General features: G+C 45.7%; 4 protein-coding genes and 1 non-coding gene across 8 annotated transcripts; 3 read left to right on the top strand and 2 right to left on the bottom strand.

Annotated features, from left to right (window-relative positions):
* Positions 1 to 28,904: 28,904 nt before the first annotated feature.
* On the top strand, positions 28,905 to 28,977 carry Trnak-cuu. Its single transcript has one exon. It is a non-coding gene; the product is annotated as a tRNA-Lys (tRNA).
* A 7,896-nt stretch (positions 28,978 to 36,873) lies between these two features.
* Positions 36,874 to 71,089, top strand: Zbtb8a (zinc finger and BTB domain containing 8A). The gene is given in 6 exon segments (XM_028855839.2): positions 36,874 to 37,258; positions 50,312 to 50,403; positions 62,128 to 62,444; positions 62,447 to 62,995; positions 64,306 to 64,475; positions 70,443 to 71,089. Coding segments are annotated over 4 exon segments (1,320 nt in total). The 5' UTR covers positions 36,874 to 37,258; positions 50,312 to 50,403; positions 62,128 to 62,176; the 3' UTR covers positions 70,776 to 71,089.
* Positions 71,090 to 79,002: 7,913 nt separating this feature from the next.
* On the bottom strand, positions 79,003 to 90,678 carry Zbtb8os (zinc finger and BTB domain containing 8 opposite strand). Of its 2 annotated transcripts, XM_028855835.2 has the most exons (7): positions 90,154 to 90,678; positions 85,655 to 85,679; positions 84,323 to 84,444; positions 84,042 to 84,124; positions 81,455 to 81,507; positions 80,384 to 80,420; positions 79,003 to 79,232 (listed from the first exon to the last, which is right to left on the bottom strand). In XM_028855835.2, exons 1-7 carry the CDS (start codon positions 90,248 to 90,250, stop codon positions 79,146 to 79,148), a joined length of 504 nt encoding a protein of 167 aa, XP_028711668.1. In that variant the 5' UTR covers positions 90,251 to 90,678; the 3' UTR covers positions 79,003 to 79,145. The 2 variants fall into 2 exon arrangements, with proteins under 2 accessions (XP_028711668.1, XP_028711669.1); XM_028855836.2 differs by lacking the exon at positions 81,455 to 81,507 and having other exon boundaries at positions 90,154 to 90,287.
* Positions 90,679 to 90,939: 261 nt separating this feature from the next.
* Rbbp4 (RB binding protein 4, chromatin remodeling factor) lies at positions 90,940 to 110,835 on the top strand. 2 transcript variants are annotated; one of them, XM_028855811.2, is made up of 12 exons: positions 90,940 to 91,079; positions 91,658 to 91,805; positions 95,308 to 95,453; positions 103,693 to 103,866; positions 104,356 to 104,471; positions 104,586 to 104,746; positions 104,846 to 104,972; positions 105,767 to 105,844; positions 106,258 to 106,334; positions 106,957 to 107,014; positions 107,286 to 107,396; positions 109,852 to 110,835. In XM_028855811.2, exons 1-12 carry the CDS (start codon positions 91,064 to 91,066, stop codon positions 109,915 to 109,917), a joined length of 1,278 nt encoding a protein of 425 aa, XP_028711644.1. In that variant the 5' UTR covers positions 90,940 to 91,063; the 3' UTR covers positions 109,918 to 110,835. The 2 variants fall into 2 exon arrangements, with proteins under 2 accessions (XP_028711644.1, XP_037058849.1); XM_037202954.1 differs by lacking the exon at positions 90,940 to 91,079 and adding an exon at positions 91,511 to 91,535.
* Positions 110,836 to 111,790: 955 nt separating this feature from the next.
* Positions 111,791 to 130,715, bottom strand: Sync (syncoilin, intermediate filament protein). Of its 2 annotated transcripts, XM_028855817.2 has the most exons (5): positions 130,552 to 130,714; positions 125,153 to 126,314; positions 115,795 to 115,919; positions 115,555 to 115,631; positions 111,791 to 112,402 (listed from the first exon to the last, which is right to left on the bottom strand). In XM_028855817.2, exons 1-5 carry the CDS (start codon positions 130,599 to 130,601, stop codon positions 112,392 to 112,394), a joined length of 1,425 nt encoding a protein of 474 aa, XP_028711650.1. In that variant the 5' UTR covers positions 130,602 to 130,714; the 3' UTR covers positions 111,791 to 112,391. The 2 variants fall into 2 exon arrangements, with proteins under 2 accessions (XP_028711650.1, XP_028711649.1); XM_028855816.2 differs by lacking the exon at positions 111,791 to 112,402 and having other exon boundaries at positions 115,126 to 115,631; positions 130,552 to 130,715.
* Positions 130,716 to 142,617: the final 11,902 nt, after the last annotated feature.

Raw genomic sequence — 142,617 nt, 5'->3', positions numbered from 1 at the left:
AGGAGACAGAGGCAGGCAGATCTCTGTGAGTTCAAGGCCAGTCTGGACTACAAAGAGAGTTCCAGAACAGCTAGGGCTGTTGAGAAACAGAGAAACTCTGTCTCAAAAAACAAAACAAAACAAATAGACACATTTTGTGCTTTGTTTCTGAGACCAGGTGTTTCACAGCTTGCCCAATGTCTGATGTAGATTTATGATATAGAAACTTAGACATTCAGCCAGGTATGGTAGGAAACACCTGGAATCCCAGCACTAGGGAAGAGGAAGCCAGAGGGTCAGGAGTTCAAGGTCAACCTCTGCTACCAAACCAGTTCTAGGCCAGTGTGGAATGCTTAAGAAGCTGTATCAGCCAAGCATGGTGGCACACACCCTTAATCCCAGCACTCCAGAGGCAGAAGCAAGGGGCAGTCAGCCTGGCCTACAACACCAATTCCAGGCCCACGAGGGCCTGTCTCAAAAAATTAAAAAATGAAATTGATGGGCTGGAAGGTGGCTTAGTGGTTAAGAGCTTATTGCTCTTGCATAGGACCCAAGTTCAGTTCCCAGCCCCCCAGCTGCCTGTAACTGTAGCCCCAGGGGCATCCGATGCCTGTGTTCTCTGCGGACACCAGCATTCCTGTGTTCAAACTCACACCCACCGAGTCACACGTAAGTCCATGGAGGAGCAAAACTGAGAAAGAAAGAAAGAGACTCTGACTCTGGTCTACATGTCCAGAGTCGTTCATTCCTGTCTCTGACCTTTTCTTGATTTGGTGTTTTTGTTTTATTGTTTTAAGACAGGGCCTCACTGTTTGCCTCACCTCATCTGGGACTCACTGTGAATCAGGCTAGCCTCAAACTCAAAAAGAGACCTGTCTGCCTCTGCCTCCTGGGTGCTGACACAAGCCGCCATATGTGGCCAATTTTGTTCAACGACTGCCTCACGGTGGCAGAATCTTGGGAGGAAAAGGGGCTGCGGAGCCTGTGTGTGCATTGTATTGATTCTCTGGGATGTCTCAGATTCTCATTCCTCGTTGACTGTTTGGAGTTTATGTAATGTACATTACAATAACTGGGTCGTTGTATTCTGTCATTTTTAAAGAGAGATACATCTTTGGTGTGTACTGTCATGAACTGATCCCTTTTAAACATTCGTTCACATTAGGTGGCCAGTATTTATCATCCCAGTATCTTGAGGGTTTAACTCATGGTGTTAATGTTTTAAAAAGTGTTAGGGGTGTGTGTTGGGGATTGGACCCAGGGCCTCTCACATGCTAAGCAAGCAGCACACCACTGACCCACACCTGCAGCCCATGGTCACCTTTTTTTTTTCAAGACAGAGTTTTACTGTGTAGATCTGACTGTCCATGATGACAGTTTTACAGGTAGATTTACAGTAGGCCGAACACTGACCACTAGTGACTGAGTTTATATTATCGCATCACTCTGGCACATTCAGTCCACGATCACAGAAGATAATTTTATCTCACAGTAGATAGAGTGCACTGATGAGGCTAAGTATAAACTGCACACAAAATGCATGATTAGAATCTGAGTTCTCTGAGGGTTGGGAAGGAATGTAAACAAGACCCATAATTTTCTAATTAAGAAAGGACTCTGAGCCAGGTAGCTGTGGCACAGGCCTTTAATCCCAGCACTCGGAAGGCAGAGGCAGGCAGATCTATGAGTTAGAGGCCAGCCTGGTCTACTGAGTGAGTTCCAGGAAAGGCACCAAAGCTACACAGAGAAACCCCGTCTCGAAAACAAACAAACAAACAAAAAAATTGTAGTTTTCTCATTCCAGCTGTAGTTTACCATTGAGGGGCCATTATTTCTACCATATATAATGTTGCCTAGCATCATAGTAAATGAGTGACTCTTAATTTTATTTATTTATATTTATGTATGAGTGCTCTGCATATATACCTGCATCAGATCCTGTTATAGATGGTCATGAGCCATCTTGTGGTTGCTGGGAATTGAACTCAGGACCTCTAGAAGAGCAGCCAGTGTTCTTAACCACTGAGCCATCTCTTAAGCCCCCCCCCTTTGAAATTTTTGGGGTTTTTTGTTGTTGTTGTTTTGTTTTCTTTTTTGGTTTTTCGAGACAAGGTTTCTCTGTGTAGCTTTGCACCTGTCCTGGAACCCGCTTTGGAGACCAGGCTGGCCTCGAACTCACAGAGATCCACCTGCCTCTGCCTACCGAGTGCTGGGATTAAAGGCGTGAGCCACCACCGCCCAACTTGTTTTTTTTTCCAAGACAGGGTTTTTCTGAGTAGTCCCTCCCGAGTGTGGGGATTAAAGGTGTGTGCCACTACCACCTGTCTCCCCTTTTGAAATTTTATTTATTTATATTTTAAAATGTATGACTCTTATCGGGTTGTCAGTAACAGAGCAAGAAATGTTAACTAAAGGTCAAAATCTCATACGGAAAGCAAATGAATCATGGATCTCGCTCTGTAGACCGGGCTGACCTGGACCTCGAACTCACAGAGATCTGTCTGCCTCTGCCTCCTGAGTGCTGGGATTAAAGGTGTACAACATGCGGGGCGATAGTGGTGCATGCATTGGGAATCTCTGCGAGATGGAGGCCAGCCTGGTCTATAGAGTGAGATCCAGGACAGCAACAAAGCTAAACAGAGAAACCCTGTCTCTAAACACACACACACACACACACACACACACACACACACATATACAAAAGGTGTGCAACATCAGCCCCAGTCTCATATTTAGTTTTTTTTTTCCTGCGGGAGGTTTTTTATGGGACGTTTCTTGTTTTGTTTTATTTTGTCTTTTATTTGTTTTTGGTTTTATTTTATTTTATTTTATTTTTTTATTTTTTTTTTTTTTTTGGTTTTTCGAGACAGGGTTTCTCTGTGTAGCTTTGCGCCTTTCCTGGAACTTGCTTTGGAGACCAGGCTGGCCTCGAACTCACAGAGATCCGCCTGCCTCTGCCTCCCAAGTGGGATTAAAGGCGTGCGCCACCACCGCCCGGCTTGTTTTTTTTTTTTAAAGATTTATTTATTATGTATATAGTGTTCTGCCTGCATGTTGCCTGTAGGCCAGAAGAGGGCACCAGATCTCATAAGTTGTTGTGAACCACCGTGTGTTTACTGGGAATTGAACCCAGGTCCTCTGGAAGAGCAGCCAGTGCTCTTAACCTCTGAACCATCTCGCCAGCCCCTCTTTGGTTGTTTTTAAAGAGAGGGGTAAGAAAGAACATAAAGTTGGGTGGTAGGTTCGGTCCTCAGCTCCGGAAGAGAAAAAAAAAAGAGAAAGAATCAAAGCACTTGCTGCTCTTCCAAAGGTCCTGAGTTCAGTTTCCACCACTCACATGGCAGTTCACAACTGTCTGCTGCCCTCTTCTGAGGTAAGATGTACATACAGACAAAACTCCATCTATAATAATATAGAAACATGTGGGTTATAATAAGTAAATCTGTTTTTAATGTCGCGTATCAGGCTAGAGAGATGGCTCACTGGCTAAGGGATAAGAGCACCGACTGCACATTCCCAGGAGCCAGGCTCAGTCTCAGTTCCCTTGTGGTGGCTCACAACCATCTGTAACTCCAGTCCCGGGGGATCTGTTACTCTCTTCTGAAAGTGGTTCACGGACATGCATGCAGGAAAAACACCCATACATATAAAATAAAATAATTATTTTTAAAAGTCCAACCTCATCTTCTGCTACATAGCAAGTTAGAGTCTACCTGGGATACTAAGAACCTATCTTTTAAAAAAAAAATCATAAATTTTTTAAAAAGATTTTATTTATTATGTATAGTGTTCTGCCTGCAGGCCAGAAGAGGGCACCTGATCTCATTACAGATGGCTATGAGCCACCATGTAGTTCCTGGGAAATGAACTCAGGACCTCTGGAAGAACATCCAGTGCTCTTAACCTCTGAGCCATCTCTCCAGCCCCAAAATCATAAATTTTTTTGTGGTGCTCATAGTCATATGTATGCTGTACAGGTATATATGTCTTACTATAGGGAAATAAAGATTGACTGGCAACCTCTGCGGGTTTGATGGGAACCTGTAGTCACCCAGGACCCAGCATACGCTGTGGTCCATGATTGCTGTGTCGTGAAGTGCACGCGTCCCCTTGGCTGCTTCGGCTGCACATCACTAAGTGACCATAGCTGGTTACTTATTTAACAATTACCCAACAATTATTTATGAAGTTCTTACTGTGGATTTTTACACTGAGCCAACACAATCACTGCTTTTAAGGTAAAGCAGTTATAACAGAGAGTGTTGTGGGTGACGGAAGGGGGCTCTGAGAACAGGCAGGTGGGAGCCCCAGCACACGGGCCTCAGCAAAGACTTTCCTGTCCAAGTTGCCTTTGCTGTGACCCCACAGCAGTGAACTTCCGATTATAAGCAATTTAAATAATTTCTGAAAGAAAGAAAGAAAGAAAGAAAGAAAGAAAGAAAGAAAGAAAGAAAGAAAGAAAGAAAGAAAGAAAGAGAGAAATCTTTATTAAAAAAAAAAAGAGCCGGGCGGTGGTGGCGCACGCCTTTAATCCCAGCACTCAGGAGGCAGAGGCAGGCGGATCTCTGTGAGTTCGAGGCCAGCCTGGGCTACCAAGTGAGCTCCAGGAAAGGCGCAAAGCTACACAGAGAAACCCTGTCTCGAAAAACAAAAAACAAAAAAAAAAAAAAAAAAACCCCAAAAAAAAGATAGTGTGGTCCTCTCAGCACCACCTCTTCCAGGCATTGTGGCATTTGGGATCAGGAATTCAAAGTTATTTTCAACTGCGTATAATTTGAGGCTAGCCTGTGTTCAAAAACAAAAACAAAAACAAGAAAATACATTGCATAATATCCTAGTCTTTAGAAAATATGTTTCAGATACCCAAGCATTACTTTTAAAATATCAGTGTCTACATAGGAAAGTAAAAAAGTAATATTGCTCATTGTAAAAAAAGAAAAAAGTATTATTTGTCAATTAAGACTAGATTTAAGCCAGGTGGTGGTGGCACACGCCTTTAATCCCAGCACTTGGGAGGCAGAGCCAGGCAGATCTCTGTGAGTTCAAGGCCAGCCTGGGCTACAAGTGAGTTCCAGGAAAGGCGCAAAGCTACACAGAGAAACCCTGTCTCGAAAAACCAAAAAAAAAAAAAAAAAAAAAAAAAAAAGATAGATTTAAACCAACAGCGAATCACTATTGTTTGGTTGATTCAGTTGATAGAGGGAAAATATTACTGTGACACATGTAGAGGGCCCTATAGCTTCTGGACTGGCTTCTGGCTACCATGTGAGCTAGTCAACCCCCCAGGAAGCAGGACAGCTCTAAGACAGGACTTCCCAAGGATCTGAAGGCTAGGAAGGACCTGAAGCAGGCTCCACTTTACAGAGACGTGGAATGAAGTTAGTTCCCCCATGGCTGGGTAAGATCAGAAATCAGTCCTGACAGGCTTATGCTGATAACAGACACTTCTGGAAAGGCAGAAAATCCCATGCACAGATAGCATTTACTTTCTTGCTTACCTATCAGTTGCTGTTTAGGCCCGTATGTTAAAGCATGCTTTGTGGGATGGCATGCATTCTTGTCATGCTTAGACAGGGACACGGGAAGCTACAAGTTGAAAGTAGCAGAAGTTAATTTAATTTCTTTGTCCTATATTACTCTTGTATATCTGCAGCTTAGTTACCACACACCCACACACACAAATTAATGTAAATTGAAATTTCCAGTTGTCTAGTTATCTAACATACATCATGTGTTTTATCTTTATCTACTCATTGTATTTGCTAAAAACTTTCAAAAGTAAAAATATCCAACATTTTCTTGAAATCATTTTTTCCAGGGCAGAGGATATAGGTCAGGTGGCAGTGTGCTTGCTTCAGGTCCGTGGAGCTCTGTGTTCAATTCCCAGCTCCTCATAAACTGGGAGATGGAGACAAGAAGATCAGAAGTTCAAGGTCATCCTCGATTATATAATATTGCATTACATAAGTTAAGAGCATTTAACTGCTCTTCCAGAGGACCTGTGTTCTGTTTCCAGTACCCACACAGCAGCTCTTAGCAATCTTAACTCCAGTTCCAAGGGTTGTGAGTCCCTGACTCCCTCTTCAGCCCTTCAGGAACTGCAGGTACTACAGCCAGGTGGTGCATTTGTGTGTGTGTGTGTGTGTGTGTGTGGCAGGGAAAAACACTCAAAAATAAAAATAAACCTTAAAGAAGTCGTGTGTGTTTTTTTTTTCATCTACAGATACAGGCTGGAGAGACAGCTCAGTGGTTAGGAGCAACTACTGTTCTTGCAGAGGATCTGGTTTAAGTCACAGCAATCAGGTTGGGTGGCTCACAACTGCCTGTAACTCCAGCTTCAGGTGGATCTGTTCTCTCTGGCCTCCAGAGACACCTAAAACACACACACACACACACACACACACACACACACACACACACACACACACACACACTTTAAAATCCAGGGCCTGCAGCCAGGCAGTGGTGGCGCACGCCTTTAATCCCAGCACTCGGGAGGCAGAGCCAGGCAGATCTCTCTGAGTTTTAGGCCAGCCTGGTCTACAGAGAGTGAGATCCAGGACAGGCACCAAAACTACACACAGAAGGCCTGTCTCGAAAAACCTGAAAAAAGAGAAAAAAATCCAGGGGCTGGAGAAATGTTAAGCAGTTAAGAGCATCGGCTGCTCTTCTAGAAGACCTGACTGGGTTCCATTCCTAGCATCCACATGGCAGCTCTAAACCATTTGTAACTTCAGTACCAAGGAATTCAATGCCCTCTTCTGGCCTCTGTAAGTACCAGACACATGTGTAGTACACAGACATACATGTAGGAAAAACGTACATACATGTATAAGTAAGTCAATTTTTAAAACATTTACAAACTCTGGTGGTTTGAAAGAAAATGGCCCCCAAAGGGAGTGACACTATTAGGTGTGATCATCTTGTTGGAGGAAGTGCTTCACTGTGGAGGCAGGCTTTGAGGTTACATGTATGCTCAAGCTATGTCTATTGAGACAGTCTACTTCCTGTTGCCCGCATATCAACATGTAGCAGCTCCTCTCCAGCACCATGTCTGCCTGCACACCACCATGTCACATCGTGATGATAAGGGACCAAACCTCTGAAAATGTGAGCCACCCCAATTAAATGTTTTCTTTATACGAGTTGCTTTTGTCACGGTGTCTGTCTCTTTAGAGCACTAGAAACCCTAACTAAGACAGACGTTGGTACCCGGAATGGGGTATTGCTGTGATAGGCCTGACCATGCTTTTATTTGGAGAATTTGGACTTTGGGAGTTTCACCTAGGAAAGCAGTGGAATGCTTTAAGTGTTGCTTAATGGGCCATTCCAGTAGAAGTGTGGAAGAAGCGGTGTTGGGGTGATTTGAACTGTGGGGATTGGCTCCAGAGGTGTCAGAGGAGAAGAATTTTAGGATGTTGCTTAGAAATCTGATATTTTGGTGAAGAAGAATGTGTCTGCTTTTTGCCCTTGTCTGAACAGTTTGCCTGAGGCTAAAGTGAAGACTTTGGGATTAATTCTTTCAAAACAGCCTAGGATAGACTCTGTTGTGTGGTTACTAATGTGTTAACGTATCTAATGAAGATATGCAGTGACAAGGAGCGAGCTGAGCAAGGAAAAATATTTGAGGAGAAAAGGAGCACCAGAAAGTGGATGGAGCTGAGTCCTGTGTTCAAGGAGATAAACAAACTAAGAAATGGAATAAAGGGAGTGGTGACCTGGGGCAAGATCCCACCCAGCTAAGTTTCCTACTTGTGAAAAGGAATTAAAGAAAAACTTAGAGCCATGTGTGGTAGCGCACACCTTTAACCCCAGCAGAGGCAGAGGCTGGTGGATCTCTGAGTTTGAGGCCAGCCTGGTCTACAGAGCAAGTTCCAGAACAGCCAAGCTTAGGCAGTGAAAGAAATCATGGGGGAAAAAAAAAGGAAAAAAAAGAAAGCTGGTGAAGATGTAATTGAAAGATCTCTGAGTTTGAGACCAGCCTCCTCTACAGATGGAGTTCCAGGACACCCAAGCCTAGGCAGTAAAGGAAACTATGGAAAATAGAAAGCTGGTGAAGATGTAATTTAATGAGGGGCCATGTTCCAGCCCAGCAAGCACAGAACTTGGCAGCTTTAGGCATGTGGTTCTGGCTTTAAAATTAAGGACAGAAGAAACAGTTTATGGAATTTGCCTCCATGCCTAAGGAAAGCTGCTGAGGCTAGGCACATGTCAGGGTGTCCCTGAATGGAGGCCTAGGAGAGGCCATTGGATGAAGCTATTAAGTTGGGCCTGGGTTGCCTTGGAGACCCCAAGATGTTAGAGATGCTAAAGTCATAGGATACCTACAAAGGAGAGCTGCTAACAGGGAGTGGAACCAGCCTAAGAGAGAGAAGTGTGTTGCAGTCAACAAAGCTGAAAGGAGCTGGAGATCTGAAGAGCAATTTGACATCAGACATGGAGATGCAGAGTTTGGAGTTTGCCCAGCTGGTTTTTGGTCTTGCTTTGGTCCAGTATTTCCTCGCTATGCTTCCTTCCCTATGTTTTGGAATGGTAATGTATATCCTGTGCCATTATATGTTGGAAGTATGTGATCTGCTTTTTGATTTTGATTTTACAGGGGATTATAGTTAAGAGATTGCCATGCATCTCAGAAGAGACTTTGAACTTTAGACTTTTAAATAAGTTTCAGATGGCTCAGCAGTTGAGAGCACTGGCTGCTTTTGCAGGACCCAGGTTTGATTCCCAGCACCCACATGATGGCTCCCCACAATCTATAACTCCAGTTCTAGGGGATCTGATGCCCTTTTCTGGCTATTTCAGACACATACAGACAAAACACCCATACACATGAAATATTTTTTTAAAAAAGAAGCTGGCGAGCCGGGTGGTGGTGGCGCACACCTTTAATCCCAGCACTTGGGCGGCAGAGCCAGGCGGATCTCTGTGAGTTCGAGGCCAGCCTGGTCTACAGGCACCAAAACTACACAGAGAAACCCTGTCTCAAAACAAACAAACAAACAAACAAACAAAAAGAAAGAAGCTGGCGAATACCACAAACATCACAGGATATCTAACCAATCTAAACTCTGAGTTATACAGCCACATACTTTCCATAATAAAGCCTGACTTTATTTTTGGTTAAGTTCCCATGTGGCTTAAATTTATCTTACACTGACATTTGTCAAAATGGCTTTTTTTTCTTTTTCAGGAAGAGTTGGGATGGTGACACATGTTAATGCCAGCACTCAGGAGGCAGAGGCAGGTGGATCTCTGTAAGTGTGAGGCCAGCCTGGTCTAAATAAGTGAGTTCCAGGCCAGCCAGGACTATGTAGAGAGGCCCTGTCTCAAAAAAGGGGGAAAGTAGAGAATTCAAAATCGGTAATAATCTTGACCATGACCATGAGCTAAACAGCAACTGATAACCCTTTTGAAAAGGTGGGAAGGGGCCAGCATGGCTGTTCACGCCTGTCATCCTAGCATCTGGAAGACAGACAGATGTGGTGTGGGGGATCACCACAAATTTGAGAGCAGCCAGAGTTATATATACAGAACCCTGTCTCAAACCTTCCTCCCCTCCAAATGAAGAACTTTGGGGACTGGATTGGCCTTCATGTTCGAGCCAGGTCTGGTCCTCTGGTCCAGTGCTGTCCAAGTTGTGTGTTGTTTCAATTTTTTAAAAAAGGATTTATTTATTTCTTACGTATACAGTGTTCTGCCTGGATGTATGCCTGAATGCCAGAAGAGGACACCAGATTGAATATATATAAAATCAAGAGATAGTAAAGTAATAAATCAGTGGATATAACCCACACAAAAGTGACTTCTTATTTCTGCTGTCTCAGCATTTTATCTTAATGTTTTTAAAACATATGTGCATATTTGTGTTTTAAAATGACTTCAGATGAACAACAGTTTCAAATATTTCTCATTTGAAGGCAGGAAGTTGGTCCAGTTTCAACAATGTATTGATATAATTTTACATTTTTTAAAATGTTGAAGCTGAGTTTATTTAAGATTAGCTGGGCTCGCTGCCTGCTCTTGAGAAAAACATTTATAGCCTGTGGTTTTTTTTTTCTTTCAAAGATTCCACATAACAATATAGAACTGTTAATGTTAAATACACTTTCCATCTGTGTGAAGACTCATTAGCTTCATTTAGTATAAGAAGAAAAAAAAAACAACTGTTACTCTGTTACTGGGGGAACAGGGGTTAGGCCACTTCTTGCTTGCTGCCTAGTTTTTGTAAATAAAGTTTTATTGCAACACAAGCTCACCTGTTCTCTTCTGTGTTGCAAATGCCAGTTTTTCCATTATGGTGGCCACCTACAGTGATTGTGACTGGCATCTTTTATCTGCAAAGCCTGAAACGTTTGTGGTAGTTCTGAATGAGATGTCCCCCCATAATCTCCAGCATTATATGCTTGGTCCCCAACTAATGGTGTTATTTGGGTAGGTTAAGGAGGTATTGGCCAGGTGGTAGTGGTGCACACCTTTAGTCCCAGCACTTGGGAGGCAGAGGCAGGCAGATCTCTGTGAGTTCGAGGCCAGCCTGGGCTACAGAGTGAGGTCCAGGAAAGGCACCAAAACTACACAGAGAAACCCTGTCTCGTAAAACAAAAACAAAACAACAAAAAAAAGAACACTGGCTGCTCTTCCAGAGGTCCTGAGTTCAATTCCCAGCAACCACATGGTGGCTCACAGCCATCTGTAATGAGATCTGGTGCCCTCTTCTGGCCTGCAGGCATACATGCAGGCAGAACACTGTATACATACTAAATATTAATGTGTGTGTATAATTATGCCGTCCCAGTCAAGGTGTGGCTCTGGCCATCATTGACCCACCATTCTGTCTTGACTCCAGTCGACATCACTTCTCTTTTCATGGAGACAAGTTCCCTGTTTGATTGGCAGGAAGGCTTCAACCTTTTCTTGTCAGTATGTGAAACCTGGTGAGGGGGTGAGAAGGTAATCCTGATTTCCAAGGCTGCTTGGTTTCAACGGTCCAGATAACCAGACACAAACACCCTTCAGAATATCCTCATTTCTTTCAGGAATTTTGTTTCCAACGTGAGCGAATCGGTGACAAAGGGCTGCTGTATGTTATTCAATTCCATTTATAGGAAACGGCCAGAATAGGCAAGTCTTTAGAGCCAACCATGGAGTGGTGGTGGCTGCCTGGCCTGGCCGGCAGGCAGGCGGGTGGTGCTGACTGCTCTTTCCTGTAACACGGGCTGGCCTTGAACTCCTGGTGCAGTTGAGGGATAACCTTGAACTCTTGATCTTCTGCCTCTGCCCGCCGAGGGCTGGGGTTACAGGTGTGCACCGACACACCTAGCTACATTGTCCTTTAAAATGTTAAATTTTTATCACGCGACACATCGCTGTGTGTTTTAAATAATGAAAAGAAAAAGTCCAGTTACTGTTCCTGGACTCCTGGAGGACCTCGTGATAGAGGATGCTCCCCGGGAGGGAGGGACGGCGGGGATAATGGCCGAGGGAGGTGGAGGTGGGGTAGAAAGAGGCGGGAAGGCGCCCGAGCCTCCTGGCGGCAGCAGCGGGGAGGATGAGGCCAGCAGGTCTGCAGCAGTGCGCGGGAGGGTCAGGCCTGGGCGGCTGACTGATGGAGGATGTGCCCGTCTTGATTCGCTTCTGGCTGGGCATCTTAGGCACGGCTGTCGCAGAAGGGATGTGCGTCCTTCTCAGCGCTAGATATCCATCCTAGCAGCACACGGTTTAAATCTGTCAGGTCTTATTACTGATAATGTTCTTTTTTGTCCTAAATTAAGGGGATGTCTGCCAGAATTCTTCGATGGAAAGTTACCCCTGGCAATTAAAAAGAATTTTGTATATAAATGACCAGTTTATCTTCTTTTGAATTTTTTTTATTTAAGATTTATTTTTTAAGATTGTTTATTTTGCCTGTGTGAATGTTTTGCCTGTCCGTATACGTGTGTGCACCACGCGTGTACCTGGTGCCTAGGGATCTGCGAAAGATGTCCGATCCCCTGGAACTGGAGTTTTGGGTGGTTGTGAGCCACCAAGAGGGTGCTGGGAGTTGAATCCGTGTTCTCTGGGATAGCAAGGGCTCTAAACCGCTGGGCCATCTCTCCAGCCACACCTGTTTCTTTAAACACTTTAAATTTAATCATTTTTAAAAATGCAGACTCACCATTTCCTATTTTATTCACTGGGAGTAATCTGCTATGTCATTCATTTTTAATGTTCCAAAGTTAAGCCATTGAAAACCCTTTCAAGTCAGCTGCCTGAATTCCCATTTGACGTGGCCCGGTTGTTCTTTGGATACTTCCTTGTGACACAGAGTATTCTAGACTCAGAATCCAGAACTTCTCCAGAGTGTCCTGGTTCTGTTTAATAAAGAACGCGTTAGCTTGAGACAGCCTCTGTGGCACAGGCTGGTTTTGGATTTTGGAGCCTCCTGCCTCGGCCTCCCAAATGCTAGGATTCTATGGATAGGCACCACCAGAGAGCAGAGACTTAGAAACCCAGATCTGAGCCCTCCAGACCTGCAATCCCAGCCCAGGTGGATGGAGACAGGAAAATGTAGATGCTGCCGCAGGAGACCCCACTTTTAAAAAAAGAAAAAGAGAAAAGAAAAGACAAAAGGAAACAGTCATAGTGGGTGGTATGTGTACCTTTAATCCCAGTATTCAGAGGCAGAGGTGTGCATATCTCTGAGATATTGAGCTGTGAGTTCCAGGCCAGCCAGGTCTACAGTGAGACCTGTCGAGAAGGGGGTGAAGAGGAGGAGGAAGGGAATGAAGAGAAGGAAAAAAGAAGCCAAGGTTTCCACATGAGTTCGTAGCTTTCACAGTGTTGCTGCTGTGAGGCCCTCTCAGTGGGCATTTCATATACTAATAGGTGAGTTAGATGACGTGTAGAAAATAATACAGAGTGATCATGGAGGTATATGAGGAAAGAATAAAATATATACAGTGATTAGATGGACTCCAGTTCCAATCAACGTCATAAGTCATTGTACTTTTCTCCCTCTCTGCTGTATTTTATGTATCTGCACTAAGATGTGCGCTAACACATGTTCTTTATTTCTGTGATTACAGGAAAATATAACCTTCAGCAAAATTTGAAATTCATTTTGTGTATCATGAATATGCCTGATCCCCTCAGAGACCAGAAGAAGGCATTGGATCCTTAGATTTGGAGTCAAAGTAGTTGTGAGCCACCATGTGGGTGCTGGGAATTGAACTCCAGTCTCTGGAAGAGCAGTAAGTGCTCCTAACTACTGAGCCATCTCTTTAGCCCCTAACCATTGGTAAAATTTCAAACCACCAAAAGTAAAGAAAGGAAAATCAACCACAATCTCAACCACAGTAGCCATGTAATCCCGGCATTCAGAAAGCTGGGGCAGGGGGTGGAGACCCCCAAAATAGCCAGGGCTCCAAAGCAAGAATCTATCTCAAAGAAACATAAAACCAGCCTATGCTTTGGTAGAGTTATACTCAACCTTTTAATTAATTTATTAATTTATTATTGGGTGTGTGTTATGGGAGAATCACATGTCACAGCAGACCTGTGAAGGGGAGGCCAGAGAACAATGTATGGGCCACAGTTCTCTCCTGCCATACAGATTCCAGAGATGGAACTGGGGCCGTCAGGCTTTGTGGCAGGCACCCCTGCCTGCTGAGCCGTGTTGCCAGCCCCTCAGCCTTTTCTTTGTGTATTAGATGCTTCATTTTAGTTACTTGAAACTGTACTGTAAAAGCAATTTTGCAGCCTTGTCTTTTTCATTAAAATTTGCAGAGGTAGGCACATTACAACCCGCAGACCAAAGCTGGCTCTCTGCCCGTTAGTGTATCCTTGTGAAGTCAAATTTGTCTCTAAACTTTAAATGGCTGAAACAAAGTCAAAAGAGCAATAATATTTTCTGACATGTGAAAATTACATCAATTCCAAAGTTAAGTGTCCGTAAGTGGTCAGCTCCCTTGGAACCCCGTCACGTGGGTTTGTTCACATACCATCAAGGAGACTAAATTGTCTGAGAACTCCAAAATTCTATCTACCCTTTACAGAAAATGTTTGCTGGCTTTGCAATATTATAGTTTAATCCTAATTGTGTGCCCGTGTGTTGATGTTGCTATGTGGGGATCAGAAGTTAACTTAAGATGCCATGCCTCAGGAGCCATCCACCTTTGCTGGGGATGATTGATTGACAAATATAGTACTGATTGGCCAGTAGCCAGGCAGGAAGTGTAGGCGGGACAAAGAGAGAAGAGAGGTCTGGGAAGTGGAAGGCTGAGGCAGGGAGATGCTGCCAGCCGCCACCGTGAGAAGATATTAAGATACTGGTAAGCCATGAGCCATGCGGCAACTTACAGATTAACAGAAATGGGTTAATTTAAGATATAAGAACAGCTAGCTAGAAGCCTGAGCCATTAGGCCAAACAGTTGAAATAATATAAGCATCTGTGTGTTTATTTTATAAGTAAGCTGCAGGACAGGGCGGAGGGGGTGGGGAGTGGGACTGCGGGGGCTTGGCGGGACCCCGAGAGCTTCCAACTACACCTTCATTGTTTTGTCTTAAAATATATTATTCATTCTTTTTTTTTTTTTTTTTGGTTTTTCGAGACAGGGTTTATCTGTAGCTTTGGAGCCTGTCCTGGACTAGCTCTGTAGACCAGTCTGGCCTCGAACTCAGAGAGATCCACCTGCCTCTGTCTCCCTAGGGCTGGGATTACAGGCGTGCGCCACCACCGCCCGGCTACTATTCATTCTTAAAGCATTTTATACATGTATACAATGTATTTTGCTCATATCCACCTCCCATACCCCCCTTCTCCATGTTTTCCTCCCAATTCCATGTCCTTCATATTATTATTATCTTTTTAATTCATTGAGTTCATCAAGTCTACCTTTTCTTTTAAGACTGTCTCCCATTGCCCTGCAATTGACCAAGCAGATTGGCTTGTCCCCAGAGAGCACCAAGGACCTCCTGTCTCTACCTCTCAGGAGCTGGGATTAGAAATTCTTGCAACTAGGCTGGGATCTGTGAATCTAATTCAGGTCTTTAAGCTTTCACAGCAAGCACTTTGTGGCCTGAGCTCAGCCAGTCATGATTTCAAACTGGCTACTTAATCCATGTTTGAAAATGTCCTGGGAGCCAGGCAGTGGTGGTGAACACCTTTAGTCCCAGCATTTGGTAGGCAGAGGCAGGTCTTGGTCTACAGAGAGAGTTCTAGGACAGCCAAGCCCACACAGAGAAACCCTGTCTTAAAAAGCTGAGAGAATGAGAGAGAGAGAGAGAGAGAGAGAGAGAGAGAGAGAGAGAGAGAGAATGTTACGAAAAACTAGTGTAAGATTACACATTTATATGCCTTGCCTGTAGGAGATAAGAAAGGAAGATTGTTTGGCATTAGAAACCAGCCTGGGCTGCATAGCAAGTTCCGAGACCATCTCTCAAAAGAAACAACAGTTAACATGCCTTTAATCCCAGCACTTGAGGGGCAGAAGCAGATGAATCGCTGAGTTCAAGGCTAGCCTAGTCTACAGAGTGAGTTCCAGGACAGTCAGAGCTGTTGTTATACAGAGAAACCCTGTCTTGAAAAAACAAGAAAAAAAAAAAAAAAAGAAAAGAGAAAGAGAGAGAGAGAGAGAAAGAAAGAAAGAAAGAAAGAAAGAAAGAAAGAAAGAAAGAAAGAAAGAAGATCCAGACTCAATACCCAGCATTCACATGACAGCACATAACCACAATTCTAGTTCTAAGGGATCTGACCTCCATGGGAACCAGCTATGTAACAATACACATATGCATACACATAAAACAAAAATAAATAAATCTTTTAAAAAATGTTGACAAGCTCAGGAGACTTCTTGAAAGTAAAAAGCAGGGACTGGAGAGATGGCTCAGCAGTTAAGAGCACTGGCAGCCCTTCCTGAGGACCCAGGTTCAATTCCCAGCAACTACAAGGCAGCTCACACCTGTCTGTAACTCCAGATCCAGGAGACCTGACACCTTCATATAGAAATACATAAGGATAAAACACCACTATACATAAAATAAAAATAAATTAAAAAAAAAAAAAGAAAAAAGAAAGAAAGAAAGCCAGCTGGTGGTGGCGCACGCCTTTAATCCCAGCACTCTGGAGGCAGAAGCAGGTGGATCTCTGTGAGTTCGACACCAGCCTGGTCTACAGAGTGAGTTCCAGGACAGAAGGGCTGTTACACAGAGAAACCCTGTGTTGAAGAAGAAAAAGAAGAAGAAAGTGAAAAGCAAGAGTCATGCAGATGTGATGCACCACTGTAAAATGAAATATTAAGTAGAAGAGAGGGAATCGGGACAAGGGCCAAGGAAAACAAGGCAAGTGTGAAAATCTTGCTGTTTACTTTGTATGCTATTAAAATATAAACAAAAACTAAGTTAAAGAATAAAAAGCCATTTAACTGAGCCATGTTAGTTGGAGGGAGTCTGTGTAGGCCCAAGTTCTAGCAAGGCCAGCTACCAGAGAACGCAAAAAAAAAAAAAAAAAAAAAAAAAAAAAAAAAACAACACACCTGCAGGCCCAGCTCCTTGGAAGGCTGAAGCAGGAGAATGGTTTAAGGCCACCAGCCCTTTACTTTGAGGCCAGGTTGGGCACCATAGTGAGACTCCCTCTCAGGGGAAAAAAAAAATCAGGGCTGGAAACATGGCTTCACACCAGCGTGAGGACCTGAGTTTGGATCCCCAGGACTCATTTAAAAGTGGGATCCTGAGCCGGGCAGGGTTTCTCTGTGTAGCTTTGTGCCTTTCCTGGAACTCACTTGGTAGCCCAGGCTGACCTCCAACTCACAGAGATCCGCCTGGCTCTGCCTCCCGATGCTGGGATTAAAGTCGTGCACCACCACCACCACCACCACCACCACCACCACCACCACCACCGTCCGGCTCCACTTTTTTTAATAGATAAAAAAAAAAAAAAGGAAGGAAGGAAGGAAGGAAGAGAAAGAAAGGAAGGAAGGAAGGAAAAGAAAGAAAGGAAGGAGAAAGAAAGAAAGAAAGGAAGGAAGGAAGGAAGGAAGGAAGAAAGGAAGAAAGAAAAGAAAGAAAGCCAGCTGGTGGTGGCACATGCCTTTAATCCCAGCACTCTAGAGGCAGAGGCAGGCAGATCTCTGTGAGTTCGAGGCCAAGGCACAAAGCTACACAGAGAAACCCTATCTCAAAAAAAACAAACAAACAAAGTGGGATCCTGAGGTCATCTGTAACCCCAGTGCTGGGCTGGGGGATAGACAAGTCCCTGTAACTCACTGGCCAGCTAGTCTAACTGAACTGAGGGAGCTCCAAGTTCAGTGAATGAAACTATCCTAAGGGGAAAAAAAAAAAAGGTGTGTGGGCTGGAGAGATGGCTCAGCAGTTAATACTAACTGCCTCATAGAGGACCTGGGTTCAGTTCCCAGTACCCACATGGTGGCTCACAACCATCTGTAACTACAGTCCCAGGGGATCCAACACCCTTTTTGGTCTCCAAAGACACCAATGCATTTGGTGCACAGACGTACTTTACATGCAGACAAAACAGACACACATATAAAAAGATAAGATTAACCTTTTAAAAAGGTAGAAAGCAACTGAGCAAGCCACCGGGGGTCAACTTCTGGCCTCCACTCACAAGCATACATAAACCATATATATATACATACATGCTACACACACACACACACACACACACACATTCTTGTATAATCATAGGAAATACACTTGTTTATCACAAGAAAGGAAGTTCATGTGTTTGTTTCTGGTTTATAAGACAGGTTTTCTCTGTGTAGCCTTCCATATCCTGGAACTCTCTCTGTAGCCCAGGCTGGCCTCAAACTCAGAGATCCGCCTGCTTCTGCCTCCTGAGTGCCGGGATTAAAGGAGTGAACCATCACTGCCTGGCTTAGAAAGGAGTTTTTTCTGCCACTAAATGATTTTTGGAGGAAGGGCTCACTCTACTGCCCAGGCTGGTCTCAACTCTTTGTTCGAGCGATCAATCCCTCTTGCCTTAGCCTCCGAGTACAGAGTACTACACCCAGAACCTCCACCGCTTGCTCCTCAAGTCTACTAAGCAGTTCACTGTGTGAGGGATCCTGGGAAAGAGCAGGCAAGTGCTGCCTCAGGAGTTTTAGAGTGCTTGTCAGGGCCGCTAACGCAGAACACGAAAAAATCGAGGACTTGCACACACCACTAAATCGTCCGAGCGTGCTCGCTCACACAACTTTGATTCAGGGGCAGAGCTTGTAGAGTGCAGTGAAATGTGGGCTTGGCACACTCCCTGGACCCTCTGAGCAATGCTATCAACCAAGCTTCCACAAAGCCTCGTCAGCAGCCGTTTAATTAAGAAGCAAGTTTTCTGGGCAATATCTGGGCTGCAGGAACTCTGTGATGTTGACTTATAGTAGACATTTATTGGCTCTAAAACAAGAAAAAATAGATGGTAAAGCCCACAGCCTCTCAACATGGGATGGTGCTCCTGACCAAAGGCTAGACTAATGCTTAAAAAAAAAAAAAAAAAAAAAAAACAAACAAGCAAACAAGCAACAACAAAATGGTTCTCACTATGTAGCCCAGGCTGGCCTTGAATTCACCATCTAAACCAGGCTGGCCTTAAAATTGAACTCACAGAGATCTGCCTGTGTCTGCCTCTCTTATCCTGGAATTAAAGCCATGTGCCACCATTCTTCGCTTTTCTTTTTAAATTTATTTACTTATTTGCTTATGCCTGGGGAGAAGTGTGCATACCACAGCAAACACACGCACATCAGAGACAACCCGTGGGAACCACTTCTCTGCTCCCACCATGTGGTTCCTGGGTGTTCTGGCTAGTTTTATGTCAACTTGACACAGGGTAGAGCCATCAGAGGAGAGGGGGTCTCAGCTGAGAAAATGCCTCCATAAGACAGGGCTGTAGGCAAGCCTGTAGGGTGTAGGGCATTTTCTTTTTTTCTTTTCTTTTTCTTTCTTTCTTTCTTTTTTTTTTGTTTGCTTGTTTTTTGGTTTTGTTTTTGTTTTTGTTTTTTTTTCAGACAGAATTTCTCTGTGTAGTTTGGGTATGTGTCCTGGATCTTGCTCTGTAGACCAGGCTAGCCTCAAACTCACAGAGATCCGCCTGGCTCTGCCTCCTTCCTGAGTGCTGGGATTAAAGGCATGTGCCACCATTGCCCGGCAGCATTTTCTTAATTAGTGATTTATGGGGGAGGGCCCAGTTCATTATGAAAGATGCTATCTATCCCTGGGCTGATGGTTGGGGGTTCTATAAGAAAGCAAGCCTGGAGGTGGTGGCGCACACCTTAAATCCCAGCACTCGGGAGGCAGAGCCAGGCGAATCTTTGCAAGTTTGAGGCCAGCCTGGGCTACCAAGTGAGTTCCAGGAAAGGCGCAAAGCTACACAGAGAAACACAGAGAAACCCTGTCTCAAAAAAACAGAAAAAGAAAAAGAAAGAAAGCAAACTGAGCAAGCCGGTAAGCAGCACCCCTCCATGGTCTCTGCATCAGCTCCTGCCTCCAGGTTCCTGCCCTGTTTGAGTTCTTGTCCTGACTGCCTTCAGTGATGAACTTCATTGATGGAAGTGTAAGCCACATAAACCCTTTCCTCCCCAACTTGCTTTTTGGTCATGGTATTTCATCACAGCAATAGAAACCCTAACTATGACACTGGTGATCTTGTACGATCATTCTTTCCTTTTTTAGTTTTTGATTTTTGAAATGAGGGTCTCTCTATGTAGCCCTGGCTGTCCTGGAACTCACTCTGTAGACCAGGCTGGCCTCGAACTCAGAGATCCACCTGCCTCTGCCTCCCTGAGAGCTGGGATTAAAGGCTTGTGCCACCATGTCAACTTCTAATGGCTGGCCATATTTTAAAATAATGAAAATAATTGGGGCTGAAGAGTTAACTAAGCCAGCCTAGTGCTTGGCTTGCAAGCACAGAGACCTGAGTTCAGTCTCCAGTAGCCATGAAAACAATCAGTCAGGCATGGTAAGACTTATAATCCCAGCCCTGAGAAGGCAGACAGAGGAGGATGCCTGGGTCTTGCTGGATAGCTTAATTAATGAGATCCCCGCCAATGAGAAAGCCTGTCTCAAAGGAGGTGGGGAATGCTCCTGAAGGTGAAACCTGAGGCTCTCCTCCGGATCCTTCACATATACGTGCACACACATGCATATTCACTTGCACGCTCATGTACTTGCACACACACCAATACACGTACATTTAAAAATGTTAAATAATGAGATAAATACCAATAGTTTCATGATGTATGTTTACTTAACATATTCAAAATACTATCATTAGAACATGAATTCAAAATAAAAATAAAGAACGATCTTTCAGATTCCTTTTTTTTTAATGTTTATTTTCTTTACATATGTCTGAGTGTTTGCCTACATTTATGTCTGTGTGCTATGTGTGTATAGTACCTGCTGAGGCCAGAAGAGGGCAGGGAATCTCCTGAAAATGGAGTCACATATGGTTGTGAGCCACCACCAGGTGGGTTCTGGGAACTGAACCCATGTCCTTGGGAAGAATAGCCAGGTCTCTTTACCACTGTGCCATGTCTCCAGCCCCTCGGGTTCTTTTCTTTGTCTGGGGAATTTAGTGTTTATCTAGACATTCAGGGCATCTCCATTTGCATGGTCTCATTGCCCATGCTGCTGGAGAGGACAGAACTAGATCCTGATCCGAAAAAACCAGGCCACATGTTTCCTGCTTCGAGAAACCATCATCAAATAAACATTAATAGGATCTTTCACCAAGCAGGATATACTCCCTAAAGGGATTAGACTGTAAGATCAGTGAAAAGTTATACAAATATTCACTCACTGGCACCACCTTCAAAGGTGGCCTCGCCCTCTCTCCAGGCTTTTGGAGAGCGCCCCAGAAATCCCTTTCAAGTTGCTTTTGCTCTGGCCTTTTTCCACTTCCTTATCTTCTCTGCACTCTAGGCTCACATGTCCCTCTGCTGAAAGTCTACCTCACCTTTTAGAATCAGTCTTGGGGGGCTTCCTCCTCCACCACCCTCTCCTCTACCAAATCCCCGACACACAGGCAGGACCACGTCTTATTCTCAGTGCAGTGGCCCCCAACACCGGCCTTCCTCCTGGTGTTTACTGTGCACCTCCAGTTTTTTATTTGGTTTGTTTTTATCATGTTGTGTGCATGTATGTGGTGTGGGGGAGTCAGAGTCAGAGGACAACCCAGGGGAGTATGTTGCACGAATCCTAAATGGTCTTATACTAAGAACCCGGAGCCAGATATTGGGGTAAATGCTGAAAGATCAGAGGAAACAAGCCACAGCCACTTCTCACCTCACCAACTCCTCAGCTGAAAAGAGAAGATCCTGTCTTCAGGAATCCTCAGACTGAATGCCTCTGAGTCCTGAGCAGAAAGGGCCTAATTCCTGTCTCCTCCCACCTTATATTCCTTTCTCTGCCCAGTCACTTTCTGCCTCAACCTCCCTAGTGCTGGGATTAAAGGTCTGTGACTCCCAAGTACTGGGATTAAAGGTGTGTCCCAAGTACTGGGATTAAAGGTGTGTGACTCCCAAGTACTGGGGTTAAAGGTTTGTGTCACCAATGCCTGGATGTTTCCCTTTTAAACTGGATTAATCTCCTGTAGTCTAGGGTGGCTGTGAACTCAGAGATCCAGATGGATCTCTGCCTCCCAAGTGTGAGTGCCACCACCGCCTGACTTCTGTAACTAACTCTGTGGCTGGCTCTGTCCTCTGATTCTCGGGCAAACTTTATTTCTTAGATTACAAATATATCACCATAGGAGTCTGCTCTCGCTCCACCAGCAATGGCTCTTTGGTGTTTGGTGTCTTTACTCAGGAAGCCACCCTGCTGGCTCTAATTTTGTTGTTTGGTTTTTGTTTTTAGAAACAGTGTCTCCATGTGGTCCTAGCTGTCCTGGAACTCATTGTATAGACCAGGCTGGACTCAAACTCACAGAGATCCACCTGCCTTAGTCTCCTGTGTGCTGGGATTAAAGCCTCCTAGTTTTTGATGACAGAGTTTATGTAGGCCAGGTTGGCCTTGAACTTGATATGTAACTGAGGATGACCTTGAAATATATACATGTATGTGTGTAGTATGCATGTGTATATACATATATATATATACACATATGTATATCCTCCTCCATTGAGTGCTGGGATTACAGCAAAACACACAGTTCAATCCCCAGGGCTTAAGTGAAGAGGCAGGAAGAACTGACTCCCACAAACCGTCCTCCGGTCTCCACATGTGCTCTGTGTACACACACACTAAATAGTGTTTTTAAATGTCATAATTTTTTAAATGGTTTAAGTGAAGGCTGGAGAGAGGGCTCCGTAGTTCGGAGATTTCGATGTGCCAGCAGGAGGACCAGAATTAGATCGCAGTGACTGTGCAAAAGCACTGAGGGGCACAATGAGGATTTCTGAGGTTAGCTGAGAGAGAGAGAGAGAGAGAGAGAGAGAGAGAGAGAGAGAGAGAGAGAGACAGATAGACAGACAGACAGACAGACAGACAGACAGACAGACAGACAGAACTCCAGGTCAGAAAGAGATGATGCCCCAGAGGACGAAAGTGGAGGTGATAGAGAATCCCCAACCCCAACCCCCACACCACACCCACATCCACATCCACCACACACCTCACCACATCCATCGCCACGCGAGTGCCAACAGGCTGAAGCCATAAATCTTGTGTTATGAAATGTATAGCCCAGTGGGAGGGGAGTAAAGCCCAGGTTACCCATACTGACTGAAAATCGCGGCTGAGCCCAGTCCTGCTGTGGGGAAGGCTGTGCGGAAGGGTGCGGGGAGGCGACGAGTGTGCATAGTGGCAGCCAATGGGAGGGACCCAGAGTGGGCTGTGGTGCCTGCCTGCCTTTCCCTCTGGCTAGTCACGTGCTCCGTTAACTCTTCTTGAATGTATTAGTCATCTCCAATGAGGTAACAGACACCCTCAAAATCTCCTTCCCTACAACAGGGGCCGGCAAGATTTTTTTCCATAAAGGGCCACGGAGTAAATGCCCCGGGGGCTGGGTACATCCTGTGTTGCAGGTCCACTCAGAACTGACATTGATGCAGGGAAGCTGTACAAAAGAGCAACCATAGTTGATTTCATGGATACTCTTCATTGCCAGCTTGGTCTCTGGTGGGTCTGTGAGGGCATCTCCAGAAGGATGGACTGACGAGGGAACGTCTACTTAGAATGCGGGTTGCACCGTTCCATGGAGCAGAGTCCTGGACTGAATAAAAGAGGAGACTGCAATCTGAGTGCTAGATTCCTCTCTCTCTGCTTCCTGATGCAGCTGGAATCTCACCAGCTGCCTTGCCTCCCCACTGTGATGGAATGTATCTCTCCAACTGTGAGCCAAAATAGACCCTTCTCTCCTTAGGTAGCCTTTATCAGGTGAGTGGTCACAGAGGGAGAGGTAACTAATGTAGGATAATGCTTTTGTACACTGGTTTAATAAAATGCTAATTGGTGCCGGGCAGTGGTGGTACAAACCTTTAATCCCAGCACTTGGGAGGCAGAGGCAGGCGGCACTCTGTGAGTTCGAGGCCAGCCAGGTCTACAGACTAAGTTCCAGGACAGCCAGGACTATTTCATAGAGAAAACCTGTCCCAAAAAACAAAAACAAAAAAGAAAAAAAAATGCTGATTGGCTAGTAGCCAGGCAGGAAGTATAGCTGTGATAAGCAGACAAGAAAAATTCTGGGAAGAGGAAGGTTGAGTCAGGAGACGCCATTCTGCCGTCCAGGGAGCAGCAGGTAATGGCAGATAGGTAAAGCCATGGAACACGTGGCAACATATAGATGAACAGAAATGGGCTGAGTTTAAATGTAAGAGCTAGTCAGTGATAAGCCTGAGCTAATGGCTGAGCAGTTTTAATTAATATAAGCCTCTGTGTGTTTACTTGGGTCTGAACGGCTTCAGACCGGGCAGGACACAGGAAAACTTTCAGCTACATGTGTTCTAATAGATTTCTTTTTATGTAAAATCTGAATTCATATACCTTTCATATTACAGGATATTTAATCACATTGTGAAACCTGAGACTGTGTTAAAAAAAAAAAAATCAACCTTAGATCAGGGGCTGAGCCAGCAACTAGTTGGCAGGAATTAGCCATAGAGAAGCCAGGAAGACAGCTTGAGAGACACACAGGAAGAAGTAGGGGGGACTTGGAGTTTTGTAGGGTTTTTTGGTTTGGGATGGCTGGAGACTGTTGTAGAACATTTGTGTAACTATGCAAAGATGCATTGTGTAGTCGGACTTTTCTTTCCCACCAGCCAGGTCCCAAATAACCATACAGAGACTTATTATTAATTATGAATGCTTGGCCAATAGTGCAGACTTGTTATGAGCTAATTCTCACATTTTAAATTAACCCATGGTCTGGAGACATGGCTCAGTGGTTAAGAGCACTGGCTGCTCTTCCAGAGGTCCTGAGTTCAATTCCCAGCAACCACATGGTGGCTCACAACCATCTGTAATGAGATCTGGTGCCCTCTTCTGGCCTGCAGGCATACATGCAGGCAGAATACTGTATACAGAATAAATAAAATAAATCTTAAAAAAAAAAAAAAAAAAAAAAACAACAAAATTAAATTAACCCATATTTCTTATCTACACTCTTCCATGTGGCTTGATACTTTTTCTCAGTATGGCAAGTTCATCTCCTTCTCTCAGCATCTCCTCAAGATTCTAAGACTCCTCTCTTTATCTCTTTCTTTCTTTCTTTCTTCCTTCCTTCCTTCCTTCCTTTCTTTCTTTCTTTTTCTTTTTCTTTTTTCCCCAGAGCTGAGGACCGAACCCAGGGCCTTGTGCTTGCTAGGCAAGCGCTCTACCACTGAGCTAAATCCCCAACCCTCTTCTTCTCTTTCATGATCTCTCTTTTTTTTAAAAAAAAAAAAAGATTTATTTATTTATTATGTATACAGAGAAGGGCACCAGATCTCATTATAGATGGTTGTGAGCCACCATGTGATTGCTGGGAATTGAACTCAGGACCTCTGGAAGAGCAGTCAGTGCTCTCAACCTCTGAGCCATCTCTCCAGCCCCTCATGATCTCTTTTTGTCTGCAAGTCCTGCCTAACCTCTACCTGTCCAGCTATGGACCAGTCAGCTTCTTTATTAAAACAATCAGTGATCACAGTGATCACAGTGACATATATTCACACAATGTAGACGAACCTTCCACAGTGCTGCATTTGTTTAAATATGTAAAGATGTGTTACATTTGTTTAATTATGTAAAGATGTGTTGCTGTTTTACCTTGCCTGCCTAAGGCACCTGGTTGGTATGATAAAAAGCTGAACAACCAATAGTAAGGGAGGAGGTATAGGCAGGCTTCTGGGCAGAGAGAATAAGTAGAAAGAGGAATTTAGGCTCAGGGGGGAGAAGGAAAAAGAGATGCCAGGGGCCAGCCAGCCAGACATGGAGGAAGCAGGAAAGCAGGACATACAGAATGAAAGAAAGGTAAAAAGCCATGAGGCAAAACATAGATGAATAGAAATCAGTTAAATTAAGTTAAAAGAGCTAGTGGGACAAGCCTGAGCTAAGGACAAGCATTCATAATCAATAATAAGTCTTCATGTCTTTACTTGGGAGCTGATTAGTAGCCCAAAGAAAATGCCAACTATAGAGACATTCTCTTGCTGGGTCTCTGGGCAAAAAAAAAAGTCAGCTGGTTGCTTCTTGGCCTCTCTGAGCTAGAAGGTTTCACTCCAACATCTGACTCCCTAGTCTTCATTGGTAAATAGAATGGTAGAGACTTAATTTAAAAGCTACATGTGGTGGCGGCAACAGAGCTGGTGCCGGTGTGAGCAGAAGTCGCACCAGGCTGTATGGCGGGGCTGCAGGGTCACAAAAGGTAGTTAAAATATCCATTTCAGGTGCAGCCATTAAGCTGACAGAAAAATATTTCACTGGCCACAAAATATTCTTCCTTTGGTTACTTTCAACCCATAAAAAAAAAATGCAAAATGAGCCAGGTGGTGGTGGCACACATAGTTAAGTAAATACAACATAAAAGAATGAAACGCATCTTTGAATCATTAAACAAATGTTCCACAGCATGAACAAGTGTAACACATCTTTAATATTCTACATTTCCCCTTTTTTGTCTAAATACAAAGAAAGGTTGTAATTTTAACATAGTAAAACTATATACAACAAAAACAGTTATCAAGCTGGGTGGTGGTGGCCCACCCTTTAATCCCAGCACTTGGGAGGTAGAGGCAGGTGTATCTCTGGGAGTTCGAGGCCAGCCTGGGCTACAGAGTGAGTTCCAGGAGAGGCACAAGGCTACACAGAGAAACCCTGTCTCGAAAAACAAAAGACAAAAAACAAAAAAAAAAAAAAAAAAAAAAACAAAAAAACAACCAAACAAAGAAAAAGTTATCAAGTAAAAATTACATTTACAATATTCTGTCCATTTGTAGCGAGTATATTCAGAGAAAATAATGCATTATCTATCCTATCTTAGTGAATCCAAAGTTTTATACCTAATTTACTTTCTTTCTTTCTTCTTTTTTTTCCCCTGAGACAGGGTGTCTCTGTGTAGCTTTGGTGCCATCCTGGAACTCACTGTGTAGCCCAGGCTAGCCTCGAACTCACAGAGATCCACCTGCCTCTGCCTCCTGAGTGCTGGGATTAAAGACATGTGCCACCATCACCCGGCAAGTTAAAATATTTTAAAGGCCATATTCTATAGGTCTTTGAAGTATTTGAAAACCATTTAATCTAAAATATACCATTTAGCCTTGAAAACATACCTAATGTGACTACAAGTTTAATTTTTAAACATTAACTACTAACCTCATTTCTTATTTATACATAAGGGTACCATGACTTTTTCTTTTCCTATTTGTATCGCCCCCTCCCCAACAGGGTTTCTCTGTGTAGTTTTGGTGCCTGTCCTGAATCTCGCTCTGTAGACAAGGCTGGCCTCGAACTCACAGAGATCTGCCTGGCTCTGTCTCTGAGTGCCTGTCTCTGTCTCTGGGATTAAAGGCATGCACCACCACCCCCTGGCTTGATCATGGTCTCTATCACAACAATAGAAATCTAACTAGAAGACAAGTTTGTTTTTCTATTTGAAACAGGGCTCACTGTGTAGTCCTGGCTAGCCTGGAACTCACTCAGAGAACTAGGCTGCTCTTGAACTTGTGGCAATCATCCTGTCTTCACTGGGATTACCTGCACAGATAGCTTTGCCTGGCAAGCCCAACTTAATGGTTTAAACACCAAGCATTGGGCTGGGTGTGTAGCTCAGTGGGAGAACAGTTCTTTAGAATGTGTGAGGCTGTGGGCTTAATACTTAATTCTGAAAAACAAACACAACATTTACTCTTTGTAAGACTGTGAGGACCAACAGTCCAGAGCACAGCTGGACTCAGACAATACTCAGGGTCTCTCATGAAACTGTTATCTGGCGCAACAGTCAGTTGAAGATGAGCTGGAGGATGAGGATGTATCTCATGATGGCCTCTGTCCTACTCACATGCTGCGGCAAAGGTCTCAGGTCACCTCCTCAGGGCTTCTTCAGGATTCTCTCAGAGTAACTTATTCAAGACAGAAAAGAACAAACAGGAAGCTGCTATATCTTGGTGACCAGGTTTCTGAAACCACATATCATTTCTATCTTATTCTATTTTAAGAAGCAAGTCACTAGGTCTAGCCCACACTCATTTCAGCAGTCTTCAGCTGTTCTGATCTGCCCTTCAAGAGAGCACGTCAAACTATTTACAGGCAGTTAGACGTCATTATACCTATCTCTGTTCTTGCCTTGGCCCTCCAGATTGGAGGTAGGGGGAGTGGAGATAACACTTTTCCTCTGGGCCATTCTTAGACATTCTTACAAGTCCAGCTACTATGAACTATTTCTTCTGTATACTAAAGATGTCTTTGTCACCCCCGTGGTCTCTATGAATGCTTAAAAGTTGATTTCTGTTTTTATTTTGTTTTGCTTTGGAGACAGGGTTTCTCTGTGTAGCTGGTCCTGGAAACTTGCTCTGTAGACCAGGCTGGTCTGGAACTCAGAGACCCACCTGTCTCTGCCTCCTGAGTGCTGGGATTAAAGGTGTGCACCACCACATCCAGCTGTTGTCCCAGTCTTAGTCTTAAATTTGGAAGTAAAGAAACTTCCAGATCTCAGTGTCCATCATTCTGAGTCTTCTCAGAGGAGGCGGCAGACACTGTGGAATGGGAGACAAGCCATGCCCGCTGATAACCTGTCGCTTTCCTAACTCACAGGATCCACACACAAAATAAACCAGATCTAAGTTCATAGCACCACATGTCAGTTGGTTTATTACAGTGAGAAGAAATGCAGCTCCTCTTTCCAGGAAAATCTCCCAGGAGTAGCCCATTCTCAACTCTCCCTGTGTCTCTGCCAACATCTCTCTCTGACAAGGTCTCACACTGATCTGGGTACAAAGGGACTCTAGTCGGAAGTTTCTCTGGTTCTGCCTGGCCACTGTGACCCTCAGCCGCTTGGTCCCAAGTAAACACACAGAGGCTTATATTACAAACTGTATGGCCTAATGGCTCAGGCTTCTCGCTAGTTAGCTCTTACAACTTAACTCATCCCATTTCTACTTACTGGTACTTTCACATCCTGCCCCATGTTGGGCGCCAGCCGGGCGCGGTGGCGCATGCCTGTAGTCCCAGCTACTCGGGAGGCTGAGACAGGAGGATCGCTTGAGTCCAGGAGTTCTAGGCTGTAGTGCGCTATGCCGATTGGGTGTCCACACTAAGTTCAGCATCAATATGGTGACCTCCCGGGAGCGGGGGACCACCATTTTTTGAATAGCCACTGCACTCCAGCCTGGGCAACATAGTGAGACCCGTCTCTAGGACCACCAGGTTGACCTAAGGAGGGGTGAACTGGCCCAGGTCGGAAACGGAGCAGGTCAAAACTCCTGTGCTGATCAGTAGTGGGATCGTGCCTGTGAATAGCCACCGCGCCTGGCTAGCTCAGTCGATAGAGCATGGGACTCTTAATCCCAGGGTCGTGGGTTCGAGCCCCACGTTGGGCGCCATATGTAGATGTATCCAACTGTCTTATTAAAATAAGAAACACAGAACCAATGTAAAAGAGAAAGCCGAGAGGTCAGAGCTATTAGAGCCATAGCAAGAGCATGGTGGTTAGAAGAGCTAGGTAGATTTCTGTGTGTTCAGGGATATAGCCAGTATTGGAGACATACACCTTTAAGACCTGGAGGGTACTTACAGGCAGTCATGTGGTTGGGTTTACAACCAATGAGAAGGCAGAACAGAAAGACTATTTAAAGACAGACAAACAGGAAGTAGCTCTCTCTCGGGGAAGCTAGGAGTGCTGCAGGAGGTAAGGTTTTAGCTCTGAGCTCTGACCTCTCAGCTTTCTCTTTTACATTGGTTCTGTGTTTCTTACTTTAATAAGACAATTGGTTACATCTACAGTTAGCTCTTACAACTCAACTCATCCCATTTCTATGAGTCTATATGTTGCCACTTACCGGTACTTTCACATCCTGCTTGTCCTGGCAGCTGGCAGCGGCCTGCAACATCTGCCCGATTCTCCTTGATTTATCAACCAGTCGGAGCAACACATATTTACAGCCGACAGAAAGACATCCCACAGCCTTACTCTGGGAAGGACCTCCCCTAGGTGGGAAGTAGGACTCTCTGGTGGGCTAGAAACACAGTCCTGGGGGACGAGGACGTCACAGGAGAAACACAAACCTCCACTGTACCAGGGCTCCAGCTTCGAGAGCCAGAGGCTGAGTAACATCAGGTTGGAAAAGCTGCAGTGGGCAGCAGACAGGCCAGGCTGTAGCCACCAGAACCGAGTGTAACTTTTTGACGGCTAGTCTCGGGTCTCATTTCTAACGTCATCAGCAAACATTCACCTAGCCAATCAGGGCCCACTCGAGACCCCACAAATTTGGACATACAACTTCAAGACAAACAAGGAGAGGTCCAGTGGGTGGCTGGGGAGGTGGGTGGGGAGGTCAGGAGGTGTGGCTTTCATGGAGGAGACTCCCACCATTCCCAGTGTGTCTCTCTGCCTCCTGCTTGGGGATCCAGATGTGAGCTCTCAGCTGTTCCTGCCACCATGCCTTTGCCCCAGCTCACAGATGTGAACCCTCTGGAACTGTAAGCTCAATTAAAAGCTTTTTTTAATAAGTTGCCTAGGTCATGATGTTTTATCCCACCAGTCGGAAAGTAATGAAGACAGTCACACAGAATGGTTCTTGGAGATCGGTGCATGGGAAGGGGAGGGGGTTGGGAGCTCTGTGTCCCTTCCCCGTACTTTGTCTAAGCTATCTCTTTATTTCTACCACTTCTCATAACCTTTATGATAAAGCAGAGAATTAATGGGTTTCCCCCAGGGGCTTGTGGGAAGCTTTTTTACCCAGGTCAGGAGCACAAGTAAAACAATTTATTGTTTGCAATCGGTATCTGAAGGGAGCAGTCTTAGAACTGCCCTCAACCTGGAGGATCTGATGTTATACCCAGGTAGACAGTGTCAGAGGTGCCTTGATACTCTACCGTATCTGCTTACAATGGCTTCCCTGAATAGCTGTCTTATTCCTAGAAGTCTTCTGTGTCAAATGGTGGCTACAAGTATAGAAATGGAGTTTTGTTTTTATTTTTGTTTTTTTCTGTATGCTCAGACCATCACTCTAACTTTCAAGCTTAATACCACTCTCTGAGATCAATGATCTCCAGCTTGTTAGTACTAGCAGATACCTTCTCCAAGACCTGATGTTTTAGCGAGACTAAATATCGCTGTCCAATTCTGTCTACCTCCTTGAAGTCTTCTATAGCTGCAGTTACAACATATCATCCCATGTCTCTTCCTTCTCCAGTCACTTCTCAGACTCAATGCAGCTTCATCTCCCATCCATTAGATAAAGGGATTGCTTCACATTTGGTCCTAGACAGCCGTGGTGTTCCATGTCTAGAATCCCGGCACATCGCAGGCTGAGGCCCAGAGTGAGTTCAACGCCAGACTGGCTATATAGAGAGACCTGCTCCAGATCAAAGCCTCCTGCCTTTATTTGCTTCCTATTGCTCTGATAAACACCATGATGATAAACAGCTTGGAGAGGAGAGGGTTTATTTGGCTTACGCATCCTGATCACAGCCCATCACTGGAGGAAGCCAGGGCAGGAACTCAAGTGAGGCAGGGACTGGGACAGAACCCAGAGGTACGATACTTACTGCCATCGTCCCCACAGCTTGCCCACGCTGCCTTCTTTCTTAACCCACCTGCACAGGGGTGGCACCACCCACAGTGAGCTGGATTCTCCCACATTGACCATCAGACAAGAAAATGCCCCCAGACTTGCTTACAGGCCAATCCGATGGATGTGTCCTCCCAACGGAATGTCCCTCTTCCCACGTGAACCTGGTTTGTGCCAAGATGACAAAAAAGTAAACAAAAACAATACCCCCACACACACCTTGATTCCCTGCAGAGGGCAAAATGCCCTCACGCATGAAGAAAAGCACTGGAAAGGCTAGGAACCTTAAACGTGCAGGCTTTCTTCAAAGGCAGGAGATGTTTAACCTCTTTCTCCTGGAATGCTGGGAATGGATGTAGTTTACAACCTAGTGATCCTTGGCTGTCTGATGAGCCAAGTTCCACCCATATCTCACAGACATTTTACTTTTCCCAGACCCATTACCCCTAAATCCTTGAGCATTAGTTCTAGTCCATAGAACTCATCCTTGTGAGAGATGTCATTTGTCCTTTATAAGAGCTTAGTGACTTCTGTATCTTCTTAGGGCCAGGCATTATGCTGACCTCAGTCACTCTCCCTAGACCCTTAGATTGAGCATTGTTTCTAAGCCAACAAGAACCCATCTTATGGACGAAGCCATGTGTACTTTGTAAAAAGCTTCAGTGTAAACATATTTTAAGTTTTGTGGTACTCACACGGGACTGAGTTCATTGTTATCATAGAACTTTTCCCCAAAATTTTACTGTTCTTAAATATGGCTAAAATAAACAAACTGGTGTCGGACTCTGGAAGTCTTGGCCCAGCACTGGTTACCTAAATCGGGCTGAACTGAGTTTCATTCTTCCCTCACCGGATGGTTTTCCTGCCGGCTGTGAAGCTTGTAGGGACCTCCACTGATCCCAAACCCTCTCTCCTCACTTCATAGTCTCTCTACCCACATGCATGGTTTTCATTACTGTCTCCATGACACTGATGACAAATTGTGCTTCATGAGACAGGGTCTCATGTCACCCAAGCTGGCCTTGAACTCTTGGGTCTCCTTGATTAAGGAACAGGCAGTGGGTAATGATCCTCTAGGGTTCTGCCTCAGCTCCTGCCTCTAGGTCACTGCCTTGCTTGACTTCCTGTCCTGGCTTCCTTCAAAGATGACTGGGACTGGGACTTGTAAGCCAAATAAACGCTTTCTTCCCCAGATTGCTTTTAGGAGGCCGCCCAAGTAGTAGGATTACAGGCATGTGCTACCAACAAATGGCGATGACTAATATTTGTAATAAAAACCCAGGGCCAGATATTGAGGTAAAAGGTGAAAGATCAGAGAGGCAGAGCAGCCAGCCACTAGTTCTCACCCCTATGAGATCCTCCGCCAAAAGAGACAATGTCTGGCTCGGGTTTTTGTTTTGTTTTTTATTAATAAGACTGTTTCGTGTTACAAATATTTATCTCAAACAATTACCTATTAAGCTTCTAATTTAAGCAGAAATGAATTTACATTAGAAGTTCACAGATGGGTTGGAGAGATGGCTCAGAGGTTAAGAGTACTGACTACTCTTCCAGAGGTCCTGAGTTCAATTCCCAGCTACCATGTGGTGGCTCACAACCATCTATAAATGAGATCTGATGCCCTCTTCTGGCATGCAGGCAGAACATTGTATATGTAATAAATAAATAAATCTTAAAAAAAAAAAAAAAAAAAAAAGTTCACAGAATAAGAGGGAGAGGTGGGACACAAGGATGGAAGGCATCCAGAAACTATAGCCAAAGTCATATCACAGAATCGGCCTGGTGAGGGTACCAGCACTGTTCTCAGTAGACAGGGACAGCCAGTTAGCACCACAGCACCAGAGTGAGGCAATGGGTGCTGCCATTAGAAGTACTGGCCTGGGGCTGGAGAGATGGCTCAGTGGTTAAGAGCACTGGCTGCTCTTCTAGAGGACCCGGGTTCAAGTCCCAGCACCCACATGGCAGCTAACAACTGTCTGGTAACTCCAGTGATCTGACACCCTCACTTAGACATATATGCAATGAGCATGAAATAAAAATAAATAAATTATATATATACATATATATGTATGTATGTATACACACACACACACACACACACACACACACACACACACACACACACAGCACTGGCCCTGGAGCTACTGCTGCAACTGTCACTACTGTTAAAGACACCCTGTATGGTTCTTGGGTATTGCTGCTGTAGTTCCCTCTTCAAGAGGGGCATCCGATGGCCAAGTATAAAAATGGTTGTTGTATCTGCAAGGAATCCTGGGAGTATAAATCATTGGTGTGTAATAGAATATTATTTTAGGATGTGTTACATTTGTTTATACTGTGGAACATTTGTTTAATGATGCAAAGATGTGTTTTATTCTTTTTTTTTATTTTTATTTTATGTACATAGGTGTTTTGCCTGTAGGTGTGTCTGTATGAGGACCTCGGATCCCCTGGAACTGGAGTTACAGATATCTGTGAGCTGCCGTGTGGGTGCTGGGAATTGAACTCAGGACCTCTGGAAGAACAGCCAGTGCTCTTAACCACTACACCATCTCTCCAGCCCGTGTTGTATTCTTTTATGTTGCATTTGTTTAACTCTGTGAAGCTACTGTGCCTGTCTGAAACAGCTGATGGTCTAATAAAGAGCTGAACAGCCAATAGCAAGGTGGGAGAAAGGACAGGTGGGGCTGGCAGGCTGAGAGAATAAACAGAAGGAGAAATCTGGGAGAAAAAGAAGAAAGAGCAAGAGAAAGTAAGGATTGAGAAAAGAAGGGGCCAGTCACCCAGCGACACAGCCAGCCACGGAGTGAAAGTAAAATTACAGAAATAGCCGGGTGGTGGTGCACACCTCTAATCCCAGCACTTGGGAGGCAGAGGCAGGTGAACTCTGAGTTCTAGGCCAGCCTGGTCTACAAAGTGAGTTCCAGGACAAGCTCCAAAAGCTACATAGAGAAACCCTGTCCCAAAAAACCAAAAAAAAAAAAAAAAAAAAAAAAAAAAAAAAAAAAAAAAAAATTACAGAAGTAAGAAAAGGGTAAAAGCTTAGAGGCAAAAGGTAGATGGGATAATTTAAAGTTAAGAAAAGCTCGCAAGAAACAAGCCAAGCTAAGGCCAGGCATTTATAATTAAGAATAAGCTCCGTGTGTGGTTTGTCTGGGAGCTAGGTGGCGGGCCTCCTAAAAGAGCAAAAACAACCAACAACATTGGTAATTTCATATTCTATTACAGAGAGTAGTTTCTACTTCCACCAATTAACCATAAGGTAAGGAATTCTCCAAACTATGGGTTTCAGGTGACATGCATACAAAAGGGATGAAAATGTATGACATCCAGAAAGGATGAAGACGTCAACCTCTGTCACAGAGATGACCTCATTCTCAACACGTCCAAGCCAGTTTTATGACCTTTGTGACCCTCCTATTCCACTAAACAAAGCAGACACAAACTGGTCTTCTTCCGGGCTCCTTCTTTTCTTTCTTTTTTTGACAGCCCTGAATTAGCTCGTATTATCTATATAGACCAGGCTGGCATGAACTCACAGTGATCTGGCTGCCTCTGCCTTCCAGGGGCTGGGATTAAAGGTGTGTGCCACTGTTGTGTGACAAAAACCTTGCCTGGGGAGACAAAACACACTCCTCTCCTCACCCCAGACAGGGAACCCACGCCAGACCAAAGTATGGACACCACCAAAGTCCATCTCGGGGAACCAGTGATTTTATTGGGGTTACTTACAGGAGCAGAAATGACTTAAAGGCATCACCAAGGCTCACCCCAGCATGGAGCATTAGATGCTCTCACAGAGGACCTGAGTTTGAGTCCCAGAACTCATGTGGTGGCTCACAAGCATTCTCACTCCAGTTCCGGGGGATCCAGTGTCCTCTGCTGGCTTCTACCATGAGCATCAGGCATAGACATGAGCTGCATCTCAGGGACCATGTCTTCAAATTCATCTGCATTATACATTACATTTGGTGAAGCCCCACTTCTTTAAGACGTGGATCATCTGGAGACCAGGAATTTGAACTTGACTCCAGGTTGGGCCTCAACCAGATGTTCCTTATCCAGGAGCTTGGCGCAGATGGACAGGATGACTTGGCCTAAGTGAATGAACCCTGGCCACTGTGCCCTGGGGCTTCCCAAAGGCACTCTGCATACCTGTCTGGAGCCCAGACTGGGGATAACTTCTGGATCAGAGACGTGAATAGCTTTAGAGTAGTTTCCAACTTCCTTGAGAATAGCCACATAGGTGAAAAGCTGCTATTTGCAATCATTACATGCCAGGAACACCCCCACCCCCACCCCACTCCCCGAGTGTGCCCCCCCCACTCCCTTGGGGCAAAGGGACCTTCCTGGTTGGCTTAACTGTCTGCAGAATGTTTGTTTTGTTTTGAGACAAGGCCTCCTTGTGTAGCCCTGGCTGGCCTGGAATTCTCTTTGTACACCAGGATGGCCTTGAATACAGAGAGACCTGCCTGCCTCTGCCTCCCTCCCCAGTGCCACAGTAAACTTTTGCTATTATAATGTCTAGGGCTCTCTGGGATAAATCTTCAACGGGGTGTTAGCAGAAGAATTTGAACATATTCAGCAATGCTAATCGCTAATGGTTTTCTCTTTTTGAGACAGGGTCTCACTACGTAGCTCTGAATGTCTTGGAACTTGCTGTGTAGACCAGGATGGCTTCTCACTCAGAGATCTGCCTGCCTCTGCCTCCGGGAGTGCTGGGATTAAAGTCTTGTGCCACAACACCAGCATGCCAATCTTTTTCAAACAAGCTTCCATTACCTCAAAAGGCGAAGAAACACATCTAAATCACAAAGCACCTCTGGAGTAAACAGGTGTGACATTCAGAGAAGACCAGTCTATTGAGGTCTCCAGAGAATGACTTCAAAACGCAAGGTGAATTAGTGAGGAAACAAGACCCCAGCCCCCCCTCCCCCACCATCGATTAAGAGTTGGGAGAGATAAACCTTAAAAAAAAAAAAAAAAAAATGAAATGTATGCTTTGAGCGGGCCAGTGGTGGCGCATGCCTTTAATCCCAGCACTCGGGAGGCAGAGGCAGGCGGATCTCTGTGAGTTCGAGGCCAGCCTGGTCTACAGAGTGAGATCCAGGAAAGGCACCAAAACTACAAAGAGAAACCCTGGCTCGAAACCCCCCCCCCAAAAAAAAGCAAAAATGTATGTTTTAAAATTTTGAGTTCCCCCCATTTCATCGTAATACATGATTCGCAGTAATTGACAACCAGTATGAAGAAGTAGAAAACTAATTTAGTTTATAGAAGTTATTCTTGTGTAGAGTGAAAATCCAGCAATTTACTATTTTAGGAAATGTATAACCTGATGTTTTGCGGTCTCAATACTAAGGACATGTCAGGAGAGAAGCTTGAGATACGATCAATTTTCGTATTTGAAAACAGATCCTTCTCTTTCTACTAGTTTTATATCAAGAATCGTTTTCCGGGTATGTCAGCCTCTCTGGGCTCGCCTTTTCAAATGGTCTGATGGGGACCTACAAAGGTTTCTAAAAGGCTATCCCTGACTAGACTAAGTGATTCGATAAAGAGGGAAATTTTGTGGAAATTTCTTCCATTTGACGTTGCTAAAGTTAAGTACAATAATGTCACATGTACTTATACAGTAATTGTGGGCACGCCTAAGTCCCTCCCTCTCAGCCTTAAACCAATATCCCCACATCTTAGAAATCCAGCCCCTTTGCCCTCGGGAGGCGCCTTTCCCAATGTAAAGTACAATTTTAAAAATTTAAGCTCCCGACTAAAAGAATGATCCGCAGTGAATTGCTGGGGAATCTGGGCGCCCCAGTGCCTGCGGAGGGTGCAGCCGGGTGTGGGCACGGACAGGGGGAGTGGGCGAAGCTGCTGGTTGGTGCCTGAAATCTGTGCGTTGCCCCTTTAATTGTGTCCTCAGCCCTCGGGCGTTTCTGTCCAACGCCCACGTCAGCAAATACCTTTTGTTTCTCCCACGTTGGGGCTACTTGTTTTAGGGCGCACAGCCTCGGCTTCGGAAGGGGGTGCTTCCCCACCGGGAACCGGGAATTGCTCTGCAACGCGTACGAGCGGCCAGAGCTCCGCGGTAAGTGGCTGTGCGGGCGCGGGCGGGCGGAGGGCGGCCGGGGCGTCGGGGCTGCGGGCCCGGCCGGGAGCTTGGAGGAGGGCGGCGGGGGCGCCGGGGTGCACCCCGGGGTGCAACCGTGGCCCGTGCACGGGGCGGAGCAGGGGCGGCCGGGCGCCATTTGCAGCCGGGGGCGCAGAGCAGGGGCTCCGAGGGCCGGCGACGGCCACAAAGGAGGCGCGGGCGGCGGCGGCCCCGGGCGCGGCTGCGGGACAATGGCTGCGCCGTCGCCGCCCGCGCCCGCCCCGCCGCCCGCCCGCCCCAGCCGGACCGGGTCGGGCCCCGGGAAAGGCGGGAAGGCTCCGGAGCCTCCTGGCGGCGGCGGTGGGGAGGCGGCGCCACGGAGTCGGGCGTGTCTGCAGCCGTCGGGCGCCGCGGCGGGGGAGGGGCGCGGGGCGCGGGGCGCGGGGCGCGGGGCGCGGGGCGCGGGCGCGGGGCGCGGGGCGCGGGGCGCGGGGCGCGGGGCGCTGCAGCCCAGCGTTCTCACTCCGCCCTCCACCCTCTCGCTTTCAATCACGACGCGACGGTTCCGGTCTTAGAACCGAGGGCCGAAGTATGGAGCCCCAGCTGGCTCCCGGGAGAATGTCCCTGGCATCTCCCACCTGGCGACACTGTCTGGTTCGGTTCCTTCGCGCTCTGGCGCGCTTACTCGCCCTTGACCGTGCGGTTAGCTGTATTCCACGTCTTTGCGAGACGTGTTTGGAATAGGTTTCACACCTAGCGGGCATTCGACCGCACACACCGCTAACCTAGAAGTCTATATTTGCAGGACTTTAGTAAATGGAGTGGTTTCACTTTCATGAATAGTTCACTTAATTTCTTATAAGACAGCTACCTGTGCAGGCTGTTTATTCTGCCTGGCAAAGGAAAGACGGAGTTTCACCCCTTGGCGGGGGGTGGGGTGGGGGTGGGGTGGGAGGAGTGGTGACAACCTCCCAAGCCCCCCTGCTCTTGCAGCTCCCAGGAGTCTCTAAGTTCCAAAAACCTTCCCTGATCTTTATCACTTAACTCTTATCTATTTACCCATTTTATTCTTTGTTTTAAACTGGACTCGGGCTAGCCTTGAAATTTTGATTCTCCTACCTCCACCTTAGGGGTTTTGGGGTGAACTAGTTGAATTTCAGTTTGTCTTAACTCTTTCAATGGCATAGTTAATTTTTTAATATTCAGAGAGGTTGATATAAGTTTATTTTTAATTCTCCCTGATTTTTTTTTTTTTTTTTTTTGCTTTTTTTTTCTTTCTTTTTGGAAGACTAGGTCCCTTGTAGCCCACGCTGGCCCCAAATCTAGTTTATGATGACCTTGGATTCCTGATTCTCCTGCAGCCACCTGCCAAGTGCTGGGATTGCCAGCATGGATCTCCACACCTGGTACTGTTCTGTGCATGAACTGAACCCAGGGCTTCATACATGTTACACAGGAAGGAGCTCTACCACTGAACCATATGCCCAACTCTCTCCAAGCCTTAAATCGCTCCCTACATCTTACCAAAAATGCCAAAGGCCCATAAGATCTATAAGTCTCCAAGGCCTTATAGGAACTGGGCTCACCGAGTGTGTGTGTGTGTGTGTGTGTGTCTGTCTGTCTGTCTGTCTGTCTGTCTGTCTTGCTGGGTTGAACCCAGGGCCTTGCACATGTTAGGCAAATGATCTACTGTTGACATACATCTCCAGATCCTTTACTTTTTTTTTTTTTTCCAGACAGGGTTTCTCTGTGTAGCCCTGGCTGTCCTGGAACTTGCCCTGTAGACCAGGCTAGCCTCAGACTTAGAGATTCACCTGCTTTTGCCTACAGAGTGCTGGGATTAAAGGCATGTGCCACTACCACATTTTTTACGTTAATTTTATTTTTGAGATGAGGGTTTTCTGAGTGGCCTAGGGCTACCTTGGACTTGCTTCTTCCTACCTCAGCCGCCCAAGTCATGCATTATAGTCATGCTACATGGTGGCCTGCTCTCTCCACCCTTTCCTTCTCCATATTCCATTCTTTTTTCCCCCAGTATCAGAGCTTTATTAGGAGGAGGGAGGGAGGGGACAGAAGAGAGCGTGTAGAAGACAAGTGGAGAGAGAGAGAGAGAGAGAGAGAGAGAGAGAGAGAGAGAGAGATAAGGAGGTGGAGGAGGAGAAGGAAGAGAAGCCATATTCCATTCTTACTTGTTCCACCTCAGGGCCTTCTCACCTGCAGTTCCCTCTGCCTGGAGAGTACTCTTCTTTCAGATACAAATGACTCTTTCCTACTTTGGACATTTTTTTTTTTAACATTTTTTTTTTAACATTTTAAGATTTATTTATTTATCATGTGTACAGTGTTCTGCCTGCATGTATGCCTGCAGGCCAGAAGAGGGCACCAGATCTCATTACAGATGGTTGTGAGCCACCCATGTGGTTGCTGGGAATTGAACTCAGGACCTCTGGAAGAGCAGCCAGTGCTCTTAGCCACTGAGCCATCTCTCCAGCCCAACATGTCATCTTCTAACTGAGGCTCTTTCTACTATAGTTTTAAGTCTTCTTTTCTTTTTTATGTTTTAAATGGGTGTTTTGCCTGTATGTGTGCCTGTGTACCAAGTGCATGCCTGGTGCCAGATGAGGGTGTTGGATCCCCTTGAATGGAAGTTACAGGTAGTTATGAGCCTCCATGTGGGTGCTGGAGAGCAAACCCAGGTGCTCTGGAAAAACAGTGCTCTTAACCATAGCCAGTCCTCTTAACTGCTGGGTCATAACTCCAGCTCTTCTTAAGTTGTTTTGTTTTTCGAAGCAGGGTTTCTCTGCGTAGACCAGGCTTATCTCGAACACAAAACTGCCTGTCTCTGCCTCCCGAGTGCTGGGATCAAAGGTGTGCACCACCACCACCCAGCAAATGTTCTTATTTATTTTTCAAATTTATTTACTTTTATTTTATGTGCATTGGTGTTTTGCCTGCATGTCTGTGTGAGGGTGTCAGATCTTGGAGTTACAGAGAGTTGTTAGCTGCCATGTGGGTGCTGGGAATTGAACCCTCTGGAAGAGCAGTCAGTGCTCTTAACCGATGAGCCATCTCTCCATCACCCCTAGGACATTTATATTTAATTCTAAATATTTCCTGTCTTAGACCCTGTAGTCCATATGTGCTTCTAAAACAAATTATCGGATTGGATAACACACAAAGAAGAAATATTGCTGGGCAGTGGTGGTGCACTCCTTTAATCCCAGCAGAGGCAGGGGGATGTCTGAATTTGAGGCTAGCCTAGTCTACAGAGCAAGTTCCGGGACTGCCAGGGCTTCAGAGAGAAATCCTGTGTTTGAAAAACAAAACAAGACCCACTTCTCCAAATCCCTTTATTACGATGCTAATCCCCTCCATGAGAGCAGTCCCCCACTGCCACCTGATAACCCCCTAAAAGCTCCTCTTAATTTTCCCTTCTGAGAATTAACTTTCAGCGTGAACTTTGAAGGAGACACATCCTTCTACAGCACAGCTCTTAAGATGGACTTAATTCTAAATCTTCCCAGAATTACAAGTTCTTCATCCTCCAAAGAATACAATTGCTGTTCAAAGAACACAATTGCTCTTCCAGTTAACTCAAATTTAGGAACTAGGAGTTTTTGCTAAGACCAACACACTAAGGTCTAGATAAGTAGTTCTCAACCTAGGGTCGAGACCCCCATGGGGGCCAAATATTAGACATCCAGTGTGTCAGATATTTACAGTATGATTCATAACAACAGCAAAACTGCAGTTATGAAGTAGCAACGAAAATCATTTTCTGGTTGGGGGTCACACAACCTAAGGAACTGTATTAAAGGGTCGCAGCATCAGGAAGGCTGAGAACCACCACTCTGTGTCAATGCTGTGTATAGTAGTATCAGGCTTTACTTGCTACCCATATCTTCAGTCTATATGACTTTTCTTTCTGTTCCAAAGACCTTCAAACCTAATGGTTCCTAAAATATGTAATTGTCTGTTCCAACCACCTTTTAAAAGATCATTGACCTTAATGGGAATTTTGAATTCTATAATCTTCTTAGGGACTACTATAAATATTTAACTCAGAGATATTGTAGACGTTCCATTGGACTTTTGGATGACTCACCGGAGTTAGTGTAGCTAGCTAATACAGCTTGTAAGATCAATCTACTGCAAACATCTGGAAGGCATTATCCATGCCTGTGGCAGAGTCCTGTATGCAGAAAATAGCGCCCTTCTTGATGCAGGCAGGATGCTATTTGCTATTGTAAAGGATGCTAAGTGTTACCAAGTTGTAAGGGAGCCAGTTTCCTGAGCACTTCCTGAAGGGATCTGCACACAGCGGGATACTCTTTTCCAGACCCCGGATTAGGCACAGACCACACACCAAACACCTGTTTTCATAGAGAGATCCTTTATTTATTAGGGAAGGAATCAGGCAGAAAACAGCAGCCAAGGTGTGATCCCAACCGCCCCCCCCTAAGACGGGGTTTCTCTGTGTAATTTTGGTGCCTGTCCTGGATCTCACTCTGTAGACCAGGATGGCCTTGAACTGACAGAGATCCAAGAGGCCCAAAATCTTGGGGATTTTGATTGCTGGACTTCAATACTTTGATAGTTGGACCTTGGTGATAAGCCTTGGGAATGAGCCTGGCATAATAAAGTGTTCAAATAAGGGGCTTGAAGTGTTCAAGTAAGGGGCTGGAGAGATGGCTCAGCAGCTAAGAGCACTGACTGCGCTTCCAGAGGACCCAGGTTCAATTCCCAGCACCCTCATGGCAGCTCACACCTGTCTGTAACTCCATCCAGTTCCAGGTGATCTGACACCTTCACACAGATAAATATGCAGGCAAAACATGAATGCACACAAAATAAAGCAAATTTAAAAAAAAGTGTTCAAGTAATGGAACAGACCTTGGTGGCTAGCTTTAGGCATGTAATCTATAGTTTACAAGAGAGAAGCAAGGGGGAGGGGCAAGGCCTGCCAGCACCAGGCTTGCTATGCTTGGGCCTGCTAGAGCCCTTCACGTCCTGTTGCTATGTAGTTCAAGAAGAACTTTCTCTTGAAAGCGTTGACTCTTTACTTTATTGAGACATGGTCTTATGTAGCCCAGGTTGGCCTCAAACTTGCTATGTGGGCAGGGATGACCTTGAACTCCAGATCTTTCCATCTTCATTTCCCAGTACTCCAAGTTTCCTGTGGGGCTTGGGTCAAGCCTGGCTTTGTGCGAGAGTGCTAGACAGCCCTTTACCACCCGACTACCTCATCCTTAGCCTTTTCTGTCCCAGCCTCTTGAGTACTGGGGTTCCTGGCTGAGCACCACACTGGAATTAAACTTTAAGTGGGTTTTTGACCCTCCTCAGGCTGTGTCTTTCCCTGCATTGTTTCAGCTTTCTTTGGGAATGCACCCTGTTTGCCTAAGAGGCATTGTGGGACATTTGCAGAGAGTATAAGACATGTAAATTGGCTCTGATCCAGCCCTGATTTGGTTCACTTGCTTTGTGTATAATTTTGGAGATTTTCTTTTTTAAGGATTGATTTATTTTATTTTATATGCATTAGTACTTTGCCTGCATGTGTGTCTGTGTGAGGGAGTTGAATCCCCTGAAACTGGAGTTACATAGTTGTGAGCTGCCATGTGGGGCTGGGAATTGAACCCGGGTCTTCTGGAAGTGTAGCCAGTGCTCTTAACTGATGAGCCATCTCTCCAGCCCCCAATTTTCTAGTCATTTCTCTTGTGCCTTGGTTTCCTCTGGCAGCTGTGAACCTCATGATGTAAATGCTGGGCACCGAGCTTGGGTCCTCTTGAAGAGCAGCAAATACTTCCTTTCTGTGAGCCATCTCTCCAGCCCTGCCTTATAACTTCCAGACTTGAAAAATGTATTGAAAAATATAATAGTTATTGGAGGCCAGTAAGACGATTCTGAGGGTAAAGACACTTGCCATTCCTGATGAATTTGATCCCTGGACTCACAGGATGCAGGATAGAGTCGACTCCCCCCCACATTGTCCTCTCAATGTCAGGTGACCATGGGGTGTGCACATGGGACAACAAAAACACATAATAAGAAGTGACTTTAATTTAAACATTAAAAGAAACACTTTCTGTAAATTTTTATAAATATATATATTTTTAATCATTATAGCTGGATCACAATTGGAAGCTAGCCTGGGCTCCATAGTAAGATTATTATCCAGCCAGGCGATGGTGGTGCACACCTTTAATGCAAGCAGAGGCAGGCAGATCTTTGAGTTCAAGGCCAGCGTGATCTACAGAATGAGTTTCAGGACAGCTAGGGCTGTACAGAGAAACACTAGGGTGGGGTGGACTGCAGCAGCACTGGCTGCTCTTTCCAAGGACCTGGGTTCAATTCCCAGCACCCACATGGCAGCTCACGCCTGTCTGTAACTCCAGTTCCGGGGGATTTGACACCCCACATAGACATACATGCAGGTAAAATACCAATGCACATAAAATAAGATAAAAATAAAAAACAAAAAAATTACCCTGAAAAATTATTTGACTCCCTTTTCTGGCATCCCCGGGCACTGGGGGCACACACGGTGCACAGACATACGAAGGATTTGAAAAGGGGTAAGAGAGTCACTTAAGGTATCTGTTTAAGGTTGATTCTGCCTCAGGCAGATCCATAGGGAGCTAGTGAACTAGCTCTAGGGTAAAAAGGCCATGCCACCTAGTCTGATGAACCGAGTTCAATCCCGAGAGCCCACAGGATGGAAGGAGAGAACCAAAGGCCACCTCTGTCTTCTGATCTCAATAAAGAAATGAAACACACAAACAAACAGAAAACGAAGAAGCTGTCGAGATTCCTACCTTCAGTTCTGGTGACGTTCCCTGAGCACTAGGTGAATCTCGGGCCAGGAAACAGGAGCAGAGAAGCAAAAGTCATACAAGCTAAAGGAAGGATAAGGGCCAGTTAAGTGGCTGTCGGTGGGGGTGGGGGGTGGGGGACTCTCTTCAGCTTAGCCTCCGAGGATCCTGGAGCAGCCCCAAAGAAGACGCGCAGCAGAGGGAGCTGTTACTCTGGCTGCGGCTCTCAGCATGAAGAGTTCCTCCCAGGGGCCTCCACTCAGAGGAAGCTGGGTTCTGGACACAAGCCACTGAAAACTTCTAGGATGAGTCACTGGGAAGCCAAGCTGGGGTTTGTTTAAAGGAGGGACAGTATGCACCCAAGCGAGGCTCGCCGAGGACCAGTGCCTTTTTTCAAGCCAGAATCGAGTATAGAGGCTGGACTCTGATCTTTCTGCTCCCGCCTGTGGAGTGCTAGGATCATAGGCATGTGCCACCAGTCACGTGTGGTCATGCACACTGTTAGTCCATGTGCTCTGGAGACAGGCAGGCAATAATCTTCGTGAGTTCAGGACCACTTGGTCTACATAGTCAGATATAAGGAATAAGGTAGAAATGAGGTGTACAGTTGATGTGTAGAGTAGAGCCTGCCTACATAGTTTAATTCTCACCCTCGGATGCCTATAAATATATATGGTAGGACCAGTCAGTTTTGTGTAAGCATTCTGATAGACACAAGAAAGAAGTATGGTAATAAAATTCTGAAATGTTTGCAAGATGGCTCAGGAGTTAAGTTCTCTTCCAGAGAACCTGAGTTCAGTCCCAGCACCCATACTGGGTGGCTCACAACCGTCTGTAACGCCAGCTCCAGGGATCAGACACCCTCTTCTGGCTTCCGTGGGTACTACGCATACATTGCATATACCCACAGACACACACAAATACAAATAAATTTAATTTTTAAAAACTTTTTTTTTAAAGATTTATTTATTTATATGTATCCAGCATGTATGACTACAGGCCAGAAGAGGGCACCAGATCCCATTACAGATGGTTGTGAGCCACCATGTGGTTGCTGGGAATTGAACTCAGGACCTCTGGAAGAGCAGTCAGTGCTCTTAACCTCTGAGCCATCTCTCCAGCCCAATTTTTAAAAAAATTAATCCCAGCGCTAGGGAGGCAGAGACAGGTAGATCTCTGTGAGTTCAAGGCCAGCCTGGTCTACAGAGTGAGTTCTAGGACAACCAACTCTACACAGAGAAACCCCTTCTCAAACAACAACAAAACAAGAACTACAACTGTTAACATAATGTCTACATTATGGAGATTAGTACATGCATTGGAGTACTTGTACGTAAAAATTAATAAATGCGCCGGAGAGGTGGCTCAGCGGTTAAGAGCACTAGCTTCTTCTAGAGGTCCTGTGTTCAATTCCCAGCAACCACATGGTGGCTCACAACCATCTATAATGGGATCTGATGCCCTCTTCTGTAATGCAGACATACGTGCAAATGGAGTACTTCTACATAAAAATAAATGAGATTTGTGATATTTGCATACATGTATAAATCATGTGCTGTCTTGACAGCCAAACTTCCACAGACATGTCTGCCAGCATTAACATTCCAGCCCTGGAAAGATGGTTCCTGCCTCATTTCTACCTTGAAACTCTAAGAGAATTGATGTCTTACATGGGGGGGGGGGGGGCGGAGGGGGGAATCGGCACTAACTGCAAAGGAGTCTGGGAAATGTACTTTTTCGTTTTCCAAAAGGAAGTTCTGAAGGTGTCTGAGTATGTGCTAGGGTGGAACTTGGTGATTGTCCCCCAAAATGACATTTCATCAGCATGTAAAAACTGTGTGGGACACAGACTAGGCTTAGAAATCCATTCTCCCTGATAGCTTGGAATTCACTTTTTTTGGTTTTTCAAGACAGGGTTTCTCTGTGTAGCTTTGCGCCTTTCCTGGAACTCACTTGGTAGTCCAGGCTGGCCTCGAACTCACAGAGATCCGCCTGGCTCTGCCTCCCGAGTGCTGGGATTAAAGGCGTGCGCCGCCGCCACCTGCGGCGCGCTCCTCGGCCAGCGAGGAAGAACGACCACCACGCGAGGATTCTTCTCAGATCACACTTTATTGGAGCACCTCTTGGTTAAGGGAGAGCGGGAAGTGAGGGGCCCCAGGACTAAACTGCAGCTGCTTATATAGGGAATCAGGCAAACGTGCCGTACTGTGATTGGGTCCCGCCAGGATGCTAGCACGGGAGCCACGGGATAGGCTGAGGACATAAGGCCAATTACCATACTTGTGCATCATAGCCAAATATGGAGTTGTTTACAGCTAGGCTACCAGGAAGCCAGCGCCATCTTTGAATAGCGGCTCCCTACATCTCCCCCCCTCTTTATTAATTAAGCAGGAGAGAGTATAGGTCTGATTTCTGCAACACAAGTATTTCATCCGATCAGGTCCCCACCTCATGATGTGTTGACCGATCGAGGATGAGTTAACTGTGCATAATTGCCTGCATACCTTCCAGAATGCAATGGACCAACCAGTCCCTGGGGTGCAAAGGCTATGCATGTAACAATTGTCCACATACCTTCCCAAGTGCAATGGACTAACCAGTCCTAAGGGTGCAAAGGCTATGTGAACCCATATGCAGTTAGACTTGCTCTCCTTAAAGGAAGGAAAATGTCCTACACTTTAAGTGCAGTGCACGAGCCTGACATCCTGTGCTCAATGCAAGTGTATGAAAGCTGTCCACATACCTTCCCGCGTGCAATGGACTGCCAGTCCCAGGGGTGCAAAGGCTATGTGGATATTAGTTGTTCTTTAAGGCAGAAAGCCAGATCTGGGGGGGAGGAGCCACACTCCAAAGCGGCTAATGCTTGAGTGATAATGACCTTGTCCTTTTTTGTACGTGCTCGCAAACGGCAGACCAACCACAGACAAAACACGCATCCTCCAAGGCAGCATGCCAAAAATATACCCTACCCCCACCCATTCTAAACAGGGAAAAGGTTGAAGCGATCCAGGAGGACAGTCCCTCCGCCACACTGAGATCCACTCAGGTGGAGTTGATGGTCACCACCGCCACTCTCAGTTTCTCCAAGGTCTCTTCAAATTCTCCGGACCAATTTCCTATAAGATAACTGGACAATTGTTTAGACAAATTCGCTGCTCGGGAACCATTCTGAAACTGCACACTAGTGACACACAAACCAGGCATTCTCCACTCACAGCCCAATTGGACCAGCTGCCAAAGGATGTCAACTTGTTCTTGTACCAAGTCAATGCACTGGTTAAGCACCATAAGGCCACCTTTCAACTGTGCATTTAGGGAAGTAGAGGTACGAAGGATAGTTTGGAGCCATCAACTCCTTCCACCTGAAGAGGCTGAAATGGCCAAGCCTGCATCTCTGGAGACAGGGACCAGCTGCAGCAGTTTGAACCTCCACTGCAAAGGTGATGCCTAGCACCTGGTCCCCAGCCAGCACAAGGATTCCCCATAACCTCTCTGAGAATGATTAGAATAACAAGTAATGTGTGAACACCATAATTAAAGGAGCTACGTCAGAGCAGCTAGCATCCATTCGTGCAGCTCGTGTGGCCGCAAGGACTGCTGCCGCTAGGCCAGCATTACTTAGCGGTCCCCCAATTTCCCGACAGGCTTTTAGCCAAGCTTCTAATCCCTTTCCTTTCCACGGGGTAATGGCTCTATGACATTCTTTTGTGCTTTGCTCATATACTAATTGTTGAACCAGAGGCATAGCTGTTTCTACATCACCAAATATCTTTCCTGCTGCCTCCATCATTCTAGCTACGAAATCTGAAAAAGGTTCATTCGGGCCCTGAATGATCTTAGTCAGATTCCCTGATACTTCTCCTTTATTTGGTAATGATTTCCAAGCTTTAGAATAAATCTCATTTATCTGTTGATAAACTTCAATAGGATATGCCGTCTGATTTACGGTCCATTGTCCTTGACCCAGTAGCATGTCAGCCGTCCACTGTGGTCGATTATTCTGAAGATTAATTCTAGTTTGTACCTGGGCTCTATCTGTAACTATAGATTTGAAATCCAGATACTGTCCTGTAGTTAAACATGCTCTGGCTATTTCGAACCAATCTGTTGGAGTCATAGCCTGAGTAGTGAGCCTAGTCAATAATGTTAAGGTATAACTGGCTGTTACTCCATAGGCTCGAGCAGCCTCAACCAGGTCTTTTAATTGTTTATAAGGCACAGGTTCATGATATCTGTTGTTTGTTTGCGGATCTTCAAAGACTGGAAACGCGGACGCTAGCCGCGCCCAGGTGTCCCTCCTGATAAAATGACAACCTCCACCTGTTTGCAGATACAAAGGTGGTGCCGGGGGTGGATGTGGTCCCGAAGGCGCCATTGGTTCCACATTCATCCCAGCAGAAACATCATAAGGAGGGGGTCGCCACCACCCATATCTCTCTTCCTCATATTCAGCTGCAGCTTTCTCTAAATTTTCCTCCTCATCTGAATCTAATTCATTATCAGATAAATCAAGTTTTGCAAATTCCTCTAATACTGGATAAAAAGGGTTCCCTTTCTTTCCTGAATTTCCTTCCTTCTCTGGCTTATTTTCTTTATTCTTTTCTTTCTTCTTTTTAGGCCTACTTAAGTTCTCCCCTTTAAAGTCTGATTCTGATAGACTATCCTGGTGCTTGCTTAATGCTTTGCGTCCCTCTCTAATAATCATAAGAAGGACCACGAAAGCAAACACAAACGGATTAATCCCGGCAATCAGCATACCTGGCGAACTTACCGACGTCACCGCTCCGTGTGTTGAGTTCTGAATCCTCTTCGACCCCTCACCTGGTGTCCGAAGTTACCTTTCCTGGGTTTCGGCACCAGTTGCGGCGCGCTCCTCGGCCAGCGAGGAAGAACGACCACCACGCGAGGATTCTTCTCAGATCACACTTTATTGGAGCGTCTCTTGATTAAGGGAGAGCGGGAGGTGAGGGGCCCCGAGGACTAAACTGCAGCTGCTTATATAGGGAATCAGGCAAACGTGCCGTACTGTGATTGGGTCCCGCCAGAATGCTAGCACGGGGAGCCACGGGATAGGCTGAGGACATAAGGCCAATTACCATACTCGTGCATCATAGCCAAATATGGAGTTGTTTATAGCTAGGCTACCAGGAAGCCAGCGCCATCTTTGAGTAGCGGCTCCCTACAACCACCCGGCCAGAATTCACTTTTGCTGGCCACAGCATAGACCAAGATTGTGCCCCTAAGTCGCCGTGGTGAGCCGGAAAGCTGTCAGAGTAAGCACTCCACCCGGGTCCCCTAGCTCCTTAGGATTGGGGGACAGATGAGCTTTCGCTATGGCAAGAATCTTTCCCCCCTCAGACTCCTGGTTTTCCTGTGCATGATTGCATGTGCCTGTGATTCTAATGCTGTGAGGCTGAGGCAGGAGGATCAGAAATTTGAAGTGCACCTGGGGCTTCATAATAACTCAACAAACAAGCAGTAAAACCAGTTGTTCCTCCAACTTCTGAGTTTTAGTCACGATTTCTAACCTGCTGCTTTAGTTGCCAATGTTTCCTAAACTTCTTTTGTAGCCAGTTTATTATTTTTTTGAGGCAGACTGTCCTTGGACTCACCAAATAGCCAAGGCTAGCCTTGAACCCCTGATCCTCCTGTTACCACACCCCAAGTGCTGGGATTCAGGAGTGTTCTACTATATCCTGCAAATGTTAGTTCATTTAGAAAGGGATCCAAAACATCAAAGCTATCTTTTGTTGTTGTTGTTTTAGAATTCGATTTTATTTATTTATTTATACAGTGTTCTGCCAGCACACAAGAAGAGGGCACCAGATCTCATTATAGATGGTTGTGAACCACCATGTGGTTGCTAGGAATTGAACTCAGGACCTCTGGAAGAGCAACCAGTGCTCTTAACCTCTGAGCCATCTCTCCAGCCCTTGATTTGTTTTTTAAGACAGGGTTTCTCTGTGTAGCCCTGGCTGTCCTGGAACTCAATCTGTAGACCAGGCTGGCCTTGAACTCAAGGAGATCCTCCTGCCTCTGCCTCCAAATGCTGGGATCAAAGGCATGCACCACTATCCCCATTGGCCAAAGCTATTTTTTAAAACTAATGCTCTGTGCCCAATTGACCTATTTTTACATGCTGAACACTGGTGCCTAATATATAAATAATTCAGTATCCTACCAGATACTTCTCTTATTACAAAAGTTCATTCTGAGTATCCATCCTTTCTCTCCACAGACACAACTTTCGTGAACTCTTTGACTTGGAGTGTTTCCTCTTTGCCCTTCAACAGTCTTCCGGTTTCAAGACTAGCACCTGTACATTTCCAGGTATGAGGAAACCATTTTTTGGTGCTGAAGGTTGGCCTTGGGTGTTCTGCCACTGAGCTCCACCCTAGCCACATGTGAAAAGTTTAATTCTTTTACCTCATTCATATAAATATTAATTCTATATTTAACAAAATACAGTTTCTATTATTTTTGGTGTATAGGTGTTTTGCCTGCATGCATGTCCATGTACTGCATGCATGTAGAGGCCAGAAGAGGACCTTGAATCCCTTGGAACTAAAGTTACAGATGGTTGTGAGCCACCATGTGGGTACTAGGAATTGAACTCATGTCCTCTGGAAAAGCAGTCAGTGCTCTTAACCTCTGAGCCATCTCTCCAGCCTCCAGAGTTTTAATTGATATTATACCTCATTTAAAAACATATATAGCCAGGTGGTAGGGGTGATGGTGGTGGTGGTGGTGGAGGAGGTGGTGGTGGTGGTGGAGGAGGTGGTGGTGGAGGGTGTGTGGTGGTGGTGTGGTGGTGGTGGTGTGGTGGTGGTGGAGGAGGTGGTGATGGTGGAGGAGTGGTGGAGGAGGTGGTGGTGGAGGTGGTGGTGGTGGTGGTGGAGGTGGTAGTGGTGATGGTGGCGGCGGTGCATGCCTTAGCCTCAACACTCAGGAGGCAGAGGCAGGCAGACCTCTGAGTTAGAGTCCAGCTTGGTCTACAGAGTAAGTGCCAGGACAGCCAGGGCTACACAGAGAAACCCAGTCTCCAAAACCCAAAACATATATAAAAAGCACAATTTTCCAGCTATGCACTTTATATGTTGTAGAATACATTTGTTGTGTTCAAACTCCCTGTATAAAGCACTCAGCTTTCTGATCTTGGTCAGTTGTCTCTGTTCGCGCACTGCTGATTTTCGTCTTGTGTACATTTCTGCACGTTTGTGAATGAGTGTGGGCATGTGGTGGTCAGAGGACAACTTGGGTGTTGGTCCTGAACTGCCCCCTTGTTTGAGTCAGGGTCTCTTGTTTGCTGCTTCTGTATGCCAGGCTAGTGGGCCCTCAAGTTTCTGGGGTGTCTCCTGTCCTTGTTTCCCATCTCACCAAGGCAGCACCCGGATTGTCCCTGGGGAAATTGGGATCCCCTTTGCATCCTTAGTCTCCTTAATAGAATGGTTTTAAAATGGGTTCAGAAGGAAGCTTGAGGGCCATTTTATTAAAACTGGAAAGAAAAACAACAGGACAGGCAAGCTGTCAATCCTGGCAGCCGTCAAGAGGAGGAAAATGGAGAGGCGAAGGAGAGAAAGACTGATAGGCCTTTTTGAGTTAAGGGACAAGAAAGCTGGCATGTTCACAGGAATGCACGTCAACAAGCAGCTACATCGTGGAAGAGAAGCGAGTGCTTCAGAGAAAGAAATGAGAAATCCCAGAGTGGTGGAGAAAGGTGCTTAGGTTTTGGGCCAGTATTCAAAAGGAAAAGGTAGATGGATAGATGGATAGATGGATGGATAGATAGATAGATAGATAGATAGATAGATAGATAGATAGATAGATAGACAGACAGACAGACAGACAGACAGACAGACAGGAGCTATACAGGCAGGCTTGACAGTGCTGTGTGGTGGACGCTCCTCAATCCACTCCATCAGAGAGTGGCTTCTGGGAGGGGTAAGCCCATGATCTCATTAAGGGATAATCATTCCTCCCATCTGCTTTGCATGTCTTCTGGTGAATCTGCTTTCCTGAGGAATGATCTCTCCTACCCAGGTAATGAATAGTGCAGCTGGATTAACCCTCCGGGGGCCGACCATAGCAATGGTATTCCAGTCTTTAGAGTGTGTAGAACGCCGTATTCCCACCAAAGCCACTCCTGTTTCATTCTTTCGACTAGAAGCAAAGAGTTTTCCCTTAATGGGTCTCAAAACCCTGATAGCTTCATTTTTTCATACAGCTTTTTAAATCCTAAGAAGGGACAAACTGATGTTAGCCTTCGACACATTACCAGGGGGCCCCCAGTGACCTCTGGTCACGACACAACCAAGAACATTGTACACTTCTCCTATCCCTAAACCGCTTGACCAATTTTTATCTCTTGTTCTCATCAGGATTACAGGTGAGATTTATGTAGGTTCTGGGGGTTAGAACATAGGTCCTCATACTTCTGTGGCCAAGCCTCCAACATACTGTCAAAATTAAACATAACATTTTCTCATTCATTCTTTGAGAATTTCATGCATGTATACAATGTATTTTGGTCCTATCACTGCCCGTTCCCCACCTCCAGCTTCCCATTCCACCACACACTTCCTTAGCCTGTCCCCTCCCAACTTCATGGCCTCCTTCTCCATCCCCCCCACCACCACCCACTTCTTCATAACCCACTGAGTCACATGAGTGTGTGGTCATTCACTGGATAATAGACAACCTACCTGTGGTCACAATCTCAAAGAAAGATGACTTTCCCTGCCCCAGGAGCCAACAGCTGTCAATGGATTCTCAGTAAAGATTGGGGCTCATCCACACTTGAGGTTTTTGTTTTGTTTTTTTGAGACAGGGTTTCTCTGTGTAGCTTTGGTGCCTCTCCTGGATCTTACTCTGTAGACCAGGCTAGCCTCGAACACACAGAGATCCGCCTGGCTCTGCCTCCCGAGTGCTGGGATTAAAGGCGTGCGCCACCACCGCCCGGCTCCATGCTTGAGTTTTAACCAGCCCGATTCTGTGCTTTTCTTGTTCGGGCTACCACAGCTGCCGTGAGTTCAGGAGTCCATCAGCCATTTCACGGCCAGAGACAGCCTTTCCCTGCTGCACTCTTCCCTCCTCTGGCACTTCTCTCTCCTTTTCCACTGAACCTCGGGGGTCGGGTTGGTGAGATGTGCCGTTTTGGGCTGAGCACTCACTATCGCTTATTCTAATCACTTTGACTAGTTAGGAGTCTCTGCATTAACTGTTGCCCACCACAGAAACGCTCTCTACTACGCCAGGCACGATGGTACGCACGCCTTCAATCCCAGCACTCAGAGGCACAGGCAGGTGGATCCATGTGATCCAGGGCCACACAGGGAGACCCTGTCTTGGGGGGTTGTGTGGGAAGAGTGTTCAGATCTATGCTTAGGAATTTAGGCCAGAGATAAACATTTGAAACCTAACAGTGGAATTGAAGCAGACAGCACAGGGAATAATTTAGTACCCTGGGACTCCACTTTTTTTTTTTTTCTTTGCTTTTTAAGACAGAGTTTCTCTGTATAGCCTTGACTGTCCTGGAACTCACTTTGTAGACCAGGCTGGCCTTAAACTCAGAGATCCATCTGGATTAGCGTCCGCTCGCCGCGAATTAAAGGCATGTTACACAACCACCCAGCCAACCCCTCATCTAACAATGCAGCTGGTAACCTAGGACCTTCACCCTGCATCCGTCTGCAGAGCTGCGCTTACACCCCACTCTAAACCATAGAACGGGCTCTTTAGACAGCTGTGTCAGTCTTCTGATGATTGGGTGAAAGTCCTCATGCATAACAGAAAATTGATCTGCCACTAAGGTACACCCCAGCCACTTTCTTACTTTCTTTTTGAGGCATTCTCTCACTAAGTTTCCCAGGCTCACTTACAATATACAAAAAGGTGCTCCTTCCCCAGAAGGGTGCTGAAAGTTCCTCTTAGTCACAGTCCAATTTAAAGGAACTAGGCAGCATTTCCCAGGTGTGAGCTTGAAAGCTAAGATGTCTGTAGAGACAGAGCAAAAGTTATGTAGATTGCATGTAAAAGTGAATGCAAACTCCACTACTGCTTTTATATTTGCTTTGTGTTTTTGCTCTTGTTTTATTGGTGCTGGAGACTGAACCAGAGAACTCTCCCGTGGTGATATGTACCTGTAGGCGGATATTTTCTGTCTGGCCTGTCAGCTCCCAAATAACCACACAGAGACTTTTTATTAATTATGAAAGCAGAGCTGATAGCTTATGCTTGTTCTTTTTTTGTGTGTTTTATTTTTTTCAAGATAGAGTTTCTCTGTGTAGCTTTGGTGCCTTTCCTGTTAGGCTTGTTCTTAACTAGCTCTTCTAACTTAAATTAACCCATATTTTTATTAATCTACGTTCTTTTACTTCTGTCCCATTTTGTGTGTCCAACTCATTCTGTGTCTGTCTGGCTTCTCTGCCCTTCTTCTTCCCAGCATTCTCTCTGCCCCAAAAATCCGGCCTAGCTATTGGCTGTTTAGTTCTTTATTAAGCCAATCACAGTGACATATCTTACACAGTGTAAAGGAATATTCCACAACATGTACCACTGAGCTATACAGCCTCAGCCCTACTGCTTCTCCTCTCCTCTCCTCTCCTGTGTATATGTATGTGTACATGCATGTATGAGTGTACATACATGTGTGTGCATGTGTGTATAGGGGCCAGGGGTTGATATCAAATGTTTTCCTCAATCACTTTCCATACTATTATTGTTGTTGTTATTATTTTGAGACAGGGTCTCGCTATGTAGTCTTGGCTGGCCTGGAACATTTTATGTGGATTGGGCTGGCCTTGAACTTACAAAGCTTTGCCTGCCTCTTCCTCCCCAGTGCTGGAATTACAGGCTCATGATGCTATGATGGGCTTTCCCTTCCTTCCATTCCTCCCTTCCTTCCTTTTCGTATTCAGTGTTGGAGACCGACCACAGAGCCTTGTGTGTGGTAGGCAAGGACTCTACCACTGAGTTATATAGCCCCCACCCCCATTGCCCTTGATCTCAAGACCTGAGTGCTGAGTGTCATAGTTTTGGAAAAAAGATGGGGTTATATATTGCTCAGTTCTCTCTCTCTCTCTCTCTCTCTCTCTCTCTCTCTCTCTCTCTCTCTCTCTCTCTCCAGTGCTTTTTAATGCACTCGACATCCTATTGGCTAGCACCCAGTTTTTCAGGATATTATCTCTCAGATGGGATCATAATGGCAGCTATCTCATTTGGGTTTCTTCCATACTCTGTCAGAAGTTCTGGCATTTTAACGTATTTGGAAATAATATCCCGAGTCCCAGATTGTAGACAAGCGGTGAAATACATTTTAGAGTCACTCGCATGTGCTCCTGCTGAAACTGTAAATCCAGAATCTGGTAACTGCATCCGAGACAATGAATTTAGCCTCTTTTGTTGTTGTTGTTGGTGGTGGTTTGTTTTTTGAGACAGGGTTTCTCTGTGTAGCCCTGACTGTCTTGCAACTTGCTCTGTAGACCAGGCTGGTCTCGAACTCACAGAGATCCACCTGGCTCTACCTCCTGATTGCTGGGATTAAAGGCGTGCTCTATCAATGCCTGACTGAATTCAGCTGTTTAAACAGTATATTCCTTAGAAGTCATTACCAAATCTATTCCTAGGCTTGTGGCCAGGTCATTTAGTAAAATATGACACTCTTTATTTCCTTCTGTACTGGTTTAGAATGTAGCCTCTTGTATGATGTTCTGTGGCTGTGATTGCGGTGCAGTATCCCTGGAGTGGTGACAGAGACCTTGCAGGGGAGCAGTTCAGGTCAGGAGCCACAGAGCTGTTTAGAAAGGCGGGTTAGGAATGGCAGCCCACCCCTTGTCTTAGTCTATCCGAGCATTCTTATCCAAGTCACCAAACTCCACCCCCTGCCACACAGGCTTGTAGTCATAACATAGAGCAAAATGCATTCAGTCCAACTCCAAAAGGACTGTAGTCTTTCAGTCTCAATACTGTTTCAAATTCCAAAGTCTCTACTGAGACTCAAGGCAATCTCTTAACTGTAACCCAGGGTAAACACAAAAGGAGATCACATACTTCCAGCACACAACAGCACAGAATATGCATTACCATTCCAAAGGGAGGAAAGGAAGCATAGTGAGGAAATACTGGACCAGAGCCGGTCTGAAACCTAGCAGGGCAAACTCCAAATTTTGCATCTCCATGTCTGAGGTTAAAGATCTTCAGATCTCCAGTTCTTTTCAGCTTTGTTGACTGTGACACACTTCTCGTACTTGGGCTGGTTCCACACCCCATCTGTAATTTTTCTTGGCAGGAATCCCATGACTCTGGCGTCTCCAACATCTTGGGGTCTCCAAGGCAATCCAGGCTTTCCCTTCACAGTTTCATACAGTGGCCTTTCTGGTTCTTCATGCAGGGACACTCCTGATACATGCTGGCCTCAGTGTCTTTCCTTAGTCATAGAGGGAGATCCCACAGGCCCTTTCTTCTAACCTTGACTCTAAAGCCAGAACTACGTGGCCAACACTGCCAAGTTCTGCTGCTTGCTGGGGCTGGAGCCTGGCCCCTTCGTTCAAATCTGTTTTCACCACCTTTCTGTTTCTGATGACTGCCTTCACTGCTTAAGCTTTCCTTTAATTTGTTGGAACCTTAGCTAGGCGGGGTCTTGCCCTGAAGTCAACAATCCCATTATTCCATTTAGCATCCGGCTTTTCTTTTGGTTTTTTGAGACAGGGTTTCTCTGTGCAGCCCTGACTGTCCTGGAACTCGCTCTGTAGACCAGGCTGGCCTTGAACTCACAGAGATCCACCTGCCTCTGCCTCCTGAGTGCTGAGATTAAAGGCCTGCGACACCACCACCTGGCAGCATCAGACTTTCTTTAAACTTTTTATCTCCTTGAGAACTGGACCGAGTCATGACACTTCCTGGAACTCTTTTTCTCCCCAAACTGTACATTTTTGTATTTCTCTTTGTCTAGCTTCCTCATTTTCATTATAAATCTAAATAAGAGTGATACTAATAACCACACAACAAAGTCAGTACTAGGCTATCTTGAAATCTCTGCCTTAATCCAAATCTCTCCAATTTAGCTTCGGGCACATTTTTAGGACAAGGGCAAGAAGTAGTCACATTCTTTGCCAAAATATCACAAGAATGGGTTCTAGGCCACTTGCTAATACTCTTCCCCCTCTGAAACTTCTTGAGCTAGCCGTTATAATTTATATTGCTCTCAGCACCACTGTCTTCCATGCTCCTACTGGTATGGCCCATCAAGCCCTCCTTAAAGCGGTCACCTGCTTTCCTAACCCAAAATCCCAAAGTCCACATTCTGCCAACAAGTAGCACAGTCAGGCTGTCACAGCAATACCCCACTCCTGGTACCAATTTCTGTCTTAGTCACTGTTCTCCTTTGCTGGGAAGAGACACTCTGACTAAGGCAACTCCTATAAGAGAAAGCATTTAATTTCTTACAGTTTCAGAGGTTTAGTACCTTATCATCTTGGTGGGGAGCATGATAACACTCATGTGCTGGGGCAATAGTTGAGAGCCATATCCTGATTCACAGGCAGAGACAGACAGACAGACAACACTTGGCCTGGTGTGGGTTTTTGAAACCTTAGAGCCCACCCCCAGTGACACTTCCTCCAACAAGGCCACACCTCCCAATCCTTCTAATTCTTTTCAAATAGTGCCACTCCCTTATGACTAAACATTCACATATATGGGCCTATGGGGGACATTGTTATTCAAATCACTATACCTCAGTATCTCAGAAAAAGAGAAGAACTAGAAATCATGACAGCTCCTATAGTCTAGCACTCCAGAGGCCAAGGCAGAAGGAGCCTAAGTTTGAGGCCAACCTGCGCTCTCTGGACCATGGGTGGAAGGGAGAAAGGTAGCAATCTCAATGAGGAAAGACCTGCTTTCTGGGTGTGTGGGGAACTCAAGGGACTTTAGAGGTACGAGGTTCTCAGATGGCCTGAATCTGTCCCAAAGTTCTCATTCCAAGCGTCAAGGTCCTTCTTCATAATTAATTGATGCTTGTTACAGAAGAAATTTGGTCAAGGTAAAATAACTTCCATGGTAACTTTGCAATCCAGGTGTCCTCGGTGTCTGGCTCTCGCTGTCTCCACTCTGGCTGTATGAGGAGGCTCTCTTAGGATGATCGTTAGTGCTCTGCCTCCCTGAGAGTCTAAGGCCTGGAGCCTGTTCTTTCCCCTCTTAGGCGCTCCCAGGCAGTAGAGCAGCTAGCCTCCCAGGATCTCCTTGGTCTGCATCATCATGGCTCCTGCAGGGAGGCCTTCAGTGTATGTGCAGATGCAGCTAATGAGCTCAGCAGTGACACTCTGCTCCATACTTCACCTTTCCATTGGCAGTGAAGCCGTGAGTCTATTCCAGCTCAAACAGTTGGCCAATGAACCCCCAAATTCTATTGTGGAAGGTTTATTTCCTGGGCTCTCAACTGAGATGATATACTAAGAATCCTATATAAAAAAAACCCAGGAGCAATTCTGTATATTCCAGACAGATGATTTACTCTAGAGACATAGAGAGTATGTGTACCCCATTATTCCATTTAGCGTCAGGCTTTTCTTTTCTTTTGGTTTTTCAAGACAGTGTTTCTCTGTGTAGTGCTGGCAGTCCTGGAATTCAAACTATAGACCAAGCTGACCTTGAACTCACAAAGATTCACCTGCCTCTGCCTTCTAAGTACTGGAGTTAAAGGTGTACGGAACCACCAGCAGCCAACTTTACTTTTAATGTTCAGCATCTTCCTGATCCCCAATTGCCCCTCGTTAGAGCCTGTTTAAATTACTTGCACATAGTGACCAGTGGCAACCCTTACCAACACAGATACTCACCTTCAACTTTTACAAACTGCCTGGAAAGCAATTTTTACTGAAACTTAAGCAAATCAAACTTATCCTTATGGAAAAATTAACCTAAAAATGTTCATTTTTAGTTTATGTTTGCTTGCAGTACCTGAGGAGGCCAGAAGAAGGCAGCAGATTCTCTGGAACTGGAGTTACATACAGTTGTGATACTCTATGTGGATGTGGGTACTGAACCTAGCTCCTCTGCAAGAGCATCAAGTGCATCTAACTAACTTTGAGTCATCACTCTGGCCCAATATTAACTTTTTAAAAGTGGCTACAGAGATGGCTCAGAGATTAAAGGCTCTTGCTCCGATTGTTGAGGACTCAGGTTCAATTTCCATCGTTCCCATGGGATCTTACAACTATGTGTACATCCAGTCCCAGGGGATCCAACTCCCTCTATGGCCTCAACGGGCACACACAGAAATGCAGGCAAGCCAGGCAGTGGTGGTGCACGCCTTTAGTCCCAGGTGGATCTCTGTGAGTTCAAGGCCAGCCTGGTCTACAGAGTGAGTGGCTCTCCAAAGCTATAGAGGGAAAACAAACAAACAAAAACAAAGTAGAAGCTGAAGAGTACAAAACTCCTAGACCAAACATCATTCCTTCCCCTCCCTTCCCTTTCTTGTAACCTTTATTCAGTATTTTTCCACCACTCCCCTTATTTTCACAGCCAGACATGACAAGAAATTATTTCAGTCAACTGTTATAAAATCATTTATTTATGGTTATAGCCCCCTTTACCACTCACCCTAAACTGTCTCATTTTATATGCTTTTTTTTCGAGACAGGGTTTCTCTGTGTAGCTTTGCGCCTTTCCTGGAACTCACTCTGTAGCCCAGGCTGGCCTCGAACTCACAGAGATCTGCCTGGCTCTGCCTCCCGAGTGCTGGGATTAAAGGCGTGTTCCACTGCCCGGCCCATTTTTGTTTTTTTATTTATTTATTTATTTATTTATTTATGAAGTATTTATTTATTAGGTATACAGCAGGCCAGAAAGGGGCACCAGATCTCATTACAGATGGTTGTGAGCCACCATGTGGTTGCTGGGAATTGAACTCAGGGCCTCTGGAAGAGCAGTCAGTGCTCTTAACCTCTGAGCCATCTCTCCAGCCCCATTTTTTTGTTTTTAAATAGGCCCTGGCCAAGCCTGAGTGGGTGGGGCAAGGTGAAGAGAGATGACGGGGTAGAGCTTAGAGGCCAGGGAAGAGGACGCCTCAAACCACAGTAGGAATGAGCTGCTCTCATAGGCAGCGCATGGTAGTGCACGACTGGAATCCCTGCACGTGGGAGGCTGAGTGTCGTCCGTCGTGATGACACTGTCAGGTCCGTTGCAACAGTAACATGTCAGCTACACGGTTGTTTTCATCCGTTTGCTTCTGTGGTCTTTGTGCGCCAGTCACGCTTCCACAGCCTGCTTTTCATGTTGAGCGCTGAACTTTGACAAGTAGGTTCCAGTCAACATGTAGTGACTGCCGTGGCTGAATCAGAAATAAAGGAGATGATGCTAGAAATATAACCTGTTCCTGGGATCTTCCCTCTTCCAGAGGACAGATGCCCTCCTGTCACACTGAAACAGTTCCTTTACTGCTGTGGTGTACAGATGTGTGACAGCTGTTGGATGGAACTCTGTGCTGCAGTTACCTCTGTGAGCCCTTACATAGGGCAAGCTTGGGATCGACAATATTAAAACTCCCGTCTGTGAGTTCCAGTGTCACCCTCAGATCCTCTGCATGGAAAACAAGTCTTATAGCCCTGTCTAGTCTGTCAAGTTGACACAGACTAGAGTTACCCGGGAAGAGGGACCCTCGGGATGCTTTCTTGATTAATGATTGATTTGGAGGAACAAGCTGGCTGTGGGCAGCGCCATTCTGGGCAGGTGGGCCTAGGTTGTATGAGGAAGGTCACTGAACAAGCCGTGGGAAGCACACTATTGGGAAGTGTTCTTTCATAGCCTCTGCCCTGGCTTCCCTCAGTGACGGACTGATGGAGACTTATAAACCCTTTCCTTCCCAAATGGAAAACAAAGTCCCTGTTAATAGAAACTGCTATGGGGATGTTAATGAGCATTGACAGGCACTCTTCAAGGGCAAGCCTGGACTCTCCACCTTCTATCCTGTTTCAAGTCAAACCTTCTGGTCCTTTGTCCTTGCACTGATTTTTCCATAATTTTATTGTTTCATCACTGATAGTAAAGTACACGGCATTTTCTCGAGGGAACAGTTGTTATTGTATATTTCTATATATTTCTAAAGTTGTAAAGTAGAAAATTCTAGTTCATGGCTCTGGTATTTTCTTGTATTTGTCTTTTGGAGACATGGTCTTGCTGGGTAGCCCAGAGTAGCCTGGAATTCTCTCCTGCCAGTTCTTTGTTTGTTTGTTGTTTGTTTTTGTTTTTTTCCATGCTAGAGATCAACATGGGCCCTTTCCCCATCCCCTAGGAAGGTACTTTGCCATGTGAATACACCCCTAGCCTTTTCTTCACTTTTTATTTTGAGACACAGAGGCTTGCAAGTTTTCCAGGCTGACCCTGAGCCCTCTCTGTAGCTCAAGCAGGCCTAGACCTTGTGATCCTCCTGCCTCAGCCTTCTTAGTAGCAGGGACCTGTAGTCGGGTTAGGCAGTACATTCCAACTGAAGAGAGAGGAAGAGGAAAGGAGAGGCAGGAGACTCTGGGAGCCGCCGCCAGAAGCAAGACGTGAAAGTACCAGTAAGCCATGAAGCCACGTGGCAATGCATAGATTAGTCGAAATGGGTTAATTTAAGATATAAGAGGTAGCTAGCGCAAAGCCTGACCCATAGGCCATACAGTTTGTAAATAATATAAGCCTCTGTGAGTTCACTTGGGATCAAGTGGCTGCACAACACTGATGGGAGAGATTCATCCCCAGGCGGGACTGGGGAAACATCTGACTACAGGGACCAGCAGGCACGATCCTGTAGAACCCGCTATCTCGTGTCTTGGGGACAGTGTTCCTAAGAAGAGAGGCTTAATGCCGGGCAGTGGCGGCGCACGCCTTTGATCCCAGCACTCGGGAGGCAGAACCAGGCGAATCTCTGTGAGTTTGAGGCCAGCCTGGTCTACAGATTGAGTTCCAGAACAGGCACCAAAACTACACAGAGAACCCTGTCTCGGAAAAACTTTAAAAAAAGAAGAAGAGGGGCTTAGATGGGAAACGAGCGTCTGGTTCTACTTCCACTCTTCCTAGGCTTGTTTCTTAGTTCCTCCCTGGTGACCACGTGCCGTTCCCCTGCAGGATGGAGATCTCCTCCCATCAGTCTCACCTCCTGCAGCAACTGAACGAGCAGCGCAGGCAGGACGTGTTCTGTGACTGCAGCATTCTGGTCGAAGGGAAGGTCTTCAAAGCGCATCGCAACGTCCTGTTTGCTAGCAGCGGCTACTTTAAGATGCTGCTTTCTCAGAGCTCAAAGGAGACATGTCTGCCGGCCACAGCCACGTTTCAGGCCTTCTCCCCGGACACCTTCACCGTCATCCTGGACTTCGTCTACTCCGGCAAACTCTCTCTTACGGACAGAATGTGATAGAGGTGATGTCCGCCGCCAGCTTCCTTCAGATGACTGATGTCATTAGCGTGTGTAAGACTTTCATTAAATCTTCCCTGGACATTAGTGAGAAGGAGAAGGATCGCTACTTCAGCCTCTCAGATAAGGACACCAGCTCTAACGGTGTGGAACGTCCCCCTTTTTATGGCAGCGGCTGGCAGGAGGAGAGCGCGTCTCCCCGTGCTCACCTGAGCCCAGACCAGGGACCGAGTGTAGTAAGTGGAAAGTTGTGGAACAAGTACAGTTATCCTGCGGTTCCCCAAAGGAATGCTCAACCACCACTGGCCAGTGAGCAAAGGAAGGATGCCATTAAAAAGACCAAGCATTTGAGACCGTCGCAGCCTCCTCAGGCTGTTCATCTCAAGTCTGGTCAGGGAGAAGTGCGGCCGTCCGATTCCTCCAACCACGCTGCCCAGTCCGAAGAGCAAGCCCAGACTGATGCTGAAATAGACTCTGCTCCTGCTGGCTGCCGGTACGGCCAAGGCTCTGATGTCACGTGCAGGAGCTTTCCAGGTACCCTGACGAGCCTAAGTCCCTCAACACACCCAGACGCCCTTCATTTTAGGTGCCATGCAGTTGAACCAAGTGATTTTTTTTTCTTTTTACATTTATTTGTGTGTGTGTGTGTGTGTGTGTGTGTGTGTGTGTGTGTGTGTGTGTTTGAGCACACGTGTATGGGTGATGCCCACAGAGGCCAGAGAAGCACATTAGATCTCATTAGATGCCCTGGACTGGAATTACAGATTGTTGGGGGCCACCTGCATGGTGCTGGGAACCACAACCAGGTCCACTGGAAAAGCAGCAGGTGCTAAGAGCACCTGAGTTTTTTTTTTTTTTTTTTTTTTTTTTTTTTTCGAGACAGGGTTTCTCTGTGTAGCTTTGTGCTTTCTGGAACTCACTGGTACAGGCTGGCTTGATTACAGAGATCGCTGGCTCTGCTCCGAGTGCTGGGATAAAGGCGGCGCCACCCGGCACCTGAGTTTTTAAGTCATGCTTTTTACTCAAATTTATTTCATAGGACATGAATTTAAAATGCTTAATTCAAAATATAATACTGAGTACATTCAATGACAGTCAAGAGAATAGAGTACTCAGAGTATACACACACGTGTACATACACACACACACACACACACACACACACACACACAGAGGAAAAGAAGAAAAAGAAACATACTCTAACACTTTTGTGTGACTAGCCTGGATTCTGTCCCCAGCCTCACAACCAAAAAGCATTAACAAGTATATGAAAAGAAGGCAGGGGTATAAAAAGTATAAACAAGCTGGGCGGTGGTGGCGCACGCCTTTAGTCCCAGCATTCGGGCAGGCGGATCTCTGTGAGTTCGAGGCCAGCCTAATCAGCCTAATCTACAGATCGAGTTCTAGGACATCCAGGGCTACATAGAGAAACCCTGTCTTGAAAAACCAAACCAAACAAATAAGTAAATAAAATAATGTAAAATAATTAAAATTAATTGCACTAAGAATTAAGATTTTAATTTATTAATTAGAACAACAAATTATAGATTGCTCTTCTATTTTTTTGTTGCTATTGTGTGTGTGTAGTTTTACAGGCTGGTACTAGATTTTGACATTTAAAATCTAATGTGAAGTAACATGATAAGGGTGGTAGTTTAAATTTACCTGGTCTTTGTACTCAAGTTATACTCTGCACCCAGGGTTACTTGACAGTGTGGTTAATTCAAGTTGTCTGTCTTCTGTACCTTCACAAGACTGGACTCACCGACTCCTTTGGGCTCTTTACACTAATAGAAACGTTACTGTGATCTCTGCAGTGATTTAACCCAACTGTCTCTTGACAGATGATCTGCCCAGGCTGCGATTCAGGTGCCCATACTGCACACACGTTGTGAAGCGGAAAGCAGACCTCAAACGCCACCTGCGCTGCCACACCGGAGAAAGGCCCTACCCATGCCAAGCTTGTGGGAAACGGTTCAGCAGGCTAGACCATCTGAGTAGCCACTTCCGAACAGTATGTATACGAGTTTTCATCATTTTGCTTCTTGTAAAATATGTGCATTTATCTGCTTTTCTTCTCTCTCCCCCTTCTCTTTTCTTCTTTCTCTCCCTCTCTCTCCCTCCCTTCCATTTCTCCCTCTCTCTCCTCCCTCTCCCTCCCTTCCATTTCTCCTTCTGTCTCTCTCTCTCCCTCTCCCTCCCTTCCAATTCTCCCTCTCTCCCTCCCTCTTCCATTTCTCTCTCTCTCTCTCTCTCCCCCCCCCCTTCTGGTACTGGGGGATTGAATACTGCATCGCGCATGCTAAGCAAGCTCTCTACCACTGAGTTATGTCTCAGCCTTGCATTTATCTACTGAAATCATCTGATTTGGGCACGGGGAGGCGACTCACTCATTTGCTACACAAAAATGATGGCTTGGGTGGATCCCCAGCACCACAAAAAGTAACCCCAGGCAGGTGTGCACGTGTGATTCTAGCATTGGGGGAGCAGCTATGGGAAGGTGGCTCAAAGGTTAGGAGCACTGGCTGCTCTTCCAGCTTCCAGAGGTCTTGGGGTTGGTTCCCAGCACCCACATGGCAATTCACAATCATCTGTGACTCCAGTTATAGGGGATCTGACACCGTTTTCCGTACTCCATGGGTACCATGCACACGTGCTGCACATACATGCATGCAAGCAAAACACTCATACATACAAGTAAATTAATAAATCTTTTAAAAAATAAGATGGAGAGCAGGAAGGAAGACAGTGAACATCAACCTCCACATGTGTGTAACACGTAAACAGGTACACATACATATACTACACAGCCACAGGTCTACATTCATGGAGAAAATCTCTCCCCATAACTCCAGCTTATTAAGAATCCTGGCCCAGTGAGATGGCTCAGCAGAGAAAAGCACAGCACCTGCTGCCAGATGATCTGTGCCTCATGACCTGAGCTTCATTCCCAGAACCCAGAGGACCTCCACAGTTATCCTCTGGCCTTCACACATGCACCATGGCACACACACACACACACACACACACACACACACACACACACACCCATGCACACAAATAATAAGAAGATTCAAAAACATAATTGTCCCAGAAATACTATTTGTTTTGTTAATAACTGCACAGATTTATATAAAGTTATGTAAGAATTGTACCCTGTGGTCCCGTGTGTAAGACACTTCCACCATCCCTGACAACTGACTTCAGTGCCCGGGACACACAGTGGAAAGAGAGAATCAATTCTTGAGCGTCGTTCTCTGACCTTACATATGCACCGTGACACATGTAAGGTGTCACACTAAATAAAGTGTAAATACATTCACTGGTCTTGAACTCACCGAGGTCTGCCTGTCTCTGCCTCCAGGATTAAAGGTGTGCACCATCACAACCTGCAGATATATATATATATATATATATATATATATATATATATGTATGTATGTATGTATGTATGTATTTATTTATTCTCCTTTGAGACCTTAAAGTAGGAGATATATTCTTTTGGTGCTAAATCTTTTTGTATTTCTGTTTTAGTTCATGTCAAATCTCATCTGGTTTGATAGACTTCTCTGCTGGGAGACAAAGATTAACCTAAGTGTTAGGCCAGGATCACCGTTTACCTAGATACTCGGCATCGCTATGATAACTGAGAGCTGCTGGACTCTGTCGGGGGCTGAGTCTGACCTGTCTCCACTGCACCTTCTTTCTAGTCTGGATCAGCTTCTCCTATCTCCCTGAGGGAAGGAAGGAGGGAATCCCAGCCAGGGACTGTCAGGAAAGTGCTGGTCAGTGCTCAGTGCCTCGCCTTTTAACAAGGAATAACGATGGATTGGGTGTAGCTCATGCCTCTAAGTGCTCATGAGGCTAAGGCGTGAGGATCACCATGAGTTGGAGACCATCCTGGCCTACAGAGTAAATTCCAGGCCAGCCTGAGCTACAGTGTAAGATCCTATCTCAAAAAAAAAAAAAAAAAAAAAAAAAAAAAAAAAAAAAAAAAAAAACAGGGCAATGACTGAGCTGGTAAAAGTGCTTGCTGTGGGAGCGTATGATTCAGACCCTGGGACCTGTGTTAGAGGCAGCTGCTCACACTGGAGGTGTCTTCTGACCTCCACACACTTCCCACACTAAATACTGAAAGGAGATGGCTCAGTGGTTAAGAGTACATGCTACTAGCTAGGCGTGGTAGTTTATGCTTTTAGTCCCAGCAGAGGCAGGTGGATCTCTGAGTTCGAGGCCAGCCTGGTCTACAGAGCAAGTTCCAGGACAGTCAGGGCTACACAGAGAAACCCTGTCTTGAAAAACCCAAAGGAAAAACCAAAGTACATAGTACTCTTACAGAGGATTGGGCAGCCCACAGCCATCTATAATTCCATCTCAAGAGGTCCAATACCTTCTTCTGGCCTTCCTGGATACCCACACATGTGGCATATGCTCATACAAACATACACACATGCACATAAATAAAAACAAATCTCTCTCTCTCCTTCTCCAATTCCTGAATGTACCAGCTGCCAAAAATTCTCCTCTGATCTCCACATGCCTCCCATGGCACTCATGCACATGCATGGTCACACATATGTCATGCAGACACCAACAACAATAGCAGCCTTTTAGGATGGGCACAGAGGGGCATGCCTCTAGTCAGTTTATTTCTATTTATTATATATGCTCCCAAATTTTCTTCTATGCATTTCTTTTACACGAGGTTGTGTCCTATGTCCCTTAGTGAATACCTACCTTTCCACTGCAGTAAAATTTTATCCAGCGCTCAGTTCAGTTCTGATTTCCCCATAGTCCTGCCAAGTACTTCTTATAGCTGTTCTGTCTGAGCCGGAGTCAAGTCTATCTCATTGCTAAATCCCATTAGTGTATTTTTAATCTAGCGTAATTCTCCCACACACACCTTCCTGTCTCATAACACTGGATTGTTGAAGACACTAAGCCATTTACTTTACAAAATATCCTACCTCTGAATTTCCTTGCTTCTACATAGTGTTATTTAGCTTGTTCCTTTATCCACCCTGAATTTCCATGTGCTGAAGTTTCCTCTAAATCCTTAATGGATTCATATAAAATACTTTGGACCAGAACATATCAAGGCCGGTGTTGTGTATTTCACGTGTCACACTGGGACACACTTACTGACTGGAGGACTGGTCGTCGTGACCACACATTGATCACTTTGCTGGGAGCTGGTAGTGTGCTCTCTCTCACTTCTGCATACTCCCCGGTGCAGCCTTCGCTGGGGAAGAATCTATGGGGATCTCATCAGGCATCATACAGCTGTCCATTTCCCCTGCAACCATTTAGTTAATGGCATTGTTTCCAGAGAAAGAATGAATGTGGGGGTGGCAAGATAACTCAGTAGGGAAAGTGCTCTCCGTGCCAATCAAACCACCCACATAAAGGCCAGGTGCACATATTCTTTAAAACTTATTTTTAGGGGGCTGGAGAGATGGCTCAGGGGTTAAGAGCACTGGCTGCTTTTCCAGAGGTCCTGAGTTCAATTCTGAGCACCACACAGCCATCTATAATGAGATCTGGCGCCCTCTTCTGGCATACAGACAAACATGCAGTCAGAATACTGTATACATAATAAATAAAGATGTGTGTCTGTGTCTGTGTACACCTGAGTGCAGTGCCCATGGAGACCAGAAGAGGGAGTCAGATTCCCTAGAGTTGGAGATACAGACAATTGTAATCCCTAGAGTTGGAGATACAGACAATTGTAAGTTGCCCAACGTGGATGTCAGATCTCCTGAAACTGGATTTACAGACAGTTATGAGCTGCCATGTAGGTGCTGGGAATTGAACTCGGGTCCTCTGGAAGAAAAGCCAGTGCTTTTAACTGCTGAGCCCTGAAACTGAACTTTTAAATGGTTGTGAGTCAGCATGTGGATGCTGAGAATTGAACCCAGGTCCTCAGGAAGAGCAGCCGGTGTTTTTAACCACTTAGCCACCTCTTCAGGCCCCATCTAACTTTTTGGGGTTTTGTTTTGTTTTGCTTTTTTTAGACAGGTTTTCTCTGTGTATACCTGACTGTCCTGGATCTTGTTCTGTAGGCTGTAACTGATTGTCACAACACGGGTTTGTGGATCCGTGGAAAGAAGACTCTGAGGCATCTTAATAATGAATTTAGCCTTTCATGGCTGCAGGGGGTCCAGCCTCGAAGGACTGAAGCACTGTCCCTTCGCCTAGGGCAATTTTATTTCTCTCCAGTACAGTTTAGCCAGTTAATTTCCATATACTCAAAACAACCTGAAAGGAGCTCCCAACAATACAATGCCAAGTGCACATTCCTCGATTTGTCAGGTACCTAAGTTTTCGGGTTTTGCATAGGCCTTTGTATCCTTGGGAAAGATTCACACAGGATTCACACGGAAGGCAACAAGGGAAACAAAAGGTGTCTGCTAAACAAAAGATGGATTAGGGCTAGGTGCCGCTCTCTGGAGCCAGGCCAGGTGTTGCTCAGCAGGAGTGCCGCCACAGTAAGCCAGGCTGGTCTCGAACTCACAGAGATCCACCTTCCTCTACCTATCTAACTTTTTAACCAAAGCATCTCATGACCATTAATTCATTTGGTCCTCACTTTCAGCCCTGTGAGTAGCATCCCCATCAATGATAAAGAAGCAGGCAGGGATAACCACTGTCTGATGTGTGACTGACCTATGGTGTTGGTCATTTAAATCTGTCTCCTTTCAGGTTATCAGGTCCCCTCTGTGGATAACACCCTTCTCTGTTCAGTATTTTGACTGACAGCTTGAAAACTGGTTTCTCGTGTTTACATTTGCTCTGAGATCCTTGGTTAATAAATGACAGAGATGCTGCAGAACCAGGATTAGGACTGAGCCTTCTAACCCCAGTGCGGTCCACTTCTAGACAGACAATCTTTTATTAACAAAAATAGCCAGGGATCTTTGCAAAAAACGCTGATAAACTTATATTCTGGATTATATTTTTCTTCCTCTAGTTAAAAAAAAATACATCACGTAGATTTTGGGTTTTTTGTTTGTTTGATCTCTAACTAAGTTAAACTATAAAGAGTCCTTAGTACAGGGCCAGTGAGGTGGCTCAGCAGTTAGAGGCGCTTGCTTCACAAACCCTGGTCACCTGAGTTCAATCTCCAGATCCCACGCTGAGGACAAAGGAGAGAGCTGGCTAGGCAGAATTGTTCTCTGATTTCCATATGTTCACCCTGGCATGCAAGTGCCCCCTCTTTATACACACAATAATAATAGCAACAACAATAGTTCTTTAGCTGGGCAGTGGTGACACGTGCCTTTAATCCCAGCACTTGGGAAGCAGAGGCAGGAGGATCTCTGAGTTCGAGGCCAGTGTGGGCTACAGAATGAGTTCCAGGACAGCCAGGGCTACACAGAGAAACTCCATCTTGAAAAACAAAAAGCAAAACAAACAACAACAAGAGTTCTTTAAAGTCCTTAGAACGGTGTTTGCACATAGTGTTTACAACTTTTACACTGGGAAGGAACCCCCTCCTTACCTTGTATGTCAGAATACTCTTAGGTTAATGGATGTGTGGAATTATTAAGTATTCAATAGTAACAAGGAAACCATTACAGCCGTTACTTAGAGGAAGCTGGTATGTGATATATCCATGGTGTACATTTGTCACTAACACGGGATCTTTTCTGATAAGTAGAGTTAACTTGAATTTAATGCATGGTTTTGAACATCGCAAGTGTATGAACTGGTCCCTAAATTAGCAAATTGACCCACTTGTGAAAATTCATTTTAATCACTTTTTTTTTTTTAAGGTTTATTTATTTATTGTGTGTACAGTGTTCTGCCTGCATGTATCACTTCAGGCCAGAAGAGGGCACCAGATCTCATTATAGATGGTTGTGATCCACCATGTGGTTGCTGGGAATTGAACTCAGGTCCTCTGGAAGAGCAGTCAGTGCGCTTAACCCCTGAGCCATCTCTCCAGCCCCCATTAATCACTTCTTAAATCTCTACACAGATCCACCAGGCATGCAAACTAATCTGCCGGAAATGCAAACGCCATGTGACTGACCTCACAGGGCAGGTGGTCCAGGAAGGTACCAGGCGCTACAGACTGTGTAACGAGTGCCTTGCTGAAGTGGGCATCGACAGCCTCCCTGTCGATCTGGAAGCTGAGCAACATTCCATGTCCCCCGCTGATGGAGACAAGGATTCCCGGTGGCATCTGAGTGAGGAGGAAAATAGATCCTATGTGGAGATTGTGGAGGATGGGTCTGCCGATCTGGTCATAAAACAAGTTGAAGATAGTGAGGAAGAGGAAGAAAAGGAGATCAAACCCAACATTAGGTAGCTCACTGCCATTTACATGGACATCCTGTGTCTCTCCATGGGCAGAGCCCGGTTAATGGATTTCTCCTGCTGGCTTAGACGTGACCTGATGTAACTTGCATGCTTTCTGAACAGGCCACTGTATCCATTCTGAACTGTGTTGCCCTGAAATATGTTGCTGCATTGGGAAGACCTTGCTTGCATTGGCATGATGGATGATCAGTTACCCTTTCTCTTATTACACAGATGCCATTTTCTTTAAATATTGGGGGGGAAAATCTATTTAGCAAACTTTTTTGAGTAAAATATTTTAAATAAATCTATCACAAAATTTAAGACAATCTTTTTTATTAATTTTTATTTATTCATTTTGTTTGGGGGAGGAGACGTGCATGTGCCAGAGCATGTGTGGAAGGTAGAAGAAAATTCGTGGGAGTTGGTTCTTTCTTACCATGTGAGATGGAATTCAGGTCATCAGGCTTGGTGGCAGGACCCCTTACCGTCACTCACCAATAAACCCGCCTACAAAATGTTAGCATATTTTAAAAGCACATAGGTTGTAGTACTGAATCTCACAGGGAACCAGGTAAGACTGAATTCAGGTGTCTGGCTATTTAACTGCGGGACCCAGAAAATCTATTAAAAATTTCAAGTCTAGGGTCTTGGAGAGATGGCTCAGCAGTTAAAAACTCTGCTCTTCAGAGGATGCATGTTCAATTCCAGCACCTACATGGTAGCTCACAACCATCTGTAACTCCATTCCAGGAAATCTAACACCTACTTCTGACCTTCATGGGCACCAGGCATTCAAGTGGTGTACAAACATACATACAGGCAAAACATAAAATTAAAGTTAAAAAGAAATTCTTTTTCCTAGTCTACAGAGAGTTCTAGGACAGCCAGGGCTACACAGAAAAACCCTAAATTTTTTCAAGTCTGAAATAATTTATAATACAATTCTATTATATTAAATGGTTCAAGATTATGACTGAAAGCTAATGTAAAATGCCTGAAATAGTTCATAGCTGATTTTTTTTGTCATTAAATTAATATTACTCTTGAGTGGCTGGAGAACACAACACAAAAGCACTGGGTGTCTTTCAGAGGACCTGGACTCGTAACCCCAGTTCAAAGGCCCCCAACTTTTCATCTGGTGTTCCAGGGCCCTGAAGTATGTGGTGTGTATATAAATGTAAAAAACCCATGCATATAAAAATAAATCTTGCCAAAAGAATGACTCTTATGAACTAATATTGTTGGGGGTGGATTAAGTAGAGAGGATGGAGGGCTGGTTCAACAGGAACACACTTGCCATGCAGGCATAAGAACATGAATTTGGTCCTCAGAACCCATGTAAAAATCCATACATGGCTAGTGCCATATGTAACCCGTGTTCCTTGGGCACATGGGAATGAAGAGATCCTAGAAGTGAGATCGGGGCTCAGTGAAGAAGCCCTGTCTCAGGAGCCAAGGTAGAGAATGGTAGAGGAGACATCTGGCATTGACCTCTGGCTTCCACATGCGTGTGCATATATGCATATGTGTGCACTTGTAAACGCAAGTACACACACAAACTATGGCTCAGTAAGAGTACTTGCCCTGCAAGCACAAGAGCCTGACTTTGAATTCCTAGAACCCATGTGCAAAAGCCAACCAAGCATGAGTGTGGGTGAATACAGGTGGTGCTGAGAGCTTGCGGGCTAGTCAGCCATGCGAAAATGCTGGGTTTCCGGTTCACTGAGCCCGAGGCTCAAGGCAAAACGGCAGAGGATGGCTAAGGAAGTCTGTGGACATCCTGCCCTGGCCTCCACACACCTCCACACCACATGCACCACACACATAAATAATAAAACAAAAACTTGCCGGGTGGTGGTGGCTCACGCCTTTAATCCCAGCACTTGGGAGGCAGAGCCAGGCGGATCTCTGTGAGATCCAGGAAAAGACACAAAGCTACACAGAGAAACCCTGTCTCGGGAAAAAAAAAAAAAAAAAAAAAAAAAAAAACTAGGAAGCACATGTTGCTAAAAGTCAAGGGAGTTTGTGACAATCTGTAATATAATTCTGTTCTTCTCTTTAACAAAATACACTGGAGCAGCCTGGCAAGGTGGCACAAGCCTTTAATCCCAGAACTCTGGAGGCAGAGGTAGGCAGATCTCTATGAGTTTGAGGCCAGCCTGGTCTACACATTGAGTTCTACACTAGCTAAGGCTATACAGTAAGACCCTGTCTAAAACAGACAAAAGGAATAATTTCTAAATTTTATGTCATGCTGTATTCTTTGTGACGTGCTTTTTCAGTTTCTCAATCAATGAGATTACAATTTAACCTGGTGTGTAGTTGTTAGTCTCCAATGGAAACGGCCGACGGAGCTTTATCTGTGGGGGAGGTGCTTGCATGTGGTCCGAATGCTGTTTTACAGTGCTCCTTCTCATGAACACCAGCAGTGGCTACCAATGCCATCAGCACTTGAAACTGCCTTTTCAGAAACAAGGCCTCCTCACAGTCATCTCCTATGGTGGTATTTTATTTGTACTGAAATGTGATTTTAATTGTATGTTAATAATAAAGTCGCCCGGGGGTAAGAGCTATTAGAGTCATAGCAAGAGCGTGGCGGCGGCGGTGGTGGTGGTGGTGGCGGCGGCGGCACACGCCTTTAATCCCAGTGCTTGGTAGACAGAGCTAGGTAGATCTCTGTGTGTTCAGGGAAACAGCCAGCATTGGAGACACACGCCTTTAAGACCTGGAGGGCTGTACTGACGAGGCAGTGCCTGTAGTGATGAGGCAGTCATGTGTTTGGGTTTATAACCAATGAGAAGGCAGAACAGAAAGACTATATTAAAGACAAACACACAGGAAGTAGGTCTCTTTCGGAGAGGTAGGACCACTGCAGGAGGAAGGGTAAGGATTTAGCTCTGAGCTCTGACCTCTTGGCTTTCTCTTTTACATTGGTTCTGTGTTTCTTATTTAATAAGACAGTTGGTTACATCTACAGTTTCCACTAACCAGCCCTCCAGGTCACCTGCTAGAGCAGTGGTTCTCAACCTGGGGGTCTCGACCCCTTCGGTAAACCATTGTCTCCAAAATATTTACATTAGGATTCCTAACAGTAGAAAGCTTATGTTATAAATTGGCAAGGAAATAATTCTGTGGTTGGGGTCACCACAACAGGAGGAACTGTATCAAGGGGCTGCAGCTTTAGGAGAGTTCAGAACCACTGTTGCAAAGCATCTGTTTCATCATTTTAGCATTATAAAAAAAACACCTAAGGGCTGAGAGATGGTTTAGTGAGTCAAGGCACCTGCCTTCAAGCCTGAAGACCTGAGTTGTATCCCTAGGACTCAGGTGGTATGGAGAACAGACTCCCACAACACATGCAAGGTGCAGTAACAAATACCTTGTCTTTCTCAGCTCGTTGATTTATTTAAAAACCATTACTAACAGGAATGGTGGTGTGTGCTAAGGCTGGGTGTCATTCTCCAAAGGCTAAAGACCAACCTAGGTGACAGCATGAGACACTGTCTCCAAATGGGTGAAATAAAACTATGACTAGCTCAGATTAATGTAGATAATACAGATTTAGTAAGTCCAGGGTCAGAAGAACTAGGAATTGAGGCTGACTTTTGGATTTTTTGGGGAGGTTGAGACAGGGTTTCTCTGTATAGCCCTAGCTGTCCTGGAACTTGCTCTGTAGCCCAGGCTGGCCTCGAACTCACAGAGATCCGCCTGCCTCTGCCTCCAAGTGCTGGGATTAAAGGTGTGTGCCACCATCCAGCTAGTGACTTCAGATTCTTACTCTTTTTTTTTTTGTTTTGTTTTGTTTTTTTCGAGACAGGGTTTCTCGGTGTAGCTTTGTGCCTTTCCTGGAACTCGCTCTGTAGACCAGGCTGGCCTCGAACTCACGGAGATCTGCCTGGCTCTGCCTCCCAAGTGCTGGGATTAAAGGCGTGAGCCACCACCACCCAGCTCCAGATTCTTACTCTTGAGATCTGCTCAAAAAAGTGACCTTCAGCCGGGCCGTGGTGGGATGCCATGAAAAATGCAATGCTTGGCTTGCACTCCCTTCCTCAAGGTTATGGCGGAGATGCCGGCTTCATGACCAGTATGAACCCTCTGTTCAACCCTGTTACACCCCCTGCCCACTGGGTTCTCTGGACAATGTCTGCTATCCCTGCTTTATAAAATTAGGAAAGGTAGCCCGGCAAGGAGGCTGAGAACAGAAGACAAGTGATGTATTTCTGGGTGAGAGAAAATGTGGAGATAAAAAAAGGATAAGGCAATGTGGGGGCATTTCATGAGAAGATAACGTTCCAGCCCCATGAAATGGATGAGCTCTACAAGTGACGGACAATCTGTCCCTGAGCTAAGATACTATGTGAAACTTGGAGATAGCTGTGGTGCCAGCCAGCAAGACCATTATGATAACTGAACAAAAATGAGCAAATAAAACACCTTTCATTGCCACTGCATCAAAAATGCTAGCCTGGTCAGGTGTGCTGCAAGTCTGTATGTGACCTGACTTGTTTGAAACAGGGTCTTGTTTTAAAGCCCAAATTGGCCTCAAACTCATAATCCTCCTGTCTCAGTCTCTTGAGTGCTGGAGTTATGAAATGCTCATCGTGCTAGCCTGGCATGGTTTTAGGATTTTTTTAAAGTTAAAGAAATTGTAAACAAACAAACAAAAAAACCCAAAAAGCTGCTGGTGATGGTGCATGCCTTTAACCCCTGCACTTGGGAGGCAGAGACAGGTGGATCGCTTGAGTTCCAGGACAGCCAGGGCCACATGGAGACTGTCTCAAAAAAAAAAAAAATTAAAAAATTCTTTACATAGGTGTATAAGGGTGCCAAGAGACCAGAAGAGGCCGGGTGGTAGTGGCTCACGCCTTTAATCCCAGCACTCAGGAGGCAGAGGCAGGTGGATCTTTGTGAGTCGAGGCCAGCCTGGGCTACCAAGTGAGTTCTAGGAAAGGCGCACAGCTACACAGAGAAACCCTGTCTCGAAAAACCAAAAAAAAAAAAAAAAAAGAGAGACCAGAAGAGGACATCAAATCTACTGAAGCTGGAATTACATGTTTGTAAGCCAGGCAACATGGATGCTGGGATCTGAACTCAGGTCCTCTGGAAAAACACAAGTGCTCTTAACCTCTGAGCCGGTTTCATTTCTCCAGCCCTGATTTTTTTTTTTTTTTTTTTTAACATTTATTGTACTGTATGCTTGGGGTAGTGGTGGCGGTGGCGGTGGTGGTGGAGGTGGTGATGGTGGTGGAGGTGGTGATGGTGGTGGTGGAGGTGGTGATGGTGGTGGGTGTGGTGATGGTGGTGGGTGTGGTGATGGTGATGGTGGTGGTGATGGTGGTGGTGGAGGTGGTGATGGTGATGGTGGTGGTGGAGGTGGTGGGGTGGTGGGGGTGGTGGTGGGGTGGGGGTGGTGGGTGGTGGTGGAGGTGGTGATGGTGGTGGGGGTGGGGGTGGTACATGAGCACCATGGGACACACGTGGAAGTCAGAGGACAATCAATGGGAGCTGTCTCTCTTCTGTTACCTGCTGTGGAGACTGAACTCCAATAGTCAGGCTGGTGCCTGGAGCCTCTGCCCAGTGAACCTTCACCAGCCCCTGACGCAGTATGGAAACAACCTCTCAACTGCTCTTTACTCTGAATTTGCTTCTGCTTTCATGGTATTCCATTTATGGTATTATTTTCACAATTGATTCTCAATAGATGTTAAGCGAAGGGACCCATTAAAAAAACAAAAAAACCCTGAGGCAGGGCTTGCCTATACACTGACTTGAGATCAGTTTAGTAAGAGTGTTCAACTTAGCAAAATCAGACCTAAGACTGGCAGTCTGCCATAATAAAGGTTAACTAGTTCTGCATACTATGGAATTTTTCTTTTGCTTTTAATCTTTATTTATTTATTTTTAAAATTTTTATTTACTTGATTTTTTTGGGGGGGGTGTTTCGAGAGACAGGGTTTCTCTATGTAGCTTTGCACCTTTCCTGGAACTTACTCTTGTAGCCCAGGCTGGTCTTGAACTCACAGAGATCCGCCTGGCTCTGCCTCCCGAGTGCTGGGATTAAAGGCGTGCGCCACCACCACCCAGCTGCTTTTAATTTTTTAATTAATTAATTTTGGTTTTTCAAGACAGGGTTTCTTTGTAGCTGTGGCTGTCCTGGAACTTGCTCTGTAGACCAGGCTGGCCTCAAACTCAGATATCCGTCTGGCCTCTGCCTCCCTAGTGCCCCCACTGCCTGGCTTTCAATCTTGTTTTAATTATTACTTTAGCACCTGGACGCTTGTGGAGGCCGCAAGAGTGTGTTGGATCTCTGGGAGCTGGAGTGACAGGCTGCTGCGTGCTCTAGAACAGCAAGCACTCTCAACCGCTGAGGCATCTCTCCAGCTCTCCTCTGCATCCTTTTGACAGACAGCTCCACCTGAAGCTGACCAATGTGCCTGAGTAAGGCAACGGTTAGTTAAGAAGCAATACCCTCGGTCATCCTGTTACAGTCAGTTTTGGAGCTGCTTTTCAGACCGAAGCTCTTGGCCTCATCTTCATCAACACTACTTATCTGTGTTAGATAAGACTGAGAGAACGCAGCATTCCGAGACTGTAATGAAATCTGGCACCACCCAGCCTTGTGAATAGCTAGCTTTGCATATTTCAATCCCAGAGAATCCCTCAATAGAAATTAAAGCTGCAAATCAAACCCAAAGCATTTTCTGGTTTGGTTTTTTTTAAGACAGGGTCTCTCTATAGCACTGACTATCCTAGAACTCATTATGTAGACCAGGTTAGCCTCAAATTCCCAGAGATCCTCTGCTGGGATTAAAGGTATGCGCTATCAAGCCTGAGCTGTTTTTTTAAAAAAAAAAAAAAAAAAAAAAGCTTTTCTTCTCTAACTGGATGCATAGACTGGCTTTAATAACATTAAAATGTGTTGGGGCACAGTTTTAATCCCAGTCCTCAGAAAGCAGAGGAAGGCATTATGTATTCAAGGCTAACCTGGTCTACATAATGAGACCGGTCTCAAAAAAAAAAAAAAAAAAAAAAAAAAAAAAAAAACCAGAAAACTGGGTAGTGGTGGTACACACCTTTAATCCCAGCAATTAGGAAGCAGAAGCAGGTGGATCTCTTAGTTCTAGATCAGTCTGGTCTACAGAGTGAGTTCTAGGATAGCTAGGGCTACATAAAGAAACCCTGTCTGGAAAAATCAATAAATAATAAACAAAATTTCACCTCATGATTGAACTATAAACTCAGTGGTAGAGCACGTAGCTACTATGATGGGGCTTAATCCTCAACACTGTGAAAAATAAATAATAAAATAAAATTGTATGTCTGAAGGGTCTATATGTAGGACCCTTCAGATATTTCTTACATATCAGATATTTCTTCTAACAAAATATGAAGTATCATCACTGTTTAAAAAGAAGAGAGAACCGCCGGGCGGTGGTGGTGCACGCCTTTAATCCCAGCATTCGGGAGGCAGAGCCAGGCAGATTTCTGTGAGTTCGAGGCCAGCCTGGGCTACCAAGTGAGTTCCAGGAAAGGCGCAAAGCTACACAGAGAAACCCTGTCTCGAAAAACCAAAAAAAAAAAAAAAAAAAAAAAAGAGAGAGAGAACCAGGTGGTGGTGGCGGCCCACTCCTTTAATCCCAGCACTCAGGAGGCAGAGGCAGGCAGATCTCTGAGTTTGAGGCCAGCCTGGTCTATAGAGTGAGTTCCAGGGCAGCCAGAGATACACAGAAAAACCCTGTCTCAGGGGGGAAAAAAAAAAAAAAGGAAAGAAAATCAGGATGCTTCTAAGAAGTGCCCTCCCCAGCTGAGGTAAGAAGTCTTTTTGAGGGTTCTACTCAAAGAACCAACTGGAACAGAGGATGGCCCTGTCTCTTAGCAACCTAAAAACATAACCTCAATGTACATGTTCTCCTTGCCCTACACTTTTCTTTTTTGAGACAGGGACATGTTAACGTCGCCCAGGGTAGCTTCAAACTCATTCTATAGTCAAAGCTGGTCTCAAACTCAGGTTCCTGAGTGTGGTGATCACAGGCATATAACGTCTATCATACCCGGCTCAAATCACTTTGTTTGAAGTTGGAATCATTCCCAGCGGCTCCTATACCAATGGGCATTCCCCTGAGACCACGCTGGAGTGCTCGCATTCCACTGGAAGGTGTAAGGCACCTGCTGCAATGATCCACTACAAGACTGTTCCTCATTATCTAGACTCATAGACCAAAACTCCACACTGGTTTTCCACTTCTGAAGTCACACTTTGAATTCCCAGTTCTGTATTTCTATTTAGCAAAGACACTATAGAAAACAAATCATTGCATCTTCTCAAAAGGAAGAAAACCAATGAGTTCTTCGTAAGAGTCTCTTTTTTCTTGGCATCTTAAATGTCGATGATCACAAACACCTCTGGCTTCTCCTCACTGTAGACTTGCATTGCCGAATATGTTATCGCTTTGACTTCTGTTCCCTAATGTTGGCGTCCAAGGAAAAAAGAAAGAAAGAAACTGGATTTAGACTCTAACTCTAGCAGGAAGTTTCTGGCAGAAAGTCAAACTGTAATTCTGAAACAAGAAACTGGTGGCTCTCCAGTTAGTGCCGAGGCCTAAGCTGGTGTGACACAGCGAGAGGCAGTCAGCAGACAGAAGGGGCCGTGAGTCAGTCCTGGAGGAACTGGTGCTAATGCCCGCTGGGCTGCTCAGGGAGGCCTTCTGACTGGCTGGACACGGGCTGTTTTTCTCCGCTAGCCCAGGGCTCTTCCTGTCCCTACCTCCTCCCTACACCCTGACTACAGCCTCTACTCTAGCCCAGGGCTCTTCCTGTCCCTACCTCCTCCCTACACCCTGACTGCAGCCTCTACTCTAGGGCTCTTCCTGTCCCTACCTCCTCCCTACACCCGACTGCAGCCTCTACTCTAGCCCAGGGCTCTTCCTGTCCCTACCTCCTCCCTACACCCGACTGCAGCCTCTACTCTAGCCCAGGGCTCTTCCTGTCCCTACCTCCTCCCTACACCCGACTGCAGCTGGAGCACTTGCCTATTCTCTTTGCAGGTCTGGCTGGAGTGACAGAGAATGACACAGATCAGAGCTTTCCCAGGATTCTGAAACATGATAGTACCCCACACCGTCCCAGTTTAGAACAAAAGGACTAGATGTCCTCTAAGTTCCTTCCAACTCCATAAAGAATCTCTAGGGGGCTGGAGAGATGGCTCAGCAGTTAAGAGCACTGACTACTCTTCCAGAGGTCCTGAGTTCAATTCCCAGCACCCACATTGCAGCTCACAACCACCTGTAATGAGATCTGGTGCCCTCTTCTGGCCTGCAAGGACACATGTAGGCAGAATACTATATACATAGTAAATAAATAAATCTTCAAAAATAAAATAAGATAAAATAGAATTCCCTCACAATCTGTAACACACTTGATCCTGGAGCCCAATCGGACTCCTAACTGACCAATCAGATGCGTGAAATCAGTGTTTGAATATATGCATCTGGTAAGAGACACCTGGGCAAACTGCCACTTCGCACTAATTAAAACTGAAGTCTACTTTGACATACACAGATTTTATGTAAGAAAGGACGAATTGCTTTCAATGGCTAGACTTCTGAACATACATACCTGAGGGTGCTTGGACAATGAAAATTCTTCTCCCCACCTTGAGAAGATAAATAAAAACATGATTATTATTCCTACAATTTTCTATTTGTTATTTTATTCGCTCCATTTTAAAGTAAGCCTTATAAACGTGGTCCAAACTGGAGAAGCAGAAAGAGATGGCAGGATCAGGGGAGTAAGCCACACAGTTCTACCAGAGAACAAAGTACAAGATCCACAGGCTCTAGATCATGTCACTTTAGATGTTACTAACAAAATACAGATCAAGCTAAGCATGGTGGTATATGTTTAATCTCAGCCCTGGGATACAGAGGCAGGCGGATCCCTGAGTTTAAGGGCAGCCTGATCTATGGAGTGAGTTCCAGGACAGCCAGGGCTACACAGAAAACCCTATCTTGAAAAACCAAAAACAATTGCTAGGATCATCTAAACTGAGGCCCGCTGCTAATTATAAGTACACCTTTTTTCCCCCCATTTTTCGAGACAGGGTTTCTCTTTGCAGTTTTGGTTCCTGTCCTGGATCTCACTCTGTAGCCCAGGCTGGCCCTGAACTCACAGAGACCCGCGTGCCTCTGCCTCCCAAGTGCTGGGATTAAAGGTGTGCGCCACTGCCACCTTTTTTTTTTAACCATAAAAATAATTGAGCGCTGGAGAAACGGCTCAGTGGTTAACAGCACTGGCTGCTCTTCCAGAGGACCCGGGTTCAATTCCCAGTGCTCATAGAGCTCACAACTGTCTGTAATTCTAGTTACAGGAGATCTGACACCCTCTTCTGGCTTCTGCGGGCACTAGGCACATACATGCAGGCAAATACCCAAACATATAAAATCAAATTTTGAAATTGGGACTCACACTCTATCATCAGAAAGAATATTATTTCCACAAGTTCCCAAGTCTGTAAAGCTCAGGTGACCTCATACTCCTAGGTGTCTCCCTCAGCTCAACCTGCAAGGTCTAGCCAAGTGCAGTTCTCCTAACTCACCATTTATATTTGTTGCTTTGCCCACTGGTATCAATGGAGAATGTATTTTAACATCTTTCATGACTTGCTACTTAACTAGTTTCAAAACTTACCCAATTGACCGTAACTTGAAATTTTTTTGATCAATATTGAGTACTTTCACTTCCTAAAGAGGAAAAAAATTTAACATTTTAATTTAATTATTAACTTGTTAATTAGTTAATTAACTACTTTAAAATATTTTTTAGATAAGGGCTTACATTTACTCATGTGAGCCTCAAAATATAGTCAAGGATAACCATGCATTCCAGTCCCCCCTGCCTCCATCGCCGCAGTGGTGGGATCACAAACGTGTCACCATGGTCGCTTTTTTGGAGAGCAGGAGATTGAAACCAGGGCTTTGGGAATGCTAAATAAGCATTCTTCCAACTGAGCTACAACCCCAGCCCAGAAAATTATTACTTAAAAAAAAGAAGAGTTCAGCTAAGTACATCAGCAAATGCTCATAACCCAATACTTGAACTCAGGCGAGGGGCCTGAGGCCAGGGCCACTTGGGATAGAGTAAGACCCTGCCTCAAAAAGAAATCAAATTCAGCTGGGTGGTTGTGGCGCACGCCTTTATCCCAGCATTTGGGAGGCAGAGCTAGGCGGATCTCTGTGAGTTCAAGGCCAGCCTGGGCTACAGAGTGAGTTCTAGGACAGGCACCAAAACTACATGGAGAAACCCTGTCTCAAAAACAAAACAAACAAACAAACCCCCAATTTCACAAAGGGCCATTTACTAAAACACTTCTAGCTTATCACATTTCCTAGAAAGCGCTACCATATTTCTCTAAAGCAAATAAAATGAAAATGTCAAAATAAAACACAAGGATAAGTTTTTTTTTATTTATTCAAGGGAGGAATCCTGGAGAAATAGGCATTCTAAACCAGAGCCAGGTGTGCTGCCAGCACTCAGGAGACAGAGAAACAGAAGATCAGGAGCTCAAGGCCACGCTTCACCACAAAGTGAATTTGAAGCCAGTTAGCTAGATGAAACCCTGCCTCATCTCAGGAGGTAAATGAGTCAGGGGCTGCTGCAGGAACAGCTGTAGTGGATACAGTATCTGCATGTGCAAGGCCCTGCAACCTTAAGTGTCAGCATCAACAAAGAAAGTTAAGAGAACATCTCCAGAAAGGAGGAGATACATAGTTCTAATCACTGTCAGCCCATCTGTAACAGCAAGATCCTCTTCAACTTTGTAGGAGATGACTCAGTGGAATATGTGTCATGGAGTGATAAAGGAGAGACTCCAGACTTCTGCAAACAGAGGGCTATGTGTCAGACCTGGAGAAGTGCCCCAGAGGTTGACGACAGCAAGCAATTTCCATTTGGCTTTTCCTTTTTTTTCCCCCATTAAGAAATCTAAAATCACCGGGTGTGGTGGTTCATGTTTTTATTTTTATTTATTTATTTATTTAGGTTTTTCGAGACAGGGTTTCTCTGTATAGCTTTGTGCCTTTCCTGGAACTCGCTCTGTAGACCAGTCTGGCCTCGAACTCACAGAGATTCGCCTGCATCTGCCTCCCAAGTGCTGGGATTAAAGGCGTGCGCCACCACTGCCCGGCCTGTGGCTCATGTTTTTAATCCCAGTACTAGGGAGGCAGAGGCAGGCAGATCTCCATGAATTTGAGGCCAGCCTGGTCTACAAAGTGAGTTCCAGGACTGCTAGGGCTGTTAGACAATGAAACCCTATCTCAAACAAAAACATCTAAAATCAGCATAAGCCCTTAATCCAGCACTTGGGAGACAGGCAGATCTCTGAGTTTAAGGCCAGCCTTGTCTACAAAGTGAGTTCCAGGATATCCAGGATTATAACTTAAAAAATCCTGTCTCAAAAAAACCAAAAAATGTAAAATCATCAATTGTTGAACTTAGGCCAAAGTGACAGAGCCATTAAACTTGAAGGGTAACAGTTGGAACATGTGCCTATAAACACAGCTCAAACTTAAACTTGCACATCAGGCACATTCTTTTTCTTTCCTTTTTTTTTTTTGACTCAGAGGCTCAATATGAGCCCCAACTGACCTAGAACTGGCTACGCAGACTAGGCTGGCCTGGAACTCACAGAGTTCCTCATGCCTCTGCCTCCTGAGTGCTATAATGAATGGTATATTCCCCCATGCTGGCTAAGAAGACATTTTCTCCAACCCTTAGTAGATACACTTATACAATTCTGATATCAAATACTATGTGCTCAGAGAGCTAAGTAAAAAAATGAATATACCTAGGCAAACAGGTTAATCAATAAGGACCTACATGGAGCTAGAGATTGCTCAGCAATTAAGAGTACTGGCTGCTCTTACAAAGGACCCAGGTTTGAGTCTCAGTACCTATAAGGTAGCTCACAACTATTTATAACTATGGTACCAAGGCATATGATGCCCTCTTATGGCGTCCAATGGCACTCCATGCATGTGGCACACAGATATACATGCAGGCTAAACAAATGTATACATAAACTAAAAATAAACAAAACATCTTAAAAAAAGATATAACTTACACAAATAACACTGTAACTTACACAAATCAACATTACCTCACATATTTATATGGACTGGTTTTTTGATCAGATACTTTATCTTCAATTATTTGTTCAACTTTACAATATGAACAAAGAGCCTACTTGCTCAGCAAACAAAGAGAACTCTGTGCTTACCCGGGGTATGAAGTATTCATCAGCACTGAACTTGTAAAGCCACTCATCCAAAAAGTGAAACAGCAGAGACTGCAAGTCATCTCCTACACAGGGTCAAAGGGACATCACAGGATGACGGTTAGTGACTCTGGCCTCTAAGAGCTTCGTTCAAGTACAATGAAGTTCGTCAGCTCATTTAGAGATTCATAATCCATCCTGTTGTTCTTACTGCGACTCTAAATTCAGATCATCCAGAACACTGTATACCCATAGAATATTTGTTCCTTGAGAATATCAGTTACCTTGGGTTTCTACTTCCACTGTTTGGAGGGGTTCCACAGTCCCAGTATCTGTCATGTAACCAAACATGGCCATGGCACACTGTTCAAATGCTTCCTCCAGAGTATCTCCCCATGCATGTAACCTAAAAAAAAGTTAAAATGAAGACAAATAAAAGGGTCACAATGTTTGTAACAATATAATCCACTTACAAGAGAGAAAATTCCACAGCAAAGTCAAAAGAAAATCAGTTTGATAAATATAAAACTAAATGTCTACTTTAAAGGAACCCGAATTGGATGTTTTCAGACCATCATTTTACATTTAGAACAAAATGAAATAAAAGGCGAAAGAAATACACTTGGGCCCGGAAGTTGGCTCAGCGGGTAAGGGTGCTTGTCACCCAGCCCGACACTGTGGTGGCAGGGAAGAACAGACTCCTCCCATTTGTCCTCTGACACACGCAAACACACACCATAAAATAAATAAAAGTGTAATTACACAATGGGGGAACACCTTTAATCCCAACACTCAGGAGGCAGAAGAAGGTAGATCTCTAGGAGTCTGAGGCCAGCCTGATCTACATATCTATGTAACAAATTCCAGGCCAGCAATGGCTACACAGTGAGACCCTATCTTCAGAAAGAAAAGACAGATTAGACATGTATTTTTTTGGTTTTTTTTTTTGTTGAGAGGTGGCCTAGTGGTAAAGAGCATTTGCTCTTGCAGAGGACCCAGGTTCTAGTCCCAGCACCCACATGGTGCTCACAACCATCTCTAACTCGTCTCATCTGACCACCTCTTCTGACCTCCACAGGCTGCAGGAACACACACTGTGCACATAATACACTTTCAGACAAATATCCATCCACATAAGATAATAAAAAAATCCTTTTTTTTTTCCCCCCTGAGACAGGGTTTCTAGTGTAGCTTTGGCTGTCCTGGAACTCACTCTGTAGATCAGGCTGGCCTTGAAGTCAGAGATTCACCTGCCTCTGCCTTCCAAGTGCTGGGATTAAAGGTGTGTGCCACTACTGCCCAGCAATAAAATAAATCTTAAAAAATTAAATGTAGAAAAAAATTAAATGTAGTTAAAAATTTTTATTAAAAAAATCAAAACATTCTGGGCTGGAGAGATGGCTTAGAGGTTAAGAGCAGTGGCTGCTCTTCTAGAGTTTCTGAGTTCAATTCCCAACAACCACATGGTGGCTCACAAGCATCTGTAATGAGATCTGGTGCCCTCTTCTGCCATGCAGGTGTACATGCAGGCAGAACACTGTATACATACTAAATAAATTTTAAAAAATTAAAACACTCATCACATAGTTTCCAGGAATAATTCTTGCTGTACTTACTGGACATCAGCTGTATGATCCAAATCTGAGGGAGAAAGGGAAAAATATGTGTAAGGCACTGAACTTGACTCTCAAATCATACAAAAATAACTCCAGGGTATTGACGACAGCAGGCAGAAGCAGGAGTAGAAAGACCTCTAGTTCACTGCTGCTCATTCAGAGCGTCACCCTGGCGGGACACTAGGCTCACACTTGTAATCCTAGGACGTAAGTGGCCAAGGCAGGATCACAAGTTCCAGCCCAGCCCAGGCTACTGAATCCCGGACAACCTGGGTATGCAGTAACACCCCATCATGAAAACAAAAAAGAAAAGAAAAAGAAAAGGCAAGGGATGGTTCAGTGGCTAACGGCACTGGACTGGACTGGACCACCTAGTGGAAGGAGAAAACTGCCTCCTGGAAATTGTCCTTTGACCTCCATACTTACACTGTGGCACACATACACATTCATCCTTCTCTCAGATTTTTCACACACACAGAGGTAAGAAATAAAGCGTATTGTGGAGAGATGGCTCAGTAGGTAAAAGCACATGCTGTGCAAGGCAGTATGACAAGAATTCTGATCTCCAGGACCCCTGTTAAAGTTGCACACAGCAGCACAAGCATCTATTATCCTAGGATGCTTACTGGAAACAGGAAGAGAAAACCATAATCCCTAGATTGGTTGTTCTCAACCTGTGGGTCGTGACCTCTTCAAGGGCTCACCTAACACACATATTTACATTACAATTCATAACAGTAGCAAAATTACAGTTATGAGGTAACAATGAAAATAATGTTATGCTTGGAGGTCCCCACAACATGAAATCTGTATTAAAGGGTTGCAGCGTTAGGAAGGTTGAGAACCACTGATCTAGAGATTCCTGGGCCGCTAGCCTGAGAGTGGCCAAGAGAGCCTGTCTCAAAGAAGGCACAAAAGTAAGGACTGACACCCAAGTGGCCCTGACTGGTGCACATGTGCACACACCCATGAACATGCACACATACACTGTCACACCACATAGAGGAGGTGCAGTAGAGCAAGCAGAAAGATGGTGCTGAAGGGACGGCTCCTCAGCTAGGAGCACTGGCTGGTCTTGCAGAGAATATGGATTTACAGCATCCAATGGTGGCTCACAATCACTTGTAACTCCAGTTCCAGGGGATCCAGTGCCTTCGTGGGTACTAGGCACGCATGTGGTGTTCATAAACACATCCCTCAAAACACTCATACATAAGAAAAATAAACAAATCTTCAAAAAATTAGAGAAAAGAATTTTTTTTCCAGACAGGGTTTCTGTGTATAGCCCTGGCTGTTCTTGAACTCACTCTGTAGACCAGGCTGGCCTTGAACTCACAGAAATCCGCCTACCTCTGCCTCCTGAGTGCTGGGATTAAAGGCTTACACCACCAGCACCCAGCTGAGAAAAACATTTTAAAAAGTAGGAAACCATGAGGCAGTTAGACCTTTTGCTATGTAGTTGCCAACAACATTAACTCTTTTTTAGTACTATTTTATAAACAAAACAACCTACCCGCTCGGTTCATATTTAAATGAATGATAAATTCTGGAGTCTTCTAGGTGTTTTGTTTCATTTTGCTTTGGTTTTAGACACAAGGTCTCCCAATGCAGTTCAGGCTGGTCTGATCCTTCTGCCTCAACCTCCATCTGGAATGCTAGGATTATAAGCACGCCACCACCACGTTTCTAGGTATCCTAAAACATCTCAATTGGGTGCAGCAATGGGTTCCTGCAGTACCAGCTACTCTGAGCCTGAAGGTGGAAAATCATTTGAGCCCAGTTGGAGGCTACCCTGGGTGACACAGCAAGACCTCCTGTGTGTTAGGTATCTTAGACTTTGGTCTCTCAATAACTATTTCTTGCTATCAGTTACTTTTCCTGACTAGCTAATCTAATCCTGAACAGGAAGGCCAACTCCACTAGATGTTCAATGAGTGTCCCCTGCTTTCCCACAGTAAAGACTGGACGGCAACAGCTCACCGCTGCCTCCACGGAGACTGTCACCTCCTCCTCTTCAGTCCGTTCTTTACCTATCCTGTGGTTTTCATCCATTCTTTCCACTTGTTTGGCTTTGAGACAAGGTCTAATATATAATCCTGGCTGGCCTGGAATTCACTAGTAGACCAGGTTGGCACAGATTCTCTTGCCCATTTCCCGAGTGCTGGGATTAAGGACGTGTGCCACTGCACCCAGCAATTCTGCCCACTAGCAGGAATTCTCGGAGGTAATTTAATAGAATACCTTGACTTACAAAAGAAGCCTGAGGGCTGGGGATGTGGCTCAGTGGTAGAGCGCTCGCCTAACATGTGCACTGGTCTACATTTCATACTGAGAGTGAACAGAAAACAAAGCAAAGGAAGGAAAGGGTGAAGAGAGAACCTGAAATCCACAGAGAACGTATGACAGATTTTAGACTACAATGTTGTTAGAACTACAGCTGAGGTTTTCTGGAGGCTTAGGCAGGAAGAGCACCAGTTTGAGGCCAGTCTGGTATATGTATTGAGCTCAAGCATAAAGGTACATAGAACGTCATGTTTCCAAAGACCACAGACCCCAGTGAAATTAATTTTAAAAGGAAGGGAGTTAGGGACGGAGGTCAATAGAAGGGTAGAGAATTATTCTGAATTCAATCTCTGATACAACAAATGAAATAAATAAGCATTAACACAAATCTCCAAATATTGATGGGAACTGCAGAACTCATAGTATATATCAGCTTTATCAGAACACTTGCATGTGACCAAACTCTAGCATGGCTTCTAGTAGCATAAGGCCACATCCCAAGATAGAGCAAAAGTCTTAGGAACAATGCTTGCCTGAGAAAAGCCTGATAAAGACTGGAGAATTAATTCCCTCTTTGTTCCAGCCAACAGTTGATAAAAGGCCACTAATCTCCCTACTTTACAGCAAGTACCAAAGAAGCCTTAAAATTGTGAATATGTATCCTTTCGAGCTCTAAAGACTCTTTCTCAAGGATCTAATTTTTTGAAAATGTTATCATTCGCACAGCCAGGGGCCTCTTGTCTCAAGTCTGTGGGAGGCTAGAACTCAAACATCCAAAACTGCCAGGGAACAGACATAGCTAGCCTTGGCCTTGTTGCTTCCACAGCAATTATGACTCATCTTCTGTACTTTGTAACTTCTCTGACTTTAGGAGCCCTTGCCCTGCCTCCTCTTTCTCCTGTAAAACAATCTCTATGTGAACTGGAATGAATCTCAGTTTTCACCATCAGGAGTGACTGCACTCCAATTTGTGTTTGCCTGTGTTATCTTTGATGGGGTGAAGAAGCCCCCATCAAATAGAAAAGAACTGGGAGCATGAGTTCACTCATATGAACCTCTGACACAGACAAGTACACACACTCTGGGCATAGCAAATACAAGAGAAAATGGATAAGAGGCTGGAAAGAAACTGAGGGAACTTTCTAAGATGACAGGACTGATCTAGATCAAAACTAGGGCTGCTTACACAGGTATATCTGTTTAGCAGCCGTAATAATCGGGGCCAGGTGTGGTAGCTCAAGTCTGTGATTCCAGCACCAGGGAAGCTGAGACAGGAGGATCATTCTAAGTTTGGTTAGAGTGAAACCCTGTCACAAAAGAAGAAAAGTACTTAACGCTTTACCCCTGTTTATGTAAATTATACTCAATTCTTTAAAAAAATTTAAAAAGATGGCATTGCTATACGGGGTGGTTCTCCAATTCTTTCATCTCAGGAACTTTATGTTCAAAGATTACTCTAGAACTGAAGCTGTAGCTTGATGGTAGAGCCTTGCTCTAGCACATCCATTAAAGACACAAGAGTCTTTTTTGTTTCTGAGACGGTTTTACTATGTAGCCCTGGCTGTCCTGGAACTGTGTAGACCAGGCTGGCCTCAAATTCATAGAGATCTTACTGCCTCTGCCTCCAGAGTGCTGTAATTAAAGGTGTGGCGGGCTGACACAAGGGCTTTAACTAAAAAAGAAAAAAAACTAAAATACATTTTTATGAATAACTATATTGTCAAAATTTAGAGTGGCCTTTTTATTTCAAATAAAGTTGAAGGACATAATATAAAATCCAACCTTGGGGTGTGGAGACAGAGACACACAACACATCTCTCAATTATTTTCCCAGTCCTCTAACATGGTCACATTATTCTACTACTGGGAGAAACTCAAGGGCGAAACTTTGAAAACACAACTAGAGCGCTAGTATAATTTATAAAGATAAATGTTGGGCAAACGCCATACCACTGAACTGTATCTCCAGAGAAGATAAACGTGATTTAGGCACACGTGGACCTTTAGGAGACTATAAGGGGAGGCAGAGCCTCAAGTTTCTTCATTCTCGAGTAAAGCGATCTTTTTCTTCACCTTCCCCCTAAATTAGGTACAAATGCGGGGCACACTGAGTTTATACCAGGGGCACCTGTGGGGCAAGGCGATGGACGAGGCAGGAAGCTGCAGGTAAGCCGCTGAGGTTGCCCATATGCAAGAGATGTGAGCCACCTACTCACATTCATACTTCCGATTGACTGGAGGATACTTGTCCTTGATCGCCTTCTGTTCCTCCGTCAAATTGTAATCTCTAACATCTTCCTCTTCTTGAGCCATGATTGCAGACTTCGGGATTCTACTTCCGCCCTTCGGCAGCTAGACTTCGGCCCTGCGCCATAACTTCCGCCCTACACCCCACCCCTTGGCAGTCTAAAAGGACCAGGACTCTATTCTCGCAGCTCGCGGAAGGATTTTACCGCCTGCGTCCTCCATCCTAGTCGGCCGCTTCCATAGCATGTCTTAAATATCGGGAGCAGCAGTAGCTCTGTTTTCTGCACTTATTACTACTCGTTCTTTCTTTCTAAAGACTAAGGGAGTAAGTTAGATGACGCCTTGAGCTAGGGACCTGTAAGTCTACACGGTGATGCATTTTCCCCTCCGAGTTACGAACCAGACCCGGAAACACTTGAGATGTCTTTCCCGACCCTAAGGGAGTCGTTGGCATAACGGCCCCCCAAGAAAATGGCTGCGCACGAGCGTGTGAAGGCTGAACGCGTCACGTGACCCGCACGGGCCTCGTCCCAGCAGGCGGTGCGCGCGCGCAATCGGTGGACATCGGCTCCGGCCTGCGATGGGGGAGGGGGGGAGGGGAGGGGGCGGAGCGCGCGCCTCGGCCCGCGAAGAGCGACTGTGCGCGTCTGCATTGGCCGCGGCCGCGGCCGCCCCGCCCACCCCTCCAGACCGCGCCCTCCCATTGGCCGATGTTGGCGCGAAGGCGCGCGAGCCGGCCCCCCACGCACGGGCCGCAGGAAACAATAGAGGCCGCGCGCGCGGAGCGAGCGCCCGTCGCTTCCCCGCCCCTCCTGCAACGCACGACCCCGGGATCTTTTTCCCCCCCTCCTCCCAACCCCTCCCGGCTCTTCTGCCGCCATGGCTGACAAGGAAGGTGAGTGCGCCGAGCGGGCTCGGGAAGGCGCGGGCCGGCGGGGCTGTGTCGCGGCTTGTAGACGCGGCCTAATCACGGAGAGCAGGCCCGACTCCGCCGAGCCTAATCCCCAGCAACGCCGGCTGGAGGAGGGAGCTCGCCGCGGGGCGGCCTAACGGCGCGCTGGCACCTCGCGAGCGGATGCGGGGCGACGCCAGCGCTCGGGCCCGGGCGAGCGCGACGCTCCCCGGCGGTCCCCCTGCCTGCGGGGACTCGGGACGCCGCTCCCCACCTCCAGGCCCGAGGCGCAGACCTCCTTTGGGGTTTTGTGGACTCGCTGGCGCGCGCCGGCGCGCTTGGGAGGGAGCTGGGCAGCACCGGGCCGGACGGACGAGTAACGGAGTGTCTGGCTGGGGTGGCCCGAGGACTTCCGGCCCTCGGCGGCGGAGGGCGGCCGTGGGGCCTGCGCCCTGGGAGGTGAAGACGACTCTCCATTTCGGTGTCAGGATCGGGGAGCCGCGCCGGGGGCTTCGAGGAGGTTTTTCCTCGCCTCCCGTCCCTGTTCGCTAACTTAATCTGTGTTCTAAAAAACGTTTTAGCTGCCTTTGACGACGCGGTGGAAGAACGTGTGATCAACGAGGAGTACAAAATATGGAAGAAGAACACCCCTTTTCTTTATGATTTGGTGATGACCCATGCCCTGGAGTGGCCCAGTTTAACTGCCCAGTGGCTTCCAGATGTAACCAGGTGACACCAATCTCTTGGATATTACTTTGGTATTTCGTAGCTTGAATTAGTTTTCCGGGGTTTTTTGTTTTTCCTCTCCCGGTCATTCAGAATCGGCATATGATCAGAGCCTATGAGTAATGTTTATTTTCCACTACCAATAAGTAAGAAATAAGGGTAGAAAACAGAAGGTTATTTTGTAATTTACCCTGCAAGAGACGACATGTTTTTCTTCAACATTGAATCGAATAGTTGTCCTATAACTGTAATTGACTGTGTAATGTTAAAATGTGACAGATTTCAAAAGGTATTATGTCTGGTTCATTCACTAAAACATTTGGATTTTCAGTCATTTGTGATGATAGCAAGGTTAATAGCGAGATAAATTTGGGGCCTGCCTTCAAGAAATACATTGTCTGGTTGAAGGGACAGTTATTTGAGCTGTAATGGTCCCCGAAGAGGGCTGGGGGCGGGTCATGTTTAGTGATAGAGCACATACTGGCAAGACTTTGATCCTTAGGCCATAGAGTGAAATTGCATTCACAAAATGTTCTAACCAAGGGAACCACCTGTCACCTTGAAATGCCAAGACTAGCTTGCAGAAGGGAGTGAGTGGGAATACAAAGATAAGGTGGGTGTATATTACTATTGATGTAAACTTGGCAAAACGGAGTACTAAATTCTTTTGAAACTTGGAGTAAGATATGTATAGAACCTGGTTATGAGACTGATTTGGTTCAACAAGTCGTAGAAAATTGGAGTAGAGTTGTTTTGAGGTGCTGGGAATTGAACCTTGTGCATGGTAAGCAGGCAGTAACTCTGAACTATATCTCTTCTTTTTTGTGTAATAGAAAGTTCTTGTATATTTTACTAAAAAATGAAGAATGAGGCTGCTACTTATGCATCAGTGTAGAGAAAAATGGAGACCTCTATTTGAAGAGTGTTGTACAAATCCATGGAGTTGAAACTTTTTTTTTTGGTTGTTTGTTTGTTTGTTTGTTTTTCGAGGCAGGGTTTCTCTGTAGCTTTGCGCCTTTCCTGGAACTCACTCTGTAGCCCAGGCTGGCCTCGAATTTACAGAGACCCGCCTGCCTCTGCCTCCTGAGTGCTGGGATTAAAGTCGTGCACCACCACCCGGCTTGGAGTTGGAACTTTTTGTTGTTGTGGTTTTGGGTTTTGATTTTTTTTTTTTTTTTTCCTTGAGACAGGGTTTCTCTGTGAAGCTTTGGCACCTGTCCTGGCTCTCTCTCTCTGTAGACCAGGCTGGCCTTGAACTCACAGAGATCCGCCTGGCTCTGCCTCCCGACTGCTGGGATTGAAGGCGTGCGCCACCACCGCCTGGTGGAGTTGGAACTTTTTAAAATGTAACCAGGTTCAAAAATAGTTGGGAGAGGGATTGGGGATTTAGCTCAGTGGTAGAGCGCTTGCCTAGCAAGTGCAAGGCCCTGGGTTCGGTCCTCAGCTCCGACAAAAAAAAAAAAAAAATAGTTGGGAGCTGCAGCTGAGTGGAGTCATTTCTATCTGTTGTCAGTGGTGGTTAAACCACTGGTGTTGAGAGGATGTATGGTGCTACGCAGCTGAAAGAGGTAGAGCAAGAAGATGGGGAGTTCAAGGCCAACCTGTGACACACTTTAAAAAAATAAAAACTGCACAGTGGCAGAGCCCTGTGACCCAGCACTGTTTGTGTGGCATCTTTCCCATCTTGACAAAGGGGGTTCAGGTAGTAATGTACAACACGGTCAGCTGGAGGTGTTGTAACACTCTCTTCCGAGGTTTCTGATTCTATTGATTGTGAAAATTTTCATTCCTTGACATTACCCAGTGGTGCTGGGGCTGTAAAGGCTCTGCTTTACAGTGTTCGATTAACCCTTCCAGGAGAACACATGGTATTAAGTTATGTCTCTTCTTTGAAACTTCATATTCCTTGTTTCTTATAGTATAAAATTCAGACTGCCTTAAGCTGACATTCAAGAAATTGATCAGTGATTTTAATCATCTTTCTAGTTTTCTCTCATTTGACTTTTCCATTTCCAAAACTAGAGTTGGACTTTAGTCTGAGTCTGTTACTTAGTAGCTGTGTGATCTCAGCCACAATGTCTAATTTTCCTATATATCAAATACTTTTCACTTCAAATTAGAATAATTCTTCATAGTATTGGGTTGTTTAAATCCAGCCTAGCATTAGTTTTAGGTTGTTTGTTTGTTTAACCGTCCTGGCCGTCCTGGAGCTTGCTCTGTAGACCAGGCTGGCTCTGCCTCCAGAATGCTGGGATTAAAGCTGTGCACCACCACCACTGCCCAGCTTAACTCACTTTTTTTATTCCAACAAACTGGGAGAGAAGTAAATTTCCCTTTAGTAATTTTAAATTTTGGCCAAGTTAAATAAAAATTAAGTACTGTATTTGTGCTCTAGCCTTAATAGAGGGCCATTATAAGTAGTGAATAGAGGCGGGCAAGTCGACTCACTGGGTAAAGATGCCTATTGCCAAGCTTGACAACTTAACTCTGGTTGCCTGGAGAGAACAGATCCACAAAAGTTGCCATTTGTTTTATTTCTTTTGGGGGTCATGCATGCCTAAGTGGATGGGTGTGGGTGCTGAGATTTCCTGGAGCTAAATTTCAGGTGGTTGTGGGTCACTTGGCATGGGAGCTGGGAACTGAACTCATGTCCTCTATAAAAGCAGCAAACACTGCTAAGTGCTGAACCATCTTTCTGGTCCTACTTTTTCTAAAGAAATAGGGGCTTTGGTAATGATTCACTAAAGTGCTTACCTTGCAAGCACCAGGGACATGCAGTCAATCCACACCACCTATGTTTAAAAACAAAACATGACAAACAAAAAACCAGGGTGGTATATGCTTGAAGTCTCAGTGATGGGGAGATGGGAAATAGGAAGGATTCCCTCAGGCTCAACAGCCAGCCATGCTGACCTAATCGGTGAGCTTTGTATTAACAGAGGTGAATAGCTTCTTTTTGTTTGTTATTACTTTGGTTTTTTTGAGACAGTTTCTCCATTGTAATAATAGCCCTGGCTGTCCTGGAACTCAAGTAGAACCAACCACCTGTCTTTGCCTCCTGAGAGTACAGGAACTAAAGGCCTGTGCCACCACAACCAACCATAAATGGCATTTTAAGAGTGAATGACTCCCCACCTACACACACACACACACACACACACACACACACACACACACACACACAGAGTTTCTCTGCTGTCCTGGAACTCACTTTGTAGACCAGGTTAAGGATAGCCTTGAAATCACAGAGATCCTCCTGCCTCTTCCTCCTGAGTGCTGGGATTAAAGGTGTGTACCACCACCTCTCGGCTGAGTGAATGACTCTTAATTGTCCTCCAGCATCCATATGCATGTCTACTTGAGCACATGGGGTTTTTTAAAGTAGGGACTAGTTCTCACTAACTATCTCAATTGAATTGTTTGGGTTTTTTGTCATATGCACATCACTGACTTTATGATTTCTTGGGTTATCAACTTGAATAGTGATGATTTGTTGTTATTACAGGCCTGAAGGGAAAGATTTCAGCATTCATCGGCTTGTCCTGGGAACACACACATCTGATGAACAAAACCACCTGGTGATAGCCAGTGTCCAGCTCCCTAATGATGATGCTCAGTTTGATGCATCACACTATGACAGTGAAAAAGGAGGTAGGACTCTTCAGGGTACAAGAAGTGATGGTGTATGAGTTACATCTTTCATGTCTGAACTGTCACTAAGGAGGTACACAGTTTGTTACGTAGCCTCTTTTTTAAAAGAATTTTTTGTGATTTATTTTTATTTTATGTGCATTGATGTTTTGCCTGCATGTGTGTCTTTGAGGGTGTGGAATCCCCTCGAACTGGAGTTACAGACAGCTGTGAACTGACATGTGGGTGCTGAGGCTTGAACCCAGGTCCTCTGGAAGAGCAACCAGTGCTCGTAACTGCTGAGCCATCTCTCCAGCCCCTGGGTAGCCTCTTAAGTTTTAAGTTATTGGGAAAGCTAGTTTGCAATCGAATAATCAACACAAAGCTTGCTGTAGACTATACTACTGGTCGTGGTGGGATTTCTGCAGTTAATGGAGCAAAGGTCTGCCGTATGTTTTTTTGTTGTGTATTCTCAACAGGGAAGACATTGACCCAAAGAGACAGAAATTAATTCATAGGTGTGGGTTGCTACAAGTTTTTGTGTTTTTTTTTTTTTAATTTTATGTATATGAGTGTTCTGCCTGCATGTATGTCTGTGCACCACTTGGTGTGCCTGGTGCCTATAAAGTCCAGAAAAGGGTGTTGGATCCTCTGGAAGTAGAGTTAAAGGCATTTGTGAGCTACTAGGAATTGAACCTGAGTCCTTTGCAAGAGCAGCCAGTGCTCCTAATCGCTGAGCCATCTCTCCAGTCACATATCTTAAATGTTTACAAGCACAGGTGGCAGGAGGATCACAAGTTGCAGGCCAACTTGGGGCTAGTGATTCCCTAACTCGGGAAAATAGAAATGATAGTTTGCACAGTACCCAAAGCATGCAGTGTATCTGTGCTACTTCGATTTCATGGGGTTACAGGGGCAGAAAGTCTTAATAAAACTTCTTAGAGGGGTAACCAGTGGGGGGAGGGGGATGAGAAACACTTGTTTTGCTTTGTGGGAACAGAGTTTCTTTGTGTAGTCCTAGCTGTCCTGGAACTTGCTCTGTAGATCAGACTGATCTCAACTCAGAGAGCCTCCTGCCTCTGCCTCCCAGGTGCTGGGATTAAAGGCTGGGCCACCACTGCCCACCCACTAAATTATTCTTAAAGGTTTAAGACAGTAGAAATGACATGGTATCCATTATATTCATAAGAAATTTCAACAACCTATTTTTTAGGAGATACCCTAAGAGTTTAACTGCTCCTGAATACTTAACATCTTTTTCAGGATAGGATTTGGTAAATTTTCTTTATGTCCCTCAAACCAGAACATCAGAAAAAGGTGGGGTCAGTTGGAGAATTTCCTTGAATAAATCCTGTCTCAGACAAAACAACAAAAAATAGATAATGGGCTTCCATTATTAACATTTGTGCTCCATATAACCAATGCTTAATATTTCTTGATTAGCAGAAAGAACCCTTCATTATGTGTAAGTTTATTTGGGATCCAGGTGTTGACCAGGATTACAATTTTTCCTGGTCATTCCACATTTAATCTTCTGTGGCACAGAAGGCTAAATAGGTTGTTAGAATAATAGTCAACTATGATTTTGTGTAATTGCCCAAGTGAATAGTTTTTTGGAAAAAGTTAGTCTCTGGATTCCCATATATGTTGGTTGGAAAAGGAAAACACTGGCCTTAATAGTAAGGACTGATGGGCGGTGGTGGTGCACGCCTTTAATCCCAGCACTAGGGAGGCAGAGCCAGTTGAATCTCTTTGAGTTCGATGCCACCCTGGTCTTACAGAGTGAGATCCAGGACAGGCTCCAAAACTACACAGAGAAACCCTATCTCAAAAACCCGAAAAGGAAAAAAAGAGTGAGGATGGGTGGAGATCCTATTTGCCACTGTCTAGCTGTGTGTTTTTTCTTTGGTTTGGTTTTGGTGGGGGTTTTTTTTGTTTTGTTTTTGTTTTTGGGTTTTTCCGAATCCAGTTCCTATCCCTTAAATGACATGAATTCTCTCTTTTAATGATTTCCTGGGTAATTGAACCCAATGTTGTATGTGTTTAAGGCCAAATGCTGTACCATTGAGCTGTGTCTTCAGGTGTAAATGGGATAGGTTGTGTTTGAACTGTAGTTGGGGCTGGAGTTGTGAGTCGGGTGGGATACTTACTCCTTTTAGCATATTTGAAGCCCTGGATTCATTCCGTCATTCTACAACAAAGTAGGGTTTTGTTGTTATAGACATGGAAAGTCTGATTACTGTTGTTTCATGTATATATGATGTTTTTTAAGTAATGTAGAAGATATCCCTTCCTCTATAAACCAGTCCCCTGGAAAGTAGTACTGATACTTTGCTTTCTTAAAGGAGTCACATATTAAATCACTCATTCAACAAATGATGATGACACACTCCCGTAATCATAGCTCTCCATGGTCACAAATTCAAGTCCGATCTGGGTAACATAACTGACTCCTGTTTTAGAAGGAAAAAAAAACAGGCCAGTGAGACAGCTGAACAATTAAAAGTCCTTGGATCTCATGGTAGAAGGAGGAAACTCCAGAAGTTGTTTTCTCACCTCTATGCATGTGTAGTAGCATGTACACACCCACCTGCATGTATGTGTATACAGTAAAATGAAAAACAGGGGAGTTAGGGATGTAGGTCAGTTGGTAGAATATTTGCCTGCCATGCACAAGGCCCTGTATTCTAAACCATATACAGTGGTATGCACTTGGAAGGTGGAGGCAGGAGGCTGGTGTATGTTCAAAGGGAGTTCAGTACTTAATTGATGGAGGTGTTTTTCTTGGTGCCTGAGATGCAGTACAGAATGTGTGGTGTGGGTTTATAATTTGCTTTTCCGACAGTAGATTCAATAACTTCCGATTTCATTTTGTGTGTGTGTGGTGCATGCAAGTGAGTGTGTGGGTGCAGGTGTCCATGCCAACACATGCAGAAGTCAGAGCCTTCCTCTTTCACTCTGTTTAACCCTTTGATATTTCGTCACTGAATTGGAGGCTTTCCCAGTCAGCTAGGCTGCTTGTCTTCACACTGTAATCCTGGGGTTACTGATACACTTGAAGCCATGCCTGGCTTTTTGTGTAGGTGCCAAGAATTCAAACTCAGGTCTTCAAGCTTGCTGTGTAGCAAATGTTTTACTCAAGCTCTTTTTTTTTTTTTTTTTTTTTTTTTTTTTTTTTTGGTAGTGTTAAGGTTTTAAGTTTGTATGTGTTGTATTTTGCCTGTTTTTGAATAGGCTTTCGTGTAACCCATAACACAAGAGTGGCTTGAATTTGTATTCATCCCTGTGTTCACCTCTGAAGTTCTGGGAGGGACTGAGTTAATGAACCTGGCCTCTGCTGTTGTTAAGAAAAGTTGTACAGTTATGAATTACTAACTTTTCCTCTGATGTCCTCCAACTTTTTGTCCTTCTTTGAAATGCCTCCCAGTTCCAAGATTTCAAAATACCTGTTGTTTATTCCTGATCCTTTAACTGATACACTTTGGTCTTTCTGTTTATTTTGCTGCTGTGTATGTGATTAGAATTGAGTCCTAGTCCCTGAATGTTCTCTTGCTTTGGGGAATGGAGGGGACGGTAAGATCTCTTCCACTGAGCTACTTTCTCTGACTATAGTTTTGTGTGTTGATGTAGGTGTGTGCCATAGTGCCAAATGGGGAAGGATTGTCACAGGTTCAAGACCATTGTGGTCTGTATATTGAGCTCCTGACTGAACTGTCACAAAAGGGCTTCTCTCTCCCACAAAATAGTAACAAAAGCAGTAATGTGAATAATGGCTCTGGATTTTTGAATTTGATTGTCACACTACTCCAGTGTTACACCTTATTTTCCTTTTACCCCTTTACTGAAAAGTGGATATGCTTGGTACTAAATGGGGAGGAGTGGTGACTTCAGTGATGGGTACAGTTATGTCTAATGTCTTGGGTGCTGGGTTGTATCTCAGCGGTAGAGCACTTGTCTAGCATCTACAAGACCCTGGGCTACATGCTCCGCACCACAGACAGAACAAGTTAGTTTTTTGAGAGATTACTAGATAGATCACTTCTTAACTAAAAGATGAAATGCATTATAAAAATTAATGAGTTAAGTATAATAAATCATTGATTGTGATAACATAATTTGGTTATTTGACTTGTGGTATTAAAATATATTTGAAATTCCACAGGGTTTATGGCCTGGGTGTTGGACATGTTTTGTTTGGGGAGTTTTTATTGTTTTTGGTTAGTTGATTGATTTGGGGATGGGGGGTGCGGGGGCAGTTGGTTTTTTCGTTTTGTTTTTTGTTTTTTTAGAGAGGGTCTCTGTTGTAGGCTGGCCTGAAACACCCTTAAGTAGTCAAGGCAATCTTTAAACTCCTGTGATCCTTTTGACTTGGCCTTTGTTGTTACTGTTAATGTAGGTGGGTACTTTCCCTGCACGGATGTCAGCGCACCCGCCATATGTGTGCTTGGTGCCTCTGAAGGCCAGAGGAGGGTGTCAGGGCCCCTGGAACTGAAGCCACAGGTGGTTATGGGCCACCATGGGCCTGCTGAATATCAAACCTTTGGTCATCTTGAAGAGCAGCCAGTGCTTTCATCAATCAGGCATCTCTGGCCCATGCAAATGTTTTCACTGTGACTTGAGTAGTGCTTCCTTCCCCTGGTGTACACATGGATAAAGATTCATGAAGCCACAGAGAGCTGTTCATTTTTATTCTGTTGTGTTGTACTTTGAGTTGGTTTTAATGGTGTTTTGCCTTTGTTGGTGTGTTTGAAACAAGCTAGGAAGAACTTTTTACTTTGTGTTTTTGTTAATATTTCAGACCTTTGTTTCCTGTTTTGACTGGGCCTTCCACTCTCTACTTTATAGTGGCAATCTGTAATTTTAAGTAGGTGTAGCTGGTGGGGTGTTGATGTCTCAGTGGTAATGTGTATGTCTAGCATGTGTGTGGCCTTTGGTTCAGTCTGCGTTAAGAAAAAGGCATATCCTAATCTGTTAGGAACTCAAATTGAGAACTGTATATGGTAGCACATACCTTGCAATCTCAGTGCTTGGAAGGCAGGAGGATTCTTACTTTTGAAACAAGCTGGGCTATTGAGACATGGGCAGACAAAACAAAATCTCAATTTGAATTCTCTAAACGGGGTTCCTACTACTGTATTTATTATTTATTAAGTATTTGCCCCAAATGAAAATCATGCATTATATGATTGGTGGCCCCCTTTTTCTGTGGATTATGCCCAGTGTTACTTTTCTCCTGTATGTTGCCACTTTGACAGTTAAACTTTAGATTTTTTAGAAAGTCAGTCATGTGTAGTTGTGTGCTTACCACCATGTGCTTAGACTGGAGATTCCTTGAGATCACTTACCATATTACATCTTTTCTAACATTTATTTATGTGTGCCTGTAAGGGTTTTGTTGTGTGGGGAGGTCAGAGGGCAACTTTGCCTTCTACCTTGTTGAGGCAGGTTCTTGACTGCTGTTCTACAGTTACAGTGATTCCTCCAGGCTAGCTGGCCCAAGAGTCTTCTCTCCTAGCCCTGTTATATGTTGTAGAGTTGGGGTGTGTGCAAAGGTTTAGTGTATTTCCCTCCTCCCCCACCTCCTTCTAGAGCCCTTTTTCTTTCTTTTTTTAATTGATTGATTTTTGTTTTATGTGCATTGGTGTTTTGCCTGCATGTATGTCTATCTATGTGAGGGTGCCATATCCCCTAGAACTGGAGTTACAGACAATTGTGAGCTGCCCTGTGGGTGCTGGAATTGCACCTGGTCCTCTGGAAGAGCAGCCAATGCTCTTTACCTTACCACTGAGCCATCTCTCCAGCCCCTAGGGCCTTTTTTCAAAGACAGGATGTCACTTAGGTACATTGCTCCTGGCTAGCTGGCTGGTCTGGAACTCAGAATATCTGCTTGCCTCTGCTTCCCTAGAGCCGGGATTAAAAAAGTAAATAATGAATGTAGTAAGAATTATTTTGAGGTTGAAAATTGCCTTAATAGGCTAACAGTGTTACTCATTTACATCTTTGCTGTCTGAAAATATTTTCATCCTTTAGTTAGTGACACTTTTCTAGGAGTAGTGGTAGAGAGATAGTTCAAGGTGTGGTAGTTAGGTGGTAGAGGTAGAGATAGTTCAGGGTCATCCTTAGCTACATAGTGGAAGGTCAGCCTGTGCTACTTGAGACCATGTCCATCAATCAATCAATGGATAAGTGAAATAACATTGAGTAGAAGTGTTAGTGACAGAACATTTTCATTTGTACATAACTCTAAACTTTATTTAAGGCTCAGAAAAATGTAAACCCTTCCCCAAATCACCAAACTAGGAAGTGACAGAGCTACTTGGGTCTGAGTCTAACCAAGTATTTTCTATCATATCCTGCCTTCTGGAAGTCTTCTATCATTAATTACCCTCATTTGTTTCATATAACCACAAATTATTTTTGTAATGCTGCTTGGGAGAATTCTCCCAAGTGTCTGTGATAGTTAAATGTGAATGAAGAGCACATAAGAGAGCTCAGAGGAAAAGGTTCTTGCTACCTTCCGATACAAGTTTGATGGACTGAGTTGTCCTCTGGCCTCCACATGTGCACCGTGGCACACATAAAGACAAGAGATAACCTCTATTGGAGCCAGGCATGGTGGAACATACGTCTATTGAGTTCTAGGACAGCCAAGGCCAAATAGTGAGAGCCTGTTTCAAACCCAATAATAAACAACAATTCAAAAAATTTTAAGGATGTTAATGAAAAGAAACTAACCAGACCTGGTAGCATAGGCCTGTAATCCAGTATACTCAGGAGACTTGAGTCAGGAGGATTTCAAGTTTTGTAATCCTGCTTAGTCAACTTAGTGAAATCCTGTTTAAAAATGAAAAGTTAGAGAGGTTTGCCTAGAGATAGAGGTCAGTGATATTACAAGGTATGGTCAGTCTCCAGCATGAAAGAAGGGATTGGGAAAGAAATACTATGAGAGCAGATACAATGCAATGGTATTTCTGAAAGCTCACACCAATGAAGAGCTTCAAATGAATGATGTATGTAAGAGATGCTTTCTATTACCTAGCACTACAGTTTAATATCCATTAAAATGGCAGCTTGACACTAGTGAGGTAGTTCAAGAGTTAAGAGCACTTGTTTCTTTTGCAGAGGGCCTGGATTCAGTTTCTAGCACCCACTAAACAACTTAAAACTAACTATCCAAACCAGTTTAGTAAGGGATCCAATGCCCTCTTGGCCTCTATGAGCACCAGGTACACACTAGCACACATGCAGGGAAATACTTACACACATAAAATAAAAGTAAAACCTTTTAGCCAGGTGGAAGTAGAGCACACCTTTAATTATAGGACTCGAGAGGTAAAGGCAGCCAGATCTCTGAGTTCAAGGCCAGCCTGGTCTACAAAGTGAGTTCCAGGACAGCCAGAGCTACACAGAGACCCTGTCTTGAAACAGCCCCTCCCCCATTTTTCCCCCTTGTCTTTTTTTTTTTTTTTTTTAAAAGACAGATTCTCTCTACATAGCCCTAGCTATTCTGGAACTCACAGATTTTGTTTTGTTTTCGTTTTTGGTTTTCCGAGACAAGGTTTCTCTATACAACAGTCCTGGCTGTCCTAGAATTCACTCTGTAGACCAGGCTGGCCTTAAACTCACAGAAATCCACCTGCCTCTGCCTCCTGAGCACTGGGATAAAAGTGTGCATCACCATTACCCAGCTCCACAAATTTATTTTTATGTCAAATTAGATTTGAAAACTGTCAAGAACAACCTTTTAGCAAGGAATGGTGGTCATCATACTTGTAATCTTGGCACTCAGTCAGGGAAATTGCCTAGGCTAGACAGACTATAGAATGAGATTTTGGAAAGGGGGGGGGAGAGAGAGAGAGAGAGAGAGGAGAGAAGAGAACAGAGAGGAACCGCTACATAGTGAATTGAAGGCCTGTCTGAGCTGTATAATCACAGCTGGGGGGGGTGAGACTCACAAAGTTGCTGCCCCCTCCCCCCCAAGGATCTCTCTATAAGCCTTAAAGCCTTAGCTAGTGTGATACTCACTATGCAGACCAGACTGGCTTCTAATTCACAAAGCTCTGGGAGTTCCAAGATTTAAAGGTATGTACTACCACGCCTGGCTTGAGATTCATACCGTCTTAATTTCAATTGTTAATGTAGTACTTATTACTAATCTATCTGTAGTTACAAATGTATAAAAGCACTTTAGTTCTGTAAATGGTTCAGTCTTCTGGTTATATGACTTGGTTGATTAAATACTTTTTGCTTATATGTACAGAATTTGGAGGTTTTGGCTCTGTCAGTGGGAAAATTGAAATAGAAATCAAAATCAACCATGAAGGAGAAGTAAACCGGGCTCGGTACATGCCCCAGAACCCTTGCATCATTGCAACCAAGACTCCATCCAGTGATGTGCTTGTTTTCGACTACACAAAGCACCCTTCTAAACCAGGTACTCCCCTCTTTTTAAACATAGATTCCATTTACTCAGATAGTCTGTTATTTTTATAATTACATAGATTCCATTTACTCGGATAGTCTCTGTTATTTTTATAATTTAACATCTCATGATTTGTATTGATATGTGTGGTATTTATTGGTTTTTCAAGACAGAGTTTCTCTGTGTAGCCCTGGCTGTCCTGGATCTCACTCTGTAGACCAGGCTGGCCTCGAACTCACAGAGTTCCACCTGCCTCTGCGTCCTGAGTGCTGGGATTAAAGGCGTGTGCCGCCACCGCCTGGCCACGTGTCAGTATTTTATGCTTCTCAAGTGAAACAATGCTTTTATGTGGAGGAAAATCATGATTTTGCAACTTCCGCATTATATAGTTGGTCATAATGGGCCTGTATTTTGTATAATAGGCGTCTGTGACATTATTTTGCTTAATAAGCCCAGAGAGACAATGGACTGGATATTCTAGATATGTCTGTTACTTTGCAGACCCTTCTGGAGAGTGCAACCCAGATTTGCGTCTCCGTGGACATCAGAAAGAAGGTTATGGTCTTTCTTGGAATCCAAATCTCAGCGGGCACTTACTTAGTGCTTCAGATGACCATGTGGGTATCCTTGCAGTTTTGAGGCAAATCTGGGATTGTTGCCAATTGGTGTCTTTTTTGGGGATATGTGGGGAAGTGAGAATCTTTTATATAATGGTTAATTTTATATTTAAGACCATCTGCCTATGGGACATCAGTGCCGTTCCAAAAGAAGGAAAAGTGGTGGATGCAAAGACCATCTTTACAGGACATACAGCAGTAGTAGAGGATGTTTCCTGGCATCTGCTCCACGAGTCTCTGTTTGGGTCAGTTGCTGATGATCAGAAGCTTATGATGTGAGTGGACTCCATTATTTGTTTTTAATACATACATTTTCATAGTTTTGTATTAGTCTCCATTTCAAGCTTCTCTGTTCTTTCACTTTTGAAATGAAGTTGGGATACTCGTTCAAACAATACTTCCAAGCCAAGCCACTCGGTCGATGCTCACACTGCTGAAGTGAACTGCCTGTCCTTCAATCCTTATAGTGAGTTCATTCTTGCCACAGGATCAGCTGACAAGGTCAGTTTGCTTTGTTTGGGATTTTTTATTATTGAGTTGTTCAGGTTTTATATTTTATGGGTAAGGGAACTTCACCTGCATGTATGTCTTGCACATGGTATACATGACTGGTGCCCATTGAGACAAAGGGTGTCACATCCCATGGAATTGGAGTTACAGATGCTTATGAGACATTAAGTGGGTGCTCTTAACAACTGATCCATCTTCGGCATTTTTTAATTTTGCAAAGATCTTTTAGTTAATGTTTTAAAGGTTTTTTTAAGAGTTTATTGTCAGGCTGCTGAGCCTGAAGATCTGAATTCAGTCCCCAAGACCCAAATAACTAAAGGAGATTGCCAACTCTACTTCTACAAGTTGCCCTCTGATTTATTTGGTAGGGGTGGAGGCACATATACCATGACATTTGCGTGGGGGTTAGAAGACAACTGGCCAGAGTCTGTCTATTCCTTCCACTGTGTGGATTCTGGGATCGAGCACATGTTAGCAGGCTTGACAACAAGCACCGTTATCCTCTGAACCATGTGGCCCTAGGCTTTTCTTTTCCTTTTTTTTTGGCGGTGGGGGGTGGGGGGTGTTTTGTTTTCGAGACAGGCTTTCTCTGTATAGTTTTGGTGCCTGTCCGGGATCTCTCTGTAGACCAGGCTGACCTAGAATTCACAGAGATCCACCTGGATTTGCCTCCTGAGTGCTGGGATTAAAGGAGTGAGGCGTGTGCCACCACTGCCAGGCTGGCTTTTCTTACTTGATATGTTTATCTTGATTTCTTTATTTTATTTTATTTTATTTTTACATAGACTGTTGCCTTGTGGGATCTGAGAAATCTGAAACTCAAGTTGCATTCCTTTGAATCACATAAGGATGAAATATTCCAAGTAAGAGAAACCAATGCTCCCTGCCTTTTCCCTTTTCTTCTCTTTTGTGTATGTAGTTATCTTTTATCTAATAATTGTAGGAATCTTTGGGGAGTACAAGTAGCTGAGGCTTGAACTCTGTGCCTGTTGTGTGGCACATAAGCAGTTGAGAAAATAATCATAGATTTCTGTCAATATTTTAGTTTCTGTGTCAGATTGAACTTCATTTGACTAAAAGCCAGAATTAGGCATGAATAATTTGGGGGCAGGGGAGGAAAACAAGGTTTTGTGCTGGCTTGTGCCTATAGTTCTGCCTCCTGAGTGTTGGGATTAAAAGTATGAGCCACCAACACCCGGCTTCATTGCTTTTTATTTACAGAGTTTTGTAAGATATATTTTCTAATTCATTGCATTTTCTTTACTCCTGGATATAGGTCCAGTGGTCACCTCACAATGAGACTATTTTGGCTTCTAGTGGTACTGATCGTAGGCTGAATGTCTGGGATTTAAGGTGAGTTTTGTGTTAATTACCTTGTCCATGAAGTATGTTTTGTTGTTGTTTTGTTTTGTTTTGTTTTGGGGAGACAGGGTTTCCTTTATAGCCCTGGTTGTCCTAGAATTTATTCTGTAGAATAATCTGACCTCAGACTCAGAAATTCACCTCTCTTTGCTCCAGAATGCCAAGCCAGGCACAGTTACTGTCTTTACATTTTTTAAAGATAAGTGCTCAGGCTGTCTTAATTAGGGTTTCTGTTGCTGTGAAGAGACACCATGACCATGGCAACTCTTATAAAAGAAAACATTTAATTGGGTGGATTACAGTCCAGAAATTCAGTCCATTATCATCATGGTGGGTCATAGCTCTTTGCAGGTAGACATGGTGCTAGAGGGGTAGCTGAGAGTTCTACATCTTGTACATGCAATAGGAAGTAAATTGAGACACTGGGCATGGGCTTGAGCATATATGAGACCTCAAAGCCCACCTCCACAGTGACACACTTCCTCTAATATGGATATATTTACTCGAATAAGGCCACACCTCCTAATAGTGCCTATGAGCTTATGGGAGCCAAATACATTCAAACTACTACACAGGGTAATGTTTTTTTTACTTAAAATTCTTTTTTTGTTAGTAAAATCGGAGAAGAACAGTCCCCAGAAGATGCAGAAGATGGCCCACCAGAGCTGTTGGTATGTTACAAACCTTTAGGAACTTTGGGGTCTTCTGTGCTTTAAAAAGTGGGCTGTGAGCCGGGTGGTGATGTCACAAGCCTTTAATCCCAGCTCTCTCGAGGCAAAGGCAGGTGGATCTCTGTGAGTTCCAGGCCAGCCTGGACTACAGAGTGAGTTCCAGGAAAGGCGCAAAGCTACACAGAGAAATCCTGTCTCGGGAAAAAAAAAAAAAAAAGTGGGCTGTGATTTAATGTTGTCTGTGTTTACTGTTTGTTTTTCCCTCTTGCAGTTTATTCATGGTGGTCACACTGCCAAGATATCTGATTTTTCCTGGAATCCCAATGAACCTTGGGTGATTTGTTCTGTATCAGAAGACAATATCATGCAAGTGTGGCAGATGGTGAGTGTTCAGCCATTTATTTAGGGGATGTTAGATACATGAGACCATCATTTTACACACACACTCACTCACTCACCCTCACACACTTCGGGTGCAGCTGCCATCTCCACCCTGTTTTCCTCAGATATGACTTGAATGTATATATGTAGTTTTCCTTGGCGGGGGTGTTGCTGTTAATTTTGAGTCAAGGTCTCATGTAGCTCTGTCTGGCTCATATTTACATGTGTTATTTTGAACTGCCTTTTCTTTTTGTTTTTGAACAGTTTTTCTGTAGTCCTGGCTGTCCTGGAACTCACTCTCTGTTATACAGAGAAACCCTATCTCAAAAGATTTTTTTTTTTTTTTTAAACTTAACAGGTCTAAGTTTGTTTGTTTTTTTTTTTTTTTTCATAGTGCTAAGCAGTCTTTAATGGAAAATCTATACTTCTGATGGTGTAGCTCTTGAGATAGATAAAATAACAAAACAAGATCTCAAAAACACAGAGCCAAACCTCATCATTGAATAAATCGCTAAACAGCTTGGTTTTTAAAAGATTGGGTTTTTATTTGTTTTGAAACAGTTTCCCTGTAACAGCCCTGGCTGCCCTAGGCAGAAGGCAGGCAGATCTCTGAGTTCAAGGCCAGCCTGGTCTACAGAGTGAGTTCTAAGACAGCCAGAGCTACACAGAGGAAACCCTTGTCCTCAAGTGGGGAAATGCCGCCACCCCCCCCTCCCCGGGAAAAAAAAAAGGTTGTAGAGGGATGAGCTAGATCCCTTCCAGGGTCACTGCCTCCATCGTGGGTTATGTCCATATAATAAGTATAGTACGTGGGTGGTGGTGGCAGTAGTGGTGCACACCTTTAATCCCAGCACTTGGGAGGCAGAGCCATGCAGATCTCCTTGAGTTTGAGGTCAGCCTGGTCTGCAAAGTGAGATCCAGAACAGGCACCAAAACTACACAGTAAACCCTTGTCTCAAAAACAAACAAACAAAAAAGGTAGTATTTGCTCAGACTTTGACCTGTTTTTTTTTGGCATATAACTGCTAAGAAATCATTGGGATTTCCAGCTCAGATTGTCTTGTTTATGATAATGGTCCCTTTTGGGCCACACTTGAGCCTGTTACTAAGGTTTTTTGTAAGGCCCTTAGATAGCCTTGTAGCTGGGCTAGTCAACAGAAGTGCTGAAAGTTAACCACTGGAGAAGGGAGATTAAGCTTGTAGCTTGCCCTGTGATCTTAGCACAACCAAAAATTGGTAGTTTGAGTATCCAGATTCTGGTGGTCATATTGATTGCTAGGAAAGGAGTAAGATGAATACTCTGCTCCCTCCTGTATTTATCGCCTCCATTTGGTCCCTGAGAGTGAGTGAGTGAGTAAGTACATAAAACCCAGTAATAAGCTGGGGGGTGTGGTAACCCTAATCCTAGTTCTTGGGGAAACTGAGGCAAGTGATTACATATGCACAATACATAGACGTCAAAGTCTCTTACTCTGTGGAATCGAAGCAAGTTTTCAAACCAGGCAAAGGAGTTTTCAAATTTTCTCCCTCAAATTTTGTAGCAATATTGGATAGAAGTAGCAGGATAAGCCTGTGGATTTCAGCTTACAACAATCCTCTGAGGTGATGCCTGTTAAGTCTGGTGTTGAAGTGACTACTGGGGTCTTAGTTACCCAGTTGGTATCCAGAAGAAAAATTACCACACATTTGGTGTTAGACTTATTATACATTTCATCAAGTAGTAGGGGTGGTTTTTATGTTATATAAAAGTGGTTTTTTAAAATATTTGTAAATTGAAATTTGGACAAGGTTTGGATGGTTTTGTTTAAATTTACTATTCAGTGAATTTTTTCATACTCCAGAGTTATACATCACAAAGGAATTTAAAACATTTTTATCATCCCTAACTAAACCCTAAAAGAAATTCTGTGCTCTAAGCATCACTTTCTGTGTATCTCATAGAAACTTCTCTGGTTTTTGTTTTGTTTTGTTTTGTTTTGTTTTGTTTTGTTTTGGTTTTTCGAGACAGGGTTTCTCTGTGTAGCTTTGTGCCTTTTTCCTGGAACTCACTTGGTAGCCCAGGGTGGCCTTGAACTCACAGAGATCCGCCTGCCTGTGCCTCCCTAGTGTTGGGATTAAAGGCATGCGCCACCACCGCCTGGCTTCCTCTGGTTTATATTTTAGCTATTACTAATAATATATCTGGTCAGTTCAGGAATAATAATGATCCATACTTTGTAAAAATGCCCTATATCGGGAGCTGTGGTCTGCTCCTTGTTTTAACTGGAACACACCTGTACCCAGTTATGATTCATATTGTTGGTTCACTGTGTGTTGCTGTTTTTAGCAATAGCATTGAATATTTAAAAAACTGTTTGAAATGTTATCAGACACCTTGGCATAGTATATTGTGGAAACTGTAGACTTCAAGAAATAACTGTCTTCATACTAAATACCCTTTTCTCTCCTTTTGGCAGGCAGAGAACATTTATAATGATGAAGACCCTGAAGGAAGCGTGGATCCAGAAGGACAAGGATCCTAAACATGTCTGCACTTGTGCTTTAGACTCCCCTTGTTGTCCTCTGAACCCTAGAAGGATTGAACACTGGTTTGAGACACAGACTTTGTTCAGCTCTCCGGCTACAATAGGTGCCACCAACAATACTATTAGCCCAAACCATGGGGGTTTTCTAATCTTAACTGGGGGACTTAATTCAACAAAGCCACAGACTTATATTTAAATTTTTCTTCAGGAATTTTCTAGTAACAAACCAGGTCTAAAGCATCTTCAGAAATGGGGCATATTATGTGTGATTATTTTTCTTCTTAAGCTATATCCCCAAGTTTTTCAGATTCTCAAGTAAGAGGCCAGAGTGGATAAGGAATAGAGCCAAGTGAAGTAGGTGTCTGAGCCATGACTAAAGCTATTGCGAGATGTCGTTTTTTATTCAGGAATTAGGGGAGAGTCAAGTCATAGAGTTTAAAGTCCTCACACCTGGCTTTCCAGGATGCACATTTTCCTATATAAACCAGAGTTTTGGTTTCTTTAGTTAAGACAACACGTTCCTCCTTCCCTTTATATTTTTGCTCATTAGTGTATTTCTTGAGCTGTTTCCATATTATTCTTTTCCTTTCTGTGAAATGGTTTTTGTTGTGTGTGGTTTTTTGTTTTTGTTTTTTTTTTTTAAACTTGGGACCACCAAGTTGTAAGGTGTATGTTTTTAACTGACAGTCATACCACTGGTGAACTGTCAAGTTGAGAAAGAGTGAATTGCTAGTTTGTCTTTGTTTTTAAAATTAAATTAATCCTTGATAAGAGTTGCTTTCCTAGGGGTTAGTCCTTGACCACTATAGTTTGATGCCCTCTCCGTTTTGGTTGACCTGTCTCAGCATCGGGCCTGTTACTCTCCATGACTAACTGTGTAAGTGCTTATAAAGGAATAAATTGCTTTTCTATGATGCCCTGTGCTGGTAGGTTTTATTTAATATCCACCAAACACCAGTCTCCGGCGTCTAGAAGAGTTTGTTCGGGTGACAGTTGTTTTTCATGCTCTTGACTATTGAGATGAAAATGAACATAATAGATCCAGAACCGTTAAAAAGAACTTTACTCCTGCCTGGGAAAGCGAAGGCATTACCAAACAGTACACTTTTTAAGTCTTCCTAGAGAGCCGCACAAGTTTCCAAGATGTCAAAGGCAGTGTGATAGACAACTTAAGGCAGTTTACATTTGAAAGAGATTATACCCGTGTTCCAGAGAGCTTGTATCTGTCCAGTGTTTTTCACTGGGACTCCTACTTACTTTTAAAGGGTATGAATTAAGAGTCTGAGCGTCCTTATCACCATATGTGATAACTAGATAAAAATGACCGACTTTGCTGATGAACTGACTAAATGACTCTCACCTCCAAAACGATTTAATTTCTGGAAAGTCTGAATAATGAAGTTGTCAGGTCTAAATCTGAAGTATTCCTGTTTTCATTGTTTTTGTGTGTAGTAAAAACTATCAAGCTGGGTGTAATGATAAATCTCAGAACTTGGGATGCAGATGATGCAGGTGGATTTCAGTGAGTTCGAGGCCCTCCTTGTCTATGTGATGTGTTCTAAGACAGCCAGGTCACTACATGGTGATACCCTGAGGGGTTGTGGGGTTGTGTGTCTTGGGTCACACTTGGTGACGTACACCTGTAGTCCCAGTGGTTGGGAAGTAGAGGCAAGATCAGAAGTTCAAGGTCATCCTGACCTATATAACAAGTTAGAAACCCCAGCCTAGATTACTTGAGAACTTGTCTCAAAAAAAAAAAAAAAAAACGAAAAAACCAAGCCTGGCGTGTCTTTAATCTCAGCAGTGTAGAGGCAGGTAGATTCTGTGAGTTCAGAGCCAGCATTGTCTAAAATATAAGTTCTAGGCCAGCCAGGGCTACTATAAGTGAGGCCCTATGTCAAAAAGAGAGAGAGAGAGAGAAAAGAAAAAGAAAAACAACAAAATAGCTATTTTGACACATTTAAGAGTAAATTATGTGATTGCAGGTGTTAAAGGAAAAAAGGCTTTGTGAAAGGGGTCATTTGAAATCTAATACCCATATCTCAAAGGTATTGAAGCTGTGGGTCCATAAAGCAAAAACTGGATGCCTTTTGACCCCAACTTTTTCCTTAAATGTTCTTGGTTTGGGTCAGCACGAAGCCATAAATAACCTTCACAATGCTGCAAGATGTGGTGATACTCCATAACCCAGTGTTCTGCTGAAAGATAACAGGTTCATTTGTCCATCCACAGTACATCAAGATCAGTACTAACAGCCTACAGAAAAGAATCCAGATGAAAGTTGACTGGTATCCTGTTTCCAGCCAACCCTAAAATCTTTGTGGGCAAGATAAGCAATGTTTGTAATTTTCACAGGGTGAATTGCTTGCCAGATGCTGGCACTCTTTCCTGTTTGGGGAAAAGTCCATCCCTAGTGATGCTTTGATATAAATGCTTTGTTGTTTATGGGTTACAGATCCGGCCATACATTTCTAAACAATCCCTGTAAGATTGAAAGAAATACAGTTAAGTTTGCATTTTCTGCAATCTGAAATAATACATTAGAAATTTTTATAACAATGAGCTTCCAAGATTTTTTTTAGGGTAAACTGAGGAAAGACTTCTACAGCTTGGTTTGTTTTGGTTGATTTCACCATGTAGCCTTGCCTGGCCTGAAGTTGACTACCTAGAACAGGTTGGCCTCCTGAGTGTTGAGATTAAAGTTGTTTGCCACCATACCTGGCTACAATATGAAAGCAGAATAAATAGTAGCCTGTGTGACGGGTGAGGAGGTAAAGTAAGCAGAAATGGTGGTGTATAGCTAAGGTTTTAGCACTGAGGCAGGATCACATCAAGTTCAAGACCAGCATATTGTGAAAATGTTTTTACTCTATCCAGCTTAACTTCACACAGGTATTATAGTGCCTGGTATTCCTTAGTTTTTTTGAGACAGGGTTTCTCTGTGTAGCTTTAGTGCCTGTCCTGGATCTCACTCTGTAGACCAGGCTGGCCTTGAACTCACAGAGTGCTGGGATTAAAGGTGTGTGCCACCACCTTTTTAGTTTTTAGGTTCTGTTTTGTTTGTTGTTGTTTTTTGTGTCTGTGCGGGAGGAGCCCATGAAGGCCAGAAAGGTCCTGCAAGAACAGCAAGTGTAGGTAACCACGGATCCATCTCTCCAACCCCTCCGTTTTGTTTTTCAGATTTTGTGCATGTGTGTCTGTCTCTTTGGAGGCCTGAAAAAAAAGACCATATCCCCTGGAGCTGGAGTCACAGGCATTGGAAACTAAACTGTGGTCCTTTATAAAATTGTTCTTTATATATATGAGTGTTTGCCTGCATGTGCATGTGCTTGGTCCCCAAGGAGGCCAGAAAAGGGTGTCAGATGCCCCAGAACTGGAATTACAGATGGTTGTGAGCCTCCCTGTGGGCTCTGGGAATCAAACCTAGGTCCTCTGCATGAACAAGTGCTCTAAAGCACTGAGCCATCTCCAGCTTCAGTCTTTCCTTTCTGAAACAGTCTCCTTTAGCCCAGCTATCCTGGAACTCTTTTATGGCCAAGGATGGACTTGAACTTAGAATGTTTTTGTCTCCATCTCACAGGTGCTAGATTACAGTTTATGCAGTGCTGGAGCTTGAACTCAAGGCTCTGTTCGTGGTACATATGTACTCTGCCAGTTAGCTGCGTTCTCAGCTCTAAGCATCTTTGTTTGGGTTGATGGTTATCCTTTCCTGCCCATACAAAGATGTTTATCAGATTGTTGTCCTCATCCCATAGAAGAAAAATCTAGAAATTTACAGAAAGGATCAGTTGAAGTAATAACTTACTAGTTTGTATCCATATTTAACCAGGAAAGAAAAGGAAATGGGTGGACATCTGTATTCTATACAACTTTGACAGGCTTCTTTTTGTTTTTCCCTTCCTGGTTATAGAACTTGCTGTCAAGCATGCTAGACAAGCACTCCACTACTGAGTTATATCCATGAGACAGTGTGTTGTGTGATGTGTTTTCAATGCTTGGGATTAAATTAAGGTCCCATAGAAGCCAAGTGAGCAACCCACCACTGAGCTATATTCTCCCAGCCCTTCTGATAAACTTATTTTTTTGAGGCAGGATCTGTTTAACCAGGCAGGCTAGAACATGTGATATTCCTGCCTCAACTTTCTGAATAGCTAGACTTGAGTGATTTGGTTGAAAGATACTAGGCCCTAAAACTTCCCAACTACTGAATCCACAGCTTTTGTGGTTTTGATATATTAAAAATAGGGGCAGGAGAGATGGTTTAGCAGTTAGGAGCTCTTCAGAGGACATGAGTTTGGTTCCCAGCACCCACATGGGGCAGCTTATAACCGCCTCTAACTTCTGCGCTCCATGGGCACTGTCCTCACAAACCCACTCTTGACACAGAAATGAATGGACACGGTGGTTGATTATTTATATGTTGACTAAGGAGTTTGGGCTCTGAATGTCCTCAGTGGTTTTTAAATTAGTAATTCTTGTTGGCCTGTTGTCAGTCTTAGTGTGATAATAGGTTGTCTTTTGTGCTGTACCAAGGAAACTGAGTGCCAGGGTTGGGGAAGGATGTATCTAGAGCCTGGATTTCGTTTACTTTGAATTTTTTAAATTTTATGTGAGTGTTTTCCCTGTGTGTATGCCTGTGCCTGGTGCTTACAAAGGCCAGAAGAGGGCATCAGCGCCTCTAGAACTGGAGCTTTATAGATCATTGTGAGGTGCCACATGAGTTCTGGGAGCCAAACCTGTGTCCTCAGCAAGTGCTCTTAACTACTGAGCCATCTCTGGTCACTAGATGATATATCTTGACAATCATGGTAGTATATACCCTTAATCCAAGTACTTGGAAGACAGAGGAAAGTGGATCTCTGTGAGTTTAAAGGCCAACATGGCATACATAGCAAAGCCAACCAAAGTACATGGTGAGACCCTGTCTCAAAGAAAAATCATGGGTGATGCCTGGCAATATGGCTAAATGTAATTTTAAATTCCATTAAAAATTAAAGCTTTTTCATGCCTTTAATCCCAGCACTTGAGAGGCAGAGGCAGACAGATTTCTGTGAGTTCAAGGCCAGCCTGGTCTTGAAAGAGATAGGACAGGTAGGGCTGTTACACAGAGAAACACTGTCTCAAAAAATTAAAATTTTGGGCCTGGCAGTGGTGGCGCATGGCTTTAATCTCTGCACTCAGGAGACCGAGGCAGGTGGTTCTCTGTGAGTCCAAGACCAGACAGGTCTACAGAGTAAGTTCCAGGACAGCCAAGGCTACACAGAGAAACCCAGTCTAAAAAAACAGTTTTCCAAATCAGTTCTGCTTGACCTTAGGTATTTTTGAGACATGTAGTATCCTTAAATTACTTGTTATTTGATTAATTTAGAGGTAGTACTTGGGAGGCTAAGGCTAGGAGTTCTGCCATGAATTCAAAGCCATCTTCAGCTACATAGTGAGGCTACATTAAAAATAATAATAGGAGGGTATTAAGTAACCAGGTACAGAGGCACATGCCGGTAACTATGCAGATTAAGGTAAGAGGATCCCAAGCAAGGGTCGTAGTAAGACCCTCCAGAATAAGGCATTAGTTAGTACTGTTAGGAGAGCAGTAATCATGAGCAAACGCCTCTGTCATCTACCCACAAAGATCACCTTCGGGTTGTGCCTCCACTCCATCTGCCTGAGGAGTCGATGCATCAGCCTGTTCCAGACTCCTGGGTAGCATAGCCCTTTAAAAAGAGAGAGCTGTTTTCTAATTGTCCATGGGTGGACACAATTTGAAAGTCATTTCCCCAAGTGATTTTGTTTTCCTTCGTTAAATAAAATATTCCTGGAGCCCCCCACCATCCTCAGTCAATTGTAGATGAGACTTGGGAAGCAGAGAAAACTGACTTATATGTTGAAAGCTCTTCAGCAAGGCTGGTCCTCAGCTGCTCCATCTCCTTGTTCTTCTGTTGCTGGACTTGCACTCCACTTCGTATCTGTCTCTGCCTCTCCTCCATCTCCTCCAGCTGCTCCTGCACAGGATGGCCAGACAGTGAACACCTCACATCTGCTATCTTGAGCACTTGCACATCGCTTATTTATTTATTTATTTATTTATTTATTTATTTATTTATTTATTTTAATTTTTTACCAATTCGTTGGTTGGTTTGATACACACACACACACACACACACACACACACACACACACACACACACACACACACACGGTTTCTCTGTGTAGCCTTGGCTGTCCAGGAATATGATCTGTAGACAGGTTTGGGCTCAAACTCAGAGATCCACCTGCCTCTGCCTCTTTAGTGCTGGGATTAAAGGGATGCACAAATATGCCCTGCCTTTATCATTGAGTATTTATAGTGATATTGAGATTGACACTACCTTTATAGGATAGGTTAAGAAATAAGTTCTGAGGCCTGACAGTGATGGCTCACACTTAATCCCAACACTCAGAACAGCCAAGGCTACATAGAGAAACCCTGTCTCAGAAAACAGAAAAAGAACTAGTTCTGAGAAGTGGCATCGAGACAAAGTGACATAACTTTGAAAATGCTGGGCAGTGATGTCAGATACCTTCAGTCCCAGCATTCCAGAGGCTGCAGCAGGTGGGTCTCCGAGTTCCAGGCCAGCCAGGGCTACTTTATAGGGACCCTGTCTGGACTTAAATCTTGACAACAGTGAAAAGGGGAGCCAGAGAGATGGCTCAGATGTTAAGAGCACTTGTTACTCTCACAGGACCCGGGTTGGATTCCCAGCGCCCACACAATGGTTCACAACCATTGTTATATAGTTCTGGACTCCAGTTGTGGGTGATGTGATACCTTTTTCTTGCCTCTGTGAGTACCGAGCACACATGCACATATATACATTCAGGCAAGACAAAAATGAATAAATCTTGAAAAAAATAGAAGGTATTCAAGGGTTTAGTGTCTGACATTAACACTATCAGTTGTTGACATTCCACATAATTTATAACTTTCTAGAAACATTAAGGTATTTTTAACTTTATATGGGTTGGAAGGTGTTAAGGAATTATCTGTACTTTCATCAATTATTGAGATTCTTTAAAGTTTAAAAATCATTTCACAACTAAAACCAGAGGCCAACCTGAATGAAGGGGCTAGAGTTCAGTGGGAGAGCACTTGCCTCATGCCCACACCCATGACCCTCAGCACTGAAAGGAAAAGTGTAAGGACTAGGCGAGGCGGTGCACTTTGAAGGTGGATGCTGGAGGTTCTCTGAAGTTCCATAATGAATCTAGGGCCAGCCTGGACTACACAAGACCCTGCCTTTTTTTTTTTTTTTTTTTTTTTTTTTTTTTTTTAATGAGTAGGATAACATGTGGTGCTGAGGATACCAGTTGAGTACTCTACTACCTTGAGCCTTGAGGTAATGAAGGTTCGGCAAGTCTGGCTTGGATCCTTGAAGGATCAGAGTGAGCTCACTTGGTAGAGTGCCTTTTGTTTGACCCCTAGCACAGCATAAATTGTGGCATATGCATTTTGGAGGCGGAGGTAGAATCAGGAGTTCCAGGCCAGCATGGCTATATGCCTTGTCTCAAAGGGTGGGGCACTGAGGACAGGGTATTGCCGTGCGGAGGTAGACGGTAAGGGCAGTTGAGAAATACTAAGAATCTGTTTTGGGCAGTGCTATTAATAGGAGTTCTGATCTGAGTCAGCTTTGATACTGCACTGAGGCACATCGCCTGGGATATTGGACACTTGCTAAAGCTCACCTTTAACCAACATTATCAGAAGATCTTTCTTTAGTGTCCAGCCCTGCCTGGGGGACCACACATGTGACCACACATATGTGGCATCTGAAGGGAGGTTTCTCCCTGCCCCAGTTTTAATAAGGCAAAGCACAGGGGTGGGGTGATGCTGCATTGATACATAACGACAGCATGGTGATGCTTGACTGTGATGCCAGCACTCTAGCCAGACTCAAGGTTATTCTTGACCACAGTGACTTAGGACAGCTTAGAGTCCAGGAGACCATCTCAAAAAAAAAAAAAAAGCTGGGTGTGGTAACCAGTAGAGCTCTATGAGTTCAATACCAGCTTGTTCCACATACAGAGTAGAGAACCTGTCTCAAAAAACAACAAAAAAAACAACCTGAAAAACAGAATGAGTGAATGAATAAATGGGGAAATTGCTTAGTAAAGTGCTGGCCACACACTATGAGAACCTCCATTAATCCTCAGAGTCATGGGGAAAGACTGGTGATGTGTGTACAGTCCCAGTGCTGGGAAGGGGCAGACAGGCAGGCAGGCAGGTAGGTACCTGGAGGCTCTATAATCTTGCTAATCAGGACGCTACCACCAGGTCAGTGAAGACCATCATGGCTGGGTGGAGCAGGACACCTTTATGGGGAAGCAGGGGCAGGTGAGTGGAAGCCACCTGATCCAGATTGACTTCCTAGCCAGTAGACCCTGTTATTAAAAGAGGGCGTAAGGGTGGTATGTGACGGGAGAAATGGCACATTGTTTGGTTTAGGTTTTTCAAGACAAGGTTTCTCTGTGTAGTCTTGGCTGTCCTGGAACTTGCTCTGTAGACCAGACCAGGCTAGCCTCAAACTCAGATACATCCCTGCTTCTGCCTCCTGAGAGCATTGGGATTAAAGGTGTGTGCCACCATCAACTTGTGAGATGGCTTAATGTTAAAGAGTACTTGATGCTGGGCAGTGCATGCCTTTAATCCCAGCACTGGGAGGCAGAGGCAGGTAGATCTCTGAGTTCAACGCCAGCCTGGTCTACAGAGTGAGATCCAGGACAGCCAGAGCTGTTAGGCAGAGAAACCCTGTCTCGAAAAACCAAATAAAATTTAAATATTATCACAGTACTTTTGTAGGGAATCCAAGTTCAGTTCCCAGCAGTCATATCAGACAACTCAAAACTGCTGGCAACTACAGCTTTTGGGGATCCATTGACTGACCTCTGGGCACCTGCACCAGTGTGTATATATTCACACAGACTTACACACTCATAATTAATAAATAATTTAAAATATCAAAGACTAAATGGGGTGTGATAGTATATGCCTTTAATCCCTAGGACAGCCAAGACTACAGAGGGAGACCCTACCTCAAAAATAAATAAAAATCAAATACTTTAGGAAATAGCATAAAGCCTGCCTAAACATGTAGGTGAGACATGTCTGTCTGTCCACCGTCACTCCATGGGTGTGTCTCCCTCCACAGTGGTTCCTTTGGCCATTGTCTAGTTGCATTCCTTGTTACTCTAGTTCTTGACTTCACAAGAAAACTTGGGCTAAAGGGAAAATGTTAAGGCTGGGCATGGTGGCTCCCCTGTAACTCCAGCACATGGGATGCTAAGGCAGGAGGAACAAAACAAGCCAATAACTCACTCTCTAATCCCCAAGTACTTTCTCTTAACCCTCATGCTTAGTATCTACGGGTTTGTGGTTGTTTTCCAGACAGTCTCACTCTGTAGACCAGGCTGACTGAATTCAGAGATCACCTGCTTCTGCCCTCCAAGTGCTGGAATTAAAGATGTGAGCCACCACACTGGGCTTGCTTAACATGGTATTTTTTTTTTTTTTTTTATTTAATGTACATTGGTATTTTGCCTGCATCTATGTCTGTACGAGGGTGTCAGATCTTGGAGTTACAGACTATTATGAGCTGCCATGTGGGTGCTGGGAATTGAACTCAGGTCCTCTGGAATAGCAGTCAGTGCTCTTAACTGCTGAGCCATCTCTCCAGCTCATCAATATTCTTTAATAAACTCTAAAGTCAGCTGGCCAGTAGTGGTGACACACGTTGTTAATCCCAACACTCAAGAGGTAGAGGCAGGCAGATCTCTGTGAGTTCAAGGCCAGCCTGGTTTACAGAGTGAGTTCCTTGACAGCCAAGGCTACACAGAGAAACCTTGTCTCAAAAAACAACAAAACAAAAAGATACGACATGTATACAGAAACAAGGGGATCTCTGATTTCAAGGTCAGCCTGGTCTATAGTTCTAGGATAGTGAGACTATGTAGAGAGACCCTATCTCAAAAAATACTGTGGCCGGGTGGTGGTGACGCACACCTTTAATCACAGAAGCAGGTGAATCTTGAGTTCGAGGCCAGCCTTGTCTACAGAGTGAGATCCAGGACAGGTGCCAAAGCTACACAGAGAAACCCTGGGGAGGGGGGGGGGGGGGGGGGGGATATGCTGTATAGCTATGAGCCTGACACCACAGTAAGAGCTTTACATTAATTAGCTCATTTGATGCAATCTGTGAAGTGACCATCAATCCTATTTTTAAAAAATAATACATACTCATCTGTACCTCAGTGTATATATATGTGCATCATGTGCATGCAGTGCCTCCTAGGTTAGTCAGAAAAGGGCATGGACCCTTGGAGCTGGAGTTGGAGCTGAAAGGTGTAAACTGCCTTATGCAGATACCAGGAATGACCCCTGCAAGATCAGCAAGCTCTCTCAGCCACCGGCCATCTCTCCAGCCCCAGAAATCCCATTTTTTCTGCTGCTTGGGCTTTTGGTTCAAATCGGGTATGATGCTGTCTTCCCTGTGAGGGAGCAGAGCCAGGATCTGCAGTTGGCTCTGAGCGCACCCCCACCCCCATTACTCTGGTACTGTCCTTAGACACAGACGCTGCTGACTTCTCTGCAAAACCCCAGAAGCCAAACTGAAGGGCCTGCACCCCACGCTGCTGTGCCAAATACTTTTACAAAAACAAAACCGTGAAGAACGGAGGGGTTGTCAGAGGTGAGGGAAGAAAAGGGGGTGGGTGCATGTGATCAGGGTATGTTATATACACATAGAAAGCCAACCAAGTTTTGGGGGTTTTGGTTTGGTTTGGGTTTTTTGTTTGCTGTTCGTTTGTTTTTGTTTTTTGAGACAGGCTTTCTCTTTATAGCCCTGGCTGTCGTGCAGCTCACTCTGTAGACCAGGCTGGCCCCGAACTCACAGAGATCCACCTGCCTCTGCCTCCTGAGTGCCGCGATTAAAGGTGTGAGCCGCCACCACCACCACCACCACCACCACCACCACCACCACCACCACCACCACCACTCCCCGGCTGTCAAGTAATTTTTGAAATCGAGTATTTGGAGTAGAGAGGGAGGGGTCTGGACTTTAGTGAAAACTTGGGTGAGGAAGGTGACTCAGCAGTTGAATGCTTGGTGCAGAGGCAGGAGGACGTGAGTTCAAATCTCTAGAGCGTTTACAACAAGCTCAAATGGGACCACACACATCTTGGGGCCCTAACCCTGGGGGGTGGGGAGCTGGCTACTAGCATAGCTCCATGTTCAGTAGGAGACCTCGTGGGGACAAGGTGGAGAGAGCATACCTGCACACAGACAGACACAAAAAAGGACATCACTGATGTAAACTTAGCTACATCCACCCCTCCCCACCCCCCGTCTGTCTATTCAGTCCTTAGACTCAGCCACACCGAGCTCACTTCTGTGCTTGCGGAGGAGCTGCCCCTTTGCCTGTGGTGGGCAGGCTCCCATCCCTTGGTTACCTCCTCCTGCCATCCCTCGGGACCTGCAGAAGACTGGACAGATGGCTTCTCAGTCTCTCCACTTTACTGGGTTTCCAAACTTTTTATACCTCCCAGGGGTATAAGAAGTAAATGAGCTCTGTGGAGAACTTTCTAGAACATAATAGCTATTGGGGTTTTTTTTTTTGTTTGTTTCTGAGACACGGTTTCTCTGTGTAGCTTTGGTGCCTGTGTCCTGGATCTTGCTCTGTAGACCAGGCTGGCCTCAAAGTCACGGAGATCAGCCTGGCTCTACCTCCCAAGTGCTGGGATTAAAGGCGTGCGACATCAGTGCTTGGCATAATAGCTATTATGGACCGTTTACCACCCACTTGTTTCCCCGGGCAGGAGTGAGCATACTTACGTCATCTATCCAGAGTCTGGTTCCTAGCACTGTTCCACTGCTTAGCACACTGAAATATGTTCATTTCAAACTTCATATTTCACTAAGACTTTCATATTTAACCACCTCAAATCAAGCCTTTTTAGTGTGTGTGGGTGGGGTTAGAACTCACTATATAGACCAGGCTGGCTTCCAATTCAGAGATCCACCTGCCTTTGCATCCTGAATGCTGGTATTAAAGGTGCAGGCCACCATGTCAGGCCTCATTTCTCTCTTTGTGTGTGCAGTGCCAGAAGTCAAACCCAGGGCTTTGTGCATGCTAAGCAAACACTCTACCACTGAACTGCCTCCCCAACTTAGGAAGCCTCTTTAACATCAAGGATGTTTGGATTTTATGAAAATGTTCACTTTGTCTGGCATCCCTCCCAGACAGCAAGCAACAGCTCATCCCCGATTATTTCCTGAATTTCTTGCCAGCGCCTTAGCCTGTTCATACTAGACACTTAGAAACAATGAATGGATGGATGATGGAGGTGGTAATATCGGCAAACTGACTCTTAAGAGTTCAAGCCCAAACTGAGAAATTCCAGAGCACCCTTGAAAAGTAGCCAAAATGAAGTAAGAGGGTATTTGGCAAACAGTGTTTAGGAACCCTTTCAGAAAAAAGAATTTGGAGCTAGGCAAGGTGGCACAGCCTTGGAACCTTAGCACCTGAGGCCAAGACAGACTAGAGTTTGGGGCCAGCATGCACTCTACAGTGAGACACTGTCCCCAAACCAGCACACACAGGGCCAGAGGTGGCCCTTGAAGAAGACCTAAATTCTATTTCCAGCACCCACCTCAGCAGCTCTCAACCTCCTCTAGGTCCAGCTCCTGGGGATCCCATGCTCCAGCCTCTGAGGGCACCACACTCGTGCACTTACCCAAACAATACATGTAGTTAAAAATAAAATCTTAGCCAGGCATAGTGGCGTACACCTTTAATCCCAGCACTGGGGAGGCAGAGGCAGGAGGATCTCTGTGAGTTTGAGGCCAGCCTGGTCTATAGAGCGAGTTCCAGGACAGCCAGGGCTATACATAAACCCTGTCTCAAATAAATAAATAAGTAAATAAAGTTAAAATCTTTTGAAGATTAATAAATACTACAGTAAGACACTCTGCAAACTGAATGCAGCCATTTTCAAGATTTCTCTTAAAGGAAGGACATACAATTTTAAGTTTATCCAAGAAAATACATGTTTCAAAAAAAATAGAAAGTTAGACATGATAGTGCATAGCTATACTCCCAGGATTTGGGGGCTGAGGCAGGAGGATGACAAGCTAAAGGCCTACACACCAGAGGAAGACAGGACTATCAGAAGCTCCAGGTCACATTTCCTTGGAGGCTAGTCTGGGCTACTTGAGACCCTGTCTGAAAAGAAAACAAAGCCGGGCTGTGAAAGGCCCCACATGAAAGTGTTCTCGGTGTGCCTAGCAACACGTAACTCAGCATTTGGCTGATGTGTCCCCTAAGTGCATGGCCGGGAATAACAGGAGATAAGTAAAGATAGCCCCAACCTGCACGCCCAGTCTGGGCTGCGGCAGACGTAATTGTTTATTCACTCAGTATTTATATCCTACTCTTCTAAAAAGGGGTTAGAACTGGCTCACACGTAATCAGAAATAACTCAGATACAGAGGATACGGTGACATGTACAAAAAAGGGAAATGCAGAGATTCCATCCCAAAGCCTGGACAGCTTGAAGGGGGAGGATGGACAGGTGGTACTTGAGGGTGAATGTGGCCGGCAGAGGACGGAATGAACTCACTGCACTCGGCCTCTCCAGCTCTCCGTGTACTAGCAAGCATGATTCACTGTTCAGTCCGAATTAGAAAAGGCTTCCAAGAAAGAAAAGGAAGGGGCACTGAAATACTTAGGGCTGGGCCGGCGCAGGTTCAGACTACTTTACTGAGCCTCAGTTTCCATGTCTATAAAACCTAAGAATCCAAGCCAGGTGTGGTAGTCCATTTATCCTGGCAGTACAGGCTTGCGATCCTAGCTACACGGGAGGCAGGGAGATCTCAAGTTCAAGACCTGCCTCAAGTAAAAAGAGGACTGTGGGAGACTGGAGAGATGGCTCAGTGGTTAAGAGCATTGGCTGCTCTTCCAGAGGTCCTGGGGTTCAATTCCCAGCACTCACATGGTGACTCACAACCATGTATAGTGGGATCTGATGCCCTCTTCTGGCATGCAGGTGTACATGCAGATAGAGCATCATGTTCATAAAATAAATAAATAAATCTTAAAAATGTATTTTAGCCGGGCAGTGGTGGCGCACGCCTTTAATCCCAGCACTCGGGAAGCAGAGGCAGGCGGATCTCTGTGAGTTCGAGGCCAGCCTGGTCTCCAAAGTGAGTTCTAGGAAAAGGCAAAGCTACACAGAGAAACCCTGTCTCGAAAAACCAAAAAAAAAAAAAAAATGTATTTAAAAAAAAAAGAGGATTGTGAATAAAGCTCCATGGTAGAGCGCTTGCCTGGGTCAATCCCCAATATCCACTGCCTGCCGCGCCCCCCTCCCCCCCGAGCTATGTAAACCAAGAGTGAAAATAACTGTCAGGCTGGGATGTAGCTAGAGAGATGGCTCATGGGATAAGAGTGCTTGCTATTCTTGCAAAGGGCCTGAGTTCAGTTCCCAGCACCCTCATGGTAGCTCACAATCATCTGTAACCACAGTTCCAGGGGAGCCAGTGCCCTCTTCTGGCTTCCCTGGGCACTGCATGTACATGGCGCACAAACATACATGCAGATAAAACATCCATACTCATAAAATAAAAATAGTAAAATCTTTTAAAAGAGGGTGGGGAGGGGATATGGTTCAGTGGTAGAGTACTTGCCTAACAAGCACAAATCCCCAACACACACAAAGAGCTGTGTAAACCAAGAATAAAAAATCCAGGTAAATCCTAATACTGGCCTTAACCAAATGAAATTAATACAGGACAGAGGAAAAGAATGAGTTAATGGGCCCAAGAACAGGTTCTTCTTTCACACTGAATGGTAATCCCAGCCCCAAAGACATTAGGCCTGTCTGGGTGTGGTGGCACATGCCTTTAGTCCCAACACTCAGGAGGATGAGGCAGGTGGACCTCTAAGTTTGAGACCAGCCTGGGCTACAGAGTGAGTTCCAGGCCAGCCAGGGCTACACAGAGAAACTTCATCTTGGAAGGGAGAGGGAAAAAAAAAAAAAAGGACATCAGACTTCCCTTCACCTAAAAGATGTCCCTTTTGCTGGCTACGGTGGCACACACCTATAATGCCAGCCCTCAGAAGGCTGAGGCAGGCAGGCCTCAAGTTTCTCAAGGTCTCCAGGCCAGCCTGAACTACATAGTCTCTCACACAGCCAAGGGGCCTACCCTGTACTGTTGAACCTCTTCATCGCGTTTTTGCCTCAGGAGTGTGATCTGGTCCTCCAGGTTCCTGTTCTGAAGGTGGAGCTGCCGGGCCTCTGCTTGCAGGGGTCTCAGGGCCTCCTTCATCTTTTGGATCTCTGCTTGGGTGTCCTGTAGGGCTTTGGTCCCTGCCTCTTTCCTCTCCAGGAGCCGCAGCAGCTGGGGCTCGTACTCCTCCTCCAGGCCCTGACGGCTCTCCGCCAGGAGATGTTCAAACTGGGTGGACAGGCGCCGACTCTCCTGGAGAAAGTGCCCATCGCTCTGGGTTGGGGGTGCCTCCAGCTGTTCCTGTAACTGCTCCTTCTGTTTCTGATAGGCCTCTCGGAGCTGGGTCAGTTCTCCGGAGAGCTGGGCTGCCCGGGTGGTCAGCGCTTCCCTGCAGTCGGCAGACTGAGCCACCTCCTGCTGCCGGCACTCCAGCTGGTATTGGTAGGCCACACATTCCTTGGTCACCTTAAAAAGCTTCTGCTTCACCATCCGGATCTCTTCCCTGAGCCCATCCCGCTCCAGCTCGGCCTGCGCGTGCAGCTTGTAGGCATCCAGGATGTCGTGGTGGACTTGCTGCACCTCCTGCAGGGCCGGTTCCCGGAGCAGCACCAGCTCGTGGATGAGCTGGTCCCTCTCCTCTTCCAGCTGGGATACAGCTTGCACACATTGCTGGAAACGGGCTTCCAGCAACTCCAGGTCCTCCACGCTGAGGGGCTCCTCCTCCGTGCTGGGACTCAGCGGAGCTGGAAGCCTTTCCTCCGTGGCCACCGTCTCTCCCTCACAAGCAGTCTGCTCTGGGCTTGGGCTCTTAGCTGGCCCCACAGGCTCCTCTGGAAATTGCTCCTCATCTGGCCTCACAGGTTCCTCCACAAGCACGGTCTCCTCTGGACTCACCGGCTCTTCCAGGTCCAGAGCCTCCTCTGGCTGCCTCGATTCTTCAATAAATAGTGTCTCCTCTGGCTTCTCAGACTCTCCCACGCAGAGACTCTCTTCAAAGTCCACCGAGTCCCCCAGATAGAGAATGTCTTCTAGGTTCACAGTCCCCTCCAAAGATAGAGTGGCCTCTGGGCTGAAAGTCATGGCCTCCTTGGGGGATTCGGAGTCCTGGCGAGGAAAACTGGCCTCTGTACCCGGTTCCCTGCAGGAGAGATGATGGACAGTGAGAGGGCAGCCCAGGTCCCGCTGATGTGTCAACAGGGCCTCCACCTCAGGGCTAGTTGCAGCTGGTTCTCAGTCTCTCATCTACTCCCTTCACCCATCTGCCTCTTCCACACACAGCCCGCTGTTTGCATTCCCTGAGGACACCACAACGCCCCTGGCTAGTCTCTGTTTATGTCACTTCAGCATTCACCGCCAGGTGTTCCACAGGTCTGAACATCTGGGGCTACAGAGAAAACCTGTCTTGGGGGTTGGGGATTTGGCTCAGTGGTAGAGCGCTTGCCTAGCAAGCACAAGGCCCTGGTTTCGGTCCTCAGCTCCGGAAAAAAAAAGAAGAAAGGCTGTCTTGGAAAACAAGCATGATGATAGTGCATGCCTGCAATACCAGCACCTGGGAGATGAGAGGCGGTCAGGAGTTCAAGGCCACTCTCAGCCTCTTAGAGTTTGAGGCCAACCTGGTTTCATGAGACTCTGCCCACACACACACACACACACACACACAAAGGGGGCTCAGGGAGTGGCCCAGCAGATAAAGGCACTTGCCACCAAGTCCGATAAACTGAGCTCAATCCTTGGCGTCCAAATGGAGAGAACCGATTTCTACAAGTTGTCCCAGGAGTGCACACATGCACCAAATAAGTAAGTAAATATTGAAAGGGCGGGGAGAGGGGCTGGAGAGATGGCTTATGGTAAAGAGCACTGGCTGCTCTTGCAGAGGACCGTGGTTTGGTTTCCAGCGCCCTCACGGTGGCTCACAACCTGCAACTCCAGTTCAGAGGGGTATGACACCCTCTTCTGGCCCCATGGAGTCCTCCCCACATACATACCAAAAATAAATTCTAAAACTTAAATTAAAACAAAATAAATAAAAGCAAAAAAAAAAAAAAAAAAAAAAAAAAAAACCCACTGACACTAGGGGATTAAAGGCAATGGGGGTGCACACCTTTATCCCAGCACTTGGGAGGCAGGCAGAGGCAGGCAGATCTCTGTGAGTTTGAGGCCACCCTGGTCTACAAAGCGAGTTCCAGGACAGCCAGGGCTACACAGAGAAACCCTGTGTCAAAAACAAACAACAACAACAACAACAACAAAAAGTGAATGGAGGAGGTGATCGCTGAGGTCTGCTTCCAATTTACATTCTTTTTACATTTTACTGATTTAATGTGTGTGGTGTGTGTGTGTGTGTGTGTGTGTGTGTGTGTCACAGTGTAAATGTAGAGGTCAGAGAACAGTTTGTGAAAGGCATTTCTCTCCTTCCGTATGGGGTTCTGGAGTGGAACTCAGGCTGTCAGGCTTGCCCACATCTTAGCTGCACTCAAATCATAGTTCTCCTAGAAATCTGCACTGCTAGTCCCTGCTCCATGCAACTACCTCCCTGAAAACGACCTTTACCATAGGAAGTTTCCAATCCCGTCCAACCTTTTTCAGCCCACTGTCAGAGCCCTAGGCCAAGCCATGATCCGTTTACTCTGTTTAGTACCAGCCTACTTTTGTTTGTTTTTCATGACAGGGTTTCTCTGTATAATAGTCCTGGCTGTCCTGGAACCCACTCTGTAAAACAGGCTGGCCTCGAACTCAGAGATCTGCCTGCCTCTGCCTCCTGAGTGCTGGGATTAAAGGTGTGTACACCACCACTTGGCTGTATCCGCCTTCTAATGAGCCTCCTTGCTTCTCTGCTGCTTAGTCTAGCCATAATTAGCTGGCTACGTCATGGTTGCAAAGCCTTTGTGGCAGGTCTTGCTATAAAGCCCTGGGGGTGGCCTGATACTCACTATGTAGTCCAAGCTGGCTTAGAGCTTCCTTTTTTTTTTTTTAAACTATTTACTTATATGTATGGATGCTTGGCCTGCATGCATGTATATGCACCACAGGTAGCCTGGTGCCCTCAAAGGTTAAATGAAGGCATCAGAGCCAGGCAGTGGTGGTGCACATCTTAATCCCAGCACTGGGGAGCAGAGCCAGGTAGATCCCTGAGTTGGAGGCCAGTCTGGTCTACAGAGTGAGTTCCAGGACAGCCAGGGCCACACAGAAAAAACCCTGTCTCAAAAACAACAACAACAACAAACAAACAAAAAAGGACATCAGATCCCCTGGAACTGGAGTTATGGATGGCTGTGAGCCACCGTGTGGGTGCTGGGAACCCAATCCAGGTTCTCTTAACAAGTAAGTGCCCTTAACAGCTGAGCCCTCTCTTCAGTCCCAGGCCTGGAACTCTTACCAATCCTCCTGCCTCAGCCTCCCAAGTGCTGAGACTTCAGGCATGTGCCACCATGCCCAGCTTTCAGAGTCTTAAAGAGGTGTCCCTAACTCACCATTTTTTAGCCTCAGCTCATATCACCCCCGCAACCCAGAACATGTGGGAATTTTTCACACCTCCTACTCTGAGCCCACAGTATCTAAAGAATCTAGCTGAAAAAATGCAACTTCCTGAATACCAATCTGCCTAAAAACACTAGCCAGAGCTACCGGAGAAGGTAAAATTCCTGGCACCAGGAAGGAACACCTGCTTGGGCAGGCAGGCCCACCTATCCTGCTCTGCCAGAGTCCCGATTTCCCAGCTGATGGTCTTTGCATCATGTTCCACCTTGGAATGACTCAACCATGTTCAAGGCACTATTCTAAACACTTGCATGTAGGCTGTTCATCTGTTATGCCCAGTGCAGAGACTGGCAAGCCAGTGCAAAGAGTAGGAAGCGCACCTGAGGTTCCTGAGAAGCCCCCAGTGCCTGGCCCTCCTAGCTAAGCCGCTAATTTTTTTTTTTTTTTTTTTTTTTTTTTTTTTTTTTTTTTTTTTTTTTTTTTTTTTTTTTCTCTGCCTAAGGCTAAGCAGCACAGGCCTAAGAGGGTTTGGAGCATCACGGTCAGAACGTCTTTTTTTGTTGTTTGTTTGTTTTTGGCTTTGGTTTCTTTTGGGGCAGGGTTTCCTTGTATATCCCTGGCTGTCCTGGAAGTCACTCTGTAGACCAGGCTGATCTCAAACTCAGAGAGATCCACCTGCCTCTGCCTCCAGAGTGCTGGAATTAAAGGTGTGCGCTAACCACTGGCCAGCGTCCTCAGGACATTCTGAATGTAGCTCATCTTCAGGAACAGTGGCTTTGCCTTATGACAGGGCACGTGTCCATTGGATGAAAGTGGACATCCCGAGGATGAGGCTAGTTGTCTGTACCCTAGTGTGCGGCCCTTGGGAGGCAAGCAGAAACCAGCTGAACTCCAAGGGGAAATTTGCCCAAGGTCAAGTGGCAGGTCTGAGGTGTAGAACCCAGGCCTCCTGACTTCTGGGCTGGGCTGCCTCACCACCCTGGGTACCAGATGTTGCCCTCAGCTAGCTGCTTTTCTAAAGAAGCAGATTACAGGAGGCCGGCAGAGAGGAGAGTGCTCAGCTGCCCAGTGCCACTGCCGCTCTGTCCCTGTCCCCAGAGGACTTGGACAACTCCTTAACGCTGTCCATGTGACTGTGACGGGATGTGTATGTGACCTCACGCCAACAACTGAGCTTGTGTCTGACTTCCAGCTTATTAGTATGTGTGTGGGCAAAAGGTATGTCCTAAGACCTAGCTCAGCTTTATCTTCTCGCGTGACAACAGAGGGTACCAGGTAGTATTCCCACAATTTGATAACTGCGAAGTCCCCGGGCCACACTGTGACTTGGGGCAGACCAACTCCACAATCACCAGTGGTAAGGCCCACAGTGTGGGCAGCTGCTGAGTCCAGCCATGGCCCAGTGCAGGGCTAGGAGAATCGTCCCTCTGCAGGCCTCCACCTGAGCCACACGGAGAAGAACAAGCTGACCGAACAGACTCTGACTTCGAGCTGGCGGGTGCCCAACGCCGCACCAAGCGGCTCAAATACAGTGAATTCTCAAATGGTTTCTCCCGGGCCCCAAGAACGAGTGAGTGAGAAATAAAGGGAAATAAACATAAAACTCATGCTCTCTTTGGCCTGTTGAGCCAAGTAAAAATTTGACAGGTTGATAGCCAGAAAGGATTAATTCTCCCCCGGCCCGGTAGTGTCACAAAATACCACAGACCACCGGAGGTGTCAGGTCCCCAAGCCAGGGCCTCCCATCTCCCTTCCCCGGGTGGCTCCGCCCCGTGCCACACCCGGCTGGACCACGACCCACAGCGAGGAGGAAGAGGCCATGGGGCGGGGGGGGGATGGGAGCCCACCTAGCACCCCCTCTGCTCCTGGGTGGCGACACGGACCCTGGAGGAGCCTACCTGGCAGCCCGGGCGCCGTCCCCGCCGCGCAGGGGTTCCGGACTGGCCATGACTGCCCGACCCCGGGCTGGCCCGGAGCGTTATTAATAGCCGGCTCCGCAGGCGGCTGTGCCGCTGCCCGCGTCCGCCGCACTGCCAGCTGCAGCCGACACCAGATCCCGGCGACCCGGGCCGGACGCGCCCACTTGGCCCGGACCATCTCCCGCGGAGGAGGGCGCGGCCCTGCGGGCCTGGGGCGGGGAGAGGGTGGGAGGGGATGGGTGGGGTGGGATGGGGTGGGATGACGGGAGGCCCAGCGGCGCTTCCCGGACCTTCTTCTCTCTCCATCTTTCCTTCTGGCCTGGGTTGCTTGGCGAGGAGAGGAGGGGGGCTGTGCAGTCTCAGGGGAGCAGTTCCCGGGCCCGATCGAGGCGCGGGGGGGGGGAGGTTTAGTGGTGGGGTGCCCAGAGGGACCCGGCACCCCTCGTGTCGGCGCCCTGCGATCCCCACCCGCGCGAGGGCTTGGAGAGCGGCCACCCTCCCGTGTCCCGCAGCTGTCGTAAAGGGGTGGGGCAGGGCGCCTGCTGGAGAAGGGGGGTTACCCGCCACACCCCATGCGTCTGGGGACAGCTGGGGGCCAGAGAAGGGCTGAGGAAGAACTGCGAAAAGGCCTAAGGCCATAACGTTGAGTCTGTGTTTAACTCAGGTCTCTTCCCCCACCCTCCACCCTGGGAGGTTGCCTGGGGTCTTCTGAGAGCAGCCGCACTTGTGGCTCCGACTCAGCCAGCCTTCTGTCGTGTTTCAAGGCATATACCCACGCCTAAGTCCTCGGCCCACCCGTGTCCCGGGCAGACTTCCACGCCGAAGGCACTCTCCCCTTCCTCCCAGTAAGAGCTGCTGGGCCCCTTCCCAGACCTGGGACCCAAGCATTCTTCCTCTGATTTCTTTTTTCCACTTGGTCCCCGTGTCAGGGAGGAGGGCTTTGATTCAATTTCAGAAGAATGCTGTGCACCTGGCAGGCCCGGGCCAGGAGGAGGCTGGACACCGGTTTAATCAGATCCTTGAGCAGCAGCAGCAGCGGCGGATGGGGATGGAGAAGGAGAAACGATGCCAGTGTGTTGACTGGGTGGCTTGTGGCTTGGGTTCCGTGTGCCCACAGCTGGGAACATCTGGTAAAGGTTCTGTGTGTGGAGCAGGAGACAGATCTAGGGTTGTGTATCCCATGGGGCTCCTCCATTCCTGTCCTGTGTGGGCTTGCGGACGTGCAGCTGTATGACTTGACAGCAAGGGTGAGTGTGTACGATTGGGCCAGTCGCGAGTGTTCTTAGGGAAATCGGGCACTGGCCGCAGCCACTGTGAAGCAGCTGTGAACCCGTGTGTGAGTGTGAGTGTGAGCCTGACTGGGCTGACATGGGCCAGTGTGGCAGCTGAGGGGTAGGGGTGGGTGTGTGGCTGCAGCCATGCACTGAGGGTGCCCCCTGTGGCTGGGTATTTCATGTGTTTTGGAGGGTGCCAAGAGCAGGACACTCGTGCGTAACACCCAGAGCGGCTCAATATACCCATGTAAGGCATATGGGAGAAAACGCGTTTTGGAGGCTGCTGGTCATTTTCTGACTTACCCCTGAAATATTCCAGGGGAGGGTGTTGGCAGGGCCTCCAGCTGCTTGCTGGACAGCTGTTGCCAGTCAGAGAGAAGGAAGGGAGCATGGGCACGGCCTGCCTGCCAGCCTGCTGTTTACTGAAGGTGCTCGGCAACCGTCAGCACGGGCGGGCCGGGGGAGGGGAGCGCGCGGGGGGGGGGGGGCGCTGCCATTGACCGCCAGCCCCCTTGCCCAGGAGCTGGCATGTCCCCAAGGCTGCATCCTTAACTCCTGGCAGCTCCCACTAAGCTCCTTAGGGTGAAAAACTGAATCCCTACCAAGTCCCAGAAACTCCTTCACGCTTGGACCTTTGTCCTTGCTGCTGTCTCTGTCTACAACGCCTTTTCCAGCTTCCCCGCTCCTTCAGGGCTCAGCCCTCAGTCATCTCCTCAGAGAAGCAGCCCCCACCCCCCAGTATCCACACACCCACTTTATCCATCACCCCGCATATCCTTCTGCTGCACCGAGCACTGTAGGGAAGATTCGGGTTTATTCGGGCTTGCAGGAGTTGAGTTCCCAGCACTCAGCCAGACAGCGCGAAGCTAGCTGCCTGTAACCACAGCTTCAGGGGGATCCCACACTTCCGGCTTCCTCAAGCACACATAGACATACAGACACATAATTAAATAAAGTAAATTTAAAAAACACCTGAGAGTGGTTTTTGTTTGTTTGTTTGGGGGGGGGGTGTTTCAAGACAGGGTTTCACTTCACAGCCCTGGCTGTCTTGGAACTAGTTCGGTAGACCAGGCTGGCCTTGAACTCCCAGAGATTCATCGGCTTCTCCCTCACAAGTGCTGGAATTAAGGCGTGCGCCACCACTGCCCGGCTAATAGTGTTCATTTATAATTCTTCTCTTTTCTGCTCCTCCACTAGAGCAGAAGCCCCATGAGGACAGGGACCATATGACTTATTCAATGCTGTCCTTGCATGTCATAGAAAAATTTGTTGGATGGTCTCCAGTGGGCAAGAACACTTTGCTGATTAAGGCTGACAAGTGAATTTAATCCAAGAACCTTTCCATCTAAAGGTGGAAGAAGAGAACCAACTCCACACAGTTATCCTCTGACCACAAGTGCACACATATCATGTATACACACACACACACACACACAACACACACACACACATACACACACGATAATAAAAATAACAAAATGTTTGTTGAATGAAGTACTGAAAAGAAGTCTGGATGATGGTATTTAGACCAACTCAGGCAACATATTATATTGGCTGCATGCCAGGCTCATACTACCCACCATTAAAGAGCTCCAGTGGGCCCGGGCGATGGTGGCGCACACCTTTGATCCCAGCACTCGGGAGGCAGAGCCAGGTGGATCTCTCTGAGTTTGACACCAGCTTGGTCTACAGAGCGAGATCCCTTGGCACACATTGACATTTGGTCTGTGCTGAATCTGTATCGAAGCAAATGGCTTCACCAGCCCAGGTCTGCAAGAAGCTTGTGTAGAACATGGCAGAGCCCGGGAACGCAAGCTTGCATGGAGACAATGCCGACCACTCAGCTGAGCAATGTAGCATCAGGCCCTGACACCCAGGGGCCCGGGGGCAGGACAGGTTCCTCATGGACAAGGTATCTGGGCCTTGGAAGGATAAGAGAAGCATTTCCTGAGGCAGATACAGAGGGTGCATTAAAAACAAGTGTATCAGGGGCTGGAGAGATGGCTCAGTGGTTAAGAGCCCTGGCTGCTCATCCAGAGGACCCGGGTTCAATTCCCAGCACCCTTGTGTGGCAGCTCCCAACTGTCTGGAACTCCAAGATCTGACACCCTCACACAGACATACATGGAGACAAAACACCGGTACACATAAAATAAAATCAATTAATTAATTAATTTTAAAAAATCCACAAAGCCGACCCCAGGGCCTGGTCATTCTCTGCCTAACCTAACTGCCACTCTGTCTCTGCACTGCCCGGCTTGTCCAGGGGCTGGTTCCTGCTCCAGTGTCACAGTTCCCTGGCCTTCGGCCTCCAGCTGAGTAGACACGGCAGAATGAGAAGCGGGGAACTGTGACCAGGATGGTCCCCGAACTCCCCCAGCTATTCTGAGGACTGAACCCAGGGCCTGGCACATGCCAGGTGGTGCTCCCCCACTGAGCTATAGCCAGAGCCTGAGATCAGGCTATGTATGGAGCGTCTCTCCCTCAGTGAGGTGTTTCTTGGCAGGAGCTATGCTCCTCTACCAAGGGCTCCTGTGTGTGTCGCGCCCGTGAATTCAGATGTCAGCAGGTTTCCTGGTGAGACCGCCTCCCCTTACTCCTCTGGCTCAGGGTGGTGTCTGTTGCAGGATCGCAGAGCCCTGGGTACTTCCCTGTTCCTGCACACGCCTCTGTGGACAGTCCTTTCATGAGCCCTCTTTCTTCCTCCTCCTCTCCTCTTCTCCTCCTTCTCCTCTTCCTTTTCTTCTTTGGTTTTTCGAGACAGGGTTTCTCTGTGTAGCATTGGTGCCTGTTCTGAATCTCGCTCTGTAGCCCAGGCTGGCCTCGAACTCACAGAGATCTGCCTGGCTCTGTCTCTCCAGTGCTGGGATTAAAGGCATGCCCCATTGCCGCCTGGCTTCATGAGCTTCTAACAAAGGCTTTGAGTATGCCTATTTAGTGATAAAATCTCCAAGGCAAGAACTGGGCCCCAGGAAACAGGGCCCTGGACGCAGAGGTTAAGGGAGGTCACCAAACACCAAGATGAGAAGACTGTGATCAAGGCTGGTATATAGCTGAGTGACAGTGACGCACACGGTGCCCGAGACCTTGAACTCAACACTCAGGAAATGCAAAAAAGCAAAAGGAAGGTGGAATTGGGATTTAGTTCAGTGGTAGAGTGGTTGCCTAGAAAAACAAGCAAACAGAAAGACCGAGAGAGAGAGAGAGAGAGAGAGAGAGAGAGAGAGAGAGAGAGAGAAGAGAGGAGAGGAGAGAGGAGCTGGAGAGATGGCTCAACAGTTAGGAGCATCTGCTGCTCTTGAGGACAGAGTTCAGTTCTCAACGTAAGTCACAGGTCCCACAGCCACTTGTCACTCTAGCTCCAGGAGTTGTGACGCTCCCTTTTGACCTCCTTGGGTACCCATATGCGGCACCCTTACACACAGACATGTACACTGTGGTGTTTTGAATGAGCACGGCCCCCATAGACTTTCATAGTTGAATGCTTGATCCCAGTTGGTGGAACTGTTTGGAAAGGATTAGAAGGTGTGGCCCTTGTTGGAGGGGCTTGTGGGGGTGGGGGGGGGGAGGGTGGGCTTCATTGTGGCATCATCAAACATCATGAAACATCAAAGTTATCTCTCTCTGCTTTGTGGTTGTTGTCTCAACATACAAGCTCTCAGTTACTGCTCCAGAGCCACACCTGCCTGCCATGCTCCAACCAGGATGGTTATAGACCATAAACAAGCTCCTAATTAAATGCTTTCTTTTAAAAGTTGCTGTTGTAGTTTGAATGTAATAGACCCCCTATAAGCTCATAGGGAGGGGCACTCTTAGGAGGTGTGGCTTTGTTGGAGTAGGTGTGGCCTTGTTAGAGGAAGTATGTCACATATACCTCATATGTCTCATATGTCTCATATACCTCAAAGCTACACTCAGTGTGGACTCAGTTCACTTCCTGTTGCCCGCAGATCAAGATGTGGAACTCTCAGCTCCTTCTCCTGCACCATGTCTGCCTACACATTGCCATTTCCCACCACGATGATAATGAACTGAACCTCTGAACTGTAAGCCACCCCAGTTAAATATTTTCCCTTAGAAGAGTTGTTGGGGGCGGGGGAGGCTGGAGAGATGGCTCAGTGGTTAAGAGCACTGACTGCTCTTCCAGAGGTCCTAAGTTCAAATCCCAGCAATCATGTGGTGGCTCACAGACATCTATGGTGGGAATCTGATGCCCTCTTCTGGCATAAAGGCATACATGCAGATAGAGCGCTCATACACATAAAATAAATTTTAAAGATTAAAAAAAAAAGTTGCTGTGATCATGGTGTCTCTTCACAGCAATAGAAACTCTAACCAAGACAGTTGCCTCGGTCAAGGCGTTTTGTCATTGCAATAGAAAAGTAACACACATGTACACACACACACATATGTACACACACACACACACATATATATGTACACACACACAAATATATGTACACACACACACAAATATATGTACACACACACATATATGTATATATATGGAGAGAGAAAGGAGACAGGAGCCTTCTTACTCAGTCTTGGATCTGTAGAGGGGTCCTGAGCAATGGACCTGAAGATGGAAGGAATGGTAATATTATTGTGAGCTAGGAAGTGGGGAGCACTGGAGAGCAGCAGGGCAGACAACATCCTCAATATCTCCCCACCATACTGCAGAGCCTTTCCTAAATAATTACCGCAGCAATGTTCCCTAGCCTGGTTCTCTGAGAGTGGACTGCACCATCAACGCCCTCTTCCCAGGACTGTTGTGACCAGGAGCCGGCAGGGTGAAGGTGCTCCGAAAACCCCATCACTTAAGTGAAAGCCGTTCTGCTTGGTTTCCTTGTGCTGACGGTGCCCTGAAACTGTCCAGGGGTGGGAGGAAAGTGGTTCTCAGATGCCCTGCAGGACTTTCCGGTCACCTTGTCTAGAGCTGGGGCAGGAGTCCAGGTTTTGGAAGTGAGAGGCTGGATGGAGCCTGACACCTGCTCCTGGGTGCCCTGGGGAGAGTTATTCCTTCTCACAGGCAACTGGACAACCCCTCTTAAACCACAGGTGTAGTGTGGAAAGGAACCCATGAAGTGTTTCATCGAGGGCCCAGGAATTTAACTATCATTATTTACTAAAACTTTTTTAAAGATTAAAAAAAAGTTTGATTGATTGATTGATTGATTGATTGTGTGTGTGTGTGTAGATATGTGCACATGAGTGCAGGCACCTGTAGAGGCCAGAACTTTGGATCCCTCTGGATCTGGAGTTACAGGAAGTTCTGAGCTGCCTAATGGGTGCTGGGAACTGAACTTGGGTCCTTTGGAAGAGTAGTAAGTGCTCCTCCTACCTGCTGAGCCATCCCTCCAGCCCCTATTTAAATTTTTTTGTTTTCTTGCTTTTCCTTTTTGAGACAGGGTTTCTCTGTGTAGCCTTGACTGTCCTGGAACTCGCTCTGTAGATCAGGCTGGTCTCCAACTCAGAGAGATTCACCTGCCACTGCCTCCTCGGTGCTGGGATTAAAGGCCTGCACCATCACTGCCAGGCTTTAAAATGTTTTTAGTCTTATTAAGTAGCTCATGCTGGCCTTGACCTTGAAATGCTCCCTTTCCATCTTCTGAGCCCTGGCAGTACAGGCATGGAGAGCAGTACTTTTAATTATTCATAGTTGTATCCCTAACCTGCAGCTTTTCAATAAAGAAGTGGTTGGCGCTGGAGGAACAAGTCTGTGCCTTTGCCTAAGCGATGGAGTGCTTACCCAGCATGCATGGGGTCCCGAGTTCAGTCCCCAGTGCTGTAAAACATGCAGATAAACAAGTAATCCTGTTAAGGAGTAAGCAGTGCGGCATGCCAGATGACAAGCTGGGCATTTTATCTGCATCGTTACAATGAATCCTCAGAACTCTCCTGTCCCTTGGAGCCTCTAATAAAGTCCTTTTGTTGATAGGAAAACAGGCTTGGAAAGCATTGTTCCAGAGTCATACTTGCAGAATTGGTAGCACCCAATTCTACTTAGGTGTCATTATCCTGGACCTCCCGAGGCTTATGGTCAGTGTAGTGAGATTCAGTGGCCCTACCATCCTTGAGCTTACTCCCCAGAAGCCTAACCATGACCACAGACAGATTTCTGGACAGACTACAGACAGATCCCTTGACAGATTACTTAATTCTCCTGGATGTCAGGTGTTGCTCTTATGTTAGGTATGTATGCTAAATGAGAAAACGGGAGAATGCTAATCACTTTGCATAGCATACAAAAGACACTCAATAAATGTTACCCCCTTCAATCCCCCCCCCCCACCCCCGCTTCCATTTAGTACCATCAGGACACCAGCTGGGTCGGTGATTCACCTGTTCACCTGCGCCTTCCACAGGTTAAACTCGCCTGCAATGTCTAGCACAGCCTATAGGGGGCGTCGCACAGACACCACCTTTCCCATGCCAACGCCCGGTACAGCGGGACACGTATTTCCTATCATGGCCGCGCGGGGGCGCGCCGGACCTGCGTTTTCAGAACCGACGGTGCAAATAGCCAGGAGGCTGGACCCAGAGGTGAGCCAAGTCATCAAAGCAATCATTAGTAATAAATGGGACGGGGATAGGCTCTGGCTCGGTAAGCAGAGTGCTGGTCTAGCATGTAAGAAGCCCCAGGTTTAAACCTCAGAGATGCATAAACCTAGTGTGCAGCTTGCCAATAATAATCCCAGCACTCAGTGTAGGCAGGAAGATCAAAAGTTCAAAGTCATCCTCAGCTTCGTAGCCGAGTTAGAGGCCAGCTTGGGTTAAGCAAAACTTTGTGTTAAATGCACACACACACAGAGGAATGATCAGAAACCAGCAAGAGCTGGGTCATAGAGCTAACTGTGGTGTGTGTGAGAGCCTGTGGTCAATCCACAGCACCACAGTAAATATAAATAAATAAATGAATGAATGAATAAACAAACAACAATATAATCATGGCAGCAGCTCCACCATCTTGCAAGGAACACTGGGAAGCTACAGGCCGTGTGCTCGAGGAAAGAGGCAGATGTCAGTCTGAGAAGGTTGCACGTTAAATCCAGCCTCCTCACCCTCACGTCTCTCTGTACTCTTGGGACTGTTCCCTCGGCTTTAGAATGGAAAGCACACTGCTGTCTCTCTTAGGAGGAACAGAGGAATTCCTGGAGAAAGCCCAGCCATCACTGCTGGGCCCATTCTTACCTGGGCCCTGAGTGAGCAGATACAACTGAATTCCTTTTCCATGTCATAACTGGGGCCTTCTCTGTGGGACTCCCAGCCTGCTTATTCCTAATACAGCCAGAGGCAGACCCCCAATGCAGCGGTTTCTCCTGTCCTTTTTGGAGTGTCCCTTCCGGCTCTCAGGCTCCTATAGGCACTGTCTGTGCCTCTGTTCCCAGGCAAGTTGATCTGTAAATTTCTTCAGCCCTTTCCCACCACCACACTCCACACCAAAGCTCTGGCCCCTGTTAGTGTCCATCTTCCTCGTCTAGATTTTGTTATAGGTTTTTTTTTTTTCTTCTTCTTTCTTCTTTGAAACAGGGTCTCACTATGTAGCCCTGGCTGTCCTGGAACTCTCTCTGTAGACCAGGCTGGCCTCGGATTCACAGCGATCTGTCTGCCTCTGCCTTCCAAGTGTCTGGTTACAGGCATGAGACACCTAAATTTATACTTGTGGAGGTCAGAGGACAACTTGTGGGCGTTGGTGTTCTCCTACCTTGTTGGCCTGGGAATCAAATTTAGATCATCAAGCTTGGCAGGATGTACTGTTATTTATCAACTCTATGTGTTTTGTGTTTGTTTTTTAGTTCTCAAAAATTTTTTCTTTCCAGACAGGGTTTATCTGTGTAGCTTTGGTGCTTGTCCTGGATCTTGCTTTGTAGACCAGGCTGGCCTCAAACTCACAGAGATCTGCCTGGCTCTGTCTCCCCTGAGTGTTGGGATTAAAGGTGTGCATCACCACTGCCCAGCTTAGTTTTCAATTTTTTTTTTTTCTGAGATGGGGTTTCTCTGTGTAGCTTTGCATCTTTCCTAGAACTCACTTTGTAGATCAGACTGGCCTAGAACTCACAGAGATCCGCTTGCCTCTGCCTCCTGAGTGCTGGGATTAAAGGCATGTGCCACCACTGCCTGGCTAGTTTTCTTTCTTTCTTCCTTTCTTCCTTTCTTCCTTTCTTCCTTCCTTCCTTCCTTTCTTTCTTTCTTTCTTTCTTTCTTTCTTTCTCTCTCTCTCTCTCTCTCTCTCTCTCTTTCTTTCTTTCTTTCTTTTTTTGTTATTTTGTGTGTATGAGTGTTTTGGCTGCATGAGTCTGTCTGTTTGTCTGTCTGTCTGTCTGTATGTATGTATGTATGTAGAGTATGTAAGGATGTACACCTCATGTGTGTAGTGCCCTCAGAGTGTGTTGGATCCCTTGGGACTGGAGTTATACGTGGTTGTGAGCCATTGTGTGCTAGGAGTCAAACTGGGTTTCGCTGGAACAGCAGCCAGTGCTCTTAACTAATGAGCCCTCTGTACAGCTCCACCATATGGCTTTATTTGAAACAGATTCTGGAACTCGTTATGTAGTCAAGGATGACCTTGAACTTCTGGTCCTCCTGCTTCTACCTCTTGAGTGTTAGGGTTACAAAGCCCCACTCTGCCAGGACAGACTCCAGATTCCTTGCAGAAATCTGATTCTATAAATCTATAAATTCCCTCTGATTACACAGCTGTGGCCTTGAGAGCAGGTATGGCTTCTATTAATGGCTTCAAGGAATCCTTAGAGGCTATTCCAGTGCCTGAAGCGGGGTGAGCAGTCCATGCATGCCCTGTGAATGAGCATCATGCCTGTTAATGCTGGAATGTGTGCCTTTGAAGCTCTGGTTTTGGGAATGTGGACCACGTGAACCCCATGTGAGCTTGCCAGGCAGCCAGCACGTCCAAGCCATGCCTTGTAACTAACTTCCTAACCTCTGAAACGCTATTTAAGTTTTTAGAAATTTTTTATGTTTAACTTTTAATTTTTACGTGTGTGTGTGTGTGTGTGTGTGTGTGTGTACACGTGTACATTCTGTGTGTGCCTGTGGAGGCCAGAAGAGAATGTTGGATCCCCTGAAGCTGGAGTTACAGGTCATTGTGAGCTGCCTGATTGATATGGGGACCGGAAATGGAACTCAGGTCCCTGAGAATGAACTCAGGTTCCTGAGGGTTGTATTGTTTGTTGTTTTTTTTTTTTTCCCCAGCCTGGTAACTCTGAGAGAGGGTGAATTTCTCCAATAGACTGTGTATCCCTGGGGAAGTTTATGTGCCCCACGTAGTTTGGGGCCCTTGGCGCTGAGAGTGCCTCTCTATAGAGCAAGAGCTCTTGGATCTGACCATCTCTCACATCAGAAGTGAGGCCCTCAGGGCATGGCCTCTCTCTCTCTCTCTCTCTCTCTCTCTCTCTCTCTCTCTCTCTCTCTCTCTCTCTCTCTCGTCCTGGAATCCAGGGGACAAATGGCTTTCCCTGAATAAGCCAGGGTATCCAGACCTCGGTGCTGTTCAGTGTAGAGCACTTTGCCTACTATATTCGAGGTACTAGGTTCCATTTCTAGCACTGTGGGTGAAGGCGGGAAGGCCAAATACTCCAGGGGTAGACCAGGCTAGATCCTTCCAATTGGTCCGGTGACTTCCAAGGATATGGCTGGGTCTCCCTGAGCCCTCTCCATCTCTACCACCTGCCCACCTCTCAGACATTCCCCCTACCACAGTGATGATCAAGGCTAGGCTGGGCGGCACAGCTTTGAGAACAGCGGGGGACCTCACAGTAAACCACACTGAACCGAGGCGGAAGCGAAAGGACCCCTTGGAGGCGGTGTGTGGGAGCGGGATGCCCTGGCCCTTCTCAGTAGGTCCCTGCAGCTCTGAGGCTCCCTTGCCGAGCCAGTCTCGAGTCCCTGGGCTTGGCCCTGCCCGTGCCTAACTCGCCAATCCTGGCAGGTCGATGTGTGTTTCTCCTTCGTGCGTAGAGGAGGCAATGGGGGCCCTGAGAAGACTGCCTTGCCCTGTCACGTGACTAAGAAGTAACCAGGTGAGCTGCCCACCGTGCAGGCACACCTCACCCAGCTTTGAAAAAAGAACAGGAGACAGATTCTGCAGGGACAGGTATGGCGAGGGACGCCCAGGTTTCTGGCACGGAGCCCAGATGGTGCTGGCTCCTAGAGAGGGTGGGAGTGCCTGCTAGGGAGGCTGGAAAGAGCGGAGGACCAGACAGACAGCCCCGCAGGCAAGACGCAGGTCTGGGTTCCAGCTTCCTGTCCTAACACAGACCTCTCTCCCGACTAGGCACTGGGTTCAAGTCCACTCATACTCTGAGCCCTCTCCAGGTCTCCCTCTCCCTGTCTGAGAAATGCCGGCTGTGGACCAGGCAAAGCGAGCAGCAGCAGGGCATGCTGTTCCTTTAAGCCTCTCCCAGTGGAAGGTGTGGCCTCGGCTGCAGGTGAGCTGTGTTGCCACATCAGCAGGGCTAACCCTGCCCTGTCCCCTCCCTCTGGAGGGAGGCCCCAGAGGCCCCAGAGGATGGTGGGAAATAGGTGGGGAGAAAGCCACTCAAGTGGGTAGTTGGCAGGAACTCCTATGGAGGAGTCGGCCTTGGAGTGGGGAGGGACTGAGGAAGCTTTATCTGTAAGTGTCTCTGACCCAACAAGTCACTGTATGTCTTAAGGGGGACTGTGAATGTCCCAGAATGTACAGAGCTGTGTGCAAAAATACATGTGTGCCTTGATGATCCAGGTACAATCTGATTGAAGGATATAAATTTATGTG

The sequence above is a fragment of the Peromyscus leucopus genome, chromosome 2 (genome assembly GCF_004664715.2).
Source record: "Peromyscus leucopus breed LL Stock chromosome 2, UCI_PerLeu_2.1, whole genome shotgun sequence".
NCBI classification, from domain to species: domain Eukaryota; kingdom Metazoa; phylum Chordata; class Mammalia; order Rodentia; family Cricetidae; genus Peromyscus; species Peromyscus leucopus.
The sequence above is the reverse complement of the archived record's forward strand: the minus strand, read 5'-3'. Positions and strand labels throughout refer to the sequence as shown.

Coding starts and splice junctions, on each gene's coding strand:
- Zbtb8os (XM_028855835.2), bottom strand. CDS start 90,250: ATGGCTCAAGAAGAGGAAGATGTTAGAGATTACAATTTGACGGAGGAA. Junction 85,680..90,153: donor AGTCAATCGGAAGTATGAAT/GTGAGTAGGTGG, acceptor TTTCTCCCTCAG/ATTTGGATCATACAGCTGAT. Junction 81,508..84,041: donor ATGAATACTTCATACCCCGG/GTAAGCACAGAG, acceptor TTTCCTCTTTAG/GAAGTGAAAGTACTCAATAT.
- Rbbp4 (XM_028855811.2), top strand. Junction 104,747..104,845: donor GATGATCAGAAGCTTATGAT/GTGAGTGGACTC, acceptor TTTGAAATGAAG/TTGGGATACTCGTTCAAACA. Junction 107,397..109,851: donor TCATGCAAGTGTGGCAGATG/GTGAGTGTTCAG, acceptor TCCTTTTGGCAG/GCAGAGAACATTTATAATGA.
- Sync (XM_028855816.2), bottom strand. CDS start 130,601: ATGGCCAGTCCGGAACCCCTGCGCGGCGGGGACGGCGCCCGGGCTGCC. Junction 115,920..125,152: donor AAGAGGTTCAACAGTACAGG/GTAGGCCCCTTG, acceptor CATCCTGTGCAG/GAGCAGCTGGAGGAGATGGA. Junction 115,632..115,794: donor GAAGAGCTTTCAACATATAA/GTCAGTTTTCTC, acceptor CTCTTTTTAAAG/GGCTATGCTACCCAGGAGTC.